This window comes from Tachypleus tridentatus, chromosome 2, assembly GCF_004210375.1.
Source record: "Tachypleus tridentatus isolate NWPU-2018 chromosome 2, ASM421037v1, whole genome shotgun sequence".
Taxonomy (NCBI): Eukaryota; Metazoa; Arthropoda; class Merostomata; order Xiphosura; family Limulidae; genus Tachypleus; species Tachypleus tridentatus.
Window position 1 is genome coordinate 55,703,338 of NC_134826.1, and position 138,669 is coordinate 55,842,006.

General features: G+C 32.3%; 3 protein-coding genes across 3 annotated transcripts; 2 read left to right on the forward strand and 1 right to left on the reverse strand.

Annotated features, from left to right (window-relative positions):
* Positions 1-3,317: 3,317 nt before the first annotated feature.
* Positions 3,318-37,637, forward strand: LOC143243883 (macrophage mannose receptor 1-like). The gene is made up of 9 exons (XM_076487651.1): positions 3,318-3,737; positions 5,334-5,361; positions 12,812-12,871; positions 17,264-17,350; positions 19,652-20,092; positions 28,239-28,325; positions 29,911-30,351; positions 33,913-34,353; positions 36,592-37,637. Exons 1-9 carry the CDS (start codon positions 3,414-3,416, stop codon positions 36,957-36,959), a joined length of 2,277 nt encoding a protein of 758 aa, XP_076343766.1. The 5' UTR covers positions 3,318-3,413; the 3' UTR covers positions 36,960-37,637.
* A 12,865-nt stretch (positions 37,638-50,502) lies between these two features.
* LOC143243884 (L-aminoadipate-semialdehyde dehydrogenase-phosphopantetheinyl transferase) lies at positions 50,503-64,261 on the forward strand. Its single transcript, XM_076487652.1, has 6 exons — positions 50,503-50,853; positions 53,347-53,563; positions 54,426-54,616; positions 55,458-55,682; positions 58,287-58,464; positions 63,415-64,261. Exons 1-5 carry the CDS (start codon positions 50,647-50,649, stop codon positions 58,431-58,433), a joined length of 987 nt encoding a protein of 328 aa, XP_076343767.1. The 5' UTR covers positions 50,503-50,646; the 3' UTR covers positions 58,434-58,464; positions 63,415-64,261.
* On the reverse strand, positions 60,819-120,279 carry LOC143245503 (glutamate receptor-like). Its single transcript, XM_076491865.1, has 17 exons — positions 120,051-120,279; positions 107,785-107,931; positions 106,651-106,899; positions 104,359-104,609; positions 100,577-100,711; positions 98,440-98,640; positions 83,417-83,524; positions 83,113-83,223; positions 80,007-80,204; positions 72,758-73,110; positions 71,869-72,037; positions 70,354-70,416; positions 67,869-68,113; positions 67,441-67,561; positions 64,297-64,434; positions 63,450-63,518; positions 60,819-62,299 (listed from the first exon to the last, which is right to left on the reverse strand). The coding sequence occupies exons 1-17, from the start codon at positions 120,133-120,135 to the stop codon at positions 62,261-62,263; spliced, it is 2,682 nt and encodes an 893-aa protein (XP_076347980.1). The 5' UTR covers positions 120,136-120,279; the 3' UTR covers positions 60,819-62,260.
* Positions 120,280-138,669: the final 18,390 nt, after the last annotated feature.

Sequence of the window (138,669 nt, forward strand, 5' to 3'; positions counted from 1 at the left end):
AGAGTAATAGGTAAATAACAATAGCAACAGTATGTATTATATATATAACATCAGAGTAGTAGATAAACGAGAATATGAACAATATATATTTATAGAACATCAGAGTAATACATAAGATAAAATACCAACAATTTACATTATATTTATATAACATCAAACTAATAGATCATATAAAATACCAAGAATATTCTGGTGTAAATCTATAATATCAGAGTAATAAATAAAATAAAATAAAATACCAAGAATATGTATTACATTTATATATTATGAGACTAATAGATAAATAAGAATATCAACAATATATATTATATTTATATATTATCAGAGTAATATGTAAATCAAAATACCAACAACATACGTATATTATATTGATACATTATAAGAGTAACAGATAAAGAAGTATACCAACAATATGTGTCATATTTATGTATTATCAGGTTAACAGATAAATAAGAACACCAACAATATATGTTACATTTGTATATTATCAGAGTAATAGATAAAATAAACTACACAGAATATATTATACATTTATATACCATCAGAGTAATAGATAAGATAAATTACCAAAAACAAATATTTTATTTATATATCATCACAGTGATAGATAAATAACATTTGCAAAGAATGTATATTATAGTTATGTAACATCAGAGTAATAGATAAAAGAATTTCAACAATATATATTATATTTATATATTATCAGAGAAATAAATAAATACAATATAAACAATATATATTACATTTATATAGCATCAGTGTAATAGATAAGATAAAATGCCAACAAAATATTATATATATTTATATACCGTCAGAGTTATAGATAAATAGGAATATCAACAATATATATTATATTTATATAATATCAGAGTAATAAAAAAGATAAACTACCAACAATATATATTTTACTTATATAACATCAAATTAATAGATAAATGAGAATATCAACAATATATATTATATTTATATAACACCAGACTAATAGATCAGATAAAATACCAACAATATGTATTATATTTATATATTATCAGAGTAATAGATAAATAAAAATACCGTTAATATATATTGTAGTTATATAATATCAGAGTAACAGAGAAGATAATATACCAACAGTATATATTGTATTTATGTATTATCAGAGTAATAATAAATAAGAATATCAACAATATATAAGAGATAATAGAAAATACCAACAACATGTGTTATATTTATATATTATTAGAGTAATAGATAAGTAACAATACAAGGATATATATTATATTTATAGAACATCAGAGTAATATATAAGATAAAATACCAACAATATATATTATATTTGTATATTATCAGAGTAATAGTTAAATAAGAAAATCAACCAAATATGTTATGCTTATATCACATCCGACTGACAGATCAGATAAAATACCACTAATATATTATTATATTTGTATAATATTAGAGTAATAGATCAAATAAAATACCACCAATATTTATTATATTTATATATTATAACAGTAATAGATAAATAAAAATACCAACAATATGTGTCATATTTATGTATTATGAGAGTAATAGATAAGTAAGAATACCATTAATATATATTATATTTACATATTATGAGAGTAATAGGTAAATGTACATAATATTTATATAGCATCAGTGTAATAGGTAAGATCATATACCAACAATATATATGATATTTGTATATCATCAGAGCAATAAATAATTAGCAATACTAATAATATATATTACATTTATATAATATCAGAGTAGTAGATAAAAAAGAATATCAACAATATATATGATGTTTATATAATATCAAAGTAATAGATAAGATAAAATACCAAATATATTTATTATATTTATATATTATCAAAGAAATAGATAAATAACAATATTAACAATATATATTACATTTATATAGCACCAGTATAGTACATAAAATACCAGAGATATATTTATATACTGTCAGAGTAGTAGATAAATAAGACTACCAACAATATATATTATATTCATTTAATATCAGAATAATAGAAAAGATAAACTACAATGTTATGACAGTAACTGATAAAGAAAATACCAACAATATCTATGATATTTATATAACATCGGAGTAATAGATAAATAAGAATACCAATAATATGTATTGTATTTATATAATATCAAAGCAATAGATAGGATAAAATACCAACAATACATATTATATATTATCACACTAATAGATCAGATAAAATAAAATACTAAAAATATATATTGTAGTTATATAATATCAGATTAATAGAAAGATAAAATATCAACAGTATATATTATATTTACATATTATCCGAGTAATAGATAAATAAAAATACCAACAATTTTTATTGTGGTTGTATAATATCAGAGAATAAAAGATAATAAGAGAAAATACCAACAATATATATTATATTTATATAACATCAGACTAATAGATCATATAAAATAACAACAATATTGTAGTGTAGTTATATATTATCAGAGTAATAGATAAATAAGAATACCAACAATATATATTATATTTATATGTTATCAATCTACTGATGTTCTATTCTAGCCATACTTGACTCTCTGTTTTACTGACAAAATGGTAATTGACTCACTCTTGCACTAAACAAGTGGTAACTGACTGCTGTTGTAGTGTACACGTGGTACTTGAGTCTTTGTTGTACTAAGCAAGTGGTACTTGATTCTCTGCCAACGATTACATATGATCTGTAGAGTTGAATCTTTAACTTTATTTTGCGAAAGATAGCGAATAATTGTTTTGAATTAGAATGTTTTAGAATGTAACCTCAATATACATGTATTTGTGGCTGTTATGAAAAAGTTATTTAAATTAAGATACCAATATATTTTTGATTCGAACCTAAGAGATCCTGTTTTAAACAGCCTGGTTCATATATTTTTGAAACCGGTATATGGTATGACCTTTATTTACCAAACTTCATACTTTCTGTCTAAATGAGCATCATTTGTTACTCATCTGCTCTATCTATCGGTGATTTTATATTTGTAAAAACGGCTCGTTTGGGTTGAGAAAAATTTGTACGTAGAGTTCACTCCTCTACGTAAAAAAAAAAAAAAAAAAAAAAAATCTCGACATCACTGATTATCGGTGATTTTGTTTTTCGACCCCTTAAGTCCTGCAAGAACGTTAGTAAATAACCAACAACTCTGAGTTACGGTGTATTATCATAATTTATCAATTTTTCATACTCCCATTCGATATAGACTACTGGTCGAGTCATCTGTGACATGTCATTTGTACATTAACTGTAGTTAACTAGCATGTATTTTATATTGTCTGTCATTAACTTAGTTTATATGAAAATAAGCCGGACGTGTGCTGACGCTATTTTCACTGGAACGATTTGATCAAGAGTTTTAATAAGGAATAGCTGGTCGACTGTTAGTAAATCATGGGCTTTGCTAGTGTCCTCATGTGCCTGCTGCTGTGTCATCCTTGCTACTCTTTCATTGTACAGTCTGCCCTGCAGGCTGAAGCTAGTCACGGCATCGACACGTTTCTCGAGGCATCGGTTACTTACTTGCAGCAAGGCACTAGCTCTGCTAGCCTTCTGGAATGTATCACCAGTTGCAGTTCCATCATAAACTGTTCTGCGATAAATCATGGACAGGAAATTGGGGACTGTTTCTGCATCATTGGTGGGTACGATGAAAACACAACAGAGGTGAAATACCGTGCAAACTACACCTTCTATAGCCTGAAGTACTTTGATCCGGTATGTATGGTTAATACAGCAATATTAAAGTTGCATTATAAATTTGTGACAGCATTTAAGAACACGCACTTCTTGTTTTTGAGGTGTAACCAGGTGCCACTTCGACAAAAGAAAATACTGTCACAATACGTTGGAACGATATAAAGGACAATATAGATTAGCTAACAGTAGTTGTTAAGAGAAGGATATAACGTACAAAATATAGTAGGTAGCATTGAAATTCTAGTAAGAAACAGATATAAGACGCGGTTTCAAGGTAAATAACATTACAAGTGCTAAAGACTATGGATATAGTACATAATGAAAGTAGTTTTTGAGAAACCGATTAAAAACACAACACATTCTACTTGTCTTTCGTATGTTACTTAAACTGTTTTAGCTTCAACAGGTTTTTATTTGCCTAAATGACTAATAATTTAACGTCACCAGGTTTTTATTAACCTAAATGACCAATATATTAGCATCACACGTTCTTATTAGCCTAAATGACTAATATTTCAGCTTCACCAGGTTTCTATTAGACAAAATGACTAATAATATAACTTCACCAGGTTTTTATTTGCCTCAGTGACTAATAATTGGCCTGGCATGGCCAAGCGCGTAAGGCGTGCGACTCGTAATCCGAGGGTCGCGGGTTCGCGCTAAACATGCTCGCCCTCCCAGCCGTGGGGGCGTATAATGTGACGGTCAATCCCACTATTCGTTGGTAAAAGAGTAGCCCAAGAGTTGGCGTTGGGTGGTGATGACTAGCTGCTTCCCTCTAGTCTTACACTGCTAAATTAGGGACGGCTAGCACAGATAGCCCTCGAGTAGCTTTGTGCGAAATTCCAAAAAAACAAAAAAAAAGACTAATAATTTAATTTCACCAGGTTTTTATTAAACTAAATGACCAATATATTAGCATCACACGTTCTTATTAGCCTAAATGACTAATATGTTAGCTTCGCCAGGTTTTATTAGCCTAATTGACTAATATTTAAGCTTCACCAGGTTTTCATTTGACTCAATGCTAATATTGAAGCATCATTAGGTTTTTATTGGACTAAATGACTTATAATTTAGCTTCAACAGGTTTTTTATTTTCTTAAATGACTAATAATTTAGCTTCAACAGGTTTTTATTTTCTTAAATGACTAATAATTTAGCTTCACGAGGTTTTTATTTGCCTCAATGACTAATATTGTAGCTTCACCAGTTTTTATTTGCCTCAATGACTAATAATTTAACTTCACCAGGTTGTATTGGCCTAAATGACTAATGATTTAACTTCACCAGGTTTTTATTTGCCTCAATAACTAATATATTAGCTTCACCAGGTTTTTATTAGCTAATTGACTAATATTTTAGCTTCACTGTGTTGGAAAGTTCATTTCTCTCTGTCATGTAATGTAACGCAGATGTTCTCAGTGTTCGTTGACTTCTAATTTTCTCATATTTTAAACTTCTTATCGTTCTAGCTGTATTTTCAAATTGTTAATTTATTACAGTTCTTTAATTCTTACTACACAATGAATGTAAGAGTTTCTTCGTTTATGAGAATATTGAGATAACAAAAACAAAATATTCTCTGATAAACAAATAAATGTTTCTTTACAGAAATGTTCGGAATCACGTTGTGTACTAGGTAAGAGCTTTTTATATCCGTTTGATGTTCTTTATAGACGTTCAGTTTACCATCATTTTCTTGACCATCAGTTCTTTTATAAAAAGTATGATATTAAGATTTACTTATTTAAACCGCTAATACTGATGACTTAAGGTCGTCACATTTTAGTATCTATATTGTGGTTAACTTGTATAAAGTACTAATACCGCTGAATAAATATTGTCAGATCATAGTATCTGTAGTGTGGCTATATATAATAATAGTATATATACTATACAAACCATTGTTAATCAACACAGTAATACACAACGAAAGTATATATACTATACAACTACTTCCTAATTAACAGTAGTACACAACGATAATATATATACTATACAACTACTTTCTAATTAACAGTAGTACACAACGATAATATACATAATATACATATACTTCCTAATTAATAGTAGTACACAACGATAATATATACACTATACAACTACTTCCTAATTAACAGTAGTACACAACGATAATATATATACTATACAACTACTTCCTAATTAACAGTAGTACACAACGATAATATATATATACTATACAACTACTTCCTAATTAACAGTAGTACACAACGATAATATATATACTATACAACTACTTCCTAATTAACAGTAGTACACAACGATAATATATATACTATACAACTACTTCCTAATTAACAGTAGTACACAACGATAATATATATACTATACAACTACTTCCTAATTAACAGTAGTACACAACGATAATATATATACTATACAACTACTTCCTAATTAACAGTAGTACACAACGATAATATATATACTATACAACTACTTCCTAATTAACAGTAGTACACAACGATAATATATATACTATACAACTACTTCCTAATTAACAGTAGTACACAACGATAATATACATATATATACATATACTTCCTAATTAATAGTAGTACACAACGATAATATATATACTATACAACTACTTCCTAATTAACAGTAGTGCACAACGATAATATATATACTATACAAATACTTCCTAATTAACAGTAGTACACAGCGATAATATATATATACTATACAAATCGTTGTTAATCAACAGTAGTATACAACGACAATACATTTGCTATAGAAACAGTTGTTAGTCAACAGTAGGACACAACGACAGTATATTTACTGTAGAAACAGTTGTTAATCGACACAGTAGCACACAACGGCACTGTATATATACTATACAAACAGTAATCAACACAATAGTACACAACAACAATATATATACTATTCAAGCAGTTGTTAATTTACACAGTGATATGAAACAGCTATATATATAGTATACAAACAGTTGGTAATCAACACAGTAATATGAAACAGTTGTATGTGAAAATATAAGGAGAATTCCTGGTTTAAAATGTTTATTATAATAAAGATCATGTATTAAAAAACATATGTTATTCATTCCGAGAATAACCTCCTGATATTAGCTTCATTGTACATAATTTAGTAACCATCAACCAAGAAATATATTTTACTAAGGTTAACACTTATTATATGATAGCTTCAAGTATCATATGTAATATATCATGCATATTTTAATAGCGCATCAAATGGTTTAAAGTGAGTTAATATTTCATACACATATTTACAACTTAAATGTCCCTCCAAAAGTTGGTAAGACTTTTACTTCCATTGTCATTTCCAAACGGGTTGGCCTAACACAACACTTGTTATACCGTTTCTTGGTGAACAAATCTGTGACTGTGGTGTCCCGTCGGACAGCTGTAAGTCTTCAAATTTACAACGCTAAAATCAGGGATTCCGATTCTTCTCGGTAGACAGAGCAACTAGCAACATGTAAAATAAAAACTGTAATTTATCTATTAACATGCACTAAATGTAATATAGGATATATGGGCCAAACTTCAAAACTATTGCATATACGTATTAATTTACATAGATCTCAAGTTAAAAACAATTCATTGAATTCCATAGAAATAAAACATTTCAGGATTCATCCTTTTACTTCTGTTAAGATAATTATATTAGAAATTTTTAATGATGACATCAATAGACTTCAACGAGAAAACTTTTAATTTTTGAATTAGAACATAAAATTCTTATGGATTAAACCAAGGTTTTAATAATTCTACTGCTTTGATTTAAGTAATGATTACTGCATTACTAATTTTTCTTTATAGACACTTTTTCATAAAAATAGGATAACTAGAGATAACGGAAATAATAGATCAAAATTGGTTGATTTTTAAGAATTTTCTAATCATTTGAATAACAGTTTTTATTCTAATATTAGTATACGTAAATTATTTTTCAAAAATATTTATCATCTTAATCTTCCCAAAATAAGAGCATTAATTAATATAATAAAAACTTTGATTTGCGAAACGATCATGGAAAACACTTACTTGTAAGTATTATAAAATATCGATTAAAAGTCAGTGATTTGCCAAGTTTTGAAAAAGAGAAACTGCAAATCTAACCTTCATGTTTGGTAATTAACTTTAGAAATAAAATATTCAGTGATTTTCAGATTTGTAAAATTATTCATCAGTCTATAAAAATAACACTATGTAACACAAATTTTGTTCCTGTATAGTATGTGTTATTTCTTAACTGCTTATGTTATAAATGTACATAAAATGGCCATTATTCCCTTCAAACTTTGCTTTTGTGACCTGGATAATGAAATTTAGAAATTAATGTGAAATCGAGCAAATTTGCACATCTTGACGAGTGGAGAAGCTTGAAAAATGTCGGTGACGCTTCCTCTGACTTGCGACTTGCACACTTTCATCTAACAAATTCCACTCCTTGAGCTTAGATGTCAAAAGCTCGACATTCGACTTTGTTAGACCAAGATCTCTGATCAAGTCATTGAGGTCTCTTTGGTTAGGGTAGTATAGGTTTCCCTCACCAGCTGCAACTCTGAAATTGTAATCTGGATCTTCAACGCCTACCTCCTCTTCTGATTTACTGCCTTCTTCTGAGAATGGCTGCTTTCTCTCTGGCAGAGTGGGTTCAGGGAGCTCAGGGCAGTGTGGCACTGGGGCAACGGATGATGGAAGGTCCAGATACATGATAACAGATGCATTCTTGCCAGCCCAACGTTTGGAAGGGTCCACCATGCAGAAGTAGCAATTGCTTGAGTGGTCAGTTGGCTCAAGCCAAATGCTTGGAATAACGAACTTCATGGATCTCTTTTTCCTTCTGTACCATCCTGCAAAAGAGCAAAATAAAATTTTTATGAAAAATAAATTTATTTCATCAACAAGTAATGTGTAAGAGGTTCATGCAAAATATTTTATATGCGATATTTTTTCTAAAGTTTCAACAGTATAGAGTTTTTTTTTTGCAGTGCTCGCAGGTAAAATGAGGTGTCCAGGGTTTGTCTTGATCTCCGATAGGCACGTCGAAATATGCCTTGTAGGCTTCACACATGCTGTCACAGAGTACGTTTTCGCTCTTGTCTTGATAAATTGGCCACATACATAGCAGAATGCGTCTGGAGAATGCTTGCAGCTTCTTAATGCCATCTGTGATAAAATGAGATAGGTCTATGTGTTCACTTAGGTAGCTAGAACTAAACTGAAGTGGTGAGTGGTGAACCCCTGTATATATATTACTATGGAAAGTTATTGAAAATTCTAGAAGGTTCTTGAAAATTCTCGTAAATTCTACAACATTCTAGAAAATTCTTGTAAGTTCGAGAAAATTCTCTATCAGCTACTCAGCACTGAATCTAACTGGAATATTCTGAAAAATGGGTAAATTTGAAAATTTCATTATCCAAACCACATTTACTTTAGGCATAAGCAATTGCGAAATAATAGTTTCTGCCCAGAAACAAGAAAAAGTAAAAATGTTGTTACATAGTGTAACATTTTGCCTTGTAAAAACGTAAAGCTAACCGTCAGTTATAAATACGAAATTCGAATTGGTCAATTACTATATAATTATATACGTTTCTTCAATTATCCAAAAGTAGGTAAAGTTAATAATTTACCTTGTGAGTGTGCAAATAGTTTATTTATTGATACTTTTCATAAACATATTATTACTGGTAATTTGAATATTATAAAAGATAAAATATTATGTGAAATACTCAAAAAAGGATCTAAAAACAGAATCGCCACAAAATGTATTAATAAAAATATTTTAAAATTTATTGAAAACAATATTGATGAATATATTTTAAAACTAAACTATATTATATGTTATCCACCTCGATGGTTTCTTGAATGGAAGTTGTACTTAAAAAAATAAAAATAAAATTATCTCGTATAAAATTAAAGAAATACCATACAGATTTATCGTTTCATCAGTTAAAAAATAATATTCAAGAACTGCAAGAAAACATGTTATAGTTCCCATTGATTAGGCTAAATGTAACATTAGTATTATTTGTAAAAAGTTTCATGCGTTAATTATGATAAAAGAAATCAATAGTATACAAACACTTAAAACTTATTAATCAATCCAAAGATACAGCACTTAATAATTTCATTAAAGCTTATAATAAACTTTATTCTAAAAAAACCTGATGTGAATTTACCTTTTCTTTATGGTATTCCCAAACTCAAAAAATCTCCAACTAAATTTAGATTTATTTCTAATTCAATAAGAACTGTTATCAAACAACCGGCTACATTATTAAATAAATTACTTAATATTCTACTTGAGAAAATTAAAAATGTAAGTGTTAATGATAAAAACATACTTTCTGGATAATAAAAAATAATCAATCTATTTTAAAATAAAAAATGGGAACAAATAAATAATATTCACACATTTGATTTCACCATATTGTACACCACAATTCTATTAAAAGATTTAATCTCTGTGTGAAATTCATTAATAGAATAGCTCTGTTATCCTTTTATAGAACTAAAAGAAAGCAAACTTAGTTCCCAAAACATTTTGTTTGTTTGTTTTGGAATTTCGCACAAAGCTCCTCGAGGGCTATCTGTGCTAGCCGTCCCTAAGTTAACAGTGTAAGACTAGAGGGAAGGTAGCTAGTCATCACCACCCACCGCAAACTCTTGGGCTACTCTTTTACCAACGAACAGTGGGATTGACCGTCACATTATACACCCCCACGGCTGGGTGGGCGAGCATGTTTAGCGCGACGCGGGTGCGAACCCGCGAATTACGAGTCGCACGCCTTACGCGCTTGGCCATGCCAGGCCTTCCCAAAACATACAACACATATTAAGTTTCTGTATTTACAATAGGCCCGGCATCGCCAAGCGTGTTAAGGCGTTTGACTCGTAACCTGCGGGTCGCGGGTTCGAATCCCATAACACCAAACATGCTTGTTTTTTTACCCCTGGGGGCGTTATAATATTACAATCAATCCCACCATTCATTGGTAAAAGAGTAGCCCACAAGTTGGTGGTAGGTGGCAATGACTAACTGTCTTCCCTGTCTTACACTGCTAAATTAGGGACGGCTAACGCAGATAGCCCTCGAGTAGCTTTGCGCGAAATTCAAAACAAACAAGTATTTACAATAATTATATATTTTTCAATAAACATGTTTTTAAACAAGTAATAGGAGTCCCAATAGGAGATAACTATTCTACTTGTACAGAAAATTTATATCTTTATTATTATGAGAATAGATTTATTGAAAACTGTCCAAATCAGATATTTTTACCTTAACTTTTAGATGACTTAATTAGTATAAATAATGTTATTAACACTATTTATCCAGCAGAATTAAAAATTGAAATTAGATTTAGGAATTAAAATAATTGATAAGAATATCAATGTAAATATTTTGATAAAATAAAATATTTTGTATTTCCAATTTATGGTTTACTCTATTTTAATAGTAATGTACCATACCCTTCTGTTATAAGCATTATAACTTTGTACTTATTCAGATATTGTAAAATTTGTAATAAATTACAATATTTTATCAGTAAAGTTGAAATACTGATATAAAAATTAATAGTTAATGGCTTTAATAAAGAAACTTTAAAAAGAAGTATTAAACTATTCTGTTACAAGTGAAAGAATGTATTAAATAAATATAATGAAATATAAATTGAAGAAACTTTACTGAAAATTTCTAATAACTATTTTTGTTATGAATAAGGTAATTTAGAACTTATCACTACTTGTTTGTTTTTTGAATTAAGCACAAAGCTACACAATGGGCTATCTGTGCTCTGCCCACCACGGGTATCGAAACCCGAATTTTAGTGTTGTTAGTCCGCAGACATACCGCTGAGCCACTGGGGGGCTTAGCACTACTTTATATGGATGTGCACCTTGCCGCATAAAAGGGCTTGTTTAGAGCATGATAGTCACAGTGGACTTAATAAACGGGTGGTGGTTGAGAGCTATACTAGTTTATTTAGATACCTGGATGGGACTCTTCGTACTAGTATAATCTGTTTACTGAGCTACCAATTAGTACCTATCTGCCATAATGGGGGAAGGAATGCCAACTTCAAGAGGTAAGTTTTAACTTACTTACCCCTAAATGATAGTACCTTATTCTTAGTTCAATTAAGTTTTCTTCTTCTTTACTTTTGAGAGCAGCCACCTTCCCACAACTGTCTGCAGGCAGTGAAGGGTGATATAGATGTGGGACGTTGTGAGCTTGAGCACCCACATCTTGCTCGCCTAATTTCTATTTTTATATCTATTGCTACTCCTTTATTTCTTATGTGAATGGAGGTTAAGACTGATAGATGGTGTATTCCCACTGCAATGTGGGTCCTACTTCCGAAGTCACCTCCAAAACCTAGGGTACATTTTATATCCCACATTATAGCTTGTACCATGGGATCTTTTAAATTAGTGCAGCGTTTTTGTTTAATTTATTTTTGTTTCGGCATGTGGTATTTTAAAGTTATAACAAAATTATATATATATATATATACATAATTCATGTTCTTCAATACTGGACACAACAAAATCTATTGTATAGGAAGTTTATTCACTGTTGGTTACAGCAGTATCTATTGTATAGCAAGTTTCTTCACTATAGGATACAACAAATGTTACAACAGAGCAAGTCTCTGATGTATGACATTTATCAAAACTTAAAACATAAAGATATGCAAGAGTTCTAACAAGAACTTTAATAGGTTTACTCTCTGTATTAGCACCTACAATTCGTTAGTATAAAATGGTTTATTCTCTATATATTATCTCGTAAGTTATAATGATAGGCTAGGTTAGGCCTAAAATGTCTCCATCTCAGTGAAACTATTTAGTCTTTTCGCTATTAGTAAAAATTATTGTTATTAATTTCAACTGATGAATCTGGTATTAAATAAATACGCTGGGTTCTTTATGTCAACATTTGTTATACATTGCTAATGATAAGATATAATCAATATTTAGTTTTCTTCATAATGAATGTTACATATATATAATTCTCGTTTATATTAATTTTGTTGAGAACAACTAACTATTATCGATAACTTCATGTTTCAGGTAAAATTACAGGTAGCACACGGTCACCTGCCACAAGAACAGCACAGTTGTCAACTTCTGGTTAGTAGTGCATACTTTTCTATTTTAATTTCACATTCTACGAACATCACGAAAATGAATATTCGTATTCTTTAAACGCGTTTTATATAAATATATAATATACATATGCGTGTTTTCGTTTGGGGCTCTGCATTTGAAAGTTACTTTTTAAAACGCACTCTCTTAAAGCGTTCTCCATAACTTTCGTTTTTGATTTTGAAGAACTTAATTAAATATTGTTAATTATTTGAAATTCTAAAAGTGACATCTAGATATTCGTAAAACAAACGGGAGTTAGAAATGTTTAGTTTTACTTAAGGATAGTAAATAAATTTGAATATCTCCAAACTAGTTTTTATGTATAATCAATATATGTTTTGTTTTAAATCTGGTAAAACGTGACATATTTAAATCCATATCATTTATCGTATTTAACTAAAAAAGAACTTTATGGCTCTAACTCTATCAAACCACGATCAAACTCAAATTTGATGGCGCGAACTTTATCAAACCACGATCTACACCACTAACCGTATAAACTCATGATTCATCTCATCAGCAGAATTGCAAAATATTATTTATTATAAATTTTGCAATTTTCAATTCTGAAAAAACATAAAATCAGAAGGTTTGTTTATTAAAAGAAACAAATTATTTTCCTACTAATAAGAAACAATGTTAAAACTACGTAATAAGTAATGCTGTATATATTTGTGTGTAACCAGCCGTTGTTACATTAATAATATTCTAGCAAACTTTCATTTATCAATGATGATGTAACATGGGCCTATTTATTACTCTACATTAATGTTTATAGAGAAGAGTGTGGCCTAATGGGTGTCGTACTGGATCACCTATAGAGCAAAGAGCAAACTATGGTCGACAGACCATCGGTTGTCCGGAGCTCTGTATAGCTCCATTTACTCCAGTTATAGAAGCAGAAATATGTGAACTGAGCGAAAAAATCTGAAAATCTTTGTTGTATGACTTTATGACGTCAAGTTGAAATATCTTGATTGGCGCCGCTCTTCATCAATAACCCTGAAAGGTTTCTTGTGTTTATGGTCTGTCTGATGTTCAAGTAATCTTGCGTTCACCAAAGTAAACCTAAATTAATGTCAGATGTTAGATATGTTTGCCAATTGTCATTGAAGGACTTTTATTTATATTTCGTAATAGTATAAATATATTGTGTGTTATTGGCGATAGATTGAATGATAAATAAATAGCACACCCTCCACTTGTTTTGAAATTTTATATATACATATTTGGAAGAAGTTAAACGTATGTATATTAAATTCTTTACGCTACAGAAATTATAGACATATCATAAACACTATATGATTTTTTTCCTTGTCAAAAGTTCCCTTGGGCCTATTCAACTACTTCAGAATTTCAGTTAACAACCCGAGCTATCTTTTCTTTTTTTCTATAGCGCTAGTACTCTGTATATAATTACTTTACAATCTGACGAGAGTTACCTGAGTCATATACTGCTGTTCCAATAACCAACTGATCTTCTTTCTTCAAAATATCCTCTGTTCCTTTTGTCAAAGTACACTCAGGCTGATTCAATTACTTTACAACCACGTTTTGACGGAATAAATTATTATTCTTATCTCATTTTCTACAGTTTGTCTTGCCGCAAGATATTAAACGTTAGGCTTAGCAATTCTGCGGCAGTTATTTTTTATGCCGAAATTTTCTTTTACTGTGTACTTTCTTCGTATGTTTAACTCTGGGTTTTTATGTCGTCTAGGGCCTTGAATGATCAGGTACATTTTCAAACTCTTCTTCCCCCCTGAACTACAGATTTAAAAATTGACAGTTGCTACTGATGGTATTCCACGACATAAAACACTAATTTATCTTCGTCTTTTTAAGGCCGTGCCTTGAATATAACGTTAGTAGCATTTAGTGTAATTCTAAAGTCTTCTCTTTATTTGGTCACTCGCTAACAAACAGTTTGTACCGTAATATTTCATTTCATTTGTTTGTGCAAGATCACAAAGAGTACCGAAATAAATCACTTTTTCGCAAGATATGTTCACCAGCATGTATTTATACACAAAACTTTTTTTTATATACAACAGTAATATCCTAATATTGGTGGTAAAATAATTTTAACGTCTAGTGCAGGTGGTTTTATTCTCAATGTACACATTTAACACGAGGCTTCGTCGTATCTGATATAACAATATATTTCGGTTAGCAAATAATTTTTTACATAAATGTTCATTAAAATATCGGAATGGGCAGTCTGTTAGTCTGTCTTTGAGTGGTTTGGTTTGTTTTGAATTTCGCGCAAAGCTACACAAGGGCTATCTACGCTAGCCGTCCCTAATTTAGCAGTGTACGACTAGAGAAAAGGCAGCTAGTCACAACTGCCAACTCTTGGATTACTCTTTTACCAACAAATAGTGGGATTGACCGCCACATTATAACGCTTCTACGGCTGAAAAGGCGAGCACATTTGGTGCTACGGGGATTCGAACCCACAATTCTCAGATTACGAGTCGAACTCCATAACCACCTGTCCATGCCGGGGCTTCTTTGAGGGGAAATATATTTTGCTTAATTATGTAAAAATGTTGAGTTTGTTGATTTCTTATTGTCTTTATCTGTTGTTTCCAGCTCATCTCATACTATTAATATGTTTGTTACTAAATCGTCTGCCATGTTCCGAGGGTCACGGGTTCGCATCCCCCTCGCACCAAACATGCTCGCCCTTTCAGCCGTGGGGGCGTTTAATGTGACGGTCAATCCCACTATTCATTGGCAAAAGAGTAGCCCAAGAGTTGGCGGTGGGTGGTGATGACTAGCTGCTTTCCATCTAGTCTTACACTGCTAAATTAGGGACGGCTAGCACAGATAGCCCTCGAGTAGCTTTGCGCGAATTTCAAAAAAAACAAACAAACAATCATTATTTACGTGTGTTTTATATCAACCGATACAACGTCGTACATCTTTTATTCAAATATGAATAACTTAACAGTTCATTTTTCCATTTTAACTTCTCAGAAATTGTAGAGCACATGAGGTAAAAAGCAGAAAAGTATGTTTTAGCCTTAATTATTATACTTCCTTCCAAATGAGCCAACTACTGTGACAAATGGTGCCACCACATTGTTGTTTACCGATCTTTCCTCAGCGCCATCTACAGCTAATCCTTACGTTGGTATTCATTTTTTATTCATATTTTCCAGTGCTTTTTGGCAGTTTTATCTAAACTAACTGTTACTGAACGTGGTCTTTGAGAAGGGTTTCGTGAAGTTACAAAGATAAGTGATCGTTCTGATATATGTAAAAGATCAATGAAAAAAGAACGTGTCAAACTTGCATAAAATAAAAACAAATCCTATTTTAATCATGTCTGATTTTGAAGTTCATAACGCATATCTTTATTATCACAATCCTTTAAGACATTAATCAAACCAATTCAGGTCAATATTTTTGTGTCTTAGGTTTGAACGCTTTGAAGAGTTAATGACATTTTTATGTTTCACAAAATGCTATTCTGTTAAATATAGATCTTGCTTTGTAGTTTACCTTTAGTTACTCGATCAGTAGAACGTGATCAGAGTGTTTGTTGTTATATTTTGTTTATCAAGTACAGATATTCGTCTTTGTAAATCTTACCATGTTTTGTTTCTTAATATAATTATATTCACTACACAACTTGATATAATAATATTCAGTACACAACTTCTTATTAAAATGTATGAAGAAAGAAGAATATATTTATTATATTTATTTAGAGCCTCTATTATAGATTTGTAGATGGGTTAAGATATGTGATGGTCATCAAAATTACCAAATTAGATTCTTATTGTTATTTTTGAGGTTTTTCTGTTGTTTTCATCATGGCTCAGTTCAACTTTGCTTCACAAGCTATAGTATCTCTTACATTGTATAATATCGCACAAAAACTTATTCACCATTACAGTGATTCACGACAACAAACTGAAATCAAAAGATAAGATATAAATACAGTTTCAGAAATATTGTACATAGTATATGTTCTGTAAAAGATGTAGTTTGTTGACTTGTAACTTACCTAACATAAATCTGCAATTTCTTCATAAATTATCTTATTTTATTTCTAAAATATATTTTCTACCAGTCCATTAGTTATAATTACAATTTCATCTCTTAAGTAAATATCAAACTTTTAATAAATCATTTTCTAGATTTTAAACCTTCGCTAAATATTTGGTCAACTGTAAAGTATAGTGTACAGCCCAAAAGGTGAAAAATTCAGAGAAATATTTTCTTGTTTATATTATCATAAAAGGATAGTAACAAAATATGTTACTGATAATCAGTATTTACGATCCGCTGATTGAAACGTCTTTCCTTTGAATAAACGAAAATGTTTTGTTAATAAATTTCGAAAAACAAAAATTCTTGCAGATGAAACAACTACTGCGACAAATGTTGCCACTACATTGTTGTTTACTGAACATTCCACAGCGTCATCTGCAGCTAATCCTTACATTGGTATGCATTTTGTTATTTAGATATTCCAATATATATATATATATATCGTGTGTGGTAGAGTAACGAACTTCTGATTTTCTAATAGTATTATCTGTAGATTTAATATACTCTTCAAAACAAGAAACGCAAAAGGGATATTTTTGTTATTTTAAAGAGAAATATATGTAATAACATTACAAGCTCAGAGTATGTGATGTTACACGTGTTAAGACACTGATTGTCAGACCAAAATGACAATAAAAGTTGTGCACTTTGAAAACGGAGGAAAACATCGGATTTTTCGCCAAAACGCATTCGTGTCCAATAAATTTGTTTGAGAGATCTGCATGTTCTGCAAGTGCAACATGTGCAAAATACCTATAAAAGTGACGGGTTCTCGGTTTCCATAGTTCAGTGTTAAGCCACCGACACGCAATACAGTTACCCCAAGACTGACTGAAGCACAACGCAACAACGCCATGGTCGCTTGGAAGCAGGCGAATCTCGATCAGATGTTGCCAGAGCTGTGAATAACCACCCAAGCACCATCACAAGGCTATGGAATCGTCACCAATAACATGGATCAACTTGTGACCGTTCACAATCTGGCAGACCTCGTGTGACCACGCCCGCACAAGATCGCTGCATCCGGTTACGTCATCTTCGGGATAGGACCACCACTGCGACATCTACTGCCTCAACCATACCAGGGCTGCGTAGAATTTCCGATCAGACCGTACCCAACCGTCGACGTGATTCTTAGGCCCCATGTGCAACCCATCATGGTGAACGTCAACGACGTTTTTCAATATGACAACGCCCGTCCTCACACAGCCCGACTCACCACTGTCTTCTTGAGACACCACAACATCAACGTTCTTCCCTGGCCCTCCAGGTCACCAGATTTAAACCCCATCGAACATCTTTGGGACGAGTTGGACCGACGTCTGCGACGGCGACAACCTCAACCACAGATTCTACCTCAGCTTGCAGCAGCTTTGCAGGCTGAGTGGACAGCCATTCCACAGGATGTGATTCGTCATCTCATCTCTTCCATGGGCAGGAGATGCCAAGCAGTTATTGATGCTCACGGGGGGCATACTCGTTATTGACATTGAGTGACGTTAAACTTCAACTAGTGAGCGTGGACTTTGCCTTTGCAGACTTTGGATGTTCAGCAGTGAATGTGGAAAGTTTCACACATGTCATACAGAACTACCCAGAATAAACTTGTTAACAATATGTCTCAAATTTTGCCTTTTGCGTTTCTTTCTTTGAAGAGTATATTTATTTAGCTAATAACGATTTACTATACATAATTTTGGCATTTTTATCTAAAAGAAAATTTGTTGATAAACTCAGTTACTGAATGTGGTGTTTTGAGTGTTTCGTGATGTTACGAAGACAAGTGACCGTTCTGATGTATACAAAAGATAAATGAAAAAAGGAACGTGTGAAACTTATATAAAATAAAAACAAATCCTTATTTTAATCTTGTGTAACTTATTCCCTCTGATAATACCTATATGTTGTGTAACTTACTATTCTAAAAACAACTTCTATGTAAGATATGACTTACGTTAAGTTTAATGAACTGTTTACCTAAACACTCATACAACTTCTGAAGATTAGGAAGGAGGAGAAACAATAAAATCAAATACAGCGACCTCTATTGTTATTTTACTATGGGTTATTGGAGGAGTGGAAAATAACAATCATACTGTTTAGGTTTCTCTATTGTAGACTTTTCATGATGAAAGTGGGAAGAGTAGGGGGGGGCGACTTTTACTTATACACTGCCCTATATTGTAGAGTTTTAATTATCTTTACATCATGATTATCCTGTTTACGAGAGGAATAATACGACATTTTTGTTTGGAAGCACAGGGTCTGAAAAGTGTGATTTCTCAATGATTGAAAAGATGACAGATTTTAATCAAAATCTTTAATATTGTATCACAATTTTATCACTGTTTGTCATTTTGTGACCATTTTAAACTTTCAAAGCTCTCTTGAATAAAACATGAATACGATTGACTTTGAATATGATACAAACCATTATACAATTTTACAGATAACATTCATTGGTAATAACTTTGAAATCAAATCATAAACGTTTCTCACATACCTTCACCCAGTAATACTCACGAAATCAAATGACAATTTCTTTCTATAGCTAGTTTTCTATCAATTAAACAAATTATTTTCTTTAGAAATAGAATGGTATAAAAAAAATATTTACCTAAGCTTGTATAAAAAGAGTTATCTTTAGTAATGTTATAAGAACATACGATAACATACAATGTCTAATGTTTCTTACAGGAAAGACAGTAGACCACTATCATGTAAGTTCCCAACTCTTCACCTATGATGCTGGTAAGACCTACTGTGACAACCAGAATGGAGCCCTTTTTATGCCAAAAAGTCAAATGATCCATGACTTTATTGGAAACTGGATTAACACAAATTTTAACAGCCACCGCTACTGTTGGATAGGTGTTAATGACAAAATGACCACAGACACCTACATGTTTCTGGATGGTGCAGATGTAACACAGTTTTTCTGGACAACATCTCACATGTCAGATAGTGTCCAGTCCTGTGTGGCTATGGACAGAGACCAAGGTTATGAATGGGTGGAACTTCCCTGCACTGAGGAACATTTTGCTGTCTGTCAGATATGGGAAGTGCAGAGCACAACAGTGGTGGCCAGTTCTTCAACTACACAGATGATTGGACAATCAACTGCAAATCCTTATGTTGGTACGAACGTAATTTTATATCCACTTTACATCATACTTTACAAGAAGTGAAACACGTTAAAACATGTTCTAACAAGATATAATGATTATTGTACTACCATTCATTGCTGTTTACAAGAAATGAAACATATTAAAACGTGTTTTTACTAGACATTATGATTATTGTACAACCATTCATCACTGTTACAAGAAGTGAAACACGTTAAAACGTGTTCTTGCAAAACATTGTATTATTGTACAACCGTTCATCACTGTTTAAAAAGTGAAACATGTTAAATCTTGTTCTTACTAGACATTGTGATTATTGTACTACCATTCATCATTCTTTTCAAGAAGTGAAACATGTTAAAATGTGTAACTGTGAAACAGAAATTGTGTTCCTGGGTAGTATGTGTTATTTCTTAATTGCTTATGTTGTAAAAGTACAGAAAATGGCCATTATTCCCTTCAAACTTTGCTTTTGTGACATGGATAATGAAATTTAGAAATTAATGTAAAATCGAGCGGGGATTCGAACCACGACTATTAGATTACGAGTCAAACTCCTTAACCACCTGTCCATGCCGGGGCCTCTTTGAGGGGAAATACATTTGCTTCATTATGTAAAAATGTTGAGTTTGTTGATTTCTTATTGTCTTTATCTGTTGTTTCCAGCTTATCTCATACTATTAATATGTTTGTTACTAAATCGTCTGCCATGTTTTGAGGGTCAAGGGTTCGCATCCCCCTCGCACCAAACATGCTCGCCCTTTCAGCCGTGGGGGCGTTTAATGTGACGATCAATCCCACTATTCGTTGGCAAAAGAGTAGCCCAAGAGTTGGCGGTGGGTGGTGATGAGTAGCTGCCTTCCCCAAATATAGTCTCCCATCGTGTTTTCATTATACGCTCCTTGGTAGCGGCGTTCAAAGTCCAGTGTATCTTGATGTAAGCGCTCGCCTTGCTCCTCTGAGTGTGCTCTTATGTTCTCCTTGAATTTATCAAGATGAGCCTCAAGAATATGGACTTTCAGGGATATCTTGCAGCCCACTTTGCCGTAGTTCTACACCAGAGCCTCAACCAGTTTCACATAATTTTCGGGCTTGTGATTGCCCAAGAAGCCCCAAACCACTGTGACACAGCTGTCCCAAGATTTTTTCTTCCTTTGAGTTTCTTGGCGAATTTTGTGCACTCCAGGATCTTTATTTGTGGTCCAACGAAGACACCTGCTTTGACCTTTGCCTCAGACAGCTTGGGGAAGAAGTCCTGAAGGTACTCGAAGGCTGGAGACTCCTTATCAAGAGCTGTGACAAATTGTTTCATAAGACCCAATTTTATGTGCAGCAGTGGGAACAACACCTTCTGGAGGTTCACTAGTGGCTCACACTTGACATTGTGCCTCCCCACAGAGAACTTTGTCTGTTGTGGCCAGTGTTTCCTGTTGTAGTGCACTGCGGTGTCCCTGCTGTCCCAAAGGCAAAGATAACACGGAAACTTGGTAAAGCCTTCTTGGAGAACCATCAGGAATACTATCATTTTGAAATCTCCGATAACCTCCCAGCCATACTCATCATTCTTCAAGGCTTCTAGCAAGATCTTGACACTGTTGTATTCCTCTTTGAGATGCACCGTATGAGCCTGGGGAAGAGACGATATTTATTTCTGTTATGGAGCAGCACAGCTTTAGGCTTCTGGGCGAGCTATCAATGAAGAGGCGCCACTCATTTGGGTTACAGGCAATTCCAATTGCCTTGAACAGACCAGATACATTGGGGCAGAAGCAGAGCCCCTCTTGACGAGTAAAGAAGTTGCAAAATATTTATAGTTTAAAACTAAGCTCCTAAAACTTTATATGTGAAAACTTTACATTCAAATAAAGATAATCAGTTGAGATGAAACAACATACAGAAAACACACCAAGGATATGAAAGAAACCATGTCGCACAGAGGATATGGAGATAGGGACATTGGCAGATAGACTGAAAAACTGACAACAATGAACAAAACACATCCCTAAACAGTAAAATATGGCCTGGCATGGCCAAGCGCGTAAGGCGTGCGACTCGTAATCCGAGGGTCGCGGGTTTGCGCCCGCGTCGCACCAAACATGCTCGCCCTCCCAGCCGTGGGGGCGTTATAATGTGACGGTCAATCCCACTATTCATTGGTAAAAGAGTAGCCCAAGAGTTGGCGGTGGGTGGTGAAGACTAGCTGCCTTCCCTCTAGTCTTACACTGCTAAATTAGGGACGGCTCGGTGCAGTGGGCTAACAACCTACTCACTTAAATACTTGTTGAAGAATTTGCAAGCGATGGCGGCCCTATGTTTCTGGATGGAATCTAATGGTGATAACTAACTAACAGTAAAATAGTAAATTTCAAACAGAATTACTCTTGTTATTAGATATCACTGTAAACTCATAAACGTTTCCTGTGTTCTGAAAAAGAAAAATAATCTGCTACAATTGGCTAATCATGTTAGACCAGGGGTGTGCAACATTTTTCGTCGGTGGGCCATATAACCAACTTCATCAATCAAGCGGGGCCACTTAAAAAACAAGCTTATTCGTGTACATGCACAATAAATTAAAAAAATTCTCAAAATGCAAGCAATAATATTTTATATTTTTGCATGAGTGATCATTTTAGTGCGACACTTGAAATTTAGAGTCCTTGCAGAGCTTGTCAATATCAGCTTTGACAGAAGTGGTTGCCACTCTTAACTGACTGGTCAAATGTTCATCAGTCAGCTGACTTCTACATTTGGTTTTGATGAGCTTCATTTTGGAGAAAAATTGCTCACAGCAGTAGGTGCTACCAAAAAGGGAGGCAATTCTTTGTGCATGACGGGACAAATTGGGAAACTTTTCACGTACACAGAGTTTGTAAAAGTCTAGCAAACTGTTTTCAGAGAATTTCCTTTTAGTGTCCATGTCAGCCTGCAGTTCAATTAGTTCCATTTGGCAATCATCAGGACTGTCTTCCACTGCTAAATCAAAAGGTTGAGCGAACAATTTCAATCTAATTTCAGTTTGTCTGAAATCTGGAAATCTGTTTGCAAACTCATCACGCAGCTTTTGTACACTGGTTCCATATTTGGTGCAATCCAGATTAGAAATTCCAGTTTCCTGGTTGCAAGACATGTAAAATGGGTCAATATGGCTCTTCTCAACTGAACCTGGAAAAGTTACAATTTCTTCTCAAAAGCACAAATATGCTCAAACAACTTATTCACAAGTTGACTTTTCCCTTGTAGTTTTAAGTTTAAATCAGACAGATGCTGTGTAATGTCTGTGAGGAATGCTAAGTCATTCAGCCAGTTCTCATTGCTCAAGAAGTCCACATTCTGACGTTTGCTCTCCATGAAGAACTTAATCTCCTCTCGCAGATTCCAGAATCTCTTCAAAGTAGCAGCTCTACTAAGCCAACGTACAGCAGAGAAGTACAAAACATCTGAATACTCACTGTCCAGCTCATCTAAAAAAGTTTTAAATTGTCGATGATTTAATCCTCGTGTTCGAATATAATTTACGCATTGGACGACATTTTCATGACTTCTGCAAAATCCAGAACTTTGGTGCACAAGCTCTCTTGGTGAATAATGCAATGGCTTACAACTACGTCTTGTGCTCCAATTGCAGTTAGAAATTTCTTGGTGAATCCATTTGTCCTACCTGTCATGGAAGGAGCACCATCTGTTGTAACACCACATAATTTATAAGGATTCAGTTCAAACTTTTCTACAACCTTAAGCACTTGTTCACAAATATCCTGTCCTGTGGTTGTGGAGGAAAGGCTTGCCATATCTAAAACTCTTCGAAAACATCAAAGCCTGCAGTAACAGCTCTGATGAAAATGACAAGTTGGGATGTGTCATTGATATCAGTGCTTTCATCCAAAGCCAGACTGAAAGCTTCACACGAATTCAATCTCTCTTTCAAAGTTTCTTTGATGTCCTCTGAAAGATCTTTTGTCCTGCGTGAGACAGTAAAGCGGGAAAGGCTAGTTTGCTCCACCAAATATTTTTCTCTGGACATGCATATTCTGTGAATATTGTTAAACAATTTTAATAAATTCTCCATCACTGAAAGGCTTTCCCTTTTCTGCCATACATTCACAAAGCTTAAAACTCAGTTTTGTCACCAGTTCTGAATTTTTCTTGAAAGTGGTAAAAACACCTTGTTGCTTTTCAATGGATGTTTTAAATGTTCAATTTTGTCCTTTCGTGCCTGACCAACAATTTCATCAAACTGGGAGGAGTGCTTAGTTGCGTAATGTCGCTTAATATTGTACTCTTTCATGACTGCAATTGTAGTTTGACAGACGAGGCAGACAACACCTTGATTATGTGGGACAACAAGATATTTTGTGCACCATTCACTGTTGAATAACCTTCCTCATCATCAATTTTTCGTTTCTTAACTGCTGACATTTTACTAGCCCTGAAATCAAAACAAAAATTATTCTCACGAAAATAGCAAAGTAGAAAAAAACATAGAATTTATTTACACATGGAACCTCTTATGGACAGAAACACATGTTTCTAAATTGGCATCCCGATCATAGCCTTCCGGTACTTAAATTAATTGAGAATAGTAAAATACAGTGTGACCTCGCCTATTCGCGGTTCGCCATTCGCGGCCCCGCATATTCGCGGGTTATGCGCGAACTGCGTTTTGTAGGTCACAGAGACTGAAAGGGCTTTTCGAGGAGATTTCTGTTGTATTTACTCAATCAAGCCGTTTTATCAATTGTCGTCTTCACCAAACAAGATTGACTGTTATTGGTTGACTGCCTCAGCTTCCCCAACAACGCAAACGGCAAAGCACAGCCCGGTAACGCACGGTACAATTTAGTGAAATACATAACAGTATGCAATATTGCTACATTATTACTGCATCAATGAGTATAAGTATCTTTAGTGTTTGGGAAGCATTTCATATAGTATATAATCGCATACATATACGTTTTAAAACTGCGTCCAATATTCGCGGTTTTTCGCTATTCGCGGGAGGGTAAAGAACGTAACCCCGCGAATAACGAGGTCACACTGTACATAGAATCAGATGCATCTGAAAGCAAAAAATTTTAATAAATTCAGTAAAGTCACAACAATATGCTAAATAATAATCAATTTACCTTCAATCTCTTGTAGTAACTGTAAAAGGTAATAAAATTTTCACCAATAATGAATGACGGACAGCAGAGGTTAGGGAAAATTGTCGCCAGCGGGCGAAGGCGAGGTTCAGGACATGACATTGAGTCGTAGACAATAGTGCTAGTGCACGTCATCTATTCATGCCCTAAGGAGGCCGACCAATCGAATTCGGCCTGCTCCTCTCTAGCAAAGATAATTTTAGAAGTTTGTCGAGTCGAAGCCTGGGAATCCCGTAGGATCGATGCTTTTAAAAATATTCCATTTGCTTTGGATTACAGATCAGGCCACATGGTTAGATTACAACAACTAGGGCCACACTAAATGGCTTGGCGGGCCGGGTTGTGGCCCGCGGGCCGCCTGTTGCACACCCCTGTGTTAGACAAATATTTCCAGAAGTTTCTGTCGTCTTTTTCTATAAGAGCAGAAATCTTAAAGATATTCTTGTCCATGTAAAAGTGAAATAGACCCCAAAGGGGTCCATATAACAAGGCTTGTTGTGTGGCATGCATATTTCTAAATCACACCGACCTTTTTTTCAAACAAATATGATCGTAAACACTTGAAATTTTCTAAGAAAATTTCTTGCACAACACTGTGTAAAAAATACAATAACTAGAATGTAGAACAGACTCTTAAGTTATTTAACAGCCATAACTCTTCTATCAACACCAGAAATGGCCTCTGTGTTACTCAATCAACCCAGTCATCCTATTAGTGATTTGACTTTCACCTGTATTGAAACCAACTTTAAAACTAAAACCGATCGAGAAATAAGAAAAGCCTAGTGGATTACAACTTTAAATACTGTTTAACTTCATATGCATAACGTGAACCGTGTTGTCCATCTTAGGGTTCATCCGTCTCCCCTTTCAAAAGGTGTGCACGCAGGCAAAGCTTAACGTTCACTTTTGAAATGAGGAGATAACAGGCATGAATAATACTGATATCAAATTTTATTTCACAAGCGGGATATTCTACATGTTAGGAATTAATTATACTGTTGTTTACATTTCAAATTGTGACGTAACTGAAATAATAAAAATGTAGATTTACCTATGTTATTGTCGAGAGGCTCTTAGAATTACTGAAATGCTAAAAAATTAGGCCTTTTCGTGAGTACGATATACCCTTGATTATGAGTGAAACTAAACATGCAACACGATTAACCTTTTCAAAGTCCACAAAATAATTTGAATTCTAGATTAACTTAAACTTTTCCTGTCACTAGGGTGGGTACTCTATCTTGTCATGAAGTAAATATAAATTCTGGAACCAGTAATTTCCGATCCTTAGTTTGTTCTCTGTTCAAAAATTAGTGTTTTTTGGTTGTTTTTTTTTTTTTGTTCATTAAGTGTGAATGTTCAATTGTTACCCCAAATCTTTCTAATAATTATTATTTATTTATGACAGCTTTTCGGGCTACTTTTTTATTTATAGCTGTTTAACATTTATAATCAATCTTAATATCTCACCTTTATTTTACTCAATCAATAGTTAATGTAGTTTTTGATTACCATTTTTATTTTTTAAAACAACACATTCTTTATACTTAACATTATTGTTTTCGGACATGAAATGAGATACTTATAGGAATACATTGAAAGTTACTCAAAATACTTCTGATTTCCATGGTGGTCAACATGACTTCACTATATCTCACTTTGCTTTACGCGGTTGGGTTATAACGCATCGTTTCTTCATGTTAGTTATATTGTGTAATTAGACCTTTATGTTTTTCGAACTTATGAATAGAAAAAGGATTAGATACGAACAGGGGGCCATCAAGTAGAACATCAATATGGCTACGGACCTACAATGCTAGAAATCGGGTTTCGACACCCGTGGTGAGCAGAGCATACATATTACATTGTGTAATTTTGTGCTTAACTTCAAATAAATAGGAGTGAACTAGTCAATAAAGGTGTAAAACTTGCAGGAGTAGGGTGAATCCTCGACAAGATAGGGAATTGTTTCCTAAAAGCATAAATCAATTATCGCATATGTTTTTGGGTGAGTGCTCGCTACCAAGCATATTGAATTATTTTGTATAATTAAGTTTATTTTTACGGTAGTATATTGCAGATTGTGTAACATTAAACTTAGGCCTAGAATAAGTTACAACATGTATAGGCCTGTAAATAAATAATAATAATAAAAATGTGAAAGAAGATATAAAACTAATCTTTTATTGTCACGTTGGCTGAACGCTAAATGATTTTCACCATATAGCTTATAATCTGCCAACAAAAATGTGTCACAATAATACAACCCTATCTGAATTAGATACAGACGACTTCAAACCTAATACTTCAGTGTAGATGACAATTCATGTGGCATATAAAGTACATTTTTACGTATTTGTTTGAATAAAGATGGTTTATTGTGGTTGAACATATGTGTTTAATATTTTTATTTCTCACAAACTCAGTTAGTCAGTGAATATAGACTTATTTTCAAGTAAATATCTTGATGAATATTTTGTTATTTTATGGATCTACTTTGCCAGTCTCGGGGGAAATCAGTTTGGTGTGTGAACACCACACAAAACCAGCACAGCAGATTAGCATTGAGAAAACTGTGAAATACAATTGATGAAACTGATCTAGAACATTACATTTCATGTACATACATATTGAACCAAACTTGCAAAGATAAGCAAGCAACCAGTAATACAATGAATAATTATTATCTATACAAGCATATTTTGCATTTGACAGTGACATTTTGAAATTTTTACGTGTAATTAGAACATGTTGTGCCTTTTGGACATCGCTGTTAGGTTTTTGTGGTATTCAAGCGTTTCTTATATTTTCTACTTTTATTTTAATGTAGAAAAATTCACAATTTCTACATATTTATTTGTATCATGAACCAAACATCATAGTAACGACTCCGAAAAGACAATAAGAAGGGGAACAAACGAAAAATTAAAAATTTCTGAGCGAGCCAAATACAATGACTCTTACTATAGTCATCGTTTGAACTAATTATCAACATCTATTATATGATTCCAGATGAAACAACTACTGCGACAAATGTTGCCACCACATTGTTGTTCACTGAACTTTCCACAGCGTCATCTACAGCTAATCCTTATATTGGTATGCATTTTGTTATTTAGATATTCCAATATATATATATATATCGTGTGTGGTAGGGTAACGAACTTCTGATTTTCTAATAGTATTATCTGTAGATTTAATATTTATTAAGCTAATAACGATTTACTATACTTAATTTTCGCATTTTTATCTGAAAGAAAAATTGTTGATAAACTTAGTTACCGAATGTGGTGTTTTGAGTGTTTCGTGATGTTACGAAGACAAGTGACCGTTCTGATGTATTCAAAAGATAAATGAAAAAAGGAACGTGTGAAACTTACATAAAATAAAAACAAATCCTTATTTTAATCATGTTTGACAGACCTTATTACATAATCTACTGTAATTTGATTGTCAAGTTGTTGATGCTGTCTATATTTTGAAATTTCCTCTTTTTGATAATACCTGTCTTCTTGCGTAACTCATTCCCTCTGATAATACCTATATCTTGTGTAACTTTCCCCTCTGATTATACCTATATCTTGTGTAACTCATTCCCTCTGATAATACCTATATCTTGTGTAACTTTCCCCTCTGATTATACCTATATCTTGTGTAACTTATTCCCTCTGATAATACCTATATCTTGTGTAACTTTCCCCTCTGATTATACCTATATCTTGTGTAACTCATTCCCTCTGATAATACCTATATCTTGTGTAACTTTCCCCTCTGATTATACCTATATCTTGTGTAACTTATTCCCTCTGATAATACCTATATCTTGTGTAACTTATTCCCTCTGATTATACATATATCTTGTGTAACTCATTCCCTCTGATAATACCTATATGTTGTGTAACTTACTATTCTAAAAACAACTTCTATGTAAGATATGACTTACGTTAAGTTTAATGAACTGTTTAACTAAACACTCACACTATTTCTTTTGATTTGTAAGGAGGAGAAACAATAAAATCAAATACAGCGACCTCTATTGTCGTTTTACTACGGGTTGCTGGAGTAATGGAGAATAACAATCATACTGTTTAGGTTTCTCTATTGTAGAGTTTTCATGATGAAAGTGGGAAGAGTAGGGAGGGCGACTTCTACTTATACACTGCCCTATATTGTAGAGTTTTAATTACCTTTATATCATGATTATCCTGTTTACGAGAGGAATAATACGACATTTTTGTTTGGAAGCACAGGGTCTGAAAAGTGTGATTTCTCAATGATTGAAAAGATGACAGATTTTAATCAAAATCTTTAATATTGTATCACAATTTTATCATTGTTTGTCATTTCGTAACCATTTTAAACTTTCAAAGCTCTCTTGAATAAAACATGAATACGATTGACTTTGAATATGATACAAACCAATATACAATTTTCAGATAACATTCATTGGTAATAACTTTGAAATCAAATCATAAACGTTTCTCACATATCTTCACCCAGTAATACTCACGAAATCAAATGACAATTTCTTTCTATAGCTAGTTTTCTATCAATTAAACAAATTATTTTCTTTAGAAATAGAATGGTATAAAAGAAATATTTACCTAAGCTTGTATAAAAAGAGTTATCTTTAGTAATGTTATAAGAACATACGATAACATACAATGTCTAATGTTCTTTACAGGAAAGACAGTAGACCACTATCATGTAAGTTCCCAACTCTTCACCTATGATGCTGGTAAGACCTACTGTGACAACCAGAATGGAGCCCTTTTTATGCCAAAAAGTCAAATGATCCATGACTTTATTGGAAACTGGATTAACACAAATTTTAACAGCCACCGCTACTGTTGGATAGGTGTTAATGACAAAATGACCACAGACACCTACATGTTTCTGGATGGTGCAGATGTAACACAGTTTTTCTGGACAACATCTCACATGTCAGATAGTGTCCAGTCCTGTGTGGCTATGGACAGAGACCAAGGTTATGAATGGGTGGAACTTCCCTGCACTGAGGAACATTTTGCTGTCTGTCAGATATGGGAAGTGCAGAGCACAACAGTGGCGGCCAGTTCTTCAACCACACAGATGGCTACACAATCAACTGCAAATCCTTATGTTGGTACGAACTTAATTTTATATCCACTTTACATCATACTTTACAAGAAGTGAAACACGTTAAAACATGTTCTAACAAGACATAATGATTATTGTACTACCATTCATTACTGTTTACAAGAAATGAAACATATTAAAACGTGTTTTTACTAGACATTGTGATTATTGTACAACCATTCATCACTGTTACAAGAAGTGAAACACGTTAAAACGTGTTCTTGCAAAACATTGTGATTATTGTACTACCGTTCATCATTCTTTACAAGAAGTGAAACATGTTAAAATGTGTAACTGTGAAACAGAAATTTTGTTCCTGGGTGGTATGTGTTATTTCTTAATTGCTTATGTTGTAAAAGTACAGAAAATGGCCATTATTCCCTTCAAACTTTGCTTTTGTGACATGGATAATGAAATTTAGAAATTAATCTATTTTCTATGTAATAACGGGCAAATTTGCACATTTTCATTTACATAAGGTCTGAATAAAACAACATATGAATCAAGATTTACATGTACTTATACTAAAGTTATACAAAAATGTTTAGAAATGAGTAGTTTTTCGAGATTTGCGACTGTAATGTAAATCACTTTGACGTATCAGCCCCCAAATATAGTCTCCCATCATGTTTTCATTATACGCTCCTTGGTAGCGGCGTATAATGTCCAGTGTATCTTGGTGTAAGCGCTCGCCTTGCTCCTCTGAGTGTGCTCTCATGTTCTCCTTGAATTTATCAAGATGAGCCTCAAGAATATGGACTTTCAGGGATATCTTGCAGCCCACTTTGCCGTAGTTCTACACCAGAGCCTCAACCAGTTTCACATAATTTTCGGGCTTGTGATTGCCCAAGAAGCCCCAAACCACTGCGACAAAGCTGCCCCAAGATTTTTTCTTCCTTTGAGTTTCTTGGCGAATTTTGTGCACTCCAGGATCTTTATTTGTGGTCCAACGAAGACACCTGCTTTGACCTTTGCCTCAGACAGCTTGGGGAAGAAGTCCTGAAGGAACTCGAAGGCTGGAGACTCCTTATCAAGAGCTGTGACAAATTGTTTCATAAGACCCAATTTTATGTGCAGTAGTGGGAACAACACCTTCTGAGGTTCACTAGTGGCTCACACTTGACATTGTGCCTCCCCACAGAGAACTTTGTCTGTTGTGGTCAGTGTTTCCTGTTGTAGTGCACTGCGGTGTCCCTGCTGTCCCAAAGGCAAAGATAACACGGAAACTTGGTAAAGCCTTTTTGGAGAACCATCAGGAATACTATCATTTTGAAATCTCCGATAACCTCCCAGCCATACTCATCATACTTCAAGGCTTCTACCAAGATCTTGACACTGTTGTATTCCTCTTTGAGGTGCACCGTATGAGCCTGGGGAAGAGACGATATTTATTTCTGTTATGGAGCAGCACAGCTTTAAGGCTTCTGGGTGAGCTATCAATGAAGAGACGGCACTCATTTGGGTTACAAGCAATTCTAATTGCCTTGAACAGACCAGATACATTGTGGCAGAAACAGAGCCCCTCTTGACGAGCAAAGAAGTTGCAAAATGTTGGTGACGCATCCTCTGACTTGTGACTTGCACACTTTCATCTAACAAATCCCACTCCTTAAGCCTAGATGAAAAAGCTCGACATTCGACTTTGTTAGACTAAACTCTCTGATCAAGTCATTGAGGTCTCTTTGGTTGGGGTAGTATGGGTTTCTCTCACGAGCTGCAACTCTGAAATTGTAATCTGGATCTTCAACGTCTACTTCCTCTTCCGATTTATTGCTCTCTTCTGAAGGTGGCTGCTTTCTCTCTGGCGGAGCGGGTATAGGGAGCTCAGGGCAGTGTGGCACTGGGGCAATGGATGATGAAAGGTCCAGATACATGATAGCAGATGCATTCTTGCCAGCCCAATGTTTGGAAGGGTCCACCATGCAGAAGTAGCAATTGCTTGAGTGGTCAGTGGGTTCATGCCAAATGTTTGGAATAGCGAAGTTCATAGCTCTCTTTTCCCTTCTGTACCATCCTGCAAAAGAGCGAAATAAAATTATGAAAAAATTATTTCATCCACAAGTGATGTGTAAGAGGTTCATACAAAAATTTTATGATATATTTTCTATACTATTGGAAATTTAAAAAAATAAATAAAGATATTTAAATTTTAAAAAGTATGAAATTTGTATAATATAAAATCTCACTATTCAAAAATTGTCCATCTTACCTTCTAGAGTTTTTTTCCACTGCTCGTAGGTAAAACGAGGTGCCCAGGGTTTGTCTTGATCCCCGACTGGCATGCTGAACTATGTCTTGTAGGCTTCACACATTTTAGAAGATACTGTCACAGAGAACTTTTTCACTCTTGTCTTGATAAATTGGCCACATACATAGCAGAATGCGTCTGAAGAATTCTTGCAGCTTCTTGATGTCATATGTGAGAAAATCAGTTATGTCTATGTGTTCACTTAGGCAGCTAGAACTAAACTGAAGTGGTGATTGGTGAACCCCTGTATATATATTACTATGGAAAGTTATTGAAAATTCTAGAAGGTTCTCGAAAATTCTCGTAAGTTCTGCAACATTCTTGAAAATTTTTGTAAGTTCGAGAAAATTCTCTATCAGCTACTCAGCACTGAATTTAACTGGAATATTCTGAAAACTGGGTAAATTTGAAAATCTCATTACCCAAGCCACAAAAGCAAAGATTGAAGAGAAAAATTGGTATTTTCCATTTACTTTAGGTGTCAACAATTGGGAAATAACACTTTCTGCCCATGAACAAGAAAAAGTAAAATTTGTTACATGATGGTATTGTAGTACCATTCATCACTCTTTAAAAAAGTGAACATGTTAAAACTTGTTCTTACGAGACATTGTGATTATTGTACTGTAAGAAGTGAAACACGTTACAAACTTCATACGAGACATTTTGGTTATCTTTTGTTTTTTTCACGTATTGTAACTTTCGGAGCAATTTTTATTTTATTGTGGCAAACATCAATAGATTTTATCATCACATTAATTTATAGTAGATACATTATTAGAAATTACTTGATTTGTATGGTTCAGTATAAAAACTAAATATCATTAAATTAGTTTATTATAATAGTGTCTGTGTTTTGAATTGGTGGTTTTTTGTTCTCAACATAAAAACTAAATGTAATAAACGTATAAGTGACAAAAAGTTCCTTTCTTTTTTAATACTATATCCCCCAGCAATCCAATTAAGATATGGACAAAACGTATTAATTCTTGGTATGTTCTAGAAAGGGAATTCATGTCCTAATCCTGAACATGAATATTCGTTGACATATTGATGAGACTGAACAAATTAGTTATAACTATTTCTTTTAGAACAAAATATTTGCCAATACAATAGTCAGCTATCTCATCTTCTATCGACCAGTAAAATAAAGTCAACTAACTCACCATCTATCCACCAGTACAATATAGTCAGCTAACTCACTCTCTATCCACCAGTACAACATACTGAACTAATTTATCTAAGCATGTACAAAAATAGTTATCTTTAGTAATGTTATAAGAATGTATGATAACATACAATGTCTAATGTTCTTTACAGGAAAGACAGTAGACCACTATCATGTAAGTTCCCAACTCTTCACCTATAATGCTGGTAAGACCTACTGTGACAACCAGAATGGAGCCCTTTTCATGCCAAAAAGTCAAATGATCCATGACTTTATTGGAAACTGGATTAACACAAATTTTAACAGCCACCGCTACTGTTGGATAGGTGTTAATGACAAAATGACCACAGACACCTACATGTTTCTGGATGGTGCAGATGTGACACAGTTTTTCTGGACAACATCTCACATGTCAGATAGTGTCCAGTCCTGTGTGGCTATGGACAGAGACCAAGGTTATGAATGGGTGGAACTTCCCTGTACTGAGGAACATTTTGCTGTCTGTCAGATATGGGAAGTGCAGAGCACAACAGTGGTGGCCAGTTCTTCAACTACACAGATGATTGGACAATCAACTGCAAATCCTTATGTTGGTAAGAACTTAATTTTATATCCACTTTACATCATACTTTACAAGAAGTGAAACACATTAAAACATGTTCTAACAAGACATAATGATTATTGTACTACCATTCATTACTGTTTACAAGAAGAGAAACATGTTAAAACGTGTTCTTACAAGTCATTGCAATTAATGTACTAACCCTCATCACTGTTTACAACAAGAGAAATGTTACAAATTTAATTCTTGACACTATGGATTTTTTTATCTTTATGCCACCTATTGTAACTTTCAGAGCAATTTCCATTTTATTGTGGCATACATCAATAGATTTTATCATCACATTAAATTATTTTAAATACATTGTTAGAAATTACTTAATTAATATAGTTCAGTATAAAAACTAAATATGTCATTAAATTAGTTTATTATAATGGTCTATTTTTGAATTACTGCTTCATATGCTCTGAGCATGAAAACTGAATGTGATAAACATATAAGCAACAAAAAATTGCTTTGTTTCTAATACTATATCTCCGGCAAGCCAATTAACATATGCACAAAACTTATTAATTGTAGGTACGTTCCAAAAAGGGAATTAATGCCCTAATCCTGAATATGAATATTTATTGACATATTGTTGAGATTGAACAAAATATTCACTAATACAATACAGTTGGCTAACTCACCTTCTACCTACCAGTACAATATAGTCAGCTAATTTACTTTCTATCTATCTCTACAATATAGTCAGCTAATTTACCTTCTATCCATCAGTACAATATAGTCAGCTAATTTACCTTTTATACATCAGTTGAATACAGTCAGCCAATTGATCTTTCATCCACTAATACAGTATAGTCAGCTAACACACCTTCTACCCACCAGTACAATTTCATCAGCTAATTTACCTTCTATCCACCACTAGAATATAGTCAGTTAATTCACCTTCTAGCCACCAATGGAGTATAGTCATCTAATTCACCTTCTATCCACTGATATAATACAGTCAGCTAATTTACTTTCTATCCATGAGTACAGTATATTCAGCTAGTAAATTTTTGTATCCACCAGTACAATATAGTCAGCTAATTTACTTTCAACCCACCAGTACAATATAGTTGGCTAAGTAACCTTCTATCCACCAATACAACATAGGCAGCTACTTTACCTTCTATCCACCAGTTCAATATAATCAACTAATTAACCTTCTCTCCACCAATACAATAGTTAGCTAAGTCACTTTCTGTCCACTCATACAATATATCATAGTTAGCTAAGTCACTTTCTATCCACCCATACAATATATCATGGTTAGCTAACTCACCTTCTATCCACCAATACAATAGTTAGCTAAGTCACTTTCTATCCACCCATACAATATATCATAGTTAGCTAACTCACCTTCTATTCACCTATACAATATATCATGGTTAGCTAACTCACCTTCTATTCACCAATACAATATAGTTATCTCATTCACTATCTTGACTTCAGAAAATTCCAAAAAAATTAATTCACCTTTTAGACTCAGTTAATTATAATAACCACTTTATTATAGATAAATTAATGTATGTTTTTTAGATACAACATTTTAATCATCACTTCACATGTTCAGCATTAAACACAAATTTCATGAAACTTATTCCTGTTAGACACCATATATTTATTTCATGAGACAAAATCCTCTTAACCATCACCCACTTACTTTAAGACTAATTCCTCTTATATTCACCAGAAGATAACCATATACATACTTTATAAGACTGATTCCTCTTATATTCACCAGAAGATAACCATATACATACTTTATAAGACTGATTTCTCTTATATTCACCAGATGATAACCATATACATACTTTATAAGACTGATTCCTCTTATATTCACCAGATGATAACCATATACATACTTTATAAGACTGATTCCTCTTACAAATCTCAGAAGATAACCACCTCTGTCATATTTCATGAAGCTGATCCTTCTCATTTGGAACCCAACAGATTTAACAGGATTTTATTAAACTTTAGATATTAAGTATAACTTGAGTTTTTTATGATGAAGTTTATTTTATATTCAGAGTAAAATATTCTTTGTCAATAAACCTGTAACAACATCTTGAAGTTTTAACAAGTACTGAATGACTGCTTTTTGCCATGACTATTTCTATAAACAACAAGATAATTTAGAATTATTGGAAAGATGCTGTAGATTAAAACTAAATGAAACATATACTAATGTACAATTATTATAGTCTGATATTTCTTACAGGAAAGACACCATCCAGCTACAAAACAGATTCCCAACTGCTCACATATACTGGTGGTAAAGCACATTGTGACTCCCAAAATGGAGCTCTTTTGATGGCAAAAAGTAAATCAACCCATGACTTTATAGCAGGCTGGCTTAACAGTAGTTTTAGCACCTATCGTTACTATTGGATAGGTGTTAATGACAAAATGACCACAGACACCTACATGTTCCTGGATGGTACGGAAGTGACACAGTTTTTCTGGACAACATCTCACGTGTCAGATGGTGTCCAGTCCTGTGTGGCTATGGACAGAGAAGAAGATTTCAAATGGGTGGAACTGTCATGTACAGAAGAACACCGTGCCGTCTGTCAGATATGGGGGTGAAACCACAGTGTTACCAAGATATGTACACTTTCAGTAGAATCTTTGTGCTCTGTATTCACAGTGATACAATACACCAACTTTGATCCACCTTAAAAATAATTTTTATTGGGGTTTTTGAAGCCTGTATGGCAGAAGCAGCATTTCTCACAGCAAAAAAGAAAACAAACTGATTTTTGAACACAATTTTAAACATATCTAAATGAAATTACAGAAAAGGCTATGATTCCTTGATCAAATAAAGAATTTCCATTAGTTTTATCAATCCCAGTTAATAGCAGATGTGTAGATTATAATAACTGAATGCATTGTTTTCTGTGTCAGGAACATGTTTAATTCACTAGTTTGAACAACAGCAACTAGTATGAAGCTTATAACAACTGGACACACTACTTTCTGTCATGAACCTGTTTATTTCACTACTTTTAACAATAGTAACTAGTATGTAGATTATAATAACTGAATACATTGTTTTCTTTCTTATGAACCTCTTTAAGTTCACTACTTTCAACAATAGTAACTGGTATGTAGATTATAATAACTGAATACATATTTTGCTGTGCCATGATCTCGTTTAATGCACTACTTTAAACAATAGTAACTGGTATGTAGATTATAATAACTGAATACACTGTTTTCTGTGTCACAAACTTGTTCAAATTCACTACTTTCATCAACAGTAACTGGTATGTAGATTATAATAGTTGAATACATGTTTTCTGTATCATAAACATGTTTAATTTACTATTTTGAACAATTAATAATTGATGTGTAGATTATAATGGTTGAATACATACATTAACGTTTTCTGTGTCATAAATCTGCTGAATTCACTATTTCAAAAATAAGTTACCAAATAATAATAAGAAACATGATTTTTAAGCAAAGTTTTTTTATACTTAAATTTTCAGTGATTTTATCTTACAAGTGGAAGCCCAACATTGATTTTACATTATCATACATAAAGGGTAAAAGGTACTGTGAAAATAGAAAACGTACATTTATTTTACATTATCCTAGATGAGGAATAACAAGTTCTGTAAAAACAGGTAAAATACATTCATTTTACATTATCCCAGATAAGGGGTAACAAGTACTTTGAAAACAGGAAATGTAAAATAATTTTACATTACCCTAGATAACAGGTAATGATTGCTGTAAAAACAGGAAACATACATTGATTATACAGGATCATAGATAAGGGATAACAACTACTGTGAAAACAGAAAACGTATATTTATTTCATATTATGATAGATAAGAAGTAAAAAGTGCTGTGAAAACAGGAAAATTACATTCATATTGCATTATCCTAGACAACAGGTAACAACTACTGTAAAAACAGGAAACGTAAATTGATTTTACATTATCTTACACATCGTGTAACAAGTACTATGAAAACAGGAAATATACATTGTTTTTACATTACCCTAGATGACGGGTAAAAAGTACTGTGTAAACAGGAAACAGATTGATTGTGTATTACCCTAAATAAGTGGTAATAAGTACTGTTATAGCATGTAAAGTGCATTGATTTTACATTATCCTAGATAAGGGGTAACATATATTGTGAAAACAGGAAATGTACATTGATTTTACATTCTGCTAGTTAATGGGTAACAAGTACTGTGAAAACAGGTAAAGTATATTGATTTTATATTATCCTAGATAAGGGGTAAAACATATTGTGAAAACAGGTAAATTACATTGATTTAACATGATCCAAGATAAAGGGTTACATGTACGGTGAAAACACGAAACGTATATTGATTTTGCATTATGCTAGAAAACTGGTAGTAAGTACTGTCAAAACAGATTTTATTCATTGATTTCACATTATCCTTGATAAAGCATACAAGTGCTGTCAAAACAGGAAACTTACATTGATTTTACATTATCCTGTGTAAGAGGTAACAACTACCGTGAAAATAGGAAACGTACTTAGATTTTACATTATCTTACATAAGGGGTAACAAGTACTGCAAAAACTAGTAAAATACATTGATTTTACATTTTTCATGATAAGGGGTAACAACTACTGTGAAAACAGGAAACGTGCCATGATTTATATTATCATAGACAATGGGTAAGAAGTAGTGTGAAATCAGGAAGCGTATACTGATTTTATATTATACTAGATAAGGGGTAACAAGTACTGTAAAAAACATGTAAAGTACATTGATTTTATATTATCCCAGATAAGGAGTAACAAGTACTTCGAAAAACAGGAAACGTACATTGAATTTGCATTACCCTGAATCAAGGGTAACAAGTGCTGTGGAAACAAGAAACGTACATTGATTTTACATTATCGTAGATAAGGGGTAACAAGTACTGTGAAAATAGGTACAGAACATTCATTTTACATTATCCAAGATAAGTAATAACAAGCACTGCAAAAATAGGTAACATACTTCAATTTAACATTATCCTAGACGAGTGCTGTGAAAACAGGAAACATACATTGATATTGTATTATCCTACATGAGAGGTAACAAGTACTGTGGAAACAGATAAATAACATTAATTTTATATTATCCTAGATAAGGGATAAAAAGTACAGTGAAAACAGAAAACGTAAATTGATTGTACATTTTTCTAGATAGAGGATAACAAGTACTGTGTAAAACGGAAATGTACTTGATTTTACATTATCCTAAATCAATCGTAACAAGGGCTGTGATAACAGGTAAAATAATTTGATTTTACATTATCCTAGATAAGGGGTTACATGTGCTGTGAAGATAGGTAAAGTACATTGATTTTACATTATCCATGATAAGGTGTAACAACTGCTGTGAAAAAAAAAAGAAATATACATTGATTTTACATTATCCTAGGTAAGGTGTAACAAGTACTGTGAAAACAGGAAATGTACATTAATTTTGCATTATGCTAGATAAGGGGTTACAAGTGCTGTGAAAACAGGTAAAGTACATTGATTTTACATTATCCTTCATAAGGGGTAACAAGTGCTGTGAAAACAGGTAAAGTACATTGATTTTACATTATCCTAGATTACGGGTAACAAGAATTAACAAAACAAGAAACCTAAGTTCATTTTATATCATCTTACATAAGGTGTAACAAGTACTATGAAAACAGGAAACGTACACCGATTTTATATTATCCTAGATAAGGGGTAACAAGTACTGTGAAAACATGTAAAGTACATTGACTTTACATTACCTGTGATAAGGAGTAACAAGTATTGAGAAAATAGAAAACGTAAATTAAATTTACGTTACTCTATATAAAGGGTAACAGGTACTGTGAAAACAGGTAATGTACATTGATTTTACATTATCCTAGATAAAGAGTAACAAGTGCTGTGGTAACAGTAAACATACACTGAATTTACATTGTCCTAGATAAGGGATAACAACTACTGTGAAAACAAATATAGTACACTTATTTTATATTAGACTAAATAAATGATAACAAGTACTGTGAAAACAGGAAACATACGTTGATTTTACATTATCGTAGATAAGGTGTAACAAGTACTGTGAAAACAGGTAAAGAACATTGATTTTACTTTGTCCTTCATAAGGGGTAACAAGTATTTTGAAAACAGTAAATTACACTGAGTTTACATTATATTTAATAAGGGGTAATAAGTACTGTGAAAACAGCAAATGTACATTGATTTTACATTATTTAAGATAAAGCGTAACAAGTGCTGTGAAAACATGCATCGTACTACTTATTTTACATTATCCTAGATAACTGGGGTAACAATTGCTGTAAAACAGGAAATGTAGATATTTTATTTTATCGTAGATAAGGGGTAACAACTGTTGTGAAAACAGGAAACGTACATTTATTTCACATTATGATAAATAAGGGGTAACAAGTACTAGGAAAACATGTAAAGAACATTGATTTTACATTATCCTAGAAAACGGGTAACAACTACTGTGAAGACAGGAAACGTAAATTGATTTTACATTATGCTAGATGTAGTGACTGAACAGGGTATACCTTCAGTAGTTACCAAGGCATACAACAGACAGAACTATTATATTTATATAGATTAGCCGAATACATCAACAGTACTGTTTAGTGTGAGTCAATAGACGAAGAAGCATGTTTGTATTGTGTCATGGCCTCTTGTGCCGCTGGTAAACATTAACAGTTGATATTACATAATATTCAGCACATATACAAAAGTCATATTTCTGATAGTTCAAGCGAACTGGTAAGTTCTTGTATAGACGGTAAAGCTTATTTTGCAATGTCTTGGCAAAGGCAAAATATATATCTGTTATATTATTTATTACATGCCTATTATTTGAAAGAATATAGATCACAAATAATTATTTGTTTTTTATAAAAACAATGCAGTTTAAAGGTTTAGTTATCACTGCACAACAATTTTTTTGAAACGTTTTACTTCCTGAAAAGTTTTTGCTGATTGTGACAGGTATGCACAAATATAGTTTTGGTTTTGCTTCATTACGTAGGAACTCTGAGAAATAGACAGTTAACTGTTTACCGGCAATAACGTGTTTAATTGCGTTTATGTTTCTAATACGCTATTAAGTTCAAGATAATTAAAAGTGTTTTGCTCCTGATTTTCGTTTGTATTCAATGTCCGGTGCATCACGTTTCAGTGTCCAACAATGGTCAGCAAGCATTGACGGATTCCAGTTGCCCTGATATTGTTTTTCCATTGTAGCAATGTACTGGTGAAACCTTTCATCGTGTTCTTCACTGACAGCACCGAGACTTACGGGGAAGAAGTCCAAGTGTGAGTGGAGGAGATGAATTTTAAGTGACATGTTGCACTTCATTGTTTTGTATGCTTTGAGAAGTTTGTCTACCAGCTGAATGCAATGTAGGGCTCTGTAATTGCCAAGAAAATTGTCAACAACGTCTTTAAAGGCTTTCCAGGCAATCTTTTCCGGCCCAACTAACAGATCTTGGAACCGCTTGTCACTCATAACATGTCTGATCTGAGGGCCAACAAAATGCCCTCTTTGATCTTGGCCTCAGTTATTCTTGGGAACATCTGTCTTAAATAACGAAAACCTTTGCCTTCTTTGTTCATTGTTTTCACGAAATTCTTCATTAGTCCAATTTTATGTGAAGAGGAGGAAAAAAATCTTTGCCGGATCGACAAGCGGTTCATGCGCCACATTTTTCTGTCCTGGAACTAACGTTTTAACAGAGCAACGACTTTCAGATTTCCACAGATATTCCAGTTGTACTTGGTGTACTGGATGTGCTTCAGCAATATTTTCATGTTCTTGTAGATTTCTTTCATGTGTGCTGCATATCCAACAGGTATTGAAGGGTGAACGTTGTCATTGTGTAACAGAACAGCTTTGAGGCTTAACGTTGATGAATCAATAAAGAGACGCCACTCTTGCGGGTCATGGTCACAACCAAAAGCAGAGAACAATCCTTCAATGTCAACACAGAAACAGAGACTGTCAAATTGTGCAAAGAATTTGGTTATATCATCTTGGCGGCTTTTAAAAACAGAAATTTTCGTACCTGGTGATAGCAAACACCATTCCTGTAGTCTCGAACCCAGCAATTCGGCTTTTGCTTTTGACAAACCCAAATCTCTGACCAGATAGTTTAATTGTGACTGTGTTATGAGATGTGGATCGCCTGAAAATCCGGATCAATGTCATTGCCAGTTCCCTTTATTGCAGTTTCTTCATCTGATTCGTCTAAGGTCCATTCCTCTGGTGGTTTCGGAATTGGAAGACTGTCGTCATGTGGCACGGGTCTCATTGCTGAAGGCAGATTAGGGTATTCAATTGACTTCTTGTTTTTGACAGAGAAACCAGACACAGTCAAACAAAAGTAACAGTCCGTCACATGGTCTTTCTGTTCTCGCCATATCATAGGGACAGCAAACGAGTGCCTCTGAGCCAAGCTCTCAGACAGACAGCACATGTCGCACAGCAAAAGTGAGACGCCCATTCCTGGTCTTGATCACCAATTTTACAGTCAAAGTACAGATGATATGCTTTCTTCACAAGAGCAGTCATTAAGCATCTCTGATGAACAATCATATACTCGCCACAAATATAGCAGAATATATCGCGACTGTTTCGACATTGACGAGACACATTGACCGACACCAATCGTCCTGTAAAACGTCTATAACATCTGACTTATTTGTTACAGTGCTACTGAGACAATGCTATATTCTGAAACAATACTTACACCCAATAAGGTCTATATTAATCCAATGAACAGCATCTGTGTATGCAAGCCACTTTTATAGCCTGCTGAGACAGTGTAAAGCTGGCTCCGGCCTGACCGGGCTGCATACTTCCACAGAACAGCTTCCAACCTGGCCTGACTTCATGCCTGGACATGCCCAGACTGCAGAAAACATTGTTCATAGGTCTCTTACAGAAACGAATTTTTTTGGACAGAAATATAAGAAAAAACATGACAAAACTGAAGATGTTGATGAAACGGTACGTGATGGGCAAGTTTGGACGTGATTTTCGTGATCAGAAGCCAAAAATGTATAAGGAACACCCAACAGTGTTCAAGAAGCAAAAACCTTTTGTGCAGTGTTAGCTGAGTATTCTTAAGCCTAACATTGTAGAATAACAAAGTGTGTGTTATATTAGCATGTCGTGTGTTTTCTACTTTCTTGACCCGGTTCAAAAATATTATTCGTATAATTTTCACACAACATGCTGGTCAATAAGTTACTTTCGTTCACGTGGATCAGTACTTTTCGTCTTCCCTGTAAACGTTTGACTACATGTCAAATAGTGTGTGAAATTATTTATAGTTTAAAACTAAGCTACTAAAACTTTATATGCGAAAACTTTACATTCAAATAAAGATAATCAGTTGAGATGAAACAACATACAGAAAACACAGCAAGGATATGAAAGAAACCATATTGCACAGAGGATAAAGACAGTTTAGATGAAACAAATTACAGAAAACACACCAAGGATATGAAATAAACCATGTTACAAAGAGGATATAGAGACAGTTGAGACGAAACAAATTACAGAACACATACCAAGGATATGAAAGAAACCATGTTACCCAGAGGATATGGAGAAAGGGACATTGGCAGGTAGACTGAAAAACTGACAACAATCAACAAAACACATCCCTAAACAGTAAAATATGGCCTGGCATGGCCAAGCGCGTAAGGCGTGCGACTCGTAATCCGAGGGTCGCGGGTTCGCGCCCGCGTCGCACCAAACATGCTCGCCCTCCCAGCCGTGGGGGCGTTATAATGTGACGGTCAATCCCACTATTCATTGGTAAAAGAGTAGCCCAAGAGTTGGCGGTGGGTGGTGAAGACTAGCTGCCTTCCCTCTAGTCTTACACTGCTAAGTTAGGGACGGCTCGGTGCAGTGGACTAACAACCTACTCACTTAAATTCTTGTTGAAGAATCCACAAGCGATTGCGGCCCTATGTTTCTGGATGGAATCTAATGGTGATCACTAACTAACTAACAGTAAAATAGTAAATTTCAAACAGAATTACTCTTGTTATTAGATATCACTGTAAACTCATAAACGTTTCCTGTGTTCTGAAAAAAGAAAAATAATCGGCTACAATTGGCTAATCATGTTAGACAAATATTTCCAGAAGTTTCTGTCGTCTTTTTCTATAAGAGCAGAAATCTTAAAGATATTCTTGTCCATGTAAAAGTGAAATAGACCCCAAAGGGGTCCATATAACAAGGCTTGTTGTGTGGCATGCATATTTCTAAATCACACCGACTTTTTTTTCAAACAAATATGATCGTAAACACTTGAAATTTTCTAAGAAAATTTCTTGCACAACACTGTGTAAAAAATACAATAACTAGAATGTAGAACAGACTCTTAAGTTATTTAACAGCCATAACTCTTCTATCAACACCAGAAATGGCCTCTGTGTTACTCAATCAACCCTGTCATCCTATTAGTGATTTGACTTTCACCTGTATTGAAACCAACTTTAAAACTAAAACCGATCGAGAAATAAGAAAAGCCTAGTGGATTACAACTTTAAATACTGTTTAACTTCATATGCATAACGTGAACCGTGTTGTCCATCTTAGGGTTCATCCGTCTCCCCTTTCAAAAGGTGTGCACGCAGGCAAAGCTTAACGTTCACTTTTGAAATGAGGAGACAACAAGCATGAATAATACTGATATCAAATTTTATTTCACAAGCGGGATATTCTACATGTTAGGAATTAATTATACTGTTGTTTACATTTCAAATTGTGACGTAACTGAAATAATAAAAATGTAGATTTACCTATGTTATTGTCGAGAGGCTCTTAGAATTACTGAAATGCTAAAAAAATTAGGCCTTTTCGTGAGTACGATATACTCCTTGATTATGAGTGAAACTAAACATGCAACACGATTAACCTTTTCAAAGTCCACAAAATAATTTGAATTCTAGATTAACTTAAACTTTTCCTGTCACTAGGGGTGGGTACTCTATCTTGTCATGAAGTAAATATAAATTCTGGAACCAGTAATTTCCGATCCTTAGTTTGTTCTCTGTTCAAAAATTAGTGTTTTTTGGTTGTTGTTTTTTTTTGTTCATTAAGTGTGAATGTTCAATTGTTACCCCAAATCTTTCTAATAATTATTATTTATTTATGACAGCTTTTCGGGCTACTTTTTTATTTATAGCTGTTTAACATTTATAATCAATCTTAATATCTCACCTTTATTTTACTCAATCAATAGTTAATGTAGTTTTGATTACCATTTTATTTTTTAAAACAACACATTCTTTATACTTAACATTATTGTTTTCGGACAGGAAATGAGATACTTATAGGAATACATTGAAAGTTACTCAAAATACTTCTGATTTCCATGGTGGTCAACATGACTTCACTATATCTCACTTTGCTTTACGCGGTTGGGTTATAACGCATCGTTTCTTCATGTTAGTTATATTGTGTAATTAGACCTTTATGTTTTTCGAACTTATGAGTAGAAAAAGGATTAGATACGAACAGGGGGCCATCAAGTAGAACATCAATATGGCTACGGACCTACAATGCTAGAAATCGGGTTTCGACACCCGTGGTGAGCAGAGCATACATATTCCATTGTGTAATTTTGTGCTTAACTTCAAATAAATAGGAGTGAACTAGTCAATAAAGGTGTAAAACTTGCAGGAGTAGGGTGAATCCTCAACAAGATAGGGAATTGTTTCCTAAACGCATAAATTAATTATCGCATATATTTTTAGGTGAGTGCTCGCTACCAAGCATATTGAATTATTTTGTGTAATTAAGTTTATTTTTACGGTAGTATATTGCAGATTGTGTAACATTAAACTTAGGCCCAGAATAAGTTACAACATGTATAGGCCTGTAAATAAATAATAATAATAAAAATGTGAAGGAAGATATAAAACTAATCTTTTATTGTCACGTTGGCTGAACGCTAAATGATTTTCACCATATAGCTTATCATAATCTGCCAACAAAAATGTGTCACAATAATACAACCCTATCTGAATTAGATACAGACGACTTCAAACCTAATACTTCAGTGTAGATGACAATTCATGTGGCATATAAAGTACATTTTTACGTATTTGTTTGAATAAAGATGGTTTATTGTGGTTGAACACATGTGTTTAATATTTTTATTTCTCACAAACTCAGTTAGTCAGTGAATATAGACTTATTTTCAAGTAAATATCTTGATGAATATTTTGTTATTTTATGGATCTACTTTGCCAGTCTCGGGGGAAATCAGTTCGGTGTGTGAACACCACACAAAACCAGCACAGCAGATTAGCATTGAGAAAACTGTGAAATACAATTGATGAAACTGATCTAGAACATTACATTTCATGTACATATATATTGAACCAAACTTGCAAAGATAAGCAAGCAACCAGTAATACAATGAATAATTATTATCTATACAAGCATATTTTGCATTTGATAGTGACATTTTGAAATTTTTACGTGTAATTAGAACATGTTGTGCCTTTTGGACATCGCTGTTACGTTTTTGTGGTATTCAAGTGTTTCTTATATTTTCTACTTTTATTTTAATGTAGAAAAATTCACAATTTCTACATATTTATTTATATCATGAACCAAACATCATAGTAATGACTCCGAAAAGACAATAAGAAGGGGAACAAACGAAAAATTAAAAATTTCTGAGCGAGCCAAATACAATGACTCTTACTATAGTCATCGTTTGAACTAATTCACCTCCACAAATTTTCTCCAAAACAAAATTATAGCTGACATGTTTAGATTTTAAGTTTATTTTAATATAATTGTATAAACATTTGTGTTCAGTGAAATAATAATTTAAAAATTTCAATTTGGACTTCTGTCGATTCTTAACATTCTGTTGGAATTGTTTTTATCGAGATTGCGGACTTAAATTTTCTGCTCGCTCAGAGACAACTTCTCAGAAACGAAACAAAGATAGAAATGTGTTGTTACAAGAAATTAAAAAATGGTTAAAAAAATTCCACTCTTTGCCTCCTTTCCCCTGTCAGAGGCGTAGCTAAGGTTTTCAGCGCCCGGGGACAAAGTCAGTTTTCGCGCCCCCTCATGACAAAATGTAAGCCATTAGGGGTTCCGTCATGCTTTCCCGGAAATTTGTGAGGTTTAGAACATGAAAACCTGCATTTCGTGGCGTATTTTAGGGTATGAAGGAGATGAAAAAAGTGAAATAATTGAGGCAACAATGGTACTTCGAAGATATAATGGAATAACAGAGAAGGACAGAATTAGAAACAAGAATGCATATAAAAAATTAATGCAGAATTATTTTATGCTGAAATAATAGTCAAATATAACATTGCGAAAACTTAAAACATTACTTTGGATATAGTAACCTGAAAAGTTAACATAAAGTAAAAGAAATAGTTTGATATAATGCTTTGGATGTGATTATGTAACTTTAAAGAGAAATTCTTCTTGCCTTTGCTGCTGCAAAATTATCGATTTATTCTTCAAACTTTATGCTGTCGGTAACCTCTCGCTCTACACTCAGCAAAGCCATGGCTGACAATCTTTCCTGTCCCATGGATGATCTCAGGTAAGACAAGATAAGTTTTAACTTACTAAAAGACCTTTCACAGCTGGCAGTAGATGTTGCAACAGTCAGTAGGATCTGCAGACCAACTCTCAGATTTGGAAATACATCATTCCCATACTGCACAATGAAGTGAAGCAGGTCCTGGTGTCGAAACCTTAACATCAGCCCTTGTCTTTAGTAGCATTTGGCAGTCCATTATTTCACTGAACATCTCCAAGCCATCCAAGTCTGTATCATAAGAGCTTCCCATAAAAATGCATCTCTGTTTCAAGCTATTCTCATTAGTTGTGGACATCAGTTATGGTATAACGTGACCAAATCATAACCAAGTTGTGGCAACCCATGACGTTGCAACTCCCATATATGGAACAATGGGCATTAATTGGTTAAGAGAGAAAAACATTTCATTCTGAAATTCATTCCTAATTATGTAACATGAATTTGGCGCCCCCCAACCCCGATGCTGCGCCCGATTAAATAATGAAACTGTAGTAGAACATTTCGTGACTCTTTTGACATCGTTGCTGAACGCTTTTGGTGAAAATATGCAATTCACTAACTGCCGCTCTGCTTGTGGTGTATATTTGCTATATTTTTCATCAAACTACATATCTAACTGAAACGGCCTAATGGTTACTGGTACTTCACACGCGTGTTTCGGCGGCGGGATTTGGACCAGGGAGGGTTAGGTTCAGCTTTGATCATATAGTTGTTATGAAGACTAATTGCTTAATTCAAATAACAAACAACATGCAAAACCTTTTTGAAATAAAGTCTATGTCTAGAAATCATTTAGGCGAACACTGTTTGACCTGTAATTAAGTATCTGATTAATGATGTGTAGGGGGGTAGAGGTATTACGTTTAGGCTTATCATGTATTATGTAGCTCTCTAGATTACTCTTTAGTTTATTTATATTTTTTTGTAATATTGAAGTGAGTTAATGTTGAGGGGACCAGCTGCAGGCGCTGCACTCCGTAGGCGAGAGTTCGTAATGGACGAGTAGTTAGCCTTACATTCTTTTCCATGTATGTTAGCGATATGCCTCTCAAAGACTCAAACCAAACTATTTCTCACAGTTCGCAGATGATATAGCTATCTGGAAGAGTGATCCAAACCCAACAACAGTAACTCAAAATATATAAATACTGCTGAACAAAATATAACTGTGTTGCAATAAATGGAGGATTAAAATTAGTATATACACAAAACACAAGCTATACTAGTCACAAACAAACTAATACCACAGTTATTCCTAGTTGGGACTTACTTTCAGGTAAAAACATCAGTTGACTTCTTATCTATTATATTCGACTCGAAATTATTTTGGATATCAAACATAAACAGCATTAATATTAGAATTTGGAAAAGAGCGGTTATCTTAGAAGCCTGACGGGTAATAACCAAAAATCTTCACCTGAGACAATTTGAAAAATATATAGAACATGCATAAGGCCAGTATATAATACGCCTACACAATATGGATTAATGCATCAAAAATTCACTTGAACAAATTACAGCAAATACTGCTATGTATATAGTATCAAAGTATACCGAATTCCTTGCTCAACAAACTCAACAATTCTTCATAACTACTTCAACATGACGACTCAGACCTCCAGGAAATTAGAAATCCAACAAATAATTTCTTTGGGAATTTCATTCTTGACTGTTTGATTAACTATATGTTATGCTGTCATATTCTATAGTTTTTTTTTCATGCTATTGTGTTGAGTGTTTGTTGTGAAGTTTGGTGTGTGTAGATGAAGATTTGTTGTAACATGATTATTTAATAGATTCACGAAGTGGTTGTCCGTACTTGAATCGTGTGGTGTTTTGAATGTTCTGTGAAGACCAGTGCTTTCTGTTTGTTTCATAAAGATAGCCAACAGTTGACGGTGAATGGTGATTACTAATCGTCTTCTCTCTGGGTTATCACTTCTAAACTCAGGATGGTTATCGCAATCAACTCTTGAATACCTTTGTTAAAATTTATAAACAAACAGACATATGTCAAAACTTGTGTTTGGTTAGGTTTTTATTCTAACTGTTTTTAATTAGTTTTGTACCGCTATGTATATTATTCTGGTGGATATAACTGCCAAAAGAAATCGATAAAATTTGTTGAGTTGTATTATTTCATGATATTTTTATTGTTATGTATCTAACTTAAATTAAGTTTGAGATACATTTTTTCCAAACTTAATTTGAGCCCAATTATACAATAAAAAGATTATGAAATAATACTTGAGATACATTTTTATTTCAAATGGTTTGGTTTCTTGTCATCACGAATTGTTTAAATAACTATCATTTGTTCAAAAAAAAAAGAAAAGTTGTTAGGTAATTCGCATTAACTTAGAAAAAAATATAATTTGGTAATCAATTGTATGAATCTATGAAAATTACTTTTAGTTTTATAATTAATACATGCATACGATATCTTACAATAAGAAATAACGTCAATCTCTTTTCTTTTGACCCTAATAAACGTCACCTTTTAATAGTTCCTAAGCTTCCGTTTATTGAGATACCAGCTTTTCAGAAGTGTATTAGTATTTATTTTTTAACGTTGGTGTAGTACGTATATTTTGCTTGCTGTCTATTATTTATTTCTCAAATAGTCGTATTTTACGTTTTTAATTGAAGATGTGATGAAATACTCGGTAAATTTAATTACACAGTTACTAATAACCGTGAAGATGAATTCCATAACTGTACCCTCATTACGGTGGAGTTTTAATATAGATGATTGGAAACCAAAGCAAGATGAATGGGTTTTGGCTTCCAGCTGTTTACAACCAGAGGAAAGGCTGAGGGTAGACAGTTTTGTATTTGTAAGGGATGCTAAAGCTTCACTTGTAAGTTTAAAGACAAAGTTTTAAACGGATTTCATGAAAATACACATTTTAGTCAAACTACTGAGTGGAACCATAGTATTAGTAATACTGTAAAAGTGTAACAGTAAGACGTTTGCACGTTTTGTTTCCAGTTATATATTATTATTATTAGGTAAAATTAAAAAGATAGTGGCATTTGCAATATTACTATACTATAAATCCTACCAACTAGAAGATGACACAAATTCACACTGTGTTACTAGTATTAATCTAGGCACAGTATAGCCATTAAAAAGTTGTTAAAGTACTAGTACTGATATTACAGTACTTTATGCAATAAGTGATGAACAGTAAATTTAGCATATTTATAGCTTTATAAAATGTATTGTGCTATTTTATAGTGAGATGAAATAAAATGCATGTTAAGTGTTAATCAGTGTTCATCTGTCTGGTTTTTACACTACTATTAATAATATGAGCTTGTTAATTCATTGAGACTGGCTCAGAATTAAAAAAAAAAAAAAGCCTCAAAGCCAGCCTTTATTATTTAAATATTCATCAAGAATTTCTTTATATTTACTGCTTTCACCACATCTGCAGGCAACTTATACTAAAGATCAATCACCCTGTCTGTAAATAAAAGTGTTTTATCAAAAGATGATTCATATCTTTCCAAAATATATATTTTTGTTCCCTTGTCCTACTGTTCTCACCATTAAGTATAAATAAAGGTGATGCTGTTAGTTCTCTTAACAGTTTTTAAACACCTCAGTTAGATAACCTATACATGTTTTAGAGAGTAAGTTGTAGCAGTTTTATTCTGTCCTCATATGACAGCCTTTCCATTCTGGGTATCAATCATACAAGTAATCCTCCTTTGAATTCTTTCTAACAATTTAGTTATCTTTTTAAGGTATGGAGCCCACATTGAATATAATTATATCTAACCAGTGATATTTACAATCAAAGTGTACTTCTGTAGACTTGCATTAAATATAACCTAAACTCCTATTTGTTTTACCACTAGCAACAGTACACTGTTAGGTTTAGGGTTATTGTGAACAAAATTGTACTCACAGTTTAGGGTATGATTACCTGCTTTTATTACTTTACTATGATTAAAAGTTATCTATATTTATTCATCCCACTCACCAAATAATCTTGACAAAGTAGCAAGATCCCTGACCTTAATCATCACCAATTTAAGTAAGTTGTTGACTATTCTTTCATCTGTGTCATCAGTGTAAACCAAAAAGAGCAAAGGTTCTAACACTGAGCTCTGAGGTACCCATCTTGTAATGTTAATTGAGTTTGACTGAACATCCCACTGCTTTCTTTCATCCAGCTATTTTTCAATCAACCAACTTAATCCCATATCTTTTATGTGTCACCTCACCTTGTCAAATGCTTTCTTAAAATCCAGATACATCAAATTTACAACCTTATCTTCATCAACAAAAGCAGTAAATTCATTAAAGAATGACAAAAGATTAGTGAGGTGAGATTTTCCTTTAGTGAAACCATGTTGACTGTCCAACAGTATTTCAAATTTGTTAAATACATTTGCAAGGTATCTTTTGTCAGACTTTCAAAACCTTTTCCTTTGGCTTCTCTATGACTAATAGGCTTATAATTACCTGGACAGTTTTATTATTTCCATGTAAATAGAAGTAACATTAGCCAACTTTCAGTCTTCTGGCACTTGTCTGTTATATTAGCAAGTGGCTAGCATTCTTCTATCCTTAATCTCTTTCACACTTTCAAGGAAATTATGTTTGTACCAAAAGGTTTATTGTTCTCAAACTTCACAGTATTTTCTTAGTAAGTTGAGCATTAATGTGATATCTTTTGGTTTTGTCCATCTAGCAGTTGTTCAAGATAAGGAATATTGTTTAAATCTTTATTATTAAAAATGGAAGAACAAAAGTTGAATTTCATAACCCAACCATTTGATTATCATCCCTTAAAGGCCTTACTGTCACCCTAATATTTTGCTTTCCCATAATGTATTTAAATATAAGCTTTACAATTGCCATATCTTCTATTATGGTTAGATCACTATTTCTGCTACAGTTTATCAAACCTCCATTAAAACATAGTAGGAAAAAAAAAAGATTAGTATATTAAACATTATTGTTTTATGTGTGTAATTTTTAATATGACAAGAAACCACTTCATATATTGGAGAGAGATACAGAATTGGCAGATATACTCAATAGTTTATTATGTAGGCTTTGTTACAGCATGAGCTGTCTAAGTGTTAAAAAATAAGACTTTATGATTATTACTGTTTGTGTTAATTTGTTAGTTAGGTTTACTCTTTAATACTAATAAACATTTTTTTATTTCTCTGTATACAACTTTTGATAAATACAATGATTTACTTGTAATATGTTTGTTTGTGTGTGTGTATATATCCAAATAATTTCATATTTGTTTCTTTAATGTTGACTTTAATTTCATGCAGTCATGACATTTGTTCATTAATAATGTTAATTGCATGCTTTCCTTCAGATAGGAAGGCTGATGATAAGGAAAATGCTCTCTGAAACATTTTCTATTCCATATAAAGAGCTAACTGTAAGCCGTACAGAGAAAGGAAAGCCCACCTTTCAGAATGTACCAGAAACAGACTTTGATTTTAATATCTCTCACAATGGTTCCTATTGTGTGTTAGCCACCGAACCTGCACCTAAAGTTGGAATTGATGTCATGAGAATTGAGTATTCTGGTAAGGCTAAATTAACCTGCTATATCAGAACAGTTTCAAATTTTTTTCTGAAATGAAATTCAGAAGTAAATTCTAGATCTGTTGATAATTAAATGTAGTATTTTTTTTGTTCACATATCTAGTATTGGCTACACGACAATGTATGTGTCAGTTATATATTGAATTATTTTAAACTGTATCTGCTGTATGGTTTATTTTCTTTGGCTATTTATAGACTAGTATTATATGTTACAGTACACATGTATAAAACAATCCATTTTGACCAAGATTAGTGTGCATGTGGCTTTTAAGTTGATAGAAACTTGTATTCAAATATGAGATGTGATTAATTGTTTAATGTTGAACTTTGAATAAATAATAGTTTGTGAAAGGTGATGTATATCTTTATAAGTTTGAAATATCATAAATCCATGTTGAGCATTGTCATTGTTGGCCAAGAATTAATATTTTCATGCATTAAGTAAATTATTGGCATAAGAATATGGATTAGTCATACACATAAGTAGTTACTTATTTTATTATTATTTTTAATAACAGATTCAGTTGTGTGGAAAATCCGTTCATAAATTGAAATAAGTCATTTGCATTGTGACTCATAATTTTGTTTATATCACAAACAGAAAGTTATTAGTTGGGCCTTGATAATTTTCAAAGGGGTTTCCTTTCAGTATTCAGCCTTCATAGGTTTTGCTGAGAGAAGGACTGTACTTTGTTAAAATATTTGTTTCTCATGACTTTCTTTCTAAGAATAAAAACTATATCTCTAACCTTTACTGTTGTACTTCTTTTCAGTACTTATACCTGTGAGAGCACATTTAAAATCTTTGTTAGAGCTATGGAGTTCTGTTTCTATATGTCACAGGAGGAAAACCACTCCCTGATTTTTTCAAGCTGATGAAAAGACAGTTTGCACAATCTGAATTTGATTATATTGTTTCACCTGGATTAGAAATTGACCAGTTAAAACGATTTTACAGACTTTGGGTAAGATCGATGATATTCAGACTTGGTGAACAAGTGAAAAGTAACATTACAGTGTGGATGACATTGAAAGTGAGACTGAATTATATACAGAAATTTGGTAATAAACATGCAAATATAACTACAACAGATGTATGAGTTGTTATTTCCAGTTTATATGAATAAGTGAAGCTTGTTGTAGCTGTTAGTTCACTTTATGTAAATAAGTGAAGTATACTGTACTTGTTTAACTTAGTGTAAATGAGAGAAGAACATGATAGCTGTATTTCCCCTTAGTGTGACATAAGTGAAGTCTGTGGTAGTTATTATTAGAACTTAGCATGATGTAAGTGAAGTCTGTGGTAGTTGTCATTGACACTTATCATAAGTGAAGTGTGTGGTATGTTATTTGTATTTAGTTAGACATAGGTGAAGCCTTTGGTATTTATTTCCACTTAGTGTGAATGTTCTGTTATGTGATGGAAAGCAGTCTAGTGTTATCATGTTTTGTTTTTAATGTTCTTACCTTATGTGATGGGAAGAAGTCTAGTATTATTGGGTTTCATTTTAATGTTACCTTGTGTGGTGGTAAGATGTCTAGTATTATTGTGTTTTCTTTTTAATGTTCTTACCTTATATAATGGGAGGAAGTCCAGTATTATTGTTTCTATTTTTGAAATGTGTCAAATTATAAAAATTTTTTTAGTCTTGAGTCAGTTAGATTTAGTTTGTCACAGTGTGTCATGAGATAGATAGAAATAGTCTAACATAAAGTGTAGTATTATGTTTCTTGTGGATTCTGTGAGTGAAACGTGATTGTTCTAACTGAAATCTCTGACTTTTATTTCATAACTTAAAGATTTATAATATCTGTATCTTATGCCTGCAAAAGAAAGAAGCTTGTTACAATTGAATCATGTTTTTTGTTTCAAAGTGTTTAAAGGAAAGTTATGTTAAGGCTGAAGGAATTGGGATTGGATGTACCCTTCGGCGCTTATGCTTTGACTGTAGTAAAACTCCATATAATGAAGTTGGAAAACTGACCATGGACACTACGCTTTCGAAGGATGGTAAATTTCTTTCGTCGTGGCTCTTTGAAGAAACACTCTTAGATAATAACCATGTTGTCAGTGTTGCACTTGAAAGGCGGAGTAGTAAGGTTTGTATTAGAAAAGACTAACCAAGTCTATGAAAGTAAATGGAAAATGTAATAAAAAGTGTTGTTATTAAAAAGGAATAATTAGTACAAAATAATTTACTTGACCTCTGTACAGTAAAACAGATAAAATTAGTAGGTGACACAAATATTTGATTCATAAAATAGATGGTGTTGGCTTTAAAACAGATGGCTGGTATGTTAATATGTACAGGGTGTTCGGAAATGCACTTATATATTTATTAACAGACAAAACTGCACAGTGACTTTCCAAACACCCTGTATATTTGGCATGTAAATCTTGACAGTGTGCATCAAGTGCATTTATATTTGAAGATGAAACTGAAGAAAAAAATTGTATCATTTCACAGTATTATATTAGTTACTTTCATTTAAGAAAAACTTTTTGAGTCGCATGTTTGCTGTTTTTGTTTCCACAAATGTTGTAATGCTATCTACCTTTGTATTTAATGTCATTTTCTTAATACTTAAGAGTCTTTAGTGATATTTGAACCAGATTTTGTTCACTTCCCTCCATCTTTGAACAACTGAAAGTTAACAAACTAACCACACCTCTTTGTGTTTGTCCTCAACTCTGCCAATGAATGTCTTATAGACTTGGATCTAGCCACTAAGGAATTGTATGTAAACTTAAAGCCAATTTTGATCTTCCTATTTAAGGTTGCTTGCCAGTTGGAAACACAAATGTGAGGTTTATATAATTAATTGTTTCATTCTTCTCAGTTTCTTTGTCCAGAGCTTTATCATTCACCGTTTCACCCATTAGTTCTTTACCAATCAGGAAACTCCTCTCATCCTTTATCACTGGTGTTTAAAACAGAAGTATTCTCACTTTTCTATTATTAATTATCTACCAATAAGAATGTTGCCCATCTACCTACTACTTTTATTATTACACCTATTGATTATCAGTAGAAATGTTACCTATCTACCTACCATGTTTATTATTGCACCTATTGTTATGTACCAGTAAGAATGTTACCTACCTACCATGTTTATTATTGAACTTATTATTAATTATCTACCAGTAAGAATGATCTTTTATTTATATATTTTTTCCCATAGTGTTAGTAAGCATTTATTATTTGTATTATATTTTCATGTGTTCTAATCTTTTTTTTTTTTTTTTTATGTAAGGCAAATTATAATTCACAGTTATAGAAAGTTATACAAGGTCTTTACATTTTATAATCTTTAAAGCAGCCTAAACTTCTAGCATTAAGTTGATCTAATTTTCAGTTTTCCACTTTATTATGTTTAACCCATTTTGGCTTAAATATACATGTAGTCTTTTGTCATCCATTCTTCAAGCTTTAAGTATGTAGGCTTAGCAAATATATTCATAGCCTTTAGTCCTATATTATTTCAAGTATGTCAGCTTAATATGCACAGGCCTAGCCTTCTGCCATCTATTACTGAGCTATTCTTGTGGTCAGGATTGGTACTGAATTATTGTTGTGGTGTGTACAGAACAATTGTTGTGGTTAAGGTATATGCTGAACTCTATGTTGTAATTCAGTGGTATAGTGAATTTTCATCATTGTAATGATATATACAGAACTTTAGTTGTGGTCAGAATGTTTACTGAACAATTACATTATGTAACAAAATTTTTACTTGTTCATGGGCATAAAGTGTTATTTCCCAATTGCTTATGCCTAAAGTAAAAGAAAAAGACCTATTTTTCTCTTCAAACACTTTGCTTTTGTGACCTGGGAGTGTATAACAAAAACATGATGGGCAACTATATTTGGGGGCTGATATGTGAAAGTGATTTTATATTACAGTTGCAAATCTTGAAAAACTACTCATTTCTAAACATTTTTTATAACTTTAGTATAAATACATGTAAATCTTGATTCATATGTTGTTTTATTCAGCCCTTACGTAAATGAAAATGTGCAAATTTGCCTGTTTTTACACAGAAAATAGGTTAATTTCTAAATTTCATTATCCAGGTCACAAAAACAAAGTTTGAAGGGAATAATGGTCATTTTCTGTACTTTTACAACATCAGCAATTAAGAAATAACATATTATCCAGGAACAAAATTTGTGTTACATAGTGTTATTACAGTTAGGGTAGATACTGAATTGTTGCTATGGTTAGGATATATACTAAACTTTTCTTACAGTTGGAATATGTACTGAAGTTTTATTGTAGTTAGAACATATACTAAACTCTTGTTGTAGTTAAGACACATACTAAACTTAAAAAGTTACCTTCTCTGTAAATGTTATAATTATGAACTGTATATCTTATTTATCATGGATGTTTTTATTTTTTAAGTGTTGGCAAATGGTCTGATGGCCACCATAGTATCACTGATTTTTCATTATTTAAGATTAGACATACATATTTTGGCTTATTATTTGAGTATTAACATAATACAAGACTTTAGCACAACTGATATATGATTATGCTTTTGTTTCTAAGAATTACACTACATATCCTCACAACATAAGTAATATATTATGTTTTTGATTGTAACACGTTTGCTTGGTCACTGCTTTACTGGTTGTTAAATATTACACAATGATGAAAATGCACATATTTATAAGAGTTATTATTTTCCATTTATTTCAGATGCATTTTACCAGTAAAGAATCAACCTCCAGGTTTTTTGAACATCTTACGTTTCAACAACTTGTTGAAAGTGCTCAACCTCTTACTGTACTCGACTTGAATTCTTGGAGAATATTTTCCAAAAAATGTGAAAGACCTGGATGTTAGTAAATGCATATTTATATGGTGCTTATAAAAAGTGAGCTAAATGTTTTTGTTTCATTGTTAAAATGCAAATTACATAAATGTTGCTAGTGTGATGATACTTGTTGGAATAGTGTTAGTTAAATTTAAGGTATATATGATTCTGTATTTCTTTACAGAAGCTATAGGCTTTGAATAAATGTAAAGTAGAACAAGGTTAAAGCACAACCTTGACACCTTTGTCACCTAGCTCAATTACATGGAGAGCAGCTTACCTACTGCTTGCTTAGTGATTGTTTGAAAACAACTTTGTTGGTATAGATAATGATGATGGGAAAACTAGATAAGTATTGGTTTTTGTAGAAACTCCAGATGTTTTCATTTCCTTCTCTCCTTTTCCATCTCACTGCCATTAAATGGGAAATTACACATAAAGAACTGAATGCTAACAAATGAAGTTACTTCTAAATTATGTCCTTTGTTACTTTCTAATCAATAAGGTGTGAAGTTCCACTTGATTATTAACAACTAGATCAGTGCTATATATTGTTGATCTAGACAGTTCTGTAGATTTCATATTTCATTCATCTTGCTCTAACGTTGTAGGCCCGACTCGGAAAAAAAGTGGTGTTTAGCATGTTGGCAATGTTTGTTGTGTTTGGGTTTATCCTGTAGAATATTGAAAATTAAAGATTAACTGTGATTAGACCTTCTTCTTTCCATTATTAAATTTATGTATAAATTTGTCAGTAAATATAAATAAAATAAATTAACAATTTCCACCATTCTACTGATTTAATTTTTAGTCACTATAATTCTGAACATGAAACGTACATGTTAAATGAATTAGATAGTTTTTTACAATATCCAGGCTGTAAACACTTCATTTTAAAAATACTGGTATTACAGACTTTATAAACCCATGTATTCTAGAAAATGTATTTAGTTGTTTTTTTCCCAACTACAAGTTGCAAAAATATTAGCTGAACAATGTAATACATTGTACATGTAGGTCTGTCATATGACATTATGCTAAAGCTGTGTATTTGTAGGTGTATTATCACATTATTAATAGTGCTGTGAACCAGACTTATTTGTCTTCTATTACTCTGTAGGATTATGAAATATTAGATACATGGTTCATGAAGTACGAGGTCAAAGCCTTATTTTCAATAGGAAGAGAAAATATTCTATTACTCCATAGTACCCTGAGATACTAGGAACATGGTTCAGTGATAAAACGTTAGTATAAGTGTTATTAAGGATGATGAATAAAGATGGAAATAAGTTAAGCACTCTTTTCTTTTTTGAAGTCCAGTTAGTATTTTCCAGAATTTATTACAAATATTTTAATTATCTAGAGATAATCAGTGTTGATTAATTTACTTAGTTAGCAGCAAGTAAACAGTACATCTAATCTATAAAGTGTTGAGCAGATATGCTAGACAGAAAATTAATGGGCCTCAACATTAACTGTTAAGACAATAATGTCTGAAAACATGGGAAGATGGAGAAATGGAACATTGGAGTTAGGCTTAATTACTGTTAAAGAAAATACCTAATTTCAATGTCTTCAAAAAATATTATATTAAAAACCATCTGTCTTACATAGTTGAACTTTTGATGCTAATGTTTACAGTTCAGGATATTAATGTTACTCCTATTTTGTTTAAATATTGTTATTTACAACTGTTAACTGTTGTTATCTTCCTTAATGTATGCAATTATATGTCACGTTGTTGCTGTTGTGCTGGTTATTTGTCATTTTATTATAGTGTGTAGTGTGATACAGTACTAGATTGCAATAATGATAACATAATACAATATTTTACCTAGCCTGTCAATGGTGGTTGAAAAGGTGATGTAGTTACATGTTAAAGACTAACAACAGTAAGGATATCCAACTGATGATTTAGGAAAGAGTGGGCAGAAAAGATTTTTGTAGTCTGTCAGTAAGGATACCTAACTGGTGGTTTAGGAAAGAGTAGTCAGAAAAGATTTTTGTAGTCAGTCAGTAAGGATACCTAACTGATGATTTAGGGAAGAGTGGTCAGAAAAGATTTTTGTAGTTGTTCTATTATTCATGATTAAGACTTAATTCATTTTTTACTGATGACCTTCTGGTAAAAGTGATTACAAAATGAGAAACAGGTACACTTGTGTGGCTAAATAAATAAACCTATCTCTAACTCTTCCATTAATAATAAGCCTTCAAGTCTGTGTGATATGAAAGAATATCTTGGTTGCTTTGTTTTAAAACATACCAAAACTAGCATATAATGTTGTATAGTACTAAATAATATTGAAGCTTGGAACTAGATGTTAAACTTAACACTTTTCACAGCTTTCATGGGTTACACTTATATGAGTTCTAAGAAAACAAAGTTTCTAGTGAATGAAAGAGTAGAATTTTTCTGCATAATTTGCTTTTATTATATATAACTTTACATTACAGTTAATAGCACACACACATACATACATTTCTTGTACAGATAGTGTTTCACCTTGCTGAGATGAATTAAAGAAATACTTTAAGAAACAATAGGATGGATCAACCTAATACCTTTCAATTAGTTATTGTATAATAATTTTGAAGAATTAGTGGAAAGATAAATGTTTCCATTTTTATGTTTATATTTATAGTTTCTGATGTGATGTGGGTCATGTACATAAGTTGGTTTACTTTATTCCAGCACACCCTATTATTTCTACGACAGTTGGCCGAAACTTAACCAACTTTAACTGAAGGCAAGCTTAATGTCTCCAGTTTTTTTAAATACTGTGTATGTTAACTAATATTCAGACAAAATGAATCAAATCACACATAGGAACAATGTAGGATGTTAACCAGTGGCTAACTCAGTTGTGTTGTCATACAAAAACATCTAATAGCAAATACTAAACAGTAAATACTCCTCTTTTAAATCTTAAAATAAACTAATATTCACTAAAGCTACACAATAATAGTTTAGAAAAAACATTATTTAATAAATTCAACTGACAGAAACTGGTAACAACATTAACAGTATTCATATCGGTTTTTAAAACTATATAGAATGTTTGAAGTGAATCATACCAAATATATAAAGTATCATATAATTTTAATGGAAAAGGCATTACTTTTAAGTCAGTACATTCAAATCAACTAAACCAAAATTTACTCTTTCTTAAAGTAGCAAAACTGGAGTTTCTATGAAGTATTAGAAGTGAAATTTAAAAAAAAACAAAACATTCCATTGGAGGTTGTATTTAGAGTAAAACAACTCTTAACAAGGGTTGTAGATGAATTACATGTTCACTACATGTTATAACTGAAGTAGAACAGAGATTTTACCAGAAAGAAAAAATAACTTCAATAGGAGTTTGAAACAAACAACAACTGTTGAATGGGGGTTGTGGCTGAAACAATCAAATAAAACTTCAGTGGAGGTTGTACTTGAAACAATGGTATAAAAGTGTTCAACACAACTGAAAAAACACAATTAGCAAGGGTTATAATATGACAAGTAACATATGTTGAAAGAATTGTAAATGAATATTAACTGTTAAATGGAGGTTGTTACTAAAACACTGAACAAACAAAAAGAATGTCCTTGGCAGAAGGAAGTTAAACTTTGAGTAAAAAAGGTTAATATTTATGAATTTTATACCCTTCAAATCTAGACCACATTTACTACAAATTATAAAAACCATCTACATTATGTGAAAAGAACTGAGAAAACAAATTGGTTATAAGTTGGATTACTTCAGATACAAATAATTATTTTTCTAACAACATATCAGCCTTATTAATTTGTTGGCTAAACCTGATTTACCCTTATTTCAAACTTATGAGAGGAAAGTTGTCTTCCTTATGATTCTGGTTGCAAAACAGAGTCATCTGGGTCAGTCTGTTAAAAAAAAGTATGTTGTGTTAAAGATATGTGTGAACACCAGAAACACAGGTGTGTACTATACATTTAGGTAAATGTTACTGTATTAAGAGAGAAAGGAGTATCTGTAGATTATAATCCATTACAAGATAACATGTAAAAAAAAATCATAAATTTTAGTTCAATTAATACTGAAGTAATGAGGAAGTTAATGAATTGTGAATAACATAGTATCAGTGATTGAAGGTTAGTAGTTTTGAACTGAAACATATGGAAAACACTAGGACAATAGAAACAACTTTGGAAGATACTATGTCTGGACTGTATACATGTGCTCAAGATGTTTAACAAATGAAAGCAAAATGATTGTGAAATGAAATGTGTCATGTTTTACAAGTGATTATACAATGTACTTTTGCATGTTTTACAAGTAATTATAAAATGTAATGTTTTCAAAATTGACTATTCCAAGACATTTTTAGGTAGAGTGGGTCAACTTGAATATTTTGACTTTACAAAAACTCAAAATAACATTTTCTTCCTAACTTAAGATACTGTCAGAATTAAAAAGTTTGAACTGGATTTCATTCTCTGCTTCATGATTTTTCAAAGTGTCTAACCAATACAAGTGGAGAAGGAATTGCAATACCAGTCAGAGGTCAATAAAACCTATGTAAGAATAATGAGCAAAGAGATAAAATGCTTTGATTTAAGGTGAATTTGGACTATTTCAGAAGTGTTTACACGTATATGGTCTTGTGTTATTCTTTGTATATGTTCTATAATGTCTTGTATGACATGTGAGGGAGGAACATTACTGTATGAAGAGTTCAATTAGTTCAAATATTGCAGGTTTAACATTGTGGTAAATGATTTCTTTTTTTTGTGATATGTTCCTGTTCCTTAAGAAATAATACTGCAGATTGTTAAAATATTTAAATAGAATCATAATTACTTATACGTAGAATGATGAAAGACGAATGATGTTTTATAATTAATATCACTAAAAATATTTTACTGTAACCACAACACAAGGAAATAATTTCAAGTCTGTCACATTGTTTCTATGAAACTGGTTTAAAAATTACAAGATGGTATATACAGACAGGTAATAGAGTCCATTCATCTTGCAGGTATGGGTACTGATGTATAAAGAATTCACTCAAACCTGATGTAGCCTCCTTTCTGACCCTAGAAGTTTGTTTGCTCTGTTTCTCATTACATCTTGCAGCGGCATCTGGAAAATAATGTTAAATTGTGTAACTATTTAATTCAATCTATATTTTGTTAATGTATTACATAACTTACAAATAGGGTTGGACTACTGCTAACAATTCTAGTCTTGCCAGTATGCTCTCTTCCATCATTAACTGTTCACTGCTTATCTCATTTGTGAAGCTGCTTTCAAACAAGTCTTTCATCATTAAATAAACTTTGATATGATGAAGTTTACTCTTATATCATCTGTTATGATCTGTAGAATGTCTGAATATTTTTTTTATTATCCTTGCAATATGAGGTGAATGTTTCTACTACTTGATGTATAGTACAAAACACATTTCATTGTATCAACTAAATTAATTTGTTTTGCCTGAAACAAATTTTGGTCTAAGAAGTGACAATGTTCTTAGATTTCTTGAAATGAATTGAAATATTTTAAATTAAGGATGGAACACTTTTTGACATTGAAAATAAATATATAATAAAGACTGAAGGTCAGAATACATGTGTATCATTTGATCCTAATGATATTATTAACAGTGTTTTTGCACTAAATCATGAATATTTCTGTTCTTACATTGTTTGATATTAAATATTTTAGAAGGTATCTGAATATTGTTTGATAAAAACATTAACAATATGGATATAATACTTTTGATGCTAGATTATAAAATCTACATATGAAGTGTTCTTAAATTATTTTACAAGATAACGCCACATTAACTTGTTTTACTCAAAATAAAGTATTTTGTGATAAAATGTGATACATTTTAATAACAAAATATTTCTCTTACATTGTTGAGGTGAGCTTCTTGTCGAGTTTGAAAGAAGAATTCTATGAAGGTGATAATAAGACATGCTATTATCCCAGCCAGAAGAATATAAAATAATCCACTAACTTGAAACAATGTCAGGGAACCATAGTAATTTTCCTGTACAAAACAGTGCAAATATCAAAGCAGATATACTGTTAAAAACTTAGATTTTACTTGTATTTTTTATAAGTACTAATATTCAGATAGTACATGCTTTAGTTTTAAATCATGACACTTATAATAAAATACAAATCAGGCAGGTGTTCAAACTGTTAATACTATTAGTACTTCTAGTTTTGGTAAAATGGTCGTAACTTCCAAACTAAGTATTCCAAGTGTATTCTAATACAATATGATTTCAGTAAGCTATACAGAAATATACAACTCTTCTAACAACTGGTACTTTTGAAATATAAATCATCCAAATGTATTAGGAGATAAGTAGAAGCTGACTTGGGAGTCATATGGTGGACTGAGGTGTTACCACAAAAGATTGATACTGTCACTAATATAGGAAGATGTTTTATTATCCCAGGGTTTCTCAAAGTTGGTCATCTTTATCTGTGTTGTCCCAGTTGAATACTTGTTCAAAATGTGTGATTGTATTTCATGATCTAGGTGCTGCTCTGGTAACATAACTGGACCAAAAAGCCCCCTTTTTAATCATTCATATAAAGAAGAGTGGAGTGAAATTATAGTAATGGAGCTCCAAGGATTAGATCTTGATGTAACAGAATTAATGGGAAGAAGCTCACAGTGCAAGTTGATTGTGACCTATTTTGAAAAAAATTAAATGTCTGATGATCCATACTTAAAAATAGTAATAATTTACTTAATCAGATTAGAACTATCTCTGTTTAAGTGTCAAGAAAGGAATAGATCAAAACCAATGAACACCACAGAAACTTAGAACCAAACAAGAGATAAATATTAAGATGAAACATTTCCAGTTAGAGGGCCCTCTACAACATACCAAATATAGACAAGGAAATAAGACCCTAGTAGATTGAGAGACTGCCACAAAAAAAGGCTTGTAAAGAAACTTATCTCTAAAGGTGTGGAGGATAGGTTCACTAATTGGATAGAATACTGGTTGGATGGAAGAAAGCAGAGAGTTGTTACAAATGGAGTTCAGTGAAACTGGATTAAAGTTGCAAGTGGTATATCGCAAGTTTCAGTCTTAGGACTAAGGATATAATTTCATTGTACAGGTCATTGGTTAGGCTACATTTGAAATATTGTATCCAATCTTGGGCTCTTTACCTTAGGAAAGACATTGAATTGTTGGAAAGGATTTACTAGAATGGTGCCTGGTATGGAGGGGTTGTAATATGAGGCTGAAATCTCTTAAATATTTTTCGTTTGGAAAAAAAACAAAAGGTGGGAGAAGAATGTGATTAAGATTATAAAGGGAACTGATAGCTTTGATGCATCATCTTTTTTCATATTATTAGTCAAGATGGATCAACAGATCTCATGTTGTCCTAAAATATTTTGTTATGTTAAACTGGGTGAGGCATCCTTCATCATTGTCAAAACAAACTTATGCCAGACCTGCCAGGCAGAAACAAAGACATCTTCTCAAAGTACAAGGGATCTAAAACCCATGATAAGAAAATAAAGATCAAAGGGCAGCCACTGTTGTAGAATGTTAGCAGAGTAAACCCAGCTGCTGTTGCTAGCCATTGTTTTATAAAAGCAATGAAGGAAAACCAATTGCTGTTGGTAGCCATTGTTGTATAACAGTTATGAAGGAAACCCAGCTCCTGTTGGTAGCCATTGTTGTAAGATATCTAACAGTGATACTACAGGAAGGAGAACAAAATCTGTCAGATACAGTCAGCAAAGTCGGACAAAATCCTAGGTCGTCCTCTCAGCTCTAGTTTTTCATGTTCCATTGCTGTTCTTGTTAAATACAAGAAAACTCTGATTGTATAATAAACACTTCTTCCTCAAAAAGAAAATATCCAGAAAATTCAAAAGTGATTTCAACAACAGTTATACAAAAAAACAATACCAGTATAGACCACACTATGTTCATTTTTAATAATATATCTAGTATAGTTACACTTACTAATTTAGTTTATTAGGTTTTATTAAGTACACATAGATATTAAAATCTGGACACCAAATATTAATTTTCATGAAATTATATTAACATATAAGACTTTCATATGTTTTACTATATTTAGGCTCTTGAAAGATGTGACTTTATAAAAGGTTCACTTAAATACATATTTGTCACACATGGTCAGTATTAGGGGAGTGGGCTGTATACCACAAAAGTTTCACTGGCCCACCTAAGTTCATTCTCCTTACACTAGTGTAAAATATGATGTGGATTTTATAGTGACCCTCCAATGGAAAGGAACACAAGTTATGTCTGCCATTACACTATTTTCTCAATGAATAAAAAGTGTTTTCCACGACTGTTTAATTTGTATTTTTCAGAAGCATCCAGTTTTTAAGTATAGCATAAAGTGGTCATTTGACAGAAGTTCCATTTTCCTAGATAAGTAAAAATAACTTACATCCATGAGAAACTAGTGGTACAAAGTCAGCAAGAAAGGTCAAACTGACCACTATTTACAGTTTCATTATAAATTTCATATGCCATTTTTAGTCACTTTTGTGAAATTTTTCATACTAGACTGATTAGTTAAAAAACAATAAAGCAACTAACATTTTGAAACTAGATTGCTGGGATTTTTTATAGAGAAAAAAACAAATAGGAGGGGAGGAATGATGGTACAATATTTTCTTTCTTTCCTATAACTGGTTTCAGATTTCCAAAAGCTTTGTTAAGTTTGTATTTTGTCCTTATTGAGCCAATACTTGGGTACACTTTACCAACTTTTTCTATCAACTACATTCTAAAAGTAGATAAACAGATAATACCATGTTTATTTCTCCCACAAACAGATGTTGGATTGAAAAGAATGTATGCAATACTGAAACCAGTTTCCATTTAAATTTTTTCTGTTAGCATGCATTTAAACTTTATTGTGAAGTATGTTTTCACATTTCTTAGTTCACCACTTGAAATGTCTTACTGGTTTCACCGAGAGAGAAACATTACAGCACAAGATGCTAAGTACCTATTTATGTAATTAGTACACTTACTTTAAAGCTTCTTCTTTTAATAGTAGTAGCACATTCAGATCGGCCTTCCCACCACTTTTGATAAAGACGTGCCAACTCACCAGTTTCTTGAAATGACAATACAGCTATGTCTACATTGTGTCTAAAAGAATAATTTGATTTGTAAAAGCATTCAGGCAATCACAATGTTATAATTCCTTGGTATACTGAAACTAGAGTGAGCATCAGACATTTGAGAGTGTGGTAAACTGGAATTATCCATAACTCATCTTATTGTAAAACGCCAATAACCATTTTATTTTGCATACCATTAGAGATATAGTTGTTAAAACCAAACGTTCATATTTCATTCAAAGCTTTTTCTAAAACTACAACAGTCAAATATAGTGTAGAATTCCAAGTAAAAATATTCAAAAACCTCATTGTGTTAGTATTTTTCATGTGCTTACATCAACGGAGATCCTAATGGAAGAGCAACAGCAAAAGGTTTCTGATCAAGTTCCCCTGGAATTACCATTGTATCACACGGCTTGTGATGAGAAACATATTCAAGTGTGGAGGACTCAGTCAAGAAAACATAACTTCCTTCCCCCTGTCTTACTCTATCTATTCCTTCATCTATTGTATTGGTTGTCATATCAGGATTCTTCACGAAGTATTCATGCATCCTTTCTATTAACGGTAGTTTGGAATTCTGAAATACAAGAAATTAACTGGATCATTACAGAAATTCATTGTAAGCATAACATAACATGAAAATGATAATATAGGAAATAACTCGGTAGAAGTGATTATTCACAGATAAATCATACCACTTTCATGCTAATATGAAAGTCATCAAATAAATACTAAAAACATGAATAAGACGAATGTCTAATTAGTACACAAGTTGGCACACTAGTACTAAAACATGAACAAGACTTCAATTTCTTTCTGTAAAATAAGTTTGCACATTAGTTCTAAAAATAAGACATGAATTTCTTGTTCGTAAACATTTTGATACATTAGTACTGAAACCATGAACAAGAATTGAAATTCTTATTTCTAAACATAATCACATATATTACTTACATGACATTATATATATATATATATATATATATTCACCCACTACTTCACTATATATACATATATATATATATATGTATAGTAATCACCAACATTACTTACTCAACTTTACATACATGTATACACACACACACACACGTACATAATCACCAACATTACTTGCTCGACTTTACATACATATACACTGCTGGCCAAAATCTTAAGGCCAATGAACATAAAGAAAAATTATGCATTTCGCATTGTTAGACTCAACTATTTATTTGAGTAGATTTCGAAAGATGAAAATAAGAAAAAGGAAAACAAAAATACTTTTTCAGCATTTAATAGGGAAAATGTGAACACTATGAAATTAACCTAAATATTAGCTAATCAAAAATTTAAGATCATACTGAAACGAAGCATTAATCAGTAAACACGTAACGAAATTTTGTCATTTGTGTTTAAGCATTAAGCGTTGTCAACATCTCCCACTGACGTCTGTGTTACATTGGGTAAAACCATGGCAAAGGCTAAAACGTTGACAGAGTTTAAAACATGGCAGAATTCTCGAGCTGCAAAAGCAAGGTCTCTCTCAACGTGCCATTGCTGGTGAGATTGGGCATAGTAGAACTGCTGTTGAAAATTTCGTAAAAGACCCTGAAGAATAAGGAACGAGAATTTCAACTGGTCGGCCCAAGAAAATTTTGCCAGCGTTGAGCAGGCGGTATTTCGACGGGTCGTCTGGCAAGACGTCAGCTGAACGTCAAACCAGATTATGGCCCTCACGGATGCAGAATGCAGCTCAAGAACAAGAGAAAGGCTTTAAAAACCGTAAACATCTTCAAAGGCCACGCCTCCTTCCACACCATGGAACAACTCAGTTAAACTCTGTTGAGAAGCACCAAACATGGGACGTAGAAAAGTGGAAGAAGGTTTTGTTCTCTGATAAGAAAACAATTTAACCTGGACGGTCCAGATGGCTTTCAACGTTACTGGCATGATAAGAATATTCCACCGGAGACATTTTCTACACGACACAGTGGAGAAGGTTCCATCATGATCTGGGGTGCTTTTTCCTTCCATGGAACAATGGAGCTTCAAGTTATACAAAGACGTCAAACAGCAGCTGGCTACATTGGCATGTTGGAGAGGGGATGCTTATTGACTGAAGGTCCCTGCTTGTGTGGAAATGACTGGATCTTTCAGCAGGACAACACTGCAATCCACAATGTCCGCAGGACAAAGGACTTTTTCATGGCGAATAACGTGATTCTTTTGGACCATCTAGTGTGTTCGCCCGAACTGAACCCCATTGAAAATGTTTGGGGGTGGATGGCAAAGGAAGTCTATAGAAATGGACGTCAATTCCAAACAGTGCATGATCTTCGTGAAACCATCTTCACCACTTGGAATAACATTCCAGACAGCCTTCTGCAAACGCTTATATCTACCATGCCAAAGCGAATGTTTACAATTATTCGCAATGACAGCCATGCAACTCACTACTGAGACCTCTTGTTGGGCATTTCCTACCCTGTTTAGGACTTCTTTTTGGTATGGTCTTAAACTTTTGACCAGCTAGTATTTAGGCTAATTTGAAAGAGTTCACATTTTCCCTATTAATAGCTAAAAAAGTTTTTTATTTTTATTTTCCCTTTTATTATTTTCATCTTTCGAAGCTCTACTCAAATAATTGGTTGAGTCTAACAACGCAAAATGCATACTGTTTCTTTATGCTCATTGGCCTTAAGATTTTGGCCAGCAGTATGTATATATACATAATCATCTATATTACTTTTTTATGTATAAATATGTTTCATGTTGATGTAAACTGCACCATATTTTTAAATCAGCAACCACAATGACATGATATTGCCCACCTTAAAAAAATGATAATGTTGAACCCGACTCTAAGATTCCAACATTGGGATATCCTTCAGTTACGGTTTCCTGAAATAGAGAATCAATACCTTCCTTGAAAAATCTTTACATTCAGAAAAAAGGTATCTTTCTTAAAAGTTACCATAAAACTGAAGTTTATTTTCTATTACCCAAGAAACATGTATTGTAGTTACAATATGTCTTGTGAAACCTGGCAACAGACAGATTAAAAATGGTAAGAGTTAGCATGGTTGAATTCTGTCTGGTGAAACCTTGCATCAGACATATTAATAACAGTAAAAGTTAAGATGGTTAAAGTCTGTCTAGTAAAACCTGGCATCAGACAGATTAATAACAGTAAGAGTTAGCATGGCTAAAGCATGTTTAGTGAAACCTGGTATCAGCCAGGTTAATAACAGTAAGAGTTAGCATGATTAAAGTCTGTCTAGTGAAACATGACATCAGGTATATTCATAACAGTTAGAGTTAACATGGTTAAAGTCTGTCTAGTGAAACGTGGCATCAGACAGATTAATAATAGTAAAGGTTAACACGGTTAAAGTCTGTCTATTGAATCCTGGCATGAGATAGATTAATAACAATAAGTGTTCTTTGTAATTCTTGCTTGATGTCATTTTATTTTCGGATAGGATGTAACTGAATTCTGCAGCACAAAAGAATATACGTGTAAAATGGTTGAAAATAAACATATTTTCATTACTAACTCTTATTGTTTTATTGTAATTTATGTACGTTATTACATTATTGTAATATGGTTGAAATTAAACATATTTTGTCATTTTTCGTAACCTAATTCAAGACCTTTAAATATATTTAACAATAAGAGTTAGTAACGAAAATATTAAATGTTACACATACTCTATAAATGGCAAATCAACACACGTTGATCATAATAATTAAAAATATATAATATACTTAATTTCTACAGATAGTAATGAGATACTTTTACTTTACTTATACAAACACACACTATCTGGTAATAAAAAACATTGATCTAAACAATTTACAAAACACATCAATTTGTGGTTATACTTGTGGTAAAATGTCACTATAAAATTGAATGTATTTTTAACAAATTACTTTTTTCTAGAGGGGTTGATATGTATTCAAAGTCAGAGAAATTTTGTTGAATTTTAGTCACAATATTTAACATAAACAATGGAGTTCAGTCCTCATCTAATGTTTTAGTTACAAACCCTAAATACCACTTACTTACAGTCTGTTTTACAATAGTTGTGGTGTTAAAAATAACGTACCTGAACTGTTTATATAGAGTGACAACTAGTAGCTATTTTATTTTAGTTGTAAATAAATGTTTATGATTTCCTTTTATATAACATTTTTAATGTACTTTGCACTCAGATCTTTGTTAAACTTTTGCCATAATTTTTCAAACATATATTGTAATTTAAAAATCAGTAAAACAAATTATTTAAGTACTAACTTGCTAAACAACACTGAATAGAATATACACATAACACAAGAATAAATTCTACTTACATGTAAGATATCATGAATGGAATGCATATACGGAGTATCACGTCCAGTAATAATACCCGTTCTAAGTTGCTGTGCAAGAAAATATGTAGAGATACTGGCTATGTACACCACCACTAAGATGAATGTAAAGAACCACCAGATGGAGTGGACAATTCGTGTTGACACAGATCTGTCAAAAAAAAAAAAGTATAATTTTCTGTATAAACCCTTATTGTTAAGAAATTGTAAAAAAATGTTGATTTTTTTCAGTTGATTGGTCAATACTAACAACTTTTATAATATGATTAAATATTATGATTCATCTAATGGCTACACTATAATTTGTGTATGAATTTTAGCTTACAAATTCCAATAACAAAATTGTTTGGTGTACAGGATCGATCATATTGTAGAATTAAGTTCCAGTGGAAGTTGTAGTGAAAATAACCAACTTCAGTGAGAAGTCACAAGGCCAAGTTTACTCTTGTATTCAACCCACTTACAGTTTAACCCCTCACCTCTAAAATAGACTTTTACTTTGATAGATAAACTTTTAAATACCATACACATACATTATTGTTCATTTTATAAAAAATTCATACATCCTTTGAAGAAAATAAGAAGTGATCAAACACAATATATTAACTTCTATAAAAAATAAAAAAGAATGTGTTACCTGCAACACATAAAAAAAGTTCAAACACAGTTCATACGTAACAGTTTTTAGAAGACTTATTGAAATATACAGTCTTATTCTGTTTCACATAACAATATTTCACAAAAATTCTTATTACATATACTTTTAAGATGGCTTTTAAAATTCTCAGTGCTTAGCTTGGAAAAGAGTGAGTAGTTCAGAGTTCAACATTGCAAGGTTTTGTTCTAACAGTTTACATTTATTATGACTTACTTGGCACAGATTCCTGTGTTTCTGAAGAACAAAGAAGCTAGGGTAATCCATAAGCTAGTTGAAAAGGTAAAGCAAGGTTTCAATTTATTGGTTTCAAATGTTGATTTCTCAGGAGGAGTAGTGAAGTGACAGCTAATAAACAGCAAGATGCTCATACCAAAGTAGGCTAGACAAAGACATATCCATATCTCATATGAAAATGGTTGAAAAAAAAAGAAGGGAGACTCATGGGCCTTTGGCACTGGTTTCTTGGCCAACATGGCAATGCCTACTGTCATGAATGATTTGGTGAAATGGATAACTTGAGCCCTTTGAGATGTCACTGTCAGTGGTGCAATTACCATATCAACTTCCTGGAAAAATTAATTTCAACAACGACAAAAAAAAAACAAATTCAACAGTTTTAATAATATTAAAAATACTTAACTTATGAACCACAAAGTACCGTAAAATAAAGTTTGACAAAAGTTGACCAAATGACAAAAAAATGTAATTAATAACAAGAGTTTTCAAAGAATTAATCTCAAACCACTCAAGCTATATGGGAAGCTTGGTAAAGCATAATTAAACCTAATCAAAACAAGTACTGAACACTTTAACAAAAGATTCTATTAGTTCTTTCAAAGTGTGTACTATATGAAAAATCTTCTCATTTTAAAGGAACATCCTCAGTAAACCATCCATAAATCCTGAGAGAGCTTCACAACCATTTCGATAAGATATTTCATTTTAGTCTTATCTTATTAAAAACTATACATCATATATCCTTTAAATAGATTACTTTAAGTGAACAAGAAGCTCTAGACATGTACCATGTGTGTCTATACACAAATATATATAAACATTTTCTTTATCAGTCCTAACTGATATATACACAAATATATATAAACATTTTCTTTATCAGTCCTAACTGTCAAAGTGGACTCCATCAGCTTTTTAAATACCAATTTCCGAGTTATCTATGCACCAGCTTACATGTGAATCCAAAATAACATGAAATAAAAACTTAAAAATGTACCAATAATATCATTGATTCTTCTCAGTTCTGTAAAAGCATATTAAACAAATGCTTTTCTCATTATTATTAAATATAAATCTCACTAACCTATTTTCATATCACAACTTACCAAAAACTGTTGAATCATTAGATATGTGTTATGAACAATTACTTTTGTCATTCCAAATATCTTACAGATACATTTTTTTACCAAAAAGATTACTTGTAGATAGACTGCAAGGACATTAAAATGTTCCTTTACTTAAGTACTTATGTACATTAGAATTATTATGTTAACTCTAAAATCATGTTTGAAAATTATATAAAAAATGAAACATTGATGTTCCTACACATCATGTTTTAATCTTTCACCAGCACAAGTTAGTGAAATTACTGTAGCATTACTTAAATAGAATCTTGAAAACAGCATGTTAAAATAAAGTTTAACCCATGTATATTTATAACATTAACTAGTAAATAAGTCTACAACTTAAAATACTGTGATTACGTTATTTACTTTTACAGATTAGTAAAGGAATATTACCAAGCACACATTAAGCCATTTATCAGTGAATGTTAGTTTTGTTACTTAAAGCCATGGAAGTTAGAGAAATAAACCCATCATTAACTGGACTTACCTTTGTACTCTTCTTTTTACCAATTAATCAAAAAGAACTTGTCAAAAATAATAAAACATTACAATAATATGATCTCTGTAATATCATTCTAAATACATTTGTGTATAAACTATGATATATATCAAATTTAAGTTTCAGAAGTTCACCAAATAATTTTTTAGTAATTTTTACATTTAAATAGGTAAAGTAATTATAAGGTCAACATCAGTTTCATCATGCTTGCTAATTTGTTCCATCTATACGTATGTCATTCTGATATAGAAGGTATGTGAATGGTAATGACATTACTCACTAAAAATCCAACACACGTTTAGTTTCCTGCACATCAACTTCTAATTCTTAGTATCCTTATCCATAATAAAAATGGTGAGTTTGAATGCAAGACATTTCATTAAAGACAAACAAAAAGGAAACCTTTGTAAGTTTATATTTTTATGTTAATAGTTTTTTTACTTTTTTTAATGAGAAAAAAACTTATGAAAATACTAGTCCATTAAGGTCACAAAATATTCAGTACATATAATGTATTACATAAAAAACTGGAAAACAATAAAAATATCTTTCTAATAGGCAATATAGATAATATTATCTAATATTCATAACTACTTAAACAAGGAATACTCCTCAACAACCAAACTGGAATGCTTCTAAACAAACACTACAATGGAATAGTATTCTCAGTTTCACCAAATTTCAGTAGTATAATTGGGCGTGAATCAGGGATTGGACTGTCAGTGAGTTTGACATAGAAATATACTGAAGACAATCCAAATATAGTAAAATAAACTGTACTTCAAACAAACAATAATCAAGGTTTAAACAAATGTGTCCATTGACTGCCTTTAATGTAGCAAATTACTTTTTGTTAAATCCTAAACAAGCCCATTATATGGAAAGAAACATGTGAAAGATACCATTTAAGTACAGAAATTTGATCCAATAAAACCCCCCTATGAGCAACAGTACTTTTAAGTTGGACTTAAACATTATGTAAACATCTCAATATGTCATGTTCATACTTTGTCATGATAAAATCTAGCAACATTAAATGAAAATAAAAACTCTGTTTGAAGCATATTCACAACGTAAATAAATTCTTGTTAATAAAGCACTATAAAACGTTTTCTAGCTCAATCTGAATTTGGAATACATTATATTTTTTGCATTCTTAATACTTAAATGTCAAACTAGTTTTCTGTTACCACTTAAGATAACATGCATAAAAAATCTTTAATTCTATGTGAATAATACAATTGAAGTATGTAAACCTACCATTTGTTTCTTTCTTTCTTGTTTTACATGAACAACACATAGAGCAGCATATGTTTTAGTTTTTCCAAGAGTAAATCTTTGTTAACACATTTAAGGTATCATGTGCATCATACTTCATCCACATTTTTTACTTTCTAGCTTTACAAGTCTTAGTTTTATATGAATAATAACATTTAATATCACATAAAAACTTAGCTACTTTTTATCCAAACTGTATGGTCATGATGATGGAAGCAGCAACTGGTTTCTTAGACTGTGAGGTATGGCTATCAACAATAAGAGATAGAGCCTGTATGTTAGAAAATTGTATCTGCAGGATATTCTGAGCCATGGCCAAGTTGAAATGTCCTCAGTGGCACTCCTGATATATAGAATTGTTTGATCATTGTTGGGCCTAACATACTGTCATAAATGAGCCGTTAAATTCTCCATGTTTTCCTAGCATCATGAAATAAATAATGACTGGTGGAATATAATTTAGCTAAACGTTTTGTAGTCACTGCAGTATATATCAAAACATACTGAGACAATTACAATAGTCCACTTTAGAATACACTCACTATCCATGAATAGGGTGTCATCAATATAATGTATTATTATAGAAATCAATCCAATCCCTTCAGTTAGTATCAAAGACAAATACAGTAAAACAAAAACTACTCCACTGAATTCACAACTCCATTTATATTTAATGTTAAGAAGAAATATCATTCCATTTTTGTACATGAATAAGTTACACACATTTAAGTGTACTGTAGAAAATCTAGCGAGTGTCAGATTGTCTGCATTCCTAGCACTTCAACTTTTCATCTAGGTAGAGTAAATGGCTTGGGGGAAATGTCACATTAATGTCTTGTCATAAGAAATCACTCACTAGTTCAGAAAATAAGGACCACAATATTCTATCATCCAAGTTTAAATATTTAGCTGTACAGATGTTGACATTCTAGATGCTATATCTACCGACACCAGAAATCTTAAATGTAATAATCAAGTACCTATCATCCATTGTGCTACAGATATCTCTTGACAAAACTCTGGTCTAAAGCTCAGAAAGTAAGGATCAAAATACTCTTTCAGCCCCAATAAACTAATCATGTTAACTTCATGTTAATCAAGTGAAAATTACAAAATGTAGTGCATAAGTTGCACATAAAACATCACTTGGCAGCTCAGAAATTGGGGATAACCACTTATTTGGAGCCAATTACCATCTAAGATGTCATTAACTCAATCTATGTTTTCATCAATATCTCACCAGATTACTGCAGCTGTTAGGTACTGCTACTTTTCAAACAAACATTTGAGTCAGTCAAGCACTGACTGTTCCAAGTTCAACAATACAATGTCTCTCCCTGTTCCCATTCATTCCAAAAGTGAATAGACCTTCCTTGACCATACTCTTAAATGACGGGGAGAAATGAGCCTATCCTTACTTATGAAGGTAAGGGTTCTATTAACCAATAGATTTGGACTTAGAGTGCAAAAATTGGAGGGGAACATCTTCAGAGGAATTTAATTTTGATTTTATTTGTAAATAAAACAAATTTTCATCTTTTCCATCACATTACAATTTATTGTTGTTCTCATGTTGACAGATATTTTTCCTGGGGAATCATTCAAGAAGAAAGGGGTGCATCTAAAGTTATGTGTCTAGGGTGCCAGTTAACCTTAACATGCTCATGGTGTGAGTGTGGAATATCAGCCATCACCAGGCTATGTCCTTAACATTAGGGATAAAGTACAAAAGGCAGGAACCATTACATTTGAACAAGTGTTAAATCTCTTCTTCTAAGTCACAGCTACTAGAAGCAGCTCATCCACTGGCTCTGTCTGTAAAATCTCCATATTCCTAGCTGTGAACCTTTTACTGCCTCACAGATCACCATCTTCTGTGTTGTCTTCAAACAATATCATTTCTAGTCTATTTTTGATAATCACGTGCTGTCTCATTCAGTCTTGAACCCACTTACTACCAATCATTCTTGTTCATTCATGGCTTCTGTCTTCATCAGTAATGAAAAAGAAGTCATGGTCCTTTGCAACATCTAAAAAAGTCTATCATCCAGAAAAGAACTTCTTGTAAACCCAACACCACTTCTTAAAAAAAACTCACACCTAAGTGTTTAATTCTTTCTCCCAACCAAAGATTATTTGACTTGTGTAAAACATCAATTTCACCACCCAAGTTAACGATGGTAACACTTACTACAAAGCAAGGATGTGTTAACAATCTATACCAGGGGTAGCCAAACTTGCTTAACATAAGAGCCACATATGATGAACTTCAGATATCTGAGAGCCGGAAGATGTGAACAAATATTACACACGTTTCTATTGTTACAAGAACATTTTGCTACATAAATTTTATATAAATATTAAGGAATACATGTATGTAATAATATTTATTCATGTATGTAATTTTTAAACTGTCAATTTGTATTAGTTTCAATAATCACAAAGTGCATATGTGTAAACCAAATGTTTTCAAAATCCTGGCTGACTATTGTTTTAACTATATTGAGAATATTTAATATGGTGGTGAACTATGAAATATGCAAATTTGCATTTCATTAACATTAATTGAGACTGCTAAAAATAAAAATAAAAGTGATAAAAACAGATACTTTTAATGATATTTATTTGTCATAGTAAATACCTGGTCAAAATATGGAGGAAAATATGTAAAACAATAAAATTACAGATATTTTAATCAGATACCACCTTATATACTTTTAGTGTTATCATAATGTTTTTCTGACACAAACAGATATTGATACAATTATCAGGCTATTTACTGCTAGAAGTCTTGTGAGTTTCCATTTTGGTTGTAAGTCGTTGAAATTCTGCCTGATGTCTTGTCAAGGCTGTGATTAATTGTGATGCAAAAAGAAGCTCAGCCAGCCAAACATTATATGTCAAAGAGCCACATGTCGCTCGCGAGCCGCTAGCATATTTCTGCTAGCCAAACATTATATGTCAAAGAGCCACATGTGGCTCGCGAGCCGCTAGCATATTTCTGCCAGCCAAACATTATATGTCAAAGAGCCACTCATTAGCATATTTCAGCTAGCCAAACATTATATGTGAGTCAGCTAGCATATTTCTGCTAGCCAAACATTATATGTCAAAGAGCCACAGCCACATAGCATATTTCATGAACATTATATGTCAGCCACATGTGGCTCAGCCAGCACTAACATATTTATGCCAGCCAAACAAAGAGCCACATGCTCATGAGCTAGCATATTTCTGCTAGCCAAACATTATATGTCAAAAGCCACATGTCGCTTCAGCATATTTCTGCTAGCCAAACATTATATCAAAGAGCCACACATGCTAGCATATTTCTGCTAGCCAAACATTATATGTCAAAGATACATGTCGCATGAGCAGCATATTTCTGCTAGCCAAACATTATATGTCAAAGAGCCACATGTGTTTCATGAGCGTAGCATAGCATATTTCTGCATTATATGTCAAAGAGCCATATGTCAAAGCTAGCATATTTCTGCCTCAAACATTATATGTCAAGAGCCACGTATGTTGCTAGCATATTTCTGCCAGCCAAACATTATATGTCAAAGAGCCACATGTCGCTCGCGAGCCGCTATCATATTTCTGCCAGCCAAACATTATATGTCAAAGAGCCACATGTCGCTCGCGAGCCTTGGTTTGGCCACCCCTGATCTATACCATGAAAAAAGTATTTGTAAAAAACAAACAAACATGTGACTAAGTTACTTCCATCAATGAGAAAACTTTAGTGCTTTGCTTGGCTAACATTCTAAATAAAGTATTCAAAATTTAATTTGCATGGAAACTTTGAAAATTTAAGAAATAGGAAACATATGGCAAGTTTGAAGCTCTAAAAGACAGAAAAACAATTTTGAACAGACACTAATTTCTTAAATTGTACCATCAATCATACCCAGAAGGTGAATTAAAATGTATCTTTAAACATAATCGTAGACTACAAATGTTTTTCAGTATAAATGCCCTCATGTTTTTTAGGTTATACTGAGCTCAGGTTTCAAATTAACATAATAAGATTCAAATTGAAGTTCAGTATAATGTTCCACTATTAAGAATCAAGCACTAACTTTATGTAATAAATTATAAGTAAAGGACAATTTATAGTACTCATAAAAGTGAATGGTAACAGGAATTAGGCATAAAAGAAATGCACTGACTAATATATTGAAGTCGAGTTTTACAAGCCAAAAAGTACAGTTTTTTCACTGATCATTTTCTTTTTTCATGCTGAATGCTTATCATAGTTAACTACCTTAGAATTTTTTAAAAACATATTATAAAAGTCTTCATTACATTAAATACAAACCCTTCGAACAAGTTCCCCAACCATTCCATCCCAATCAGATGAGTTTCCAATTTTACTGCCATACTTTCCATCTTTTACTAGCTGCAGTTTATACTTAAAGTTCAATTTTTTGGCTAAAAGGTCAGCAAGATCTTTACAATAGCCTTCGAACACAGGATTTTCACTCACAGGTTCTTTAAGCATCAAATAAGGTTCCTCCTAAAATAAAAAATAAATGTAATTATTTCTTTTCATTCATGTTTAGACAATGAGTTTTGCCGATTTTTTATCATGGATGTTCTCCTATTGATTTCCAATGCTTTTTCTACTGTTGGCATTCAATATTTAACTTTTAAAGTATTATACTGTATACATAAACTGTATTTCAGAATCATTTTTGTCTCTCATTGTTCAGGATTCCAAATGATGAAGTTTGGTATTGATTGACAAACCTACTACTGAACAGCTGTTTGTGAGAGAGAGAAGGGGTAGCAAAAGATAGATGTGAAAGTCTTAATTTTACACACTTCTTAAAATCCAAAATGAACAAATTCAGAGGAACTTTGACAAAAACAAATCATCTGCAGTTCTTTACTCATTTTGGCATTCCAGCTGTTATTCCCATCTTCCATGACTACATTTTCCCTCAAGTTATTTCTATCTACCATGATTATATTTTCTCTCAAGTTATTCCTACCTATCATTACTACATTTTCTCTCACTTTATTGTTACCTAACATGATTACAATTTCTCCAAAGGTATTCTGAGGTAGCATGAAAAGATTTGTTCACAAGTTTTTAGCTCCCCGCTAGTACAGCAATAATTCTACAGATTTACAACACTAAAATCAGAGGTTTGATTCTCCTCAGTGGATTCTGCAGGTAGCCCATTGTGGCTTTGCTATAATAAAAACACACAAGTTATTTTTATTTAGCATGACTAGATTTGTTCACAAGTTATTTTTATGTGGCACGATTAGATTTTTTCACAAATTATTTTTAGGTAGCATGACTTCCTACGAAATACTATTTTATTTTCCTCTTTAGTATTTCATACACTACTAAGAAAATGTGACACAATTATTTTTCAAAGTTATTTTTATAACATCTATAGCCATACCCAAATTTATCTGTCATGTTTAGATGAACTGTTCAAGGTTATATTAAACCATAACTATTTCTGTTATATAACAATCAGCATGATGACCCGTACTCTTCATTGAAAGGTCTTGATAAAACTGGATATAGCCAATACAATATGGTTGACATAATACATTTTCTTCTTTGCTTTCACTTATATTTTCTTAGAATGATAAAATTACTATAATCCTCTCAAACAAATGTCTTTCAGTATCATCCTATTTATTGGCAATCTAAGGAAATATGTTTTGTATTCTATTAGTGAACAGTTGGAGGTTAATATTTAACAAACTTTTACATGAAAAAGTTAATAATCGAAGGGTGAACCCAGTATTTTTACCGATTAATGTCAGAGCCAAATCATGTTATAGAAAGTGTATTACGGTTTATTTACCATCATCAAATCACATCATATCAAGCATATAACAGACTTATGGTTACCTTTAAATCCTGCAAGACAAAATGTGAGAATAATGATTAATATAAAAATTTACATCTTTTGCATCACAACTACACTCACCTATAAGCTTAGCTAACACAACTGTGTAAACCTTCAAGGCTTGAGTTGAACCATTATGACTATCTAATAAACTGAGGCTTATGTTTCATATTATCACTATAATATATAATTATATTTACCATCATTATTAAACTAACGCTCTGAGGCTTATGTTTTAATAATGTCATGGTAATTATAGTTAAATTTACTATAATTATTACAGTAACCCGTTTAGGCTTATGTTTTGTAACATTACTATAATATATAGTTAAGTTTACCATCATTATTACACTAACCTTCTGAGGTTTATGTTTTTGTAATATCATGACAATCACAATCAAATTTACTACCATCATTACAGTAACCTTCTGAGGCTTACGTTTTTATAATGCCATGATAGTTAAAGTCAAATATACTACCATATTATAGTAACCCTTTTGAGGCTTATGTTTTGCAACATTACCATAATATATAGCTAAGGTCACTACCACTATTACACTAACCCTTTCAGGCTTATGTTTTGTGACATTACCAGAATATATAGTTAAGTTTACTACCAATATTACACTATCCTTCTCAGGCTTATGTTTCTGTAATGTGATGATAATTATAGTCAAATTTACTACCACGATAACAGTAACCCTATAGGACTAATGTTTTAGTAATGTCGTAATAATTATAGTCAAATGTACTACTATTATTACAGTAACTCTTTGAGGCTTGCGTTTTGCAACATTACTATAATATATAGTTAAGTTTACTGCCATTATTACACTATCCTTCTCAGGCTTATGTCTCTGTAATGTAATGATAATTATAGACAAATTTACTACCATTATAACAGCAACCCTCTGAGACTAATGTTTTAGTAATGTCATGATAATTATAGTCAAATGTACTACCATTATTACAGTAACCCTTTGAGGTTATGTTTTGTAACATCACTATAATATATAGTTAAGAATACTATTATTATTACACTAGCCTTCTGAGGCTTATGTTTGTTTGTAACAGCACTATAATTATACTCAAGTTTACTAACATTAGTACACTAACCCTCTAGGGTTTATGTTTTTGTAACATCATTATAATATATAGACATGTTTACTAACATTATTACACGAACTGCCTAAGACTTATGTTTTTTCTAAGATGACTATATGTATACTCATGTGCTCTAACATTATTACCCTCATCTTGGGAATAGGTTTTGTTATTGTCTAGCTGTATTTATCCCAAAGTTTAACTAGCAAGGTCCAAAGATTATAGCATACATAAAATTATATTCATTAAACACACAATAGTCATACAATTATATTATTTTTCAGAGTATGTCAGGATAAAAGTATTTTGGTATTTTTATCTGATTGTTAGAAATACTGATTGCTTTACTTACAAAACAACTTATTAGTATGGTAAAAATATTTTTACATGAAAACAAAAATAACAAAATAACCTTTACTGAGAATCTGTCTTTCAGCAACTTACCAAAATGCTTGAGATCACAACTACTTTGTCTGTAAGATGTTCATAAGATACTTCTGATAACAATGGAGTTCGCACAATTTGTAAACCGTGAACATCAGACCAAGTTCCCACCTTTAAACAAATTATGAAAGATCTATTACAACTGAGACAATTATATTTTGGTTTATAGATAATGCTTCTGAAGCTTAATGTAATTCTGTTAACTTTATATAAATTATCAGATTCCAGCTTACATCATTATGCATTATAAACCATGAGATAAAAAACATTGAAACTAACTTTTAAAATAATTCACCACAAATACCTGAGAGTGACCTGTTGGTACAGTTTCCATAATGTCCAAGGTATAGCCACGACGATGACCATTTGCATCAAACTCTACATTTTTTGTTAAGGCATTTGTCAGATGAATCTGAAAGGAAAATATTCTTTTACTTAAACAATGATTTGTACATTATGAAAGTATTTTATCATATTCTGTCGTGTTTGTTTGATTTGTTTTTATAATAAGTCACTGTTTTGCAAGTATTAAGCATAGAAGGTGCTCCACAGAATTTAGCAAAGATTTCTAATATTTCTTCACAAATATTAAGTTTTTGTAGATTTATTATTGATTTGTACAACCTATAGTTATAGAATTATGCAACATATAATGAAGTGCACTAGTACAGAAGTATGTCCCTTTAAGTTAACCACATGCACATGCATTTCTTTATGCTTGTATATTATAACTGACAGGATAAAATAATCCACCCTGTAATTGGGGATTATTAAACTATTCTAGATTCCCTGTATTAATGTTTTAGCATGCATGTAAAATGTTCAATTGCTGTTGCTTCAACAACTGGAGTTCACCTTTAAGGTTGTGTAAACTCCATAGGGCACCTTGAATTCATTTTAACATCTTATAGGTTTAAAGATGACAGTTGCTAGAGTTACATCTTTGTTTCATATAGTAATGTTCTCCATATCTCGATTTATGAAGTTCCCATGTGTTTCTTTTCCCTCAGCAAAGCAGTCATACATATTACATGTACTACTTAATGTAGTATCTGACAGAGATGACAGTCATTCTTTTCTAGTAATGTTTTAATTATCTTTGTTTCAAGTTAAAGGTTATATATGTGGTAGCAAAATAACTCTTCCATCATGTTTGCCATCAAGTAAAATGTCTTTCTAGCTTAAGGAATTTAATAACTGTGTTTCTATCTCAAGATGGAGAAAACTGAGAACAGGTATCTTGCATCTTTCCCATTTCTATGTGGAGTGTCATTTCTATGTGTAATTTTTATATGAGTGTCATTTCTGCATGGGATGTCATTTTTATATGGAGTATCATTTTTATATGAGTGTCATTTTTATGTGGTGTGTCATTTTTATATGAGTGTCTTCTTTATAGAGTGTCATCACACATGTTAATGTACCTTCAATCACATCAAAACATGCTGATTTCCTTACTCTACAAATCTTTGATAGCCTTCTTTTTAGTCTTTCAATACCATTCACATGGTCATAGTTTCATAACCAAGCATAAATAGCTGTTAGTACATCATTTATACAAGGTCAAAGTATATAATTTGTATAAGATAATAACTACAGTTTTAAGTTTTTTTTTCTTCAAGCTAATCTTCGTGAGTCACCAAATGAATATTATTAACATCTACAATGCAAAGCTTTCTGGACAATGACTGGTCATGCCATTCACAAAGATGGTACTATATCCTGATGTTTCAAACACCCTTATGTATATAGGTGGTTCAGAAACTATACCTATCCTGGTGGTACAAGCAAGCTCACTTGTTTAAAAGACTCAGTAACCTTAATATAATATTCCTCAGGCTCCAAAACAAATTGAATAATACTTCAATCACAATATATATGAATATACTAGTCTTAAATCATAATAAAAACTGGTAAGATTAAAACAAGGTAAACATTGTTATATTCAACAGCTAAAATAAGATGTGAAATTCGTCCAGATGGTGGATTATAAACAAGCTGGAATTAGCTGTGACATTCATTGTGTCAATTAATTATAAACAAGCTGAGATTAGCTGAAACATTCATTGTGACAATTAATTATAAACAAGCTAGAAGTAGCTGTGACACTGATCATAACAATTAATTATAAACAAGCAAAATTTAGATATGGCATTCATTGTGACAACTAATTATAAACAAGGTGCAATTACCTGTCAAATTTATCATGATGATTAATTATAAAGAAGTTAGAATTAGCTACAAATTTAATTATGACAATTACTTATAAAAAGGTGGAATTAAATGTAAAATTCATCATGATGATTAATTATAAACCAGCTAGAATTAGATGTGAAATTCAATGTGACGATTAATTATAAACAAGCTGGAATTAACTTTGAAATTCATCATGGTGATTAATTATAACCAAGCTGGAATTAGCTGTGAAATTCATCATGACAAATAATTATAAACAAGCTAGAAATAGCTGAGAAATTAGTCATGCAATTAAATATAAATAAGCTGGAATAGGCTGTGAAAATCATCATGATGACTAATTGCAAACAAGCTGAAATTAGCTGTGACGTTCATTGTCACAATTAATTATAAACAATCTAGAATTAGCTGTTAAATTCATCATGACAATTTATTATAAACAAGTTAGAATTAGATGTGACATTGTTTGTGACAATTTATTATAAACAAGGTGCAACTATTTGTGAAATTTATAATGATGATTAATTATAAACAACCTGGAATTAGATGTGAAATTCATGGTGACAATTAATTATAAACAAGTTGGAATGACCTGTGAAATTCATCATGATGATTAATTACAAATAAGATGGAATTAGCTGTGACATTCTTTGGGACAATTAATTATAAGCAAGCTAGAAGTAGCTGTAAACTTCATAAAAAATTAATTATAAACAAGCTAGAATTAGCTGTGAAATCATTTGTCATAATTAATTATAAAAGGAGTAGAATTAGCTGTGAAATTCATCATGAATACTGATTATAAAAAGAATGGAATTACCTGTAACATTAATTGTGACAATTTATTAGAAACAAGCTAAAATTAGCTGAGAAATTTATCATGACAATTAATTATAAAGAAGTTGAGATTATCTGTGACATTAATTGTGACAATTAATTATAAACAAGTGAAATTTAGATGTAACATTCGTTGTGACAACTAATTATAAACAAGGTGTAATTACCTGTAAAATTCATCATGATTATTAATTGTAAACAAGTAAGAAGTAGCTGTGAACTTCATCGTGATGATTAATTACAAACAAGCTGGAATTAGCTGTGACAATTAATTATAAGCAAGCTAGAAGTAGCTGTAAACTTCATAAAAAATTAATTATAAACAAGCTAGAATTAGCTGTGAAATCATTTGTCATAATTAATTATAAAAGGAGTAGAATTAGCTGTGAAATTCATCATGAATACTGATTATAAAAAGAATGGAATTACCTGTAACATTAATTGTGACAATTTATTAGAAACAAGCTAAAATTAGCTGAGAAATTTATCATGACAATTAATTATAAAGAAGTTGAGATTAGCTGTGACATTAATTGTGACAATTAATTATAAACAAGTGAAATTTAGATGTAACATTCGTTGTGACAATTAATTATAAACAAGGTGCAATTACCTGTAAAATTCATCATGATTATTAATTGTAAACAAGTAAGAAGTAGCTGTGAACTTCATCATGACGATTAATTATAAACAAGCTGGAATTAGCTGTGACAATTAATTATAAGCAAGCTAGAAGTAGCTGTAAACTTCATAAAAAAATTAATTATAAACAAGCTAGAATTAGCTGTGAAATCATTTGTCATAATTAATTATAAAAGGAGTAGAATTAGCTGTGAAATTCATCATGAATACTGATTATAAAAAGGATAGAATTACCTGTAACATTAATTGTGACAATTTATTAGAAACAAGCTAAAATTAGCTGAGAAATTTATCATGACAATTAATTATAAAGAAGTTGAGATTAGCTGTGACATTAATTGTGACAATTAATTATAAACAAGTGAAATTTAGATGTAACATTCGTTGTGACAATTAATTATAAACAAGGTGCAATTACCTGTAAAATTCATCATGATTATTAATTGTAAACAAGTAAGAAGTAGCTGTGAACTTCATCGTGACGATTAATTACAAACAAGCTGGAATTAGCTGTGAAATGCATCATAATAATTAATTATAAAGAAGCTCAAAATAGCTGTGGCATTCATTGTGACAATTAATTATAAACAAGATAGAAGTAGCTGTGATACTGATCATGACAATTAATTATAAACAAGCGAAATTTAGGTGTGACATTTGTTGTGACAATTAATTATAGACAAGGTGCAACTACCTGTCAAATTCATTATCATGATTAATTAGAATTAAGCTGGGATTAGCTGCGAAATTCATTGTGAAAATTACTTATAAAAAGCTGGTATAACCTGTGAAATTCATCATGATGATTAATTACACACAAGATGGAATTAGCTGTGATATTTATTGTGACAATTAATTATAAACAAGCTAGAAGTAGCTGTGAACTTCATCAAGACAATTAATTATAAACAAGCTAGAAGTAGCTGTGACACTGATCATAACAATTAATTATAAACAAGCAAAATTTAGATATGGCATTCATTGTGACAACTAATTATAAACAAGGTGCAATTACCTGTCAAATTCATCATGATGATTAATTATAAAGAAGTTAGAATTAGCTACAAATTTAATTATGACAATTACTTATAAAAAAGGTGGAATTAAATGTAAAATTCATCATGATGATTAATTATAAACCAGCTAGAATTAGATGTGAAATTCAATGTGACGATTAATTACAAACAAGATGGAATTTGCTGTGAAATTCATCATGATAATTAATTATAAACAAGCTGGAATTAACTTTGAAATTCATCATGGTGATTAATTATAACCAAGCTGGAATTAGCTGTGACATTCTTTGTGACAATTAATTATAAGCAACCTAGAAGTAGCTGTAAACTTCATAAAAAATTAATTATAAACAAGCTAGAATTAGCTGTGAAATCATTTGTCATAATTAATTATAAAAGGAGTAGAATTAGCTGTGAAATTCATCATGAATACTGATTATAAAAAGAATGGAATTACCTGTAACATTAATTGTGACAATTTATTAGAAACAAGCTAAAATTAGCTGAGAAATTTATCATGACAATTAATTATAAAGAAGTTGAGATTAGCTGTGACATTAATTGTGACAATTAATTATAAACAAGGTGCAATTACCTGTAAAATTCATCATGATTATTAATTGTAAACAAGTAAGAAGTAGCTGTGAACTTCATCGTGACGATTAATTACAAACAAGCTGGAATTAGCTGTGACAATTAATTATAAGCAAGCTAGAAGTAGCTGTAAACTTCATAAAAAATTAATTATAAACAAGCTAGAATTAGCTGTGAAATCATTTGTCATAATTAATTATAAAAGGAGTAGAATTAGCTGTGAAATTCATCATGAATACTGATTATAAAAAGGATAGAATTACCTGTAACATTAATTGTGACAATTTATTAGAAACAAGCTAAAATTAGCTGAGAAATTTATCATGACATTTAATTATAAAGAAGTTGAGATTATCTGACATTAATTGTGACAATTAATTATAAACAAGTGAAATTTAGATGTAACATTCGTTGTGACAACTAATTATAAACAAGGTGCAATTACCTGTAAAATTCATCATGATTATTAATTGTAAACAAGTAAGAAGTAGCTGTGAACTTCATCGTGACGATTAATTACAAACAAGCTGGAATTAGCTGTGACAATTAATTATAAGCAAGCTAGAAGTAGCTGTAAACTTCATAAAAAATTAATTATAAACAAGCTAGAATTAGCTGTGAAATCATTTGTCATAATTAATTATAAAAGGAGTAGAATTAGCTGTGAAATTCATCATGAATACTGATTATAAAAAGGATAGAATTACCTGTAACATTAATTGTGACAATTTATTAGAAACAAGCTAAAATTAGCTGAGAAATTTATCATGACAATTAATTATAAAAAAGTTGAGATTAGCTGTGACATTAATTGTGACAATTAATTATAAACAAGTGAAATTTAGATGTAACATTCGTTGTGACAACTAATTATAAACAAGGTGCAATTACCTGTAAAATTCATCATGATTATTAATTGTAAACAAGTAAGAAGTAGCTGTGAACTTCATCGTGACGATTAATTACAAACAAGCAGGAATTAGCTGTGACAATTAATTATAAGCAAGCTAGAAGTAGCTGTAAACTTCATAAAAAATTAATTATAAACAAGCTAGAATTAGCTGTGAAATCATTTGTCATAATTAATTATAAAAGGAGTAGAATTAGCTGTGAAATTCATCATGAATACTGATTATAAAAAGGATAGAATTACCTGTAACATTAATTGTGACAATTTATTAGAAACAAGCTAAAATTAGCTGAGAAATTTATCATGACAATTAATTATAAAGAAGTTGAGATTAGCTGTGACATTAATTGTGACAATTAATTATAAACAAGTGAAATTTAGATGTAACATTCGTTGTGACAATTAATTATAAACAAGGTGCAATTACCTGTAAAATTCATCATGATTATTAATTGTAAACAAGTAAGAAGTAGCTGTGAACTTCATCGTGACGATTAATTACAAACAAGCTGGAATTAGCTGTGAAATGCATCATAATAATTAATTATAAAGAAGCTCAAAATAGCTGTGGCATTCATTGTGACAATTAATTATAAACAAGCTAGAAGTAGCTGTGACACTGATCATAACAATTAATTGTAAACAAGCAAAATTTAGATATGGCATTCATTGTGACAACTAATTATAAACAAGGTGCAATTACCTGTCAAATTTATCATGATGATTAATTATAAAGAAGTTAGAATTAGCTACAAATTTAATTATGACAATTACTTATAAAAAGGTGGAATTAAATGTAAAATTCATCATGATGATTAATTATAAACCAGCTAGAATTAGATGTGAAATTCAATGTGACGATTAATTATAAACAAGCTGGAATTAACTTTGAAATTCATCATGGTGATTAATTATAACCAAGCTGGAATTAGCTGTGAAATTCATCATGACAAATAATTATAAACAAGCTAGAAATAGCTGAGAAATTAGTCATGCAATTAAATATAAATAAGCTGGAATAGGCTGTGAAAATCATCATGATGACTAATTGCAAACAAGCTGAAATTAGCTGTGACGTTCATTGTCACAATTAATTATAAACAATCTAGAATTAGCTGTTAAATTCATCATGACAATTTATTATAAACAAGTTAGAATTAGATGTGACATTGTTTGTGACAATTTATTATAAACAAGGTGCAACTATTTGTGAAATTTATAATGATGATTAATTATAAACAACCTGGAATTAGATGTGAAATTCATGGTGACAATTAATTATAAACAAGTTGGAATGACCTGTGAAATTCATCGTGATGATTAATTACAAATAAGATGGAATTAGCTGTGACATTCTTTGTGACAATTAATTATAAGCAAACTAGAAGTAGCTGTAAACTTCATAAAAAATTAATTATAAACAAGCTAGAATTAGCTGTGAAATCATTTGTCATAATTAATTATAAAAGGAGTAGAATTAGCTGTGAAATTCATCATGAATACTGATTATAAAAAGGATAGAATTACCTGTAACATTAATTGTGACAATTTATTAGAAACAAGCTAAAATTAGCTGAGAAATTTATCATGACAATTAATTATAAAGAAGTTGAGATTATCTGTGACATTAATTGTGACAATTAATTATAAACAAGTGAAATTTAGATGTAACATTCGTTGTGACAACTAATTATAAACAAGGTGCAATTACCTGTAAAATTCATCATGATTATTAATTGTAAACAAGTAAGAAGTAGCTGTGAACTTCATCGTGACGATTAATTACAAACAAGCTGGAATTAGCTGTGACAATTAATTATAAGCAAGCTAGAAGTAGCTGTAAACTTCATAAAAAATTAATTATAAACAAGCTAGAATTAGCTGTGAAATCATTTGTCATAATTAATTATAAAAGGAGTAGAATTAGCTGTGAAATTCATCATGAATACTGATTATAAAAAGGATAGAATTACCTGTAACATTAATTGTGACAATTTATTAGAAACAAGCTAAAATTAGCTGAGAAATTTATCATGACAATTAATTATAAAGAAGTTGAGATTAGCTGTGACATTAATTGTGACAATTAATTATAAACAAGTGAAATTTAGATGTAACATTCGTTGTGACAACTAATTATAAACAAGGTGCAATTACCTGTAAAATTCATCATGATTATTAATTGTAAACAAGTAAAAAGTAGCTGTGAACTTCATCGTGACGATTAATTACAAACAAGCAGGAATTAGCTGTGACAATTAATTATAAGCAAGCTAGAAGTAGCTGTAAACTTCATAAAAATTAATTATAAACAAGCTAGAATTAGCTGTGAAATCATTTGTCATAATTAATTATAAAAGGAGTAGAAGTAGCTGTGAACTTCATCGTGACGATTAATTACAAACAAGCTGGAATTAGCTGTGAAATGCATCATAATAATTAATTATAAAGAAGCTCAAAATAGCTGTGGCATTCATTGTGACAATTAATTATAAACAAGATAGAAGTAGCTGTGATACTGATCATAACAATTAATTATAAACAAGCGAAATTTAGGTGTGACATTTGTTGTGACAATTAATTATAGACAAGGTGCAACTACCTGTCAAATTCATTATCATGATTAATTAGAATTAAGCTGGGATTAGCTGCGAAATTCATTGTGAAAATTACTTATAAAAAGCTGGTATAACCTGTGAAATTCATCATGATGATTAATTACACACAAGATGGAATTAGCTGTGATATTTATTGTGACAATTAATTATAAACAAGCTAGAAGTAGCTGTGAACTTCATCAAGACAATTAATTATAAACAAGCTAGAAGTAGCTGTGACATTGATCATAACAATTAATTATAAACAAGCAAAATTTAGATATGGCATTCATTGTGACAACTAATTATAAACAAGGTGCAATTACCTGTCAAATTCATCATGATGATTAATTATAAAGAAGTTAGAATTAGCTACAAATTTAATTATGACAATTACTTATAAAAAAGGTGGAATTAAATGTAAAATTCATCATGATGATTAATTATAAACCAGCTAGAATTAGATGTGAAATTCAATGTGACGATTAATTACAAACAAGATGGAATTTGCTGTGAAATTCATCATGATAATTAATTATAAACAAGCTGGAATTAACTTTGAAATTCATCATGGTGATTAATTATAACCAAGCTGGAATTAGCTGTGAAATTCATCATGACAAATAATTATAAACAAGCTAGAAATAGCTGAGAAATTAGTCATGCAATTAATTATAAATAAGCTGGAATAGGCTGTGAAAATCATCATGATGACTAATTGCAAACAAGCTGAAATTAGCTGTGACGTTCATTGTCACAATTAATTATAAACAATCTAGAATTAGCTGTTAAATTCATCATGACAATTTATTATAAACAAGTTAGAATTAGATGTGACATTGTTTGTGACAATTTATTATAAACAAGGTGCAACTATTTGTGAAATTTATAATGATGATTAATTATAAACAACCTGGAATTAGATGTGAAATTCATGGTGACAATTAATTATAAACAAGTTGGAATGACCTGTGAAATTCATCGTGATGATTAATTACAAATAAGATGGAATTAGCTGTGACATTCTTTGTGACAATTAATTATAAGCAACCTAGAAGTAACTGTAAACTTCATAAAAAATTAATTATAAACAAGCTAGAATTAGCTGTGAAATCATTTGTCATAATTAATTATAAAAGGAGTAGAATTAGCTGTGAAATTCATCATGAATACTGATTATAAAAAGAATGGAATTACCTGTAACATTAATTGTGACAATTTATTAGAAACAAGCTAAAATTAGCTGAGAAATTTATCATGACAATTAATTATAAAGAAGTTGAGATTAGCTGTGACATTAATTGTGACAATTAATTATAAACAAGTGAAATTTAGATGTAACATTCGTTGTGACAATTAATTATAAACAAGGTGCAATTACCTGTAAAATTCATCATGATTATTAATTGTAAACAAGTAAGAAGTAGCTGTGAACTTCATCGTGACGATTAATTACAAACAAGCTGGAATTAGCTGTGAAATGCATCATAATAATTAATTATAAAGAAGCTCAAAATAGCTGTGGCATTCATTGTGACAATTAATTATAAACAAGATAGAAGTAGCTGTGATACTGATCATAACAATTAATTATAAACAAGCGAAATTTAGGTGTGACATTTGTTGTGACAATTAATTATAGACAAGGTGCAACTACCTGTCAAATTCATTATCATGATTAATTAGAATTAAGCTGGGATTAGCTGCGAAATTCATTGTGAAAATTACTTATAAAAGCTGGTATAACCTGTGAAATTCATCATGATGATTAATTACACACAAGATGGAATTAGCTGTGATATTTATTGTGACAATTAATTATAAACAAGCTAGAAGTAGCTGTGAACTTCATCAAGACAATTAATTATAAACAAGCTAGAAGTAGCTGTGACATTGATCATAACAATTAATTATAAACAAGCAAAATTTAGATATGGCATTCATTGTGACAACTAATTATAAACAAGGTGCAATTACCTGTCAAATTCATCATGATGATTAATTATAAAGAAGTTAGAATTAGCTACAAATTTAATTATGACAATTACTTATAAAAAAGGTGGAATTAAATGTAAAATTCATCATGATGATTAATTATAAACCAGCTAGAATTAGATGTGAAATTCAATGTGACGATTAATTACAAACAAGATGGAATTTGCTGTGAAATTCATCATGATAATTAATTATAAACAAGCTGGAATTAACTTTGAAATTCATCATGGTGATTAATTATAACCAAGCTGGAATTAGCTGTGAAATTCATCATGACAAATAATTATAAACAAGCTAGAAATAGCTGAGAAATTAGTCATGCAATTAATTATAAATAAGCTGGAATAGGCTGTGAAAATCATCATGATGACTAATTGCAAACAAGCTGAAATTAGCTGTGACGTTCATTGTCACAATTAATTATAAACAATCTAGAATTAGCTGTTAAATTCATCATGACAATTTATTATAAACAAGTTAGAATTAGATGTGACATTGTTTGTGACAATTTATTATAAACAAGGTGCAACTATTTGTGAAATTTATAATGATGATTAATTATAAACAACCTGGAATTAGATGTGAAATTCATGGTGACAATTAATTATAAACAAGTTGGAATGACCTGTGAAATTCATCGTGATGATTAATTACAAATAAGATGGAATTAGCTGTGACATTCTTTGTGACAATTAATTATAAGCAACCTAGAAGTAGCTGTAAACTTCATAAAAAATTAATTATAAACAAGCTAGAATTAGCTGTGAAATCATTTGTCATAATTAATTATAAAAGGAGTAGAATTAGCTGTGAAATTCATCATGAATACTGATTATAAAAAGAATGGAATTACCTGTAACATTAATTGTGACAATTTATTAGAAACAAGCTAAAATTAGCTGAGAAATTTATCATGACAATTAATTATAAAGAAGTTGAGATTAGCTGTGACAATTAATTATAAACAAGGTGCAATTACCTGTAAAATTCATCATGATTATTAATTGTAAACAAGTAAGAAGTAGCTGTGAACTTCATCGTGACGATTAATTACAAACAAGCTGGAATTAGCTGTGACAATTAATTATAAGCAAGCTAGAAGTAGCTGTAAACTTCATAAAAAATTAATTATAAACAAGCTAGAATTAGCTGTGAAATCATTTGTCATAATTAATTATAAAAGGAGTAGAATTAGCTGTGAAATTCATCATGAATACTGATTATAAAAAGGATAGAATTACCTGTAACATTAATTGTGACAATTTATTAGAAACAAGCTAAAATTAGCTGAGAAATTTATCATGACAATTAATTATAAAGAAGTTGAGATTATCTGTGACATTAATTGTGACAATTAATTATAAACAAGTGAAATTTAGATGTAACATTCGTTGTGACAACTAATTATAAACAAGGTGCAATTACCTGTAAAATTCATCATGATTATTAATTGTAAACAAGTAAGAAGTAGCTGTGAACTTCATCGTGACGATTAATTACAAACAAGCTGGAATTAGCTGTGACAATTAATTATAAGCAAGCTAGAAGTAGCTGTAAACTTCATAAAAAATTAATTATAAACAAGCTAGAATTAGCTGTGAAATCATTTGTCATAATTAATTATAAAAGGAGTAGAATTAGCTGTGAAATTCATCATGAATACTGATTATAAAAAGGATAGAATTACCTGTAACATTAATTGTGACAATTTATTAGAAACAAGCTAAAATTAGCTGAGAAATTTATCATGACAATTAATTATAAAGAAGTTGAGATTAGCTGTGACATTAATTGTGACAATTATTTATAAACAAGTGAAATTTAGATGTAACATTCGTTGTGACAACTAATTATAAACAAGGTGCAATTACCTGTAAAATTCATCATGATTATTAATTGTAAACAAGTAAGAAGTAGCTGTGAACTTCATCGTGACGATTAATTACAAACAAGCAGGAATTAGCTGTGACAATTAATTATAAGCAAGCTAGAAGTAGCTGTAAACTTCATAAAAATTAATTATAAACAAGCTAGAATTAGCTGTGAAATTCATCATGAATACTGATTATAAAAAGGATAGAATTACCTGTAACATTAATTGTGACAATTTATTAGAAACAAGCTAAAATTAGCTGAGAAATTTATCATGACAATTAATTATAAAGAAGTTGAGATTAGCTGTGACATTAATTGTGACAATTAATTATAAACAAGTGAAATTTAGATGTAACATTCGTTGTGACAATTAATTATAAACAAGGTGCAATTACCTGTGAAATTCATCATGATTATTAATTGTAAACAAGTAAGAAGTAGCTGTGAACTTCATCGTGACGATTAATTACAAACAAGCTGGAATTAGCTGTGAAATGCATCATAATAATTAATTATAAAGAAGCTCAAAATAGCTGTGGCATTCATTGTGACAATTAATTATAAACAAGATAGAAGTAGCTGTGATACTGATCATAACAATTAATTATAAACAAGCGAAATTTAGGTGTGACATTTGTTGTGACAATTAATTATAGACAAGGTGCAACTACCTGTCAAATTCATTATCATGATTAATTAGAATTAAGCTGGGATTAGCTGCAAAATTCATTGTGAAAATTACTTATAAAAAGCTGGTATAACCTGTGAAATTCATCATGATGATTAATTACACACAAGATGGAATTAGCTGTGATATTCATTGTGACAATTAATTATAAACAAGCTAGAAGTAGCTGTGAACTTCATCAAGACAATTAATTATAAAGAAGGTGGATATAGCTGTGAAATTCATCGTGACAATTAATTATAAGCAAGCAAGAATTAGCTGTGAAATTCATCATCACAATTAAATACAAACAAGCTGGAATTAGATGAAACATTCATTGTGACAGTTAATTATAGACAAGCTGGAATTACATGTGAAATTCATTGTGACGATTAATTACAAACAAGATGGAATTTGCTGTGAAATTCGTCCTGAAAATTAATTATAAACCAGCAGTGATTAGGTGTAATATTCATTGTGACAATTAATTAGATGTGACATTGGTTGTGACAATTAATTATAAACATGGTGCAACTGGTTGTGAAATTCATCATGATGATTAATTAAAAATAAGCTGGAATTAGTAGTGACATTCATTGTGACAAGTAATTACAAACAAGCGAGAAATGAGCTGTGAAAGTCATCGTGACAATTAATTACAAACAAGCTGAGGTTAGCTGTGAAATTCATCATGGCAATTAATTATAAACAATCTGGAAATAGCTCTGAAATTCATCGTGAGAATTAATTATAAACAAGCTAAAATTAGCTGTGAAATTTATTATGATGATTAATTACAAATAAGCTAGAATTAGCTGTTAAAATTGATTGTGACAATTAATTATAAGCAAGCTGGGATTAGCTGTGAAATTCATCGTGACAATTGCATATAAACAAAATAGAATTACCTGTAAAATTCATCATGACAGTTAATTACAAACTAGCTGGAAAATAGCTGTGACCTTCATTGTGACAATTATTTATAAAAAAGCTGGGATTAGCTGTGGAATTCATCGTTACAATTAATTTTAAGCAAGCTAGAATTAGCAGTGAAATTTATCACAACAATTAAATATAAACAAGTTGTAAACTTCATAATAATAATAACTCATGAACAAGCATGTATTAGATGTGAAATTCAGTGTGACAATTAATTATAAAGAAGCTGGAATTATCTGTGAAATTGATAGTAATAATAATTATATACAAGTGAAAATTAGCTGTGAAACTCATCGTGACAATTGATTATAAACAAGTTGGAATTAGGCAAAAGTTATGGTAATAATAAATTATAAACAAACTGAAATTGGCTGTGAAAATGGGCAATGTTGGATAGACTAAATAAGTGTATGTAATCACAAAAATAATTTTGGATAACTTCCACCAGAAAGTACACTGGCTGATAAGCATACACATTGTCGTACAACTAATCCTGCAATAATAATTCCTAAATTGTAATAAATTTGCACTCCACATCTCTTAAAATGTGTCAGTCTTCTCATTCACACATCCAATATTCATATCAAGACAAATCTAAACAACTGAGTGAACAATCATTATAGTTTACTTTCAAGTGCTTTTATTGGCCCCCTCTAAATTTCTGATCGTGAGCTAGGGTTTAGCTTGTTAATTTTTCTACTGCTTCTCTAACACATTTTTATATTTTTATCTCATTATACAATTTTGTAATTTAGGTCATTTTCTATGACATTTCTAATCATGTTCACAAATGGTCTGAATATCATCAGTCAGTTTTCCATTAGACCAACAAATATATTCTCTGGGCAGACTTGTTACACAAAATGTAAAAGAAAATGCATTAAAATGTAGTACTCTGCATGATATATTAAATCAAATACAACTTAAAAACCAGCCTACATGTCACATGATAAAGTAACTCGGAACAAAATATTTGATGGCATAACATTGAAACCAAAGCACACACCATATAAGAAGCATTGTAGAATAAAATATTAGATAACAAATCATATTATATACCTGTTTCACATACTGGGCTATTACTGGACCATGTTCAAATACTATGGATGGATCCTGAAAACAATTAATTCCTGCAGTACCATTAAAAAAGACTTTTCCATCATGTAAGTTTTCCTGTAAGATATTTGGTTGATCTGCGAGCAAACTTGAAATGGCTGAATGAAGCACATACAAACCATCGTAGATCAAAACTGCTTCAACCTAGCATATAGGAGAGTTTATTCAGTTTAAAGTATAAGAAATAAAAAAGAAGACATTTATTAGCGTGTCCTGATATAAAACAAAGACAGTAACAATTCTAGACAGAACTTAGAACTGTATTAAAATTCTCTCAAGGTTTCCAAATAATCTAATTATTTGACTGATAGAACAACAGAAGCATTAGAAAATGATGTTATATATACAAATCTTTAAAGAATATAAAAAGTGATATTGTGATGAAATAAGTTTGTAACTGTGGAACATAATTTAAAGAAGTTATTATAGTTTAATTACAGTGAAGTACAGTTCATGATGACGAGAAACTCACTTGAAGTAAAAATGTATCTCAAGATGGCAGTATTAAAATTTCTATTAAAATAAAGCAAGAAACAACGTTTTGACCTTCTTAGGTCATCTTCAGGTTAATAAAGAGAAAGTTTGAAACTGACCATTGCCGGACACATGTCTTAGGGATGAGAGTGTAAACGAGCACGGGATTGTAGAGAGTGTTGTAGTTGGAGTGTGTTTTTGTGTTTTCTTATAGCAAAGCCACATGGGGCTATCTGCTGAGCCCACCGAGGGGAATCAAACCCCTGATTTTAGCGTTGTAAATCCGTAGACATACCGCTGTACCAGTTGGGGGCTGCAGTTGGATGTTAGGTTATTAAAAAACTATCGAAAAAATCATATGCACACACCTAGATTAACAATACAATCAGCAACAAACAAACAATAATTAATCCAAAGATACAAGAAACTACAAAACCTTATACTGCTGCATACCATATGTTCCCGACATCAGCAAAAAAATAACACTGAACAACAATTTTTTTGAAAAGTTTTTGCTGATTGTGACAGGCATGCACAAATATAGTTTTGGTTTTGCTTCATCACGTAGGAACTCTGAGAAATAGACAGTTGACTGTTTACCGGCAGTAACGTATTTAACTGCGTTTATGTTTCTAATACGCTATTAAGTTCAACATAATTAAAAGTGTTTTGCTCCTGATTTTCGTTTATATTCAATGTCTGGTGCATCACGTTGCAGTGTCCAACAGTAGTCAGCAAGCGTTGACGGATTTCAGTTGCTCTGATATCGTTTTTCCATTGTAGCAATTGTCCTGGTGATAAATGAAGATTTCGATGAAACGGTACGTGATGGGCAAATTTAGATGTGATTTTCGTGATCAGCAGCTAAAAATATATAAGAAACACCCAACAGTGTTCAAGAAGCAAAAACTTTGTTGTGCAGTGTAACCAACATCTAGAAAACTTATAATAAAACATAACATCACAGTAAACATCAAACCTTTTTATACTGTGTAAAAACTACAGGGACGAACACAACACCAACATAATTAATAAGATACAATGCAACAACTGTCACAACTTCTATGTTGGAGAAACAATCAGAAAAATGGAAACCAGATTCAAAGAACAAAAAAAAAAAAAGCCCACCTTCACACATTTGCGAACACTGCAAATCAAATAAACCATAGAAAATACTCAGATACTAAGTAGAGAAACAAATATAAACAAATGCAAAATCAGAGAAGCCCTATTTATACAATAATAATTAAAACCAAAACTAAAGCAATATAAAGGAATACCCTCATACCTATACTAATTAATAACCTAACATTTAACTGCAATGCCCCCTACAATCCCATACACGTTTAAACTCTCATACCAAGACATGTGCCTGACAACGGTCAGTTGCAAACTCACTCTTTATTAACCTGAAGATGACCTAAGGAGGTTGAAATGTTGTTCTCTACTTTATTTTACTAAAAGTTTTAATACCTGTACCAACCGTCTTGAGATACAACGAAGTACGGTGTTCTGCATGATACCCAGAGCATTACAAAAATGTTTTCTTTAATAATAGTACAAATTCCTTAAGTGAGATACATTTATAAAAAACTTCTCAACCTACAGTAACTTGGTCATTTCCTACTTCTGGCCTTTTCCATCTTTCAAGAAATTTGTTAAAAACGTCATCTTCTGTGTTTACTAAGCGAAATCCTGTGATATTCACTCCTCTCAATTCAGTCCAAAATTCATCTACTGTCTATAGAAAAACAGAATTACCTTTATGCAGATTACTAAAAACAAAATACAGAATATACTTAGAAGAATTTACTAATCAGTTTTCAGGAGTAACTAACTATGTCAAGTTTATTTTCAAGCTGAAAACATAGCGTCTTTGAAATATCATTCATGACTAATCATGCTTAAATACAATGGGAAGAGATTAAATGGTATACACTTTTTAGGAGGTTATATCACAAAAGTAACTTGTAAACATTTTTCTTATAGTATTTTTATTGAAGCAGCATCAAAGTAGAAATGTTGTCACTCAGTTTGATCGCCCAGTTAAAATCGTAAGGAAAACATGTGACATTAAAACACTCTTACTAGACATGTTTTCATGCCTAATAAGGTAAATCCTTGCAATGCCTTTAAAAAGGAACATAAAGTTAGTTCTTTCAAACTTAAGTTTTAATAAGACAAACGGCGGAGAATGGTAACTAGTTCCCACTAAGTAAGAGCCAATCCATCAAAGGTTAGCTTCCAGCTACCAGTTGGTATCTATTATACAGGTGGGAAAATTGGAACAGATCAGGTAAAGTTTGCAACCATCCAATTACAAGTTCAAAGCACAAAACCACTGAGCTATGTCATCCCACTTCATGCCTAATACAAGTTGCAAAAAATAGTTTTAATAATTCCTGAAATTGAAGGAGAAGACGTTGTTGTGAATGTTTCATAATCATTCTTTTATGTTTAACTTAATAATATATCATTATCTTATACTCCAAAACAGCAGATGGCACTGGATAGTTAGCCGAGCACAAGCACGTGAATGTTAATTGATACAATCAATCCTGATGTATTTGATTTAGTTGAATAAAGCCATATTCCACTCTGATCTTATTATTATTATTCTCATAATCTAAATCAGTTCAACTTATTTAACTAAATTATATAACCTAAACTAATCTTTTACCATTGATAAATTTCTTAAGTCCAAGAAATTCGATATTGAGCCAAACTGTCTCACAACTGCTAAAGAATGGAATCACTGGTACTTTTGAAAACTTTCTACATTTAATAGCTGAGCCCTCTGTGGAAAAACTGGCAGTCTTATTAAACTATGTTTCACCAGCTGTATATAAATACATACCTGATTAACACTCCAAGACTTATACAAATAACCTAAATACGATATGTATGCCAGAAACATACTTGTGGCACACTGAAAGGAGCCTGGAGAGTCCAAACAACATCCAGTGGAAGTGTCTTTGGATACGTCATAGTATGCGTAGTATACTATGTCCAGTGGAATTACCTTGCATAAGCCTGTAAAATTAATAAGTACAGTCTACCCAAGTAAAAATCATCTGGGAGAAGTTCCTTGGATACATAATATTCAATAATTTGGCCAAAACGTCCAAGAGAAGTTCCTTATGGTGCATTCAATTATGCCAACTGTTGTATATGTGGATAGAAAATGTCCTGTGCATATGGAATTTATCATCAACAAGTATAGCCTACCTAAGAAAAAACATCTGGGGGAAGAGCCTTGGATCCTGAATATTATGTTATCATATAATAATTGTTTGGTAATAAGGTATAAAAACTTGCCTTACATAAAGTCCCATTTTGTTTTTTATACAAGTCTACTTAGGAGGAAATCTCCTCAGTTCACCAGGAACTGGGTAACAAATGGAAACTCCACTACAAGAGAAAGGGGAGCAGTACACATTGCTGAGACTGAAGAAAAGCCATACCGGCGAAGGTGTAATAAATGTTTGCAGTTCCCTCTTTTGAAAGACCAAAAGACCCCAACTGGAGGAATCACGGAGCAACAGAGATGAGCATAAGCCCTCATCTGCTTTATTTATAAAGTCCATGAGTAAATACTTACTACTGAATAAGCAGCTGGTAGTCCTACAGAAACACCCAATCTCAACAGTGAGCATTACAGAAGTATACAGATTTAGTGGTAATATAATATTAAGCATACACTTGCCATCAGGCTGGTTCCTGAAATATGATATATATCAACTCAACCCAACCAGTTAGCAAAAAAGACAATAGATTGCAGGTAACAGAGGAATTTCATGGAACAAATAGACATAAACAAGAACCATGAAATGAGGTAGTACAGTCCACACAACATTGCTGGAAATGATTTAGACATAGTAGTCAATCCAGATCCAAATGGAGGAAGTGGGAAAAAATGGAAGATGAGGAAATGAGGAAAAAGGTTAAACAACCTTCCCCATCCCCAACAGCCAAGATCTTGGGAAGGAAGTTTCGATCCCGGTAGAGGATAACATACGAGGAATAGTAAAGATGCAGGAAGCATTAAAAACATAAATACTGAAATGACAAGGACTGCATGCCAGAAAGAGATGGAAATAGGTTTTGAGGGAAAGATGGTACATTGGGTTCTAAGGAGAGCTTGACAGTACATGAAAAACAATACTGATATCCCAACCTAACAGAACAAAGGAACGTGGCAAACAGACCAGATGAAAAGAATAACTGGAGAAAAGAGGGGTTTCTGGAAGCAGGAGAAACAGATGTTTGACACAGCAGACCTAAAACTAAAAACAGTTGACACAGATAAACCCTAATCAAACAATCATGTGGAATGGGCATAAGCCAAGGTAAGTGGACCAAAGTCTAAAGTAAAACCAATGCCTCTGGTACAGACCAGGAGGAAGGCCTTCTGAAAGAGTAGGGTAAAGTACTACACATGGGGCAAGTCTCTAAGCTTAGAGAAGGGACCAGACAAACGCCACATGTACAGATGGAGCTTGGTGATGTTGAAATGAACTATGTTCAGTCGTTGTTTTCAGAGGAGCTACTGAGACAGAGTTAAGGGCAGGGGATTTTGCTGGAGTAAGGGTCAGAGCAGAGTGAACCACATCTAACTGCACCTATATGGAGGAACAAGCAGGACGTGACAAGGAGTGGTAAAGACTGGACATGAGTCTAATTGGAGAGTAGGTATATAAGTGAAGACTGCTCCAAACCTGATTGAATGCATCTACTCCCTGAGCTGAAAGGTGTTAAATCAGAGACAAAAGGAAGGGATTCTGGCTTTCCAGTGAGTAGTAAAAACATTTATATCTTGTGTTCCCAGTTAAAAACACACTCACCAAAAAAAGGGACCACTCCGTTGAGAAAACCTGGTTGGGTCAAATAAACAGTCGGCCAACAGATTCATAATGCCAGAAACGAGACACATCTAGATCACCAAGTAGCGGTTGTGGGCCCAGTAACAAAGATCCAGTCTGAAAACACATAAATCTGGATTTGGTTCTCCCTTGCTTGGTGATATAACCCACAACACTGGAATAGTTAGAATGAACCATAACCACTCACATTTCAGCATTTATACAATTACTCTTAAAGTGTTATACTACATGTATAAACAGCCTTTTATAGGATATCTTGTATTTCATCGTAAAATCAAAGTGAAAGGCCTCACAGTAATGATTTGTAAATCTGCAGTGATCAAATTAAAAGAAAAGTGAAGGGAAACATTTACTCCAATCTACAATATTTTTATGATAAGTTTTAATCCTGTTGGTCTCTATTGCTTCGCCAGCTTTTGACGTCTAAACAATAACTTAGAAAGAAAAAGCAAATAACAATGCATTATGTGTTACTTTAAGACAATATTAATAAAAAAAAACTTACAGGATGAACTAGGAGGAAGTGGAAGTTACGTTTCTCTATAGTTACATCATTCACGACATTCACAATCAAATTCTTAGCTAAAGCTGGTGTAACATCTAAGATGATGTGTTTTATACTTTCTCTTTCAGAAAGTTCAATTTGACGTAGGAAGTTATTTGCTTCTTGAGCACTGGCTATCCTTTTCAACTCCTTTATTTCAAGTTCAGTTATTCCACTGGTCAAATCAAGCAGATTTTGAAGCCTTTCAGGCCCTACAACACACAGTATGGCCCATTAATATTTCATCTACAAAGAATTCATAATGTGAATTATTGTTGAAAAAAATGAATTCAGTATTCAAACATTATATGCTATTGCAGTGATAAAATACCCTTAATACTAAGTAATTTATAATTCACGTTTCTGTTAAATTTTCACAATATAATAATAACTGATATTAAACACTTTCTGTCAAGAAACACTACATTATGTGCTTACACACAGTCTCCTGTATTAAACAACTTAAAAAATAAATGACGTCAGTCTCATAATATCTAATAATTAAATGTACATCGTAAGTGATATAATGAATACAATGCATGTTCCTATTTTTATTTAACATTGCGTGTAGTAATTTGTTAAAGATGTTTTCCTCACGTTCCTGATTGTAAAATATGTAACAAACTTTAATAAGGTAAAGAGTAAACAATAATTTCTGGGACCTTATAGTTATTAACTATTTTCTTCTCTCATTTGGATAATAGGTCTGTTTTACACAATTTGAATAGTAAGAAAGTGTTTATCAACATAACTTTATTTTTGTGATACTCTTCTTTGTATATTAATTTTAAATCACCATCATCTTGTTTCGTCTTCTTTGACAATTCTCATCTTAAACCGTATATTTACATTGCAAGTACACTGTATTTCAAAATCTCAGTTAGGTCGGTGCAGCCTGACAATTGAAATCTTTTGTTTGAATTACTTATTCTGTCACACGTTATGCACGTTGATACAGAATATGCGTAAGTATTTTGCATCATTATATCAATCTCAGGATCAAACGGTTAGCATGTCCAAATTGTGAATGCAGAGAACATGGGTCAAGTCCTGTTGCTTCAAAAACACCATCCGCACTTTAAAGCCTTGTTCGACAAGACAAGAGTAGCCCACGAGCTGGCAGTGAGCTGTTGGCTATCTACTTTTTAGTCAGTTCATAATTAGGGACACTATGCGAAGATAGTACTTGTACAGCTTTGCATGAAAAAATCTAAAACAAAAATTAATATATTTGTTTTTGGGCGATGATTCAATAGCATTACTATACAAAGAAACACAATCATCTAATTAAGATTGTGTATCAAACACGCTTGACTGCTTATAATAACTAATTTCTTGTTGTTTTGTCTCATTCTTTAAAGAACGAATTTGTTGACAAATTCTAGAGTTAAATATTTCTTATAAGTTAAAAAGTTTGATATTCTTAATTTCTTTGTGTTTTCCTTATATCGTGAAAGCTCGTTTTATAAACATTTTAACCATATGTTATTGTAGGAAAAGAACTTTAAACATGTGAATACGAAAGAGAAAAAGCAGGTTTATGATATACATTAATATTAAACTTTTCATTAGTATTAGACTGAACGATTATGTGATGTGTACTAATTTAAGTGTCTTGGGTTCTTCCTCAGATAAGCCTCAGTGGCACAGCACTAAGTCTGCAGACTTACAATGCTAGAAACCAGATTTCAATACCCGTAGTGAGCACAGTACAGATAGTCCATTATGTAGATTTCTGCTTAACTACAAATAAAACAAAAAATCCACAGATATATTGGCTATATAGAAGAATAATGTCACGTTAAAGTTTTAATCTTAATATCATCAGAATGAACGTAATGTAGTACAAGTATTTCTAATCTTATGAATAATTCTACTTGTTTGTTGTAACTTGGAATCTCCTTAAATCAAACAATGACTTCAGTAATCTACTATTAAAATTAAACGAAAATCTTTAATAAATAATTGGTTTGTTTGTTTTGAATTTTGCACAAAGCTACACGAGGGCAATCTGCGCTAGCCGTCCTTAATTTAGCAGTGTAAGACTAGAGGGAAGGCAGCTGGTCATCACCACCCAACGAATAGTGAGACTGACCGTCACTTTATAACGCCCCCACGGCTGAAAAGGCGAGCAAGTTTGGTGTGACGGGAATTCCAACCCGCGGCCCTCGGATTACGAGTCGAGTGCCTTAACCACCTGGCCATGCCGGGCCATAAATAATGGGACTTTTGATACACGTGTTTGAAACTAACCATCTTCTCGGTCGTATAAGTAAACTACGGCGGTCCACTTGTAGAAGCGGATAATGTCCAACACAGCTAGTGAAGTTTCTGGTTGAACACTGACACCAAAGAGAGCAGCAGCAGATGGAAGAATTTTAGGAAACGATGGGCTTATGAAAGGAACTTGAAATTTATTTGTGTAAGATGCCAAAGTCGGGTAGGATTCAGTAGAAGACGGGCCAACAAGTGCAAATATTCCTCGTGATAGAAGACGACACACTGTGAGTAGAGAACAAAAATAAATTACAACAAAATCCATACTCAGTGTGTAATACGAGTGGTTCATTACTTTAACGGTACATAACTAGTATTAGACAGGTGAGTAGAGTATGATTGTCAACTTGCATTACTATATTAATTACAGTAATATAAACTACGTATTGTATAACATCTCAACACTTTTAGTTGCAGTTATAGCTACGGGTACGCAAGAGTTATAATTTATAACACTATGTAACACAAATTTTGTTCCTGGATAGTATGCGTTAGATCTTAACTGCTTATGTTGTAAATGTACATGAAATGACCATTATTCCCTTCAAACTTTGCTTTTGTGACCTGGAATATGAAATTTAGAAATTAACCTATTTTCTATGTAAAAACGGGCAAATTTGCACATTTTCATTTACATAAGGTCTAAATAAAACAACATATGAATCAAGATTTACATGTATTTATACTAAAGTTATACAAAAATGTTTAGAAGTGAGTAGTTTTTCAAGATTTGCGGCTGTAATGTAAATCACTTTCACATATCAGCCCCCAAATATAGTCTCTCATCATGTTTTCGTTATACGTTCCCAAGTCACAAAAGCAAAGTTTGAAGAGAAAAATAGGCCTTTTCCATTTACTTTAGGCATAAGCAATTGGAAAGTAACACTTCCTGCCCAGGAACAAGAAAAAGTAAAAAAAAAAATTACATAGTGGTATCTGAGAAAAAAAAAACATATTGCACAACATAGAATCAATATAACTGGATTCACCGCGTATAGGAAAACAAACGTGTATAGTTTAACACGGGAAGAAATATAGACAAGCAAACACCGTATCATACATATTAAGAAAGTTAAATATACAGGTTTACAAAGTAATGGTAAGAAGTACCTGCCATCCCAACATTATACGAATCCATCCAGTCTACCTTCTCTGTAATAAAGTCTATCTTGAAGGAACTGGTATTACTTCGCGTTTCATGGTCGTAGAGCCTCAGTAGAGTCACTGTTGAATGGTCTTCTGGTCCCAGAAGTACTCCTGGTGAGATTTAATAGAAGTCTATAAACAACAACTCGCAAATCTAGAAGTAAACCACGCCATTTAAGGACAAGGAGGCTGATTGCCCATCCAAGCGCGTCTGCTGAACTAAACTAAAAACAACAACACTGAAGCTAACTACTTATCAAGCTTTTCTTTAACATTTGTTGTATTTATCACATCTAAAGGTCAAACACTCTGTCAGAATTTATATCTGTGTCCTTTATTACCGTTCTCACCATTTAGTAAGGAAAGATGACGTATAAACATTATCAATTCCTTACTCAACTTTACATACCTCAGTCAGGTTTCATATAATTCTTCTTCTTTGAGGAAACACTCATTTCAGAAAATTTAGTCTGTCCTTATATGATAACCTCTCCATCCCAAATATCATCCTAGTAGCTTTTTCTGAACTCTTTCTGACAGTTCAATGCCCTTTCTAAGAACTCCAGATGTGACCTAACCACTAATCTATTGAAATGAAATTATAACTCAATAGGCTCGTATTCAGTTTTTCTGTAGATATAACGTAAAATCCTATTTGGCATACTTCAGAACAGTAAACTACTTGAATGGCTTAAGAAACTGGTTAAAAACATAAAACAAAGATTATTTTCTTCAAGAACACTCTTAAAGCTATTCTTATTAACACTATATTCATCATTCAAATTATGACAATACACATTCATTAGATTGCATTTATTTTAATTAAAACACATTTGGATTTATTAACTCAAATGACGAAATTTTCTAAATCCTTTAAGTGTGCTCCCCAGTGGCAGAACATTTTATCTGCTGACTTACAACGCCATAAAATGGGTTTCGATACCCGTGGCGAGCAGAACGCAAATGGTCCCTTGTGCTTAACTATAAACAACTGATGTAAATCAAAATGAGCAAAGTTTCTAAGACTGAGCCCTGAGGTATCAGACATTAATCTAGTTTGACTAATCTCCATTTATAGCAACTCATCTGCTTTCTTCTATCTAGTCACTTTTCTATTCAACAAGCCAACTTTTTCCCCATGGCCAGGTGGATTAAAACGTTCGACTCGTAATCTGAAGGTCGCGGGTTCGAATCCCGGTCCCACCAAACACGTTCGCCCTTTCAGCCGTAGTGGCGTTATAATTTGACGGTCCATCCTACTATTCGTTGGTAAAAGAGTTGCTTAAGAGTTGGCGATGGGTAGTGATGACTAGCTGCCTTCCCTCTACTCTTACACTGCTATATTAGGGACGGCTAGTGCAGATAGCTCTCGAGTAGCTATGCGCGAAATTCCAAAGCAAACCTATCCCCCAAACCAAAAGAGAGAACTTTTTAACAAGCTTTTGTGTGGCACCTTGTCAATTGCACACCCATACAATTATCTGCACAAGCAGAAACCTTTTCAAAGAATGTCAAAAGGTTAGAAAAGTAAAACACAATTTTAAATAACTCACAAGTCTCTCTGAAAACAATATCACCATAGAGAAAAACTAGCTTTAATCTATTATCCAGTTTGGTTTGTTTCGCACAAAGTTAATTGAGGGTTATCTGTTCTAGCCGTCCCTAATTTAGAAGTGTAAGAGTAGAGGGAAGGCAGCTATTCATCACTACCCATCGCCAACTCTTGGGCTATTCTTTTACCAATGGATAGTGGGATTAACCGTAACATCATAACACTCCCACGGCCGAAAATGTTTGGTGTGACGTGGATTCGAACCCGCAACACTCAGATTACGAGTCGAGTGCCTTAACCATCAGACCATGCCAGACCACTATTACGTAGCAGAAATTTCGTTATATGTTTATACAATTGTTAAAACCAGTTACTGAATCGTATCATTTTTACTGCAAATATATTTAATATAATTATTGCCACAGAAGAGATTATTATATTCACCCATTCATATATTTTTTTAACCAGTTCTTTACGTTTTCGTAAGAGTGAACTGATTAATTAAGAAAAGCGCTTGGAATATTTTCTTTATAATATCTTACAAGACTTCTGTAAACTGTAAAGCATGTTCTGATTTTCTTTACTGATAAATACGTTTACGAGAAATAGACACTTATTAATAAACTAACAAATTAAGTTAGCAATGTGCAAATTAATCACGTCTTTTGATAAAATTCTACATTTCAAACCACTATTTATTCATTTACTCGCTGTTATAAAAAATATTTAATTTACACGGAAAAAAAAAGAGAAAACAGAACGTAAATACATGTTGTTATTTTCAGAACAAATCTACGAGACAAGGGACAAGCTGTTCATCGCGGGGAATTTTAACGTTTAAGTCCATGCAATTGCCACTATATGCACGGTGATTAATGTGGACGAACTTTAAAAGACGCACATACCAAGGAAGCAGACTGCAAGATATTTAATGCAAATTGACTTAAAACATTCGCACACATATAGAAATAGTTACGCTTCATTTCAAAAGTGTAAATTATGTACCACAATTAATTGAAAACGCCCATCAGTATCACATATAGATTTCTTAAATTACCACAGAGACGCCCCTTCAGATGACGTTATGCTTTCTAATATCAGCACCCACATGTTACTGGGTTAAAATGTCAAGGATGGGCAGCAATACTTCATACATGTACGAGCTAAACGGTAAGCCTGCTATCTTTCAATTTTATCCATACTTTTATGTTTAGACGTTATTGTCTGCACTGTTTCCAAAGTATTAAAATTACCTATGAATATCCTACAAACTACACATGGCCCAAGAGCATTCGCCTTTTTATTTAATCGAGTACTATGTTAACAGAGGTCATAAAAATCCAGACACAACCCGGAAATGTGTGTTTTTAGTGTCTCTCCATTTATCAGACTCAGAAAAACGTCAGAAATATCTGGAGCGTTAAAAATATCTCTTTTGAACTTTCATGTTCCACTAGTGAATATACCTGAACACACCTAACGTAAAAATAGGTTAATAACACTTGGTATCAAATTACCTTTAAGAACAATAGTCAGTTGCTTGAAGGAAGTGTTCTAGATAGTGTCAAAACAGAAGCCAATAAACATTGTCCGAATTAAAAGAGAAGATGTGTGTCACTACTGGATAATGACCTTAATCTAATAAGTAGGTGTGCGTCACTACTAGATAATGACCTTAATCTAATAAGCAGGTATGTGTCACTACTATACAATGACCTTAATCTAATAAGCAGGTGTGTGTCACAACAAGACAATGATCTTATTCTGATAAGTGGGTGTGTATCACGACTAGATAATGACCTTAATCTAATAAGTAGGTGTGTGTCACTATTATATAATGACCGTATAAGGAGGTTGTGTTACAACAAGACAATGATCTTAATCTAAAAAGTAGGTGTGTATCACTATTAGATAATGACCTTAATCTAATAAGCAGGTGTGTGTCACTGATAGACAATGATATTAAACTAATAAGCAGGTGTGTGCCACTGATAGACAATGATATTAATCTAATAAGCAGGTGTGTGTCACTGCTAGACAATGATCTTAATCTAATAAGCAGGTGTATGTTACTGCTAGACATTATAAGCAACACATTAAAGGTTATCTAATAAACAATAAGGCAAATAAATGATCGTTAGGTATAGGTGCAGGACACACAAGAGCTGGGGACTATTTAATCTACGTGTACATAAAGTACAAAAAAACAATCTGTGAGTCTGTCCGTTTATCTGTTATCTAACTACTGCTCGGTTATTGGGTCAACTCCAACAAATTTTGTGGAATGATAGCCTGGAACAAGTGGCGCGTTAATAGGAAGTTCACAACCCTTTTACTCCCCATTATTACTGTTATTGTGCGTTTATTACTTTTGGCGTAAGTTAGCTTTAACTACATGTATATATGACGCCACGTTCTTACACACACACACACACACTTAATAAAATACTTTATTAAATTTTCCGTCTCCAGTTGGGAGAGCGGTAAGTCTTCGGATTTACAATGCTAAAATCAGGAGTTCGATTTCCATCGGTGGACACAGCAAAGAGCTTGCCGTGGCTTTGCTATATGAAGTCACACACAAATGCGTTATATTTTCACTACTGTGTGTAGGAGGGAATACAAACAAACGTCTTATATACTTCAGAGAGTAAACTAGCACTCTCTCCGAAAGAATGGAATGAGCAATAATGGCCACCACTAATGAAATAATACATAAACTGAGATGAAGTTGATACGACAACAGCCATCATAACGCTTATACTATGAGACATTCGTGAGTTATACCCACTTCTTTCTTTGATCCGTGACCTTTCAACTTATCCCATAAAATACTTTTGCAGCCAATGACCGTCAATTAATTAACAACGTAAAACAAGACATAAGAACCAGGTGTTAAAAGTATGTAACCCTGACCATGATACAATGTATCATGTTTTAAATGCATACGGAAGTGAGTTCTTAAAACTGATGAGATAACAATCAATTGTTTAGTAATATGTGTGAAAGTTAGGAATGTTGTATTATTTATCACAGCTTCAATCCCCAAATGTTTCAAAATAAATTCATATCCCAGACAAGGAAGAGTACCCCTTATAAAGTTCTGTTTGGTACACGTATACCCCTCACAAGTTAAATTAAAACAGTAAAATAAACCCTCGGCACAACTCTGTAAACAAATTTTACTTGAAAAATGTTGTTACTTTATATGTGAAGCAAACCTATAGGAGATGACGTCATAACTATTCTTAGATATTTATAAGTTTAGGTTATAAATAATACACACATTCTCTCAAACAGTGGTAAGTCTAAAGACTTATAACGCTAAAAACTGGGTGTCGTTAGCTGTGGTGGCCACATCACAGATAGTCCATTATGTATCTTTGCGCTTAACAATAAATAATAAGTAATCTATTGAGATATTTACAGACAAACGCTGTAAGCACTATATTGGAGATAATGCTGATTTACCGCAATATTTTTCTAATATCAGCAATAAACTTAATTTAGGTTCTCTCAAACATGCTATAAATTGTAAAATTTGAGGAACCACATGGTAAACTATAAAAACTATACATTCCTTTACAAACGTATCCGCCCGAGTTACATTTAGGCGTACAATTATATAAATCCTACAACATGACGACGTAAAATCACTTCGTTCATTTATAAGGAGTTTTACCCCAGTAATTTAGATACAAGTACTTCACCATACTTTTGAAATTATGGTATTTGATTCCGGGAGATGAGAGGGAACACTATACAAATATTTAACCCTTAATAAGAGTGGGAAAGAGGTATGTGTTTGTATCACATAGATTTTACCCTAAACAGTGGAAGGATGTGTGAATGTAAAAGATGTGAAACCCTATTTCAAAAGATGGTCTTTTCTTCATCAGGGAAAATTGAAAACAACCAAGTATGATAAATGATGGAGTGATGTCATGATAGACAAAGTAGAAGGGCTGTTAGAGGTGTGAAACAAGAATGTAAGGAAGGCTGTAATAGTTATTGAAAAGTAAAATTAGAATATCACAAGAAAATCGATTAACGACAAACAATCAAACATATCTCAAAATTTACAAACTTAGCAAATCATCACAAAAATAACTATAATGTCATAGCTATATCGAGATATTTTAAACCCCATGCTATAAACGTATATTGAAGATAATATAACCTTTACTTTGTAGGGTTAAGACTAATATTTTAAAAGCATATTTAAATTACTTTTGTTGCTTTAAACTTGCGAGCTAAAATCCTAACTGAGTTCTGTCTCAACTCATGGAAATTAAAACCCTTTAGTTAAGTATACTCTTCAAAAAAAGAAACGCAAAAGGGATATTTTTGTTATTTTAAAGAGAAATATATGTAATAACATTACAAGCTCAGAGTATGTGATGTTACACGTGTTAAGGCGCTGATTCTCAGACCAAAATGACAATAAAAGTTGTGCACTTTGAAAACGGAGGAAAACATCGGATTTTTCGCCAAAACGCATTCGTGTCCAATAAATTTGTTTGAGAGATCTGCATGTTCTACAAGTGCAACATGTGCAAAATCCCTATAAAAGTGACGGGTTCTCGGTTTCCATAGCTCAGTGTTAAGTCACCAACACGCAATACAGTTACGCCAAGACTGACTGAAGCACAACGCAACAACGCCATTGGTCGTTGGAAGCAGGCGAATCTCGATCAGATGTTGCCAGAGCTGTGAATGTCCACCCAAGCACCATCACAAGGCTATGGAATCGTCACCAACAACATGGATCAACTCGTGACCGTCCACGATCTGGCAGACCTCGTGTGACCACGCCCGCACAAGATCGCTACATCCGGTTACGCCACCTTCGAGATAGGACCACCACTGCGACGTCTACTGCCTCAACCATACCAGGGCTGCGTAGGATTTCCGATCAGACCGTACGCAACCGTCTACGAGATGCAGGAATCCGACCTCGACGTCCAGTCAGAGGCGTCATCCTCACCCAGTAACATCGTCAAGCACGACTGCAGTGGTCTCGGGCACATCGGGTATGGCCTCATCGACGATGGAGGCATGTTTGGTTCAGCGATGAATCACGTTTTATGCTTCGTAGGCAGGATGGAAGGACCCGTGTTTACCGTCGCCGAGGTGAACGTTTTGCAGCAAACTGTGTGCAGGACGTTGACAGATTTGGTGGTGGCAGCATCATGATGTGGGCTGCCATCGCCTACAATGCCAGAACAGACCTTTTGCACATTCGGGGAAATCTTACGGCTCAACGATACGTCGACGAGATTCTTAGGCCCCATGTGCAACCCATCATGGTGAACGTCAACGACGTTTTTCAACATGACAAGCCCGTCCTCACACAGCCCGACTCACCACTGTCTTCCTGAGACACCACAACATCAACGTTCTTCCCTGGCCCTCCAGATCACCAGATTTAAACCCCATCGAACATCTTTGGAACGAGTTGGACTGACGTCTGCGACGGCGACAACCTCAACCGCAGACTCTACCTCAGCTTGCAGCAGCTTTGCAGGCTGTGGACAGCCATTCCACAGGATGTGCTTCGTCATCTCATTGCTTCCATGGGCAGGAGATGCCAAGCAGTTATTGATGCTCACGGGGACATACTCGTTATTGACGTTAAACTTCAACTAGTGAGCGTGGACTTCACCTTTGCAGACTTTGGATGTTTAGCAGTGAATGTGCAAAGTTTCACACATGTCATACAGAACTACCCGGAATAAACTTGTTGACAATTTGTCTCAAATTTTGCCTTTTGCGTTTCGTTTTTTGAAGAGCATATCATTATTCTTTCGGCAGGTTATTTAAAATTATTTTTAGTTTTTTTACTTGTTCACTGTTGTAACTTTAGTCTTAAGTTTACAGACGACGTTTCAACGGAAATATCTCGCTGATGGTACTTAAAGTAATACAGGGACAAAGTTTCTTGTACAATTTAACGGCTAATCAATCGAGGAACTGAATATGTACAACACTGATACAAATACTTCTCACTTCTTTCAATAAGTGGCACTCTATAGACTCTTGGCTCAATACTTCATATTTTCCTTTTTTTATCTACTCTCACCTCACGATACTTCTGCATTACTCACCGACAAATTATGTATTACAGACCTGCTTTTAAACAGTTTCAATGTTAACATTATACCGTTCCCAGCTAATATTTAAATTAAATCATTGAAAACACAGCTTGTAACAGTGGTATTGAAATATCTAAGTTTAAACCCTTTCTATTCGCTGGTGTATTCTCAAACAGACAAAATAAAACTCCATTGCATAAATCCTTCCTTCCTTATGTTCGTCTTTGAAAATAATAAACTGCAATAGAGAAAAGGGTTTACACAATTCCTAAGTAAAAGACAGTCCTTAAATACAACAAACTGTACTAAACACCAAGTTCACACCCTACCTAAGTAGGAGGTAATCCTTGAATACAACAAACTGTACTAAACACCAAGTTCACACCCTACCTAAGTAGGAGGTACTTCTTGAATACAACAAACTGTACTAAACACCAAGTTCACACCCTACCTAAGTAGGAGGTAATCCTTAAATACAACAAACTGTACTAAACACCAAGTTCACACCCTACCTAAGTAGGAGGTAATCCTTAAATACAACAAACTGTACTAAACACCAAGTTCACACCCTACCTAAGTAGGAGGTAATCCTTAAATACAACAAACTGTACTAAACACCAAGTTCACACCCTACCTAAGTAGGAGGTACTTCTTGAATACAACAAACTGTACTAAACACCAAGTTCACACCCTACCTAAGTAGGAGGTAATCCTTAAATACAACAAACTGTACTAAACACCAAGTTCACACCCTACCTAAGTAGGAGGTAATCCCTAAATACAACAAACTGTACTAAACACCAAGTTCACACCCTACCTAAGTGGGAGGTACTTCTTGAATACAACAAACTGTACTAAACACCAAGTTCACACCCTACCTAAGTAGGAGGTAGTCCTTGAATACAACAAACTGTATTAAACACCAAGTTCACACCCTACCTAAGTAGGAGGTAGTTCTTGAATACAACAAACTGTACTAAACACCAAATTTATACCCTTTCAACGTAAGAGCTAGTCCTTAAATATAACAAAATGTGCTAAATACCAAGGTTTACACCCTTCCTAAGTAAGAGGCAGTTCTTCAATATAACAAACTGTATTAAACACCAATCTCTACACCCTTGATAAGTAAGAGGCAGTCCTTGAAATATAATAGTCTATATTAAACACCAAAGTTTACACCCTCCCTGAGTAAGAGGCAGTCCTTTAAACATGAGACATTATTAAACACTTTTCCTAAGTAAGTGGAAGTCCTTGAATTATAATAGACTGTACTAAGAACCAAGTTTTACACATTTCATAAGTAAGAGCCAGTCCTTGAAATATAAAAGAGTATATTAAACACCAAGGTTTACACTTTTCCTAACTAACACGCAGTCCTTGAAATATAAGACGATTTTAAACAACAAGATTTAAACCCTTCCTAAGTAAGAAACAGTCCTTGAAATATAATAGACTATACTGAACACCGGTGACTAAAACCCTTTCTAAGTAAGAGGCAGTCCTTAAAATATAACAGAATATTTAAAACACCAACGTTTACACCCTTTATAAGTGATAGGCAGTCCTTGAGATATAAGAAACTAAAATAAACACCAAGGCTTACACCCTTCCTAAGTAAGAGACAGTACTTGAAACATAATACACTATATTAAACACAAAGGTTTACGCCCTTCATAAGTAAGAGAGAAGTGCTTAAGTATAATAGACTATATTAAACACCAAGGTTTACACCCTTCGTACGTAAGAGACAGGTTTTGAAATATAAAAGAGTATATTAAACACCGATGAATAAAACACCTCATAAGTAAGAGGCAGTCCTTGAAATTTACAAGACTATATTAAACACCAAGGTTTACACCATTCCTAAGTGAGAGGCAGTCCTTGAAATATAGACTATATTAAACACCAAGGTTTACCCCCTTCTAAAGTAAGATGCAGTCCTTCAAATAAAGTAGACTATATTCACGATCAAGGTTTACACCCTTCTCATGTAAGAGGCAATCCTTGAAATATAACAGACTATATTAAACACAAAGGTTTACACCATTCCTAAGTAAGTGGAAGTCCTTGAGATATGATAGACTATATTAAACACCGATGACTAAAGCCCTTCCAATGTAAGAGGCAGTCCTTGAGATATAAAAGACTATATCAAACACCAAGATTTACACACTTCCTAAGTAAGAGACAGTCTTTGAAATATAATAAAGTATATTAAACACCAAGGTTCACACCATTCCTAAATAAGAGGCAATCCTTGAAATATAACAGACAATATTAAACATTAAGGTTTACATCTTTCCTAAGTAAGAGGCAGTCCTTGAAATATAACGGACTATTTTAAACACCGAGGTTTACATCCTTTCTAAGCAACAGGCAGTCGTTACAACATTATAGACAATATTAAACAGCTATGATCAAAACCCTTCCTAAATGAGAGGTAACCGTTGAAATATAGTAGACAATATTAAACACCAAGATTTACACTATACCTCAGAAAGAGGTAGTCCTTGAAATATAATAGACTATATTAAACACCAAGTTTTACACCCTTCCTACGAAAGAGACAGGTGTTGAAATATAACAGACTATATTAAACTCCATGATGTACATTCTTCCTAAGTAAGAGACAGTCCTTGAAATACAGGATGTTCGGAAAATTTATGTGCAGTTTTGTAATCATATTTTATTCAATCTATTTCAAGCCAGCAACTGATAGCGGTGTTTAGAAACAAAATAAGAAGGATCCAGGCCTGTATTGATGCCAACGGGGGTCACTTTCAACATTGTTCATAACTGTCATTCATATTTACTTCCTGTATTCTATACTGAAACATGTCTGTTAATAAATATATAAGTGCACAGTGACTTTCCGAACACCCTGTATAACAGACTATACTAAACATCAAGGTTTACATCTTTCCTAAGTCATAGGCAGTTTATGAAATATAACAGACTATATGAAACAGAAAGGTTTAGGCAGTAAGAGGGAGTCCTTGAAATATAATAGACTGTATTAAACACCAAAGTTTACACCATTATTACGTAAGGGGTAGTATTTGAAATATAATAGACTATATTAAACACCATGGTTTATACCCTTCCTAAGTAAGAGGCAGTCCTTGAAGTATAATAGACTATATTAAACACCAAATTTTACACCTTTCCTAAGTAAGATACAGTGCTTAAAATATAATAGACTATATTAAACACCATGGTTTATATACCCTTCCTAAGTAAGAGGCAGTCCTTGAAATATAACGGACTATTTTAAACACCAAAATTTACACCCTTCCTAAGTAAGAGGCAGTCTTTGCATCATTATAGACGATATTAAACACCGATGATCAAAACCCTTCCTAAGTAAGAGGAAGTCCTTGAAATATCAAAGGATAAATTAAACACCAAATTTTACACCCTTCCTAAGTAAGAGGCAGTCATTGAAATATAATACACTATATTAAACTCCAAGGTTTACACCCTTCCTATGTAACAGGAAGTCCTTGAAATATAACACACAATATTCAACACCAAGATTTACACCCTTCCTAAGTAAGAGGCGTTCCTTAAAATATAATAGACTATATTAAACACCATGGTTTACATCCTTCCTAAGTAGGAGGCAGTCCTTGAAATATAATAAACTATATTAAATATCAAGATTTACACCCTTCCGAAGTAAGAGGAAGTCCTCGAAATATAATAGACTATGTTAAATACCAAAGTTTACACTTTTCCTAAATAACACACAGTACTTGAAATATAACAGACTATACTGAATATCAAGGTGTCCACCCTTCCTAATTGAGGGGCCTGGCATGGCCAAGCGTGTTAAGGTATGCGACTCGTAATCTGAGGGTCGCGGGTTCGCATCCCGGTCGAGCCAAATATGCTCGCCCTTTCAGCTGTGGGGACGTTATAATGTGACGGTCAATCCCCCTATTCGTTGGTAAAAGAGAAGCCCAAGAGTTGGTGGTGGGTGGTGATGACTAGCTGCCTTCCCTCTAGTCTTACACTGCTAAATTAGGGACGGCTAGCACAGATAGCACAGAGTCTGTTTGTTTGTTTGTTTGTTTTGAATTTCGCACAAAGCTACTCGAGGGCTATCTGTGCTAGACGTCCCTACTTTAGCAGTGTAAGACTAGAGGGAAGGCAGCTAGTCATCACCACCCACCGCCAACTCTTGGGCTACTCTTTTACCAACGAAAAGTGGGATTGACCGTCACATTATAACGCCCCCACGGCTGGGAGGGCGAGCATGTTTAGCGCGACGCAGGCGCGAACCCGCAGATTACGAGTCGCGCGCCTTACGCGCTTGGCCATGCCGGGCCTAAGTGAGAGTCAGTCCACCATTTGTATAGTATTTTTTCACTGCCTTCGGTCCGTGAAGTTGTTAGTTATAAGTAACATGAGTGGAAGAAAAAATATCACAGATTTGAGAGTTAACAATACTTTAAACCCATATCTGTGTTTCTCGCTCTTCTGTTTTTTAAGTGTTATAACATAAAATCACTGTCAAAAGTAATTTGTGGACGTCACCGCCGTGGTCAGTTGGTTCAGAGGATGAAGAACACACTTACCTACTGGTATTCTAGTTTGTTTTCCGAATACCTTGATGTTTATAAAGAACAAAACAGTGAGACTATAGATCAACTTTGGTAGCATTTTTACAGTTTGTGAAGAATATTGTACAGAGTTCGACTCTTCTGGTTTCTCTCCTCTCCATTAATATTACGCAGTTAAAATGTTGATGTTATACAGCGACGAATAACCTTTCCCACCCCATCTGTCACTACTTACGCATGCGCTTTAAGAATGAAGGACTCCGGATATTAGTTTTTCTTAGGCTTGGTTGACCTTGCACTGTTATATGAAACTGACGTCTGATTATCTAGCACGTGCGTGCCATTTCCCTGTTTTTGGTTATTATGCTGTTCCATGCGATCTGAAATAAACGAAAATTAGCAGGTTAATCCCTGCTTTGACACTTTGTCTTGTTGAAGTGGGTCCTTAAACAGTTACTTTGTATAGACCTTGTTTTAGAAGTTATCACCAGGGGTGCCATTAAACTAAGAAGTTTTCTATGGCACGCGAATAGATGGCGACTCTCGCCGACTTGATATTAGTGCTGCACTGTCAATGTCACATTTCTAAATAATAACTTGGCATATGCACTTTAAGTAGAAACGGGATGGACACGAAGTCGTTTTGTAGAGGGGACGTAAAAGTGTATTGTAACCTAACCAGTGATCCCTTCAGGATATGTATATATATAATTACCTTTCCTAAAAGATAATATTTAGTAATTTCACACGGCCAGTGATAAAAATTAGAGAAATTACAAACTATCTCTTTGTAAAACTTCAATCATTGAATGAAATGAACAGAGCTGTGACATGATTATCGTTAATAACGTTATGTCAATCACGTGTAAGTTCATCAAACAATAAATCTCTAACTTCTGCTTATATTGTCCTATTTTGTGGTCTTAGTATGAATTCACATGCCTGTCAGTAACACGAAGAAACACGTTACTACATGTAATATGTTTCACGGAAGTTTGTAAAATAGTCGTATTTGTCAATCACAAGACAAACCATTAGAACTTATGTAAACAATGGAGGAATTACAGGTAAACATGACTGACTTTATAGTTAATGTGATTAAAAACTGATACGTACAATGTTTTATCTTCAAAATTTTATGATACCAAATCAGTTTTCAGATTTATAAACTTTAAACATTTTCAGAACATAACCTGATTTTCCAGTAGAAATTTGCTTGGTCGACTAAAGACACTTTTCCATCTACTTCTGTCTAGTTTTTAACTTTACTTACGAGCGAGAAACGGCAGTGGTGACCTTAATATACAAAAACTGAAATAGTTTGCACGCAGATTTGCTAAGATAGCATAAAAGAACAGGTGAAAATTATATCCCCAACATCTGTTGATATCATGCTATAATGGAATTATGTGAATGCTTAATGTTTGTTGCTGGTTAAGAATTATATATATGTAAAAATGCATAGGCTCTGTATGTTAAATATGCAAGCTTACTTGAATAGCAGCTGCTTTCCATCAAACCTATCACTTGGAGAACTGCACATGCTTTTTAAAACTTACATTTTACTTTCTATAAGAGCAATGCCTAAATAAAAGTGTCATACAAACTAAACAATATCTTGAAAAACAGTCTATTTGGAAATTGTTACAGTCTAAAAAGTTCATAAAGTCGCTCCATAACTTACATAACAGAATAATAGTTTGCATGTACATGTTTTTCTAATAGAAAAGCCACATTGGGCTATCTGATGAGAATAATAGTTCTGTATTTGTGGTTGACGATTTTGTTAATTCTGTGTAAGTAAACAATATTCGTATATAAGTCCACGATTTATGTGACATTTTGTTACTGTAAAATTCGAATTTGTAATTTTCATATGCTAATTTTTTTATATCAGTACGAACTTGGTTTTCTATCACTAATATTAACTCTCTTTCATCTTGTCATAAAATGATATAATGTGAGCAATGCCACGGCATTAGTGACGTAATAAATAACCAAAGAAGTGAAAGAACACACATACACATGTGTATGTTATCTACTCATCTCTTCACAAAATACAATACAAATCGAAATATAACTTTTAAAATTTCAATCAAAAGGTGGAAGACAATAAATTAATTCACTCCAGAATTGTCAACACTGAGTTCATCTGGGTTTTGTGTATCATCTATAGTAAAACAAACACAATACTATTTGTTAACATTTAGCTTGCATTTACATTGGATTTTTCTGTTGTCGTGAAAGTTGCTTTTTTTACCACCGTGAGACAGCGATAAATCTGCGGATTTACGAATCTAATATCCAAGGTTTGATCCCCCACGTAAACACAGAAGATAACCCATTTAGGCTTTGCAGTAAAACAAACAAAACAGACTTGGTCATGCTTATGTATAAGTTACGTGTTAGACTAGTTTTTAGATAATTTACTTTAAAGTTCTGCAAACAGATTTGGTCATATTTATATATACGCTACGTATTGGATTAGTTTTCAGATTATTTACTTTAGGGTGCTATGAACAGATTTGGTCATATTTATGTATAAGTTACTTGTTAGACTAGTTTTTAGATAATTTACTTTAAAGTTCTGCAAACAGATTTGGTCATATTTATATATACGCTACGTATTGGATTAGTTTTCAGATTATTTACTTTAGGGTGCTATGAACAGATTTGGTCATATTTATGTATAAGTTACTTGTTAGACTTGTTTTTAGATAATTTACTTTAGAGTACTGTAAATAGACTTGTATATGTTACGTGTCAGACTAGATTTTAGAGTGCTGTAAAAAGACTTGGTCATACCTATGTATAAGTCACGTGTCAGACTAGATTTTAGATAATTTTCTTTAGAGTACTGTAAATAGACTTGTATATGTTACGTGTCAGACTAGATTTTAGAGTGCTGTAAAAAGACTTGGTCATACCTATGTATAAGTCACGTGTCAGACTAGTTTTTAGATAATTTTCTTTAGAGTACTGTAAATAGACTTGTATATGTTACGTGTCAGACTAGATTTTAGAGTGCTGTAAAAAGAGTTGGTCATACCTATGTATAAGTCACGTGTCAGACTAGTTTTTAGATAATTTTCTTTAGAGTGCTGTAAATAGACTCGATCGTATTTATGTATGAGTTACGCAATATTATTAATACAGCATAACGATGCTTTGTGCTCTATTGTAACCAGCAGAGCGAATGAAAAAACTTTCGAATTTTTCAGTTTCACTAAATATACATTTCTGAACCTGACAAGAGTTATGTGTGTTTTCTTTAAAGTAAGCACTGAGACAATATTTTCCTAAGGTTTTTAAAAGTAATAATTGGTTCACTCTAATATTGAACATTCTGTGCTGTTAGAAGTTTAGGTTACTACAAAAGTGAAACAACATCCACACTAAATATGTATTACAATTTTTAGATTCACAAAACAAGAAACACCGAAGAAAACTCCAAACAAAGCAGCTGTATGTTTCTGTAAGAAAATAGAAACAACTAGTCTTGAATTTCCAAGAATAATGATCGAAACTGTTTGATTATCAACCATAGAAAAAATAACAACAACAAAAGGGCTAAGTAGAACGATCAAATGTGATAGAAACTGAGTAATATTATGTAAATTTTGTTTACACTTTAAAATTGTTGTATAATAAATAAACGTAGCGTTGCTAGGCGTCTCAAAAGAGTTAATCTTTCTAATATAATTATATTGAATAGATGTTAAATAAAATATTTTCATATCCATCTCTAATACTGAAATTATATTTATATAGTAGTGCACTGACCTGATTTTATTTTTTACTTACTGTAAACAGAATGTTCTTATCAACATACACACCCTCTCCGCTAATCTGACACCTCTTCAACTAAATAAGCCATAGTACACCCTCTCCTCTAACCTGACACCACTTCAACTAAGTAAGCCATAGTACACCCTCCTCATTAACCTGACACCTCTCCAAGTAAGTAAGCCGTAGTACACCCTCTCCACTAACCTGACATTCCTCGTATGCTGTTAATAATTAAATACTCATCACTGACATTAATTGAAAATCTAAGATGTACCATTTTTTTTCCATCTCTTCCCGCAGTTGGTTATGATGGACAAGCAGAACCTTCGACCCTTGATGTAAAACAGAGTTTACTGTATGATCGGAATATGTCTTACTGCCGTGTGAAACTGACGCATGAAAAATATAGCTCACAGAAATAAAGAGCTAACATTCTTAGATACTGAAAGAAATTATTTAGTCAACGATACGCTACAGAAATAAAGGACCAACAGTCTTATACACTGTAAAAAGCTACTCAGCAACGATATGCTACAAAAATAAAGGACCAATAGTCTTATACACTGTAAAAAGCTACTCAGCAACGATACGCTACAGAAATAAAGGACCAACAGTCGTATACACTGTAAAAAGCTACTCAGCAACGATATGCTACAAAAATAAAGGACTAACATTGTTGAACACTTATATTAAATTATCCATTAAATAAACGTATTGAATTCACTACAGAGGAGCGAGTTAAATAAAATCAAAAGTAAATTATTTAAATGTTACCATAAAGATACTTTTACCATTTTGTATTTGAAGTTTTAAAGCTGTGTTACAAAAATAAACTTTAAAAACTTAGTGTACATTTAAATACACAGGGTTTTTCGGTTTTGCGGTAGTATTATGTGGTATGAAATGAACTAACCAAATCAAAACAGAATTTCTGAATATCGAATCATCGTTGAAATTTGTAAGACAAAATAATTAGTAAATACAGCAATAAAAACGACAACAAAACATTACACGTTGTTCGTGACCATCGTCTTACCACGCTAGCAGGATATGGAAAAAGTTAAAAAAACATAATAAAGTATTATCCTAGGCTGACGTCAGGACTTTTTTCAAACAACAACTAATAATTCGGAATTCTTTTTTAGGGTTAATCACCAGGCACAGTGATACATGTAGACACAACAGTACAAACTTGCGAAACACCCAACTACATGTTAGGTTTATAAGTTAGTAGGCACCCAATACTAAGATAACGGAATGTGATTCGAATGTAAAAATACTCAGTATTAAAGAGTCTTTATGTATTAAACGACTCCAGTCAAGCTTCAACATAAATCAGTATATTTCTTCGTCCGTCCGAAAATACGAGTCGTTATCGTCAAATACCTAACAGTTTGTAATTCCGTTGTTATCCGATATGTTGGATTTAGAGTTATTAGAGTATCTCAAGAGCTCGCGGTGAGTGATGGTAACAAAATCTCTCCCCTCTGTATCACCTCAAAGTTAGCTCTGAAGACACTTTACAACACATAGTAGGCGTTGTGGAACGTCTTAAAGTGTTATAACATTTCAATAACATATATATCTGCGTACGAAACTTTGGACCTATGAACAATTCTTAAGGACAGCACAGTTTAATATGAACTTTATTTTATTTGTGTTTTTAGTCTCAAGTAGGAAGTGTTAATTAGGATAACTACATTGCCTTTTGTTTCGTCGATTGATTGTTTAATATCCGGTACTTCTAATTAAGTGTAATAAAAAGGGAAGCCATGTGTAGAAACTCTTTTTTTAGGTTAGTTATGTATAGATCAACATCACCATAACGTTTAACTGTCGAATACAACTCAGTTTTTTTTATTAAAAATCACCACATTTTATCAATCGTGAAGTATAATTAAGTTAGCTTCATTACTCCGTGTTTGTTTAATACTTAAAGTTTTCTTGTATAAATTTTTTTATTTCTATATCATACGTAACATACAGGTCTAACTACATTATTTACTGTAAAACTCATACGATTTATAACTGCTTTTGGCGGTTTGTTTAAATAATTAGTCTTTCAATCAATCAAGGCTGTCTGCAGAACGTAGTTATGTATAATCATATGGAAATATAGTATTCTATATATACAATGTTTATTTCTACTGCTTGGTATAAAGAGAGAGATATGGGGCCCAGACAACTGCGCAAGCGTATAATGTGAAACAACAACAGCGACAACAGCAAAAAACACGTCATTATCGCACGCAATAATGTTATTTTATCATGTCAGTTTTTAAATAGTAATTTATAGTTAAATATAGGTGTGTGTGTATATATATATATATATACAAATAGCAATTTATAGTCGTATATATGAGTGTGTGTGAATATATATATATATATATATATACAAACAACAATTTATAGGAAGCTACTTCTTAAAAAAAACAATAAAATGTCACTCATTTTACCTTTTTTATATTACAATGGGTAAACGATGTCTTTATGGATTAAACGTTTGATAAATTAAAGATAATTTAACACCCATAACCTGGTTTTATGTAATAACATTTTAACAGAATATAAAATACATCACTAACGATGTTTACGCGAGTACAACTTAACACATAAAGAACATGACTAACGTTGTTTACATGGGTACATTTTAATATATGAAATACATGATTAACATTGTTTAAGTGGGTACATTTTAACATATGAAAAACATGACTAACGTTGTGTACGTGGGTACGCTTTAATATACGAAGAACATGAGTAACGTTATTCAAATGGGTATATTTTAACACATCAAGAACATGACTAACGTTGTTTACATGGGTACATCGTAATATGCAAAGTACGTGATTGATGTTGTTTTCGTCGGTACATTTCAAAACATGAAGAACATGACTAACGTTGTTTACACAACTACATTCTAATACATAAAGAAAATGATTAACGCTGTTTTACGTGGGTACATTTTAAAATCTAAAGAACATGACTAACGTTGTCTACGTGGGTAAATTTCAACATCTGGATAACATGACTGACGTTGTTCACATGGCTACATCTTAATATATGAAGAAATGATTAACGTTTTTCGTGAGTAGATTTTAACATCTGAAAAACGCTATTAAAGTTGTTTACGTGAGTAACTTTTAAAACATGAAGAACATGACCAACGTCGTTTACATGGGTATATTTTAACATATCAAGAACATAACTAACATTGTTTACATTGGTAAATTTTAATATGTGAGACACATGATTAACGTTGTTCATGCAGGTACATGTTAACGTATGAAGAAAATGATTAACGTTCTTCACGTGGGTACATTTTAACATATGAAGAACATGGCTTACGTTGTTTACGTACCTACATTTTAACATATTGAGAACAAGACTAACGTTGTTTACATGGGTACATTTTAATATATGAAATACATGATTAACATTGTTTAAGTGGGTACATTTTAACATATGAAGAACATGACTAACGTTGTGTACGTGGGTACGCTTTAATATACGAAGAACATGAGTAACGTTATTCAAATGGGTATATTTTAACACATCAAGAACATGACTAACGTTGTTTACATGGGTACATTGTAATATGCAAAGTACGTGATTGATGTTGTTTTCGTCGGTACATTTCAAAACATGAAGAACATGACTAACGTTGTTTACACAACTACATTCTAATACATAAAGAAAATGATTAACGCTGTTTTACGTGGGTACATTTTAAAATCTAAAGAACATGACTAACGTTGTCTACGTGGGTAAATTTCAACATCTGGATAACATGACTGACGTTGTTCACATGGCTACATCTTAATATATGAAGAAATGATTAACGTTTTTCGTGAGTAGATTTTAACATCTGAAAAACGCCATTAAAGTTGTTTACGTGAGTAACTTTTAAAACATGAAGAACATGACCAACGTCGTTTACATGGGTATATTTTAACATATCAAGAACATAACTAACATTGTTTACATTAGTAAATTTTAATATGTGAGACACATGATTAACGTTGTTCATGCAGGTACATGTTAACGTATGAAGAAAATGATTAACGTTCTTCACGTGGGTACATTTTAACATATGAAGAACATGGCTTAAGTTGTTTACGTACCTACATTTTAACATATTGAGAACAAGACTAACGTTGTTTGAAGTGGTTACGTTTTAACACATGAAGAACATGACTATCGTTGTTTAACGTTTGTACATTTTAACATATGAACTACATGATTAACGTTGTTTACGTTGGTACTTTTTAACATACGAAAAACATGACTACTGTTGTTTCTCGTGGGTTCAGTATAATATATAAGGAACAAGACTAACGTTGTTTACGAGGGTACATTTTAACACCTAACAAACATGACCAAGGTCGTTTACATGGATATATTTCACAAATGAAGGAAATGACTAACGTTCTTCGCTTGGGTACATTTTAACATATCAAGAGCATGACTTACGTTGTTTACATGGATACATTTTAACACAGGAAGAACGTATCCAAAGTTGTTTACATGGATACGTTTTAACACATCGAAAACATGACGTCGTTAACATGGGTAGATTTTAATATATGAAGAAAATGTTTAACGTTCTTTTAGGTGGGTACATTATAACATCTGAAGAACATCACAAACCTTGTATAAGTGTGTACATTTTAACACATGAACGACATGACTAATTGTTTTACTATGGCCCATTTCAATACATCTTTAACGTTGTTTACGTTGGTACATTTCTACACATCAACAACATGACTAACATTGTTTTACGAGCGTACAGTTTAACATATAAGGAATATTACTAACGTTGTTTACGTGGGTACATTTTAACATATGAAGAACATGTCTAAAATTGTTTCCATTGGTACATTTTAATATATGAAACATGTGATTGACGTACTGTGAGTACATTTTAACATATAAAGAACATGACTAGCGTTCTTTTATGTGTGTTGATTTTAATATAAAAAAAACATGACTAACGTATTTACATGAGTACATTTTAACATGTGAAGAACACGACTCGACTAACGTTATTTACATGGATGCATTTTATTATACGAAATACATGATTAACGTTGTTTATGTTGCTACATTTTAACATATCAACAAATGACTAACGTTGCTTACGTGGGTACATTCTAACATATGAAAAACATGACTAACGTTTTTACGTGGGTAAATTTTAAGATCTGAGGAACATGACTATCGTTATTTCCGTAGGTACGTTTTGACACATAAAAAGCATGACTAACATTGTTTAGATTGGTAAATTTTACTATACGAAAAACATGACTCATGTGGTTTTACATGGGCACATTTAATGTATGAAATACATGACTAACGTTATTTATGTCGGTGCGTTTTCAGACATGAAGAACATGACTCACGTAGTTTAACGTATTTACATTTTAACATACGAAATTCACGACTAACTTGTTTACGTGAGCACATTTTAACATATAAAGAACATGAGTGACGTTGTTTACGTGGGTATATTTTAACACCTGAAAAACATTATTAACGTTATGTTACATGGCTCATTTTGACACATGAAGAACATGACTAACATTGTTTGCATGGGTATACTTTAACATATACGGAACATGACTAACGTTGTTTTACCTTGGCACATTTTAAGACATGAAGAACATGACCAACGTTGTTTTACATTGAAACATCTTAGCATATGAAATAATGACTAACGCATGAATAACACAACTTACTTATGTTTTAGGTGGATATATTTCAACACATTAAGAGCATGACTAACGTTGTTTACTTTGGTACATTTTAACATATGAAAACACGACTACCGTACCGTTGTTTCCCGTGGGTTCAATATAACATATAAAGAACAAGACTAAGGTTGTTTACGTGTGTATATTTCACTTTGTGAAATACATTAGTTAACGTTCGTTACATTGGTAGATTTTGACATATCAAGAAAATGACTAATGTTTTTTGATGGGTACATTTTATCACCTGAAGAACATGACCAACGTCGTTTACATGGATATATTTTACCATATGAACAAATGACTAACGTTCTTTGCTGAGGACATTTTAAGATATCAAGATCATGACTAACATTGTTACGTAGATACATTTTAACACATGAAGAACATAACCAAAGTCGTTTATATGAGTACATTTTAATATATGAAAAAATGTTTAACGTTCTTCTACGTTGGTATATTTTAACATCTGAAGAACATCACTAACATTAATTACGTGTGTAAATTTTGACATCTGAAAAACATGAGAAACGTTGTTTACGTCGGTACATTTTAATACATGAAGAACATCACTCACGTTGTTTTACCCGAGTACGTTTTAACACATGAAGAACACGACTAACGTTGTTTACGTGGAAATACTTTAATACAAGAGAACATGCCTGACATTGTTTCATTGGTACATTTTAATATATGAAACATATGACTGACGTATTTTAAGAGGATCATTTTAACCTATGATAAACGTGACTAAGGTTGTTTACGTGGGTACATTTTAACACATGAAGAACATAACTAACAGTGTTTTCGTGAGTACCTTTTAACACATGAAGAAGAATATGACTAACGATGTTTAGATAGGTACATTTTAATAGATGAAGAACATGACTAACGTTCTTTAATTTTGTACATCTTAACATTAGAAGAACATGACTAACGTTTTTACGTGGGTATATTTTAACATGAGAAGAACATGACTAACGTTTTTACGTGGGTATATTTTAACACATGAAGAACATGACTCACGTGGTTTAACGTATTTATATTTTAATATACGAAATACATGACTATCAATGTTTACCTGGGTACGTTTAAACACATGAAGAACACGGCCAACTAATGTTTTTACGTGGGTACATTTCAACCTATGAAGAATATGATTAACGTTGTTTCCATGGGTACAATTTAATATATACAGGTCATGACTTAGGTTGTTTTACGTGGTTACAATTTAACATATCAGGAATATTACTTACGTTATATACGTGGGTACATTTTTACATATGAAGAACATGACTAGCGTTGTTTACATGGGTAAATACCAATTATACGAAATACATTATTAACGTTGTTCACGCAAGTACATTTTGACATATGAAGAAAATGATTAATTCTTCTTGCGGGCACAGTTTAACATGTGAGGAATATGACTAACGATGTTTACGTAGTTACATTTTAACATATGAAGAACAAGACTAACGTTGTTTACCTGGATATATTTTAACACATGAAGAACATGACCATGTGAGGAATATGACTAACGATGTTTACGTAGTTACATTTTAACATATGAAGAACATGACTAACGTTGTTTACCTGGATATATTTTAACACATGAAGAACATGACCATCGTCGTTTACAATGGTACATTTTAATGTACGAAGAAAGTTATTAACGTTGTTTCACGTGGGCATGTTTTAATATCGGAAGAACATATCTAACGTTCTCTACGTGGGTAAATTTTAACATCTGAAGAACGTGACTAACTTTGTTTTCGTGCATACGTTTTAACACATGAATAACATGACTAACGTTGTTTACGTGGGAACGTTTCAACACATAAAGAACACGGCTAACTAATGTTTTTATGTGGGTACATTTTAACACAAGAAGCACATGACTAACTAATGTTTTTAGGTGGGTACATTTTAACACAAGAAGCACATGACTAACTAATGTTTTTACGTGGGCACATTTCAACACACGAAGAACATGATTAACATTGTTTCCATGGGTACCATTTAATATATAGCAATCATGACTAACGTTGTTTTACGTGGAAAATTTTAACATAAAATGCCTGACTAACTAATGTTGTTACGTGGGTACACCTTGACACATGAATCACATGACTGACGTTGTTTTACGTGGGTACATTTTAACATGAAGTGCCTGACTAACATTTTTGACATGTGTATGTTTTAACACATGAAAAACACTGCTAACGTTCTTTCACGTAGATAACATTTAACATATTAAAATTATGACTAACGCTGTTTACGTGGGTACATTTTAACATCTGAAGAACATTATTAATATTGTGTTATATTGCTCATTTTGATACATGACGAACATGACTAACATTGTTTACATGAGTATATTTTGTTGTTTTACGTATGTACATTTTAAGGCATGAAGAACATGACTAACGTTGTTTACAAGGGTACGTTTTCCACATGAAGAAAATGGCTAATGTTAAGTGGGTACATTTTAAGAAATGAAAAAGATAAATCACGTGGTTTAATGTGCTTATATTTTAATATATGAAATACATGACTAACGTTGTTTATGTGGATACGTTTTAACGCATAGAGAAAATGACTAACGGTCTTTACAAGAGTACATTTTAACATCTGAAGAACATGACTAACGTTGTTTCACAAAGGTACATTTCAACACATGAATAACGTGACTATCGTTGTTTACGTGGGTACAATTTAACACATGAATAACATGACTATCGTTGTTTACGTGGGTACAATTTGTTTTCGGAATTGCATGATTAACATTGTTTATATGGGTACATTTTAACATATGAAAAATTGACTAACGTTAAGTGGGTACATTATAACATATGAAGAACATGACTAACGTTCTTTTATGTAGATACAATTTAACATGTCAGAAATATGACAAACGTTGTTTTCATGGATACATTTTAATATATGGAGAACATGACAAACGCCGTATTCATGAATATGTTTTAACACATGAACAACATGACAAACGTTGCTTACATTGGAAAATTTTACTCTACGAAGAACATGACTCATGTGGGTACATTTCAACATCTGAAGAACATGACTAAGAACGTGAGTCATGTATCTGATATGTTAAAATGTATCCACGTAAATAACATTAGTCACGTATTTCATACGTTTAAATGTACCCACGTTAAACGATATGAGTCATGTCCTTCGTATAGTACAATTTACCAATGTAAACTATGTTAGTCATATTTTTAATGCTTTAAAACGTGACCATGTAAAAAGGTAGTAGTGTTAAAGTGTACAAACGTAAAGACGTAAATCATGTTCCACATTAAACATGTTTTTCGTATATTGTAAGCAACGTTAGTTATATTCTTAATATGTTAAAATATACACCCGTGAAGAACGTTAGTCATGTTCCTCGTGTTAAAATGTACCCACGTAAATAACGTTAGTCATATTTTTCATGTGATGAAATGCACCCATTTGAACAACGTTACTCATGTTCTTGGAATATTAAAACATGCCCATATATACAACGTTAGTCTTGTTCTTCAGGTGTTAAAATGTACCCATATAAACAAAGTTAGTCATGTTCTTCATGTGCTAATATGATCCATGCAAACAACTTTAGTCTTATTCCTTGTATGTTAAATTTTACCCACAAAAACAACGTTAGTCATGTTCTTCATATGTTAAAATGTACCTACGTAAACAACGTAAGTCATGTTTTTCATATGTTAATATGTACCGACGTGAAGAACATTAATCATGTATTTCAAATTCTGAAATTTTCATGTAAACAATGTTAGTCATGGTATTGATAGGTTAAAATGTATCCATGTAAACGACGTTAATCGTGTTCTTCGTGTTAAAATGTATCCACGTAAACAACGCCAGTCATGTTTTTCATGTGTTCAAATATAGCGACGAAAACAACGTGAGTCATGTTCTTTGTAAATTAAAATTAACCCATGTAAAGAACTTTAGTGGTGTTCTTCGTATATTAAAACGTATCCATGTGTGCAACGTTAATAATTTTCTTCATGCTAAAATTTGGCCACATAAACAACGTTAGTCATGTGCTTCATGTGTTAAAATGACCCATGTAAACAACGTTAATCATGTTGTTCATGTGTAACATGATTTAATAAGGATAGCAGTATTAAAATATAATATTAAAAAACTCAAAGGAATTAAATACTCATTAAGTGAACAAGTTAAGATTTGTAGTTTATATCAAGATAATTTATAAACAATGACAGAGTCGAATAGAAAAGATGGAAAAGAAAACACTGTGAGATAAGAGAAAAATAAACATTGAAGAGCATATTCCAAGAAACAAATGAGTTTTTAAAAGTTTATGTGTTTTTATTACGTCGCATGAAAACTAAAGAGTAAATATTAAAACAATCTTAAAGTTTGTTGAAATTCTCCATTTTCCCCAAATCTCAAAATAAGGAAAGACGAAACCTGTAAACGTACGGCCTGGTACCAATACAGAGGTTGGATTTTTCCAATACTTGCGTTAGCTCGTCGAATGTTGTTGGGTTAGAATATTTTCACCTTTATTCTGTTCCTGCAAAGGTGTAGGAACCAAAACAAAGGTTTATTTGACCGAGTGAAGGTGCCACAAATGCACCCTTTACGCCTTAGAATCCTGGAAGCTCTTGGCTTCTGGATTAAATATTATGCATTCTTCTGTTTCTACAGACAATGATTTTCTTAATTTTGGTACATTTTTACTGGGAAAAATGGAGTAACTCGTACTTCGCGCTTCCTACGTCACTACTGTAATAATTTAAATCTCAGTGTAAAAATTTTATTTGCGTCGTTTAGATAGAAATTAAGGCTTGTTTCTTTAATATCATAGCCATAGTGGACTACTTTCTGCTGTGCTCACCGCGGGAAATGGACCTCCGGATTTGAGTGTGTTGTAACCCTTAAACTTACCATTGCCCCATCAGAAAATGAAACGATAAAATATCTTCTTGGTAGGTTGGAGTTATTTAACAACAACAACAAAAAACTTTTCGAATGTTTTATTGAATTAAAATAATGAACATTAAATGTGGTCTCTTAAACCACATAGTTATCGCATTATGTTTAGCAACCCAAAGGTGTCTTGGTTAGAATGAAAAATATCTAAAAGACAACATGAGCAAATTAAATTAATTTTGTATTCACAAAAATGAAGGAAGTAAAAAAGTAAAGCTTGGATCGCTGAGCTGGCGATCCGACTTCAAATCTGTGTCATACTATGAAAAAACATCCCCCGAACTCTAAGCTGTGAATATATTATAAATGTGACGGTAAATGATAAGGTGCTACGATTGGTTGTTTCGTCTCCGGTCGAGTCGATATTTCCAAATTTGGTACAACTTAAAATAGCCTTGCTATAACTTCATAATTATAAATACAAATTATTCACAACGACAACAAAAACGAAAGTTAACAAAAATGATATCCTATAGATCGTGTTAGCTGTTTTATTAATATATTGTTCATTACCAGCATTTCCCATGTTTGTTATTTAACAAATTGAAGCTTCAACAAAAAACGTACATGCATTTACTTTATATGACTTACATACTGTCATTAACTTCATTAATCTGGCACTCCATATTCAAATTTATCTTCTGAAATACCGTGGTTTTGGTGAAATTTTGTTTAAAGAATCATGCTTTTTATTGCATATGTATATTATGCGAATTATGATAATAAACTGCATTTTTCTTGTTCTGCAAATGTTAACCGCATAATTATAAGAACAGTTTTGATTCACTCTATTCATATATTGCACTTATGTAGAAACAATAATAATTTACTTCTTCATTTTCCCACGACATTTATTGATTTACAAGAATAATTTTAAAAAATGTTAGTACATCCACTTTCAACAGTTTGAGTGCAGCCCAGTAGATAGCACTCTAATATAAATGTCTGCATTTTGTCAACTCTAATGCCTTATAAGAGTGAAAGTCAAACACACTATTCGGAATACACTTTTGTTCACACTAAATCTTGTTTTGAACACAAAATCTCAATTTAGACCCAATTTATTTTTAACATTTTACTAATTCCTGGACAATTAAGATTCAAGTCACCTAAAATTTGCATAGCTTTTCTTTTGCAGTTAAATATAGAATTATAAGAAAGTTAACTGTTTAACAAGTTTTACTGATATTCATTTAATGTTCCTATAAAAAAATTACCTTTGGGAAAAAACAGAATAGTATTCAGTATAAATCTTTACAAAGTTCTTAAATGGAAAAACTTGAAGTAGGCACTTCTTCACCTGCAGCAAGCAATATGTAGACTAAATTACAAACTACAATACCCATACAGTAAGACAGAACAAACAATTCATGAGGTAAAAAAAACAGCAAAAAAGCACAATATGAAATTATTAAAACAATATAAAAGTAATACAAAGAATGGCAAACAAAAACTTAATCACAGCCAACATTTAAAGAAAATATTAAGAAAGTGAGAAATACCAGTACAGTATTATAAGCAAAAGACCATGGAAACATTTCAAACAAAAATATAGTAGCATTCTTACTGTTTGGTAAGAAAATATTAAAACTCCCACAATCTTAGTAAACAGTATGATTTTGTAAAGTTCCTTATAACACACTATTTCTTACATCTAGAATATTGCAATAACCTGTTTTGTTTATAGTACTCAAGTTCAAATTCACTCCTCCACAATAACCAACAGTTAAACACACTCACAAGAGACAACAGAGTTCTAAACATTAATATGGATAATACCCCCTACCATTTTTAACAAATGACTTGAAGGTCACCATTTATCAAGCCTGCTCATTCTACATAAAAATATATGGCAAACCTATTTAGTAAAAATATACAATTCTGGTCAAAACAATGCTAAACAGAAGTAAAACAAACTTAAACCTAATGTTAAAAGCTTATGTATGTGCTAAGATTTTAATGTTCATTATGCCTTAAATAAGATGATTTGTTTAGGTCACTTCAAGTTTAAAATATGTCAAGTAAGACAATATTACTATAACTGTACATTTATGTGTGTCAAGTTATTGTTATAACATTGTTGTAAATATCTGCTGAGGTTTTACACACAATTTGTTTGTGCAGAGGTAAATGAAAATAAACAGATAGCCGTAATACAGTTTATTTTAAACTTTAACCACATACATGTCTGTCTTGGAATTTTATTTTTAAAGTTATGTAGTCTGAACTATGTAATCACGTGCAAAATACTGTTTACAGTGGTGTACGTAGTCATTAGAAGTTATGAAAAGATATATACATGGTTGTCATGTATATAGTTAATTTAGAATAACTACACATTGTGTATACAGTCAAATTAAAACAATTCACTTTGCACTCATCCATATATATTTTAAAACTGTGGAATATTATATACTGTTGGCTGCAACTAGGTAAGCTACATACTAATCAAATCTAACCAAATGTACACTATCACCTATGCATATCATAAAATGATAACATCTAAGCTAACGCACTGTTATCAAATTTAATTTTCTACATGACAAAGAAAATGGATAGAAAATATAGTTCAACTATCTTGTTGTTCCTGATTCAAATTTAGAAAAAGGTAAATAACTAATATATGACTCTTAATATTAGCACTACATTACTTAAGACAGATGTGCGGTACAAATTTATAACGATTCTTGGATGTTTTCCATTGTTCTATAAATCTGAGATTATTTCTCTTAGACACAAATTTATTCTTGCTTAATGTTGGTAATATAGCTTACCTTTCATTTATAAAAATACAACTAAACCAAGCATGTACAAGTTCCACATGCGTTGCTGCTAGCAATCACACAAACAGATATTTTACTACAAACAACACTTGTACTTCAAAATATTCATGTTATTTGACTTTTCTGACTGATAAACTTAATACTGATTCACAGGAGTTTTGATAAGTTTAAATTAAAATCGGTTTTTTTATCAAGGAAACATCCAAATTTAGTGTTATAAATTATAACTATACTTCATAAATTATGAGAAATAATATGCATAAAATTTGAATCTAAAAACACTAAAATTTGCCTGAAAATAATTAAATGTTATTTGAATAAACTAGAAATAGTTGATGGTGAAACACAGAATTGCATTACTAAGGAGATGAGCGTGTGTGTTTTCTTATAGCAAAGCCACGTCAGGCTGTCTGTTGTGTCCACCAAATGGAACTGAACCCCTTATTTTAGCATTAAGAATTCATAAATTTACCACTGTACCCACACAGGAACAGAGTGAATCATATATACATTCTGTTTACCTTTTACTTTGTAGATGTTATAAATCAATCTAGTGATAAACTGACAATGTCATTAATCATTTTATTTTTATTATACAAACTAACAAAAAAGTTCAAAATATGATGATAATTACATGTATATTATGATTAAAACATAACTGGACTGCATGCAAATATATCAGCACCTAAAATTAATTTATAAGCATAAAACTGCTTCTGTAATAACTTAAACCTATAAATATATAATCATGTAATTTTCATACTTCTGTCCAGAAATACATTTCTGATGTTTAACTTTAAGTATGAAAATTTTTTATTCATACACCATTATGATAACTACAACTATTTAGTTATGGTATGCTAACAAAAAAGCACATAAAAATGTTTATTCTGTTGATTTTTCAAACAATTTGAAAAACTATGAAGAAGCTTGTAAAAAAAATTGAAAATATTTACATGTAGAGGTAAACATGCCTCTACTGTATCAAATGTACCTACATAGCTGAAACAATTATCATTGTTAACTTTTATCTCCTACAGTGGAGTTAACCCATGACATGTGAATGTCTTCACATATAAATAATAAAAAAAATTGAAAATCTCCATTATTCATGAGTATGTATAACATGGTGCTAGTGACATTATGGTAAGTGTTTGTGTACCACTTGCATACTGGTTTTATTTTTTGTGCGACTTCTATTTGTGTAGGTATGTGTTTTACTATGTAATTTTGGTTATTTCCTGAGTTTCTTTACATATATATATATATCAATATTGCATTGTTGTTTATAGTCCATATTGCCAACTTACTGCCATAATG

Bases quoted from the DNA above. Each gene is read 5' to 3' on its own strand.
- LOC143245503 (XM_076491865.1), bottom strand. From the start codon at position 120,135: ATGCTACCAAAGTTGATCTATAGTCTCACTGTTTTGTTCTTTATAAAC. The intron at 83,525-98,439 runs GTATATAATATG...TTTTCCTTTCAG, and splicing joins TAGCCCAGTATGTGAAACAG to ATTCATCTGACAAATGCCTT. The intron at 72,038-72,757 runs GTAAGTCATAAT...TTTTTTTGACAG, and splicing joins AACACAGGAATCTGTGCCAA to ATCTGTGTCAACACGAATTG.
- LOC143243883 (XM_076487651.1), top strand. From the start codon at position 3,414: ATGGGCTTTGCTAGTGTCCTCATGTGCCTGCTGCTGTGTCATCCTTGC. The intron at 5,362-12,811 runs GTAAGAGCTTTT...TTCATGTTTCAG, and splicing joins GGAATCACGTTGTGTACTAG to GTAAAATTACAGGTAGCACA. The intron at 30,352-33,912 runs GTACGAACTTAA...TGTTCTTTACAG, and splicing joins AACTGCAAATCCTTATGTTG to GAAAGACAGTAGACCACTAT.
- LOC143243884 (XM_076487652.1), top strand. From the start codon at position 50,647: ATGAAATACTCGGTAAATTTAATTACACAGTTACTAATAACCGTGAAG. The intron at 50,854-53,346 runs GTAAGTTTAAAG...GCTTTCCTTCAG, and splicing joins GGGATGCTAAAGCTTCACTT to ATAGGAAGGCTGATGATAAG. The intron at 53,564-54,425 runs GTAAGGCTAAAT...TATATGTCACAG, and splicing joins CATGAGAATTGAGTATTCTG to GAGGAAAACCACTCCCTGAT.